Source organism: Bufo bufo, chromosome 7 (genome assembly GCF_905171765.1).
Source record: "Bufo bufo chromosome 7, aBufBuf1.1, whole genome shotgun sequence".
Lineage (NCBI taxonomy): Eukaryota > Metazoa > Chordata > Amphibia > Anura > Bufonidae > Bufo > Bufo bufo.
Window position 1 is genome coordinate 208,227,196 of NC_053395.1, and position 144,179 is coordinate 208,371,374.

The window sequence follows — 144,179 nt, forward strand, 5'->3', positions numbered from 1 at the left end:
AAAGATTATCAAAATTAGGGTTATTCACTTTAGAAAAAAGACGAGGGGAGATCTAATTAATATGTATAAATATATCAGGGGTCAGTACAGAGATCTCTCCCATCATCTATTTATCCCCAGGACTGTGACTGTGACGAGGGGACATCCTCTGCGTCTGGAGGAAAGAAGGTTTGTACACAAACATAGAAGAGGATTCTTTACGGTAAGAGCAGTGAGACTATGGAACTCTCTGCCTGAGGAGGTGGTGATGGTGAGTACAATAAAGGAATTCAAGAGGGGCCTGGATGTATTTCTGGAGCTTAATAATATTACAGGCTATAGCTACTAGAGAGGGGTCGGTGATCCAGGGAGTTATTCTGATGCCTGATTGGAGTCGGGAAGTTGATCCAGAGGAAGGCAAAAAAAAAAATTGAGGTAGAAGCCAATTTTCCCCACTTAAGGGGAAAAACCCTTAAAGAGGACCTTTCACCTGTATAAACGATGTTAACTGAGTATGCTGCCATATAGAGCGGCGCCCGGGGATCTCACTGCACTTACTATTATCCCCGGGCGCTGCTCCGTTCTCCCGTTCTAGGCTTCGGTACCTTTGCTTCTTAAGTTATAGTAGGCGGGTCTTCTCTTGTCCTGTGGGCGTCTCCTTCTCCTAGGCTGCAGCGCTGGCCAATCGCAGCGCACAGCTCACAGCCTGGGAGTTTTTTTTCTCCCAGGCTGTGAGCTGTGCGCTGCGATTGGCCAGCGCTGCAGCCTAGGAGAAGGAGACGCCCACAGGACAAGGGAAGACACCGCCTACTATAACTTAAGAAGCAAAGGTACCGAAGCCTAGAATGGGAGAACGGAGCAGCGCCCGGGGATAATAGTAAGTGCAGTGAGATCCCCTGGCGCCGCTCTATATGGCAGCATACTCAGTTAACATCGTTTATACAGGTGAAAGGTCCTCTTTAAGTGGGGAAAATTGGCTTCTACCTCACAGGTTTTTTTTTTTGCCTTCCTCTGGATCAACTTGTAGGATAACAGGCCGAACTGGATGGACAAATGTCTTTTTTCGGCCTTATATACTATGTTACTATGTTACTAATTTCATGTGAGGTACAGGGCTGTTTCTATCTTTGTTTGAAAATTATTGTCATAGCTTGCATAGATTGATGCATTATTGTAGAGGGTGTCATGCTTCTAATAGATTGCTATAGCCAATTAGACATTGCCATATTAAAGATTAGTGAAGCATTAGACACCCGCTGATGATTAAGACATGATTATTACCCTTTCATTTTGCATGGCAAAGAAAAACCTGTTGACCACAAGGAATTCCCAGATGTCAATATGAGCAACAAAAGACAACAGTGGGCAACAATGGGGAGCAATAGAACAATTGATGGTGACCATACACCTTAGATAGGTGGAGTACTCATTTTGGAAGACAGCTTTTACTCTCAACCCTCTATACACATGCACACTTGGCTAGTCAGAGCATGCATGTATTCTGAACTGAGAGAGGGAAATAAGCTGTCAGACACATCTGGTGGCTTATCTCCCTTGATAAAAAAAAAAGAAATCCAACATGCCCAAATTTCCCCTGAATGTAGTTTATCCACTTTCCTGGCTTTCACTCCTTGTGCTATTGATCCTGACTCCTGATTGACCAAAGTATCAGTCCTGCCTCACGCTTGGGATTGTTCAAATGTTTCCTGTTCTACTTCTGTCTCTGACCTTTGGCTCTTTTTATGACTTTGTGCCCATCCCATCCTTTGAACTTTCTCACCCTAAACAAATTTTCTGGTGATAATTCTTGGCACCATTCCTGACTTTGCAATTAGCTCTTCATCTGACCTGTCACTTTCCTGGTGATGATTCTTAGCTCCATTTCTGATTTTCCACCTATCTCTCTCTTTGACCTTTCTCATCCTGACTACTCTCCTGATGATGACTCTTGACTCTGTTCCTGACTGTCCGGCCATCTTGTCCTTTGAGCTTGTGCATCCTTACCACTTTCCTGGTGATGACTTTTGGCTTCATTTCTGACTTTGTGCCAATCACTTACTTTGACCAATCCCATCCTGACCACTCTTATGATGATGACCCTCGGCTCTGTTCATGACTCTGCAGCCATTTTGTCCTTTGACCTGTTGCATCCTAGTTACTTTCCTAGTAATGAGTCTTGGCTCTATTCCTGACTTTGTGCCATTTTTTACTTTAATCTTTCACATCCTGACCTTTCCTTGTTATGACTCTATTCTTCATTCCTGACTTTGCAGTCATCTGGCCCTTTGACCTGTTGCATCTTTACTACTTTCCTGGTGGTGACTCTTTGCTCCGTTCCTGACTTTGTGCCCATCAGTTCCTTTGACGTTTTTCATCCTGACCACTCTCATGGTGATGACTCTTGACTCTGTTCCTGACTTTGTGCCCATCTTATTCTTCGACCTGTCCCATCCTAACCACTTTCCTGGTGATGACTCATGTCTCTCTTCCTGACCTTGTGCCTATCTCATACTTTAACCTTCTCATCCTGGCCACTCTCCTGGTGATAACTCTTACTACACTACTCATCCACCAAATGATTACTATTCTATGAACCACGACCTAAAAATCCAACCAGGAAGTTCCATAACTGATAGAGGTGGTCTAGGGTGAAGAAGGGGAAGGCTCCTCAGAACCCACCCCCCATTGTAGCCAGCACCCAATTCATTGTGACTTAGACAATCCACATCTCTGACAAGAGATGTTACATCCTGCAACTCATCGGCACTTTTTGAATTACTTCCAGCGCAACAACATGAACATTTTCCCCATTGATACATCACAGTGCGGTATTTATTGATGATTATATCTTGCATGTTTGTAGCTCACCTGGGGAAATTAGAAAGCTTCTTATTTTTGTTATGTCTTTGCGTTACTATCTATACACATACACACACAGATTCCTTTTGGTAGACCATTGATTTTTTTGGATAAACAAATGGTTTAAAGCTATTGCTTGCCTGGAGCAAAAACATCATTTTCTGCATTTCAAAGTAAGAGTACATATCTTTATAGTGATAGTTTCAGATCCCCAGAAGGCATCACATAGATAAATCATTCTTTTAAAAGTATTTTGCTCACCTTTGTAGAAGAGGAACTTGGGGTTTATTTTGTGTAGAAGCCTTCATTCCCATAGTAACCACGGCTCCAGTGATATTGATCAGCCAAGTCAAAGGCATTACTGACTGACAGGAATACATAACGACATTTCATATCCTCAGAAGAGAGCTCCTTCCATGCCGTTCCTGTAGGTAACACAAATATTGTACATTTATTGTAAGTATATCTTTGCTTCCATTTTTCTCCATTTAGATGCCTTGCGGCTCTTTGACTGGGGACTTGCTCTATGAATCAAACTGTTTGCGATCGCCTCTCGTTAAGAATCTGATGAAAAGTTGCGGAGCGGGAAAGCGATCACAGAGATTTTGTCTTTAGATAAGGAGGATCCGGTTCATCTCTAAGACTGTATACACATTAAAAAATATATAAATAAATATAGGATTTTAAAGGATTCTTGAGGACGCAAATTTTTTAGTGAGTTTTTACAAATAAAAAAATAAAATAAAAGACATACAAAATCATATTGTTGCCCCTTCATTTTGCTGTTAATTGGCCGCTGATGCATGTAAGCAGGATGGCTGCAGTGATGTGTTGTCCTTAGATGAGGACCCCCCCAACTAATGTTCCTTCTTTAGCAAATTTTCAATCGAAGTGGGTTACCACTTGATATGTGGTGTCTTTGTATTAGTGTCTATATAAAGCAACAATAACTGACAGGGGCGTAGCTAAAGGCTCATGGGCACTGGTGCAAGAGTTCAGCTTGGGCCCCCCTTCCCTCAGAGCTTTGTGGCCAGGGGCAGGGAAACACATAGCCGTCGTGCTGCCCGAGGCAAAAATTGAAATGGCGCTCCCATGCCAAATTCTTGACGTATGCCCTTCTCTCCAGCCAGAGGTGTAACTTGACCAGCATGCACTATCCATACTACTGGTGTCTTCTTATGTGGCACAGGGGTCTTTGGGCCCCCACAGGCTCCTGGGCACAGTAGCAACTGCAACCTCTGCACCTCCAATAATGTAGCTACGTCCCTGATAACTGAATGTTGGCAAATTTAATTTTCTATTAGAAGTACCAGTCAAGTAGTTTTTCATCAGGCAAACCCCTTAATGCAGAGATATAACTTGAACCCCCAAAAGGCAAAATCTGGATTACTTGGCAATTGGGTTGCAACTGCTACCTTTGCACCCCTATAGGTGCCCCCCTGTCTGCCACTAAATCACATCAACAGGGCACCAAATTCATGCCACATGTAAATGAATATGTCTCCTGGCTTCAGAGGCTGAGAAGCTCCACAGGTAATTCTTTCAGCACTAGAGTGCCATGGCCACAACCGTGTGATATCTCTTCAACTATCTTGTTAATGTGAACTATGGGCAGCACGGTGGCTCAGTTATTAGCACTGGTCCCTTCCAGCGCTGGGGTCCTAGGTTCGAATCCGACCAAGGACAACATCTGCATGGAGTTCGTATGTTCTCCCTGTGTTTGTGTGGGTTTCCTCTCACACTCCAAAGACATAATGATAGGGAACTTAGATTGCGAGCCCCGTTGGGGACATTTGGATGCTAATATCTGTAAAGTGATGCTAAATATAACAGCGCTATATAAGTGCATAAAATAAATAAATAAGAGCATGCTGCCATCAGAGCTAGTGGAAGATCATAACTTTTACTTGAAGGTAAAAGTTGTGGCCAGCACGATGCTTATCTAGCTTCCACTAAAATGAAACCTCTGTTACAGGACCATTAACCTTCCATGTTTTATTTATGATACTGCTGCCTTCTGATGTCGCAGTGGTGCTTTCTCCGTAACTCCTATTGCCACATGAATTCCTTACTACTGTACCTTTTTTTTAGGTGGTAAAAGCTGCTTTTAGAAGAAGAAGTTGGACCCATGGTCAACTTGGTTCTCAAAGACCCAAATAGTTGTGCAAATACCTTGTCCAAGCCATTTAAGGGGGTGGTGCCAACATTATTCCATATCCACAGGATAGATGGTTACTAAATGTTCGACCGGGGGTCTTTTTGCTGGGACCTGCACTAATCCCAATAACAGTGGCCTATTTTCCCGTCCTGATGGATTGGCAGACCGATCATGCACCCTGCCGCTCTGGTTATTCTCTATGCTTGTACCCCTTTACTCCCCTTTATGTGTGAGGTTTTTAACATATTCGTCAATTTTTAAAAAACGTATTTTTATAACATTATTACATTCACAACGCTCTCTAGGCGCTGCTATTTCTGCATGCATTTTGATAGCAATGAAAAGGTTAAAATATTTCCCACATAAAAATGAAATAATATCAACACATTTTCCCCCCGTAATCCTTTGAGTCCTTAATGTTTTATCCATCGCTTCAAATACAGCATGCTCATTATGTTTTATCCTTATCATAAAATTTGTTAAAATGAAACACCTATTTTTTTTTAATGTCCCGGCTCTATTATGCAGGCCTATACCTGCACCAACAGCGGGATCCCTTTCTCACCTCATATTGCCTCTTGCCTGAGAAAAGAACTCCTGGGGAGTATTTGAAACGTAAAATTTTACAGAAAAATAAGTCCATGGCTCTGGGTAAATTAATACAAATTCATATTTCATCTTGATTCTGATTCATCTTGGTCACTGTGTAGCGCTTTAATTTATACAAGGAATTAGTGTCCTAATGTTGTTACTCTGCAAAAACCTTTTGTGAAGTTCCAGATTTTCGAATCTTTAAAGCTGCTGCTTTTGAAAGGTTACTGCTGTGGTGGAGCGGACATTCATCTAGTAATGGGGATATTGTCTATAGATGGTAGATAATAAAATTGAATTTCCATGTAAAAATTTGCCCAACATAATAGCCAGAGAGCCGAATTTATAACCTCCTGATGTTGCTCTTATCATCCGAAGTTTTCATTGTTTTGAGCAATTGGGCGTCCATTTTTGGTTAATTATAAACCATATTCACATTAGATCATTAACGAACATGTTTAAAATAATTACTTTCACAATTTCATAAAGGTAAAATAGACTTGAATTAGGCCTCGTGCACACAACAGTATTTTTCGTCCGATCCGCATTTTTTGGCGGATCGCACACGGACCCATTCATTTCTATGGGTATCCCCGCAAATTATAGAACCTGTCCTATTCTTGTCCGTTTTGTTTGCAAGAGTAGGCTTTTTTACAGTGGGTCCCATGAAAATTGCGGGATGTACACAAGCTGCATTCGTATTCTACGGACCCGTTATTTGCAGACCGTATATATGATTCGGTGCAGGAGGCCTAATTCATATTTTATGCTATTTGATTTGCAAAAATTGGGGTATTTAAATCTCCCCGGGAACATCCAAGAACACCCCCAATACCTGAGTGGTGTAATCAATATAGTACAGTATATTATATAGGTGTCCTAGGCAGGGGCGTACAAAGGATTTTCTCGAGGTTCAATATGTTTGCATTTCATTCCATGACTTTAGTTTGTCCTCTGCCAGTCTGGGCCAGTTTTGGCTGGCAATGTGGGTCTCCTTCTCTTTCCAGCTCTTACCCAGCTCAATGGCTACTCTCCGTTTCCGAGACTGCCTCAGGTGTGCTCCTTTAGTGTGTGCAATGCATGTGAGTTGCATCTGATGTAAATGTGGTGTGTGTCATTGAATGGTGGAGGGCCCACAGGACCATTGCTACTCATGCATCCTGTTATTAGACAGATAGCACACAGGGGGAGATTTTATCAAGATGGGCATTATTAACGCTAGTCTTATAAAGAGATGCATGGCACTTAATAATTCTGGTTCATCTCAGCCGATCCAGGCAACAGAACCTGAAAGCTATACCAGCTAGCACCTGGCGTACTGTACGTTTTAGGCATTACCTGCGTAAGTGATGATAAACGCGTCTGGCCCCTTAGTCCTCACCTCCTACAGCCTATGTCCTGCCGACTTTTAACAAAAGTGGTCAGCGTGGCATAAATTCTCAAATTCTCTTGGCTCAGGGCGTAAAATAAAATAGTCAACTTTTTTTTTCTTTCCGTTACTGCTCTTTTTCAACCTTGCCTTGTATGTTTTCATGCTCTACAGTACCTGTATGATTTCCTGTGCAATTATCTCTTGTGTTCTGCCACCTAGTGTGAGAGACCTAAAACAAGCCTGTGTAGTAAGGGTAGGCAGTATAATGTGAAGCAGACAGGGCATCCTGCGGACATGTCTCTTCTGTGACCATATCTCATGTTGAATTTGTGATAGCTCAGACAGAAAGCCAAGTGATTGCTAAGCAGCTCGGATTAGCATATATAATACACTTAGGGAGCTTCGGGAAGGGAAATTAGCATACTGTGTATTATGCAAAGATATAGAATGATAGAAAAACTATAATTATGCATTTATAGCTGTGAAATTAAATATCCCGTCATAAACACCAAACGTAGGGTATAGACCCAATGTATGCATGTCATGTACTGTATGACGTGGGGCACTTCAAATTGGCAATTAACACAACGAAAGCCGTTTCAAAAAGTCAAGTTAAAGCTTGCTACAACTGTATATCTAATGTGCTCAATGTAAGTTAACATTTGCTGTATCTGTCTGTTTCCACATTGTGTCCCGCAGTTTTTTTGTCGGATGCCCTTGTATTGAATGGACTACGGTACGGAAGTGAAATACAAAGCATTACATCCAAAGGAATGCCCAAAGGCATGAACAGATGTGTTATTTCTTACTTTCTTCTAGTCTCTAGATATCCTGAAATGTGTGGCACAAGATGACCTGCTTTGGGGTAAAAAAAAGTGCCACTTGGGATATCTCAAGCCAATTTAAGTACTTTAGTCTCATCACAGCTTTTGCATATGTTTTTGTATATGCCAAGATACTTTCAGTGTATCAATGTGGGTTTTAATACAGATTTGACCACCAGATGTCCGAGGTGTTGATCCATGAATGCTTTCTTTTTGTGATTCACACGTTTATGCACGAACACCGATTTGCTTAAAATCAACTAATGATCCCAAATAATTAGTGATTCTGGAGTCATGAATCCAGCTTTGCAATGAATATTGGAAATAAAATATTGAATCTATTTAACCCATGTGAGTGGTTGAAGAGCTCTATGAAAGAACTCAACATACACTGCAATCATATGTATATAGGGCCCCCATAAGAACTCTACAGGTCATACTATACTGCCGGCAGGGGCCCCGGCAATTAAGGGTCTCACAGTCACAAATGGGCTGCCACCAACCTGCCACCCAATAGTCGCCAAATGGATGTTACAAACTTCCCATTATACCTATCGATCTACAGATGCAGCCGAACTAAACTTGATGGTTAACACATTGAAGGGATTGTCTCATCATGGACAATGGGGGAATATCGCTAGGATATGCCCCCACTGTCTTATAGGTGTGGGTCCCACCTCTGGGACCTGCACCTATATCGAGAACGGGGCCCTCAAGTGAAGGAGGGCGCACTGCGCTTGCGCAGCCCCTGTCTATTCATTTTCTATGGGGTCGGCAAAAATAGCTGAGTGCTGCCTCAACTATTTCTGTCAGCCCCATAGAAATGAATGGGAGCAGGGGCCGCACATGCACGGTGCGCTCCCATTCACTTCTATGGGGAGCTGGCTTTGTGGTAGCCGGACCAGAGTTCTCTAGCCATGACCTTGCGGGCTCCGTTCTCAATATATGTGCGGGTCTCAGCATTAGGACCCACACCTATAAGACAATGGGGGCATATCCTCACGATATGCCCCCATTATCCATGATGAGACAACCCCTTTAAGTAAAGAATGGCAAGAAAAAGTTAACTACATTTTCAATGGATTTCAAGGGCTTTTGTCAGGAGATAACCAATATAGCACTGAGTCAATTTTAGCTTGGCTACATCTGTAGGTAACAAGGACAAACTAGGCTCCCAATATGGTGCCCTTTATTTTACATTATTGTAAATGTATAGGCTACAATTAGCATTCAGTTGATCCTTTTCTGGGGCAAGGTTTATGGTAAAGGTTTGAGAGGCTGCAAAAAGATTACATAACCTCATCTTGTGAAGATCAGCGAGTCACCATGCTCAGGAAGCCTTCCTCAGGTGACCACCAAATGTACTTGAAAGGGTACAAGCTGCTCAGATGATAGACATAATAGAAAGTTCAGGGGGCATCTGGGGATCAGATATTTATGATGGCCATGTTTTTGTAATAGATTTCCATGGGCAATCCATGCTAAGATGTTGATTGGGCTTGTTTTCCCTTTGGTTTGGCACGCCCAACAATTATCTGATCACAGGAGACCCCCATCTACGAGCTGTAATCTGTAGAGTCACCCAACAAGCAGTGTTCGATTCTCCATAGACAGTACTAGGGAAATGGAGATTTACATGGTGCCTATTGAAACCAATGTTCTCTCCGTGTAAGTCATAGACGAGCTGGGTTCTCCAGAGAGAAGGGAAGAGGGGCAAATTTTCATATAGACTTTTTGCTCCAGGAGTCCCTAGTGAAGGACCCCCTTTATTAAATCAGACTGTCTGAAAGGGGTTATTGACAGTCTGACAGACAATCCCTTCACAGAGGACCTGTCGCCTCTCCTGACATGTCTGTTTTAGTAACTTCTTGCATTTCCCATGTAATAACAATTCTGGAGCATCTATTCTTATGACTCTGTGTTATGCTATTCCTTTATTTTATTTCTGCTAGAAGTTATAAATGAATTACCAGTAGTCTGCAATAAAGTTCCAGATGGATGTTACCAATTGGGAGTGTGTCCCTTCACAGTCTGACACTGGCAGCACTGATTGGATAGCATCAGACTTTGCAGGACCACCCGCCCACCTGGTAGCCCACCGATTGACTTTTATTGCAGACAAATTTGTTTATAACTTTCTAGGAATAATAGAGAAATGGCACCTCATAGTCATAAAAATAGATGCTCCAGAATTGTTATTACATGGGTGATGAAAGTAGTTGCTAAAACAGACACCAACCGATCAGTATTTGTGGACTATCAGATGCTGGATTAAAGGGATTATTCCATGATTAATGTAAAAACTGAAAATCAGACATCATATAGTACATGACATCCTCTTAGTAACAAAGCTAGAACCAGCCCTGTACCTCACATGGATCCAGAGATCTCCCCATTCATTGCTTTGCTAGATTTATATCAAGCTGGCAGCTCAGGGGGAGTGTCTGTTCTGCTGCAGCTAAGGAGGCGTGTCTCAGCTCTCCCTATCACAGCTCAGGGGGCATGTCCATGCTCTCCCTATCACAGCTCAGGGGGCGTGTCCATGCTCTCCCTATCACAGCTCAGGAGGCAGTTGAAGGATGAAACTGAGCATGTGCGGCCATCTCAGTGAGCAGGACAAAGAAATAAAAAATAAAAAACAGCAGGTGGCACTATGTAGACATGATTTATTGAATAGGTCAGTAGCTATGCTAAATGTTTAATTACATGCAATTACAAAAGTATTCAGATCCAGTTGCTGGTTTGAAAACTCTATTTTTTGGGGGGGGGGGAACCCCTTTAAGGAATTCTCTTGAATATATTTTTAACTTTCCATACAAGTTGATGGTCTATGCATCATAAAGACCTCTCACCCATTGTTAACTATTGTCAAAATTCAGTAGTTTCCTGCAGTATTTGGCTTGTACATGTAATTGCTCCAGCATGTTTGGGATTACTGGTTAACTTGTCAGGTCATCCATTTAAGGAACCACTAAACCCCAGCGAGTCAATAAATACCTGCAGGGAAGACCTTTCAAGATTAAAATGAAACATGAAGCAGCACCTTATTAATTTACCGGAGGTGGCAGAAGATCATGCTCGCACATTTTGGAAAGCATCCAAATTGTACAAGATATACAGAGCTGGCAGTTTGTTACAATTGCATTCAGTCTAAACAATCCCCTGTGACTGAAACACAACGGCAGCGTAATTCTCTCTCCTGCCCTCGTCCTGTTCATAGTTAGTCCATAATTCTTAGGAATTTTACTGGACAGCAAACTTAACTGTAGAAACCAGTGTCAGGCAGCTGCTGCCAAGGCCAATAAGATAATGGGTTGCATCAAAAGGGGCATAGATGCCGTGATAAGAACATAGTCCTACCACTTTACAAATCACTAGTCAGACCACACATGGAGTACTGTGTACAGTTCTGGGCTCCTGTGAACAAGGCAGACATAGCAGAGCTGGAGAGGGTCCAGAGGAGGGCAACTAAAGTAATAACTGGAATGGGGCAACTACAGTACACTGAAAGATTATCAACATTAGGGTTATTCACTTTAGAAAAAAGACGACTGAGGGGAGATCTAATTACCATGTATAAATATATCAGGGGTCAGTACAGAGATCTCTCCCATCATCTATTTATCCCCAGGACTCAGACTGTGACGAGGGGACATCCTCTGCGTCTGGAGGAAAGAAGGTTTGTACACAAACATAGAAGAGGATTCTTTACGGTAAGAGCAGTGAGACTATGGAGCTCTCTGCCTGAGGAGGTGGTGATGGGAGTACAATAAAGGAATTCAAGAGGGGCCTGGACGTATTTCTGGAGTGTAATAATATTACAGGCTATAGCTACTAGAGAGGGGTCGTTGATCCAGGGAGTTATTCCGATTGCCTGATTGTATTTAGGAATTTTTTTCCCCTAAAGTAGGGAAAATTGGCTTCTTCCACATGGGGCTTTTGCTTTTCTCTGGATCAGCTTGCAGGATGACAGGCCGAACTGGATGGACGGAGGGATTTTTTCAGCCTTATAAACTATGTTACTATGTTACAAATAGGGCAGAGGAGCATAACAGCAATATTTTCCCTTGGCAAAAAAATGTAATTATAAAAAAAAAAAATAATACATTGGAATTAACTAATACAAATAATAATAATTAGGGATGAGCGAATCGACTTCCAAAGTCGATTTGCATAAAACTTATCGTACAACTTGGTACCTTGGAACTTTCTATTACTATCACCACTATTACTAGTACTACTATTACTAATAGCAATAATAATAATAATAATAATAATAATACAAATACTATGGGGGATATTTATCATCTCCCTTTGCCACTTTTCTAAAGGGTGCATGGTGAGTTCGGGGCCGGCAGGTCCAGCAAATCTATTTTAATTTTTGCCAGTTTTTTGGCTCAATTGAAGACAGAAATGTGTGGCCGCTCAGAGCTGCCGTAGATTTCAGTTTCATTGCATTTCAGGCCTGTGTCTCGTCATTAATTAAGCACATCGTCCGGCAGCACAGCAGATAAAGGTCTTGATAAATCTCCCCCTATGTTTACATCTACTGTACATCAGAAGCTCCATTAGGATCTTACTTTGCAGATACAGTTGTGTTTGATGGGAAGAATAGTGCTCCATGCTACAGTATGTTTCCCATTGTGATAGAGCCTAATGACCCCTTTAAAAATCAATCAATAGGGTCTGGGGGTCTCCACTGGTAACCACTGTGCAGTAGAGATGACACTGCTGTGTGGCTTCTGTTTATGACAGAAGCCATGACAAAGATGGGAACAGAGTTCTATACTAAAAATAATAATAATTATTATTATAGTTATTACTATTTTTATATCTAATGTACTTCTAGATGATTTTTGCTTGCCTCTGTCCTGCTTATTTTAATATAATTTTTAATGCCATTGGTAGTTCTTGTTGGTATGTTTTTTCTTTACATATGCACCTTTTGCAAATCAGAACAGGTCGTATTTATCTTTCTATCTTACTCCACATCCCCCCTATTATCGCATGGTGTGGTGCACATGATAAGCTATTCATTAAAGCCTTGCCTACTGTTATTTTCCTGCTCAACACCAGCTAGTACATGATCTGTCTCTGCATGAAGACATTGGACCTCTGACCTCTCTTGTAGCTGTTTCTGGCAGCCGCAACAAACAAGGTTCACTGGGTTTCAGTAAAACTCTGATTGTGTGTATACAAATCCCGAGCATTAATGTTAGAGAAGAGGCTCAAACATCTGCCCAAAAGTAGGATATCTGGCACAAAGCTTGCTGCAATTTTCATGGTAGATGCATGAGGCATTTCAGGAAAAGAATGAATCTTGCCTGCTGAGAATGCACCGCATAGACATATGGTATATACAGTACATTGCAGATGAAACCGCAGCAGTATAAGTAAATATGTATTGTAAATATTTCATTACATTTTGTATACAAATGTGATACAGAATCAGGATCAGATTATGGTTGGATGGGTCAGGACTTCTACATATGGGAGCAGAACAATGGAGATAGACAAGCCAACGACTCCCTAAGACACATGCCTCTATCTTCGGTGATAATGCAGATGACAGTGGATTAATCCCTCATATGCCGCTGTCAGCTCTGACCGCGGCATATGTGAGGTTTGCGCTCCCTCTCCTCATCCATCGGGTCCCTGCGCTGCCATTCAAAGGCCTTGGGGCCTGGCATGTACAGATGTATTGTGCTGCATTGAAACAGGGATCAGATCCTGTAATGGTGAAGTCCCATAGTGGGACAAAAAAATAATAATAATAAAAGTGAAAAAAATGTGTTTTTAACAATAAAAAAAGCCCCTTTCCCATAAAAAGAGACCTATAAAAATGTAAAAAATTGATAAAAAAAATAAATAATAATAGCCATATTAAGCATCACCGCGTACGTAACAACTTGTTCTATAAAAATATCACATGATTCACACCATCTGGTCAACACCGTAAACATTTTTTTTATAAAAACACCTTTCATCACAAAAAGTGTAATACCAAGTGATCAAAAAGTCATATGTACCCAAAAATAATACCAATCAAAACGTCATCTCACCCTGCAAAAAATGAGACCCTACCTAAGACAATTGCATAAAAAATAAAAAAGATATGGCTTTCAGAAAATGGAGACATAAAAACATGATTGTTTTTCTTTCAAAAATGCTTTTATTGTGTAAAACCAAAATAAATATGAAAAAAATAGACAAATTAGGTATTGCCGCGTCCATAACAACCTGCTCTATAAAAATATCACATGATTTACCCTGTCAGGTGAAAACCATAAAAAATTTAAATAAAAACTGTGCCAGAACAAACATTTTTTGGTTACCTTGCCTCACAAAAAGCGTAATATAGAGCAATCAAAAGTCATATATACCACAAAATAATACCAATAAAAGTGTCACTGTATCCTATTATTTCCAAAATGGGGTCACTTTTTTGGAGTTTCTAATATAGGGGTGCATCAGGGGGTCTTTAAATGTCATATGGCAACTTAAAATTATCCCAGTGAAACGGGGTAATAAATATTGAGTTTTATTTGGCTGTTAACCCTTGATGTGTTACAGGAAAAAAAATTATTAAAATGTAAAATCTGCCAAAAAAGTGAAATTTAAAAATTGTATCTCATTTTTCCTTTAATTCTTATAGAACAGCTAAACGGTAAGCAAAGTTTGTAAAATCAGTTTTATATACCTTGAGTGGTGTAGTTTCTACAATGGGGTCATTTATGGGTGGTTTCCACTATGTAAGCCCCACAAAGTGACTTTAGAATTCAAATAGTCCTTAAAAAAGTGGGTTTTGGAAATTTTGGAAATTTTCTTAAAAATTAAAAAATTTGCTTCTAAAAGTATAAGCCTTATAAGATCCCAAAAAATTAAATTACATTTAGAAAATGATGCAAACATGAAAGTGGACATATAAGAAATGTAAAGTAATAACACTTTTATGGTGTATCACTATCTGCCTTCAAAGCAGATAAATTAAAATTTGGAAAATTGCCATTTTTTCCAAATTTTCTGTAAATTTGGCATTTTTTCATAAATAAAGGTGAATTATATCGACTATAATTTTTCACTATCATGAAGAACAATGTGTCGCGAGAAAACAATCTCACAATGGTTTGGATAAGTAAAAGAGTTCCGGAGTTATTACCACATAAAGTGACACACGACAAGTTTCCAAAAAACGGCCTGGTCCTTAAGGTGAAAAATGGCAAGGTATTTAAGGGGTTAAACAATGCTGCAAACTGTTACAGTTTGTGTCTCTTTTACATTTTGCTATTTGCGTTTCTGCTCCAGTGTACTGTAGGTCCCAGGGTCATAAGAGCCTACTTTAAGGATCATTGAATGTTATAGATATATAGACAAATATGAAAGAGATAGAAATATATCTGATTGGACAGAGACTGTGGAGGAGTCCAAGGTTGGCGGAGGTCATGGGACACGTCCCCCTATAACCTGGACCTGAACAGAATATATGGGCTCATTAGGACCTGAAAATCAGATATATTTGTCTACATTCAATCTAAGAAATTTGTCTTGCCTGTTGAGAATACACCATGTAGACATAATACACAGTGGCTCAGTGGTTAGCACTGGTTGAGAATGCACCATGTAGACATATAGCGCAGTGGCTGAGTGGTTAGCACTGGTTGAGAATGCACCATGTAGACATATAGCACAGTGGCTCAGTGGTTAGCAATGGTTGAGAATGCACCATGTAGACATATAACACAGTGGCTCAGTGGTTAGCACTGGTTTAGAATGCACCATATAGACATATAGCACAATGATATAGCACAATGACTCAGTGGTTAGCACTTGTTGAGAATGCACCATATAGACATATAGCACTGTGGCTCAGTGGTTAGCACTGGTTTAGAATGCACCATGTAGACATATAGCACAGTGGCTCAGTGGTTAGCACTGGTTGAGAATTCACCATATAGACATATAGCACAGTGGCTCAGTGGTTAGCACTGGTTGAGAATTCACCATATAGACATATAGCACAGTGGCTCAGTGGTTAGCACTGGTTGAGAATGCACCATATAGACATATAGCACAATGATATAGCACAATGACTCAGTGGTTAGCACTGGTACTTTGGAGTGCTGAGATCCTCGGTACAAATTTTACCAAGGACAACATCTGCATGCAGTTTGTATGTTCTCCCGGTGTTTCTGTGGGTTTCCTCTGGGTACTCTGGTTTCCTCTCACACTCCATAGACATACTGATAGGGAATTTAGATTGTGAGCTCCACTGGGGACAGCGAGGGGTGAAAATGTCTGTAAAGTGCTGCAGACTATCTTGGTGATATATGAGTGAAATATATATATTGATGGAAATCTCTCTTGTTCCATTATTCACTTGGCCTCCATGATGCTAAGTCCATGTGAATAGTCCACATCATTGTGCCTTGCTGCTGTCATAATGAATATCATACAACGCACAAGCTCCTATCACCCCAATACTCAAATAACAGAGCTATAGGTGAAAGCGTCTAAAAAATAATGCCATACTGTACCCTAATTATACCGGCTCAGTGCTTATATAAGTTTGCCTATATAGTTCACATAATGCCCTGGTCCTAGATGCAGTAGGGCATTAGCCATTTTTTTCCTCCATATAAACTCTCTGCTTCTCCTGAGTAATTGAGGAATGCAGTATGATATCATCAATGGTGGTTCATGAGCTGAAACCTTCTCTAATCCCTAGAATGAAAAAGCCCATTGTGTTCTTCCAAGCACTGTGCACCTTCATCTTGGATATACCCAGGTCTTCCACCTACATTGACGATTTTCATCTTCTTTACTGTCCTATTTATTCCATGGATCCCATCACCAATGGTATCTTCTGATATCTGCACTTCAAGACAACTTTTACTATGGCATAGCAGTACCACTGACCAAATACCATGGAGACACCAAGCACAGGACCGCCATACTGCCAAACTCACAATTTACGAAGAGTGCTGAAAATGGGGATCTACACCGTATACCGGTCAGTCACTTAAAGGGCCACACTTACCCTGAAACCTCTTCTTTGTAGTAAAATCTAATGCGCTATATCTTGAAGCAGTACGTCTATAAACCTCATGTATTCGATTTGTTAGAAACTCATTTATCTCCGGGGAAACACTTGCGGGAACACCTGATTGTGTCCACCTCGATTCTATCAGTGTGCGGAACAGCACAAAATTCCTTTAGCGTAATTTTCCATCTACTTGAGCTGTCAGTTTTGGATGAGATCATGATTAATGGTAATATTACAGTATGTCACAGTGTAATGCTATACTGTGATGTAGAATGGAGTATGGCCGCTGTTGTTTTATCCTGTTCTCTGCCGTATGACAGGGTTTATTGTGCACTGCGTTGCGGCTTATTCCTCTGCTCACACTGTGTGCTGAATTGTAATTATGACTTGTCTAATGTGTAAGACAGAGCTGTAACTGAGCGAAATTCTGCAAGTGCATTTGATTTATGAGGGCAGCTTCCGATTTTGTATTCTTAATCTACCTTTTCCTTTTTCGCCCCAGGAAATATTTCTGTATCGTGAGGTTTTTGATGCATCTCGACGAGCAGACAGCTACCTTGCTAAGATTGTTATACACGCCATTCACATCCAGATTTCCTACAAAATGAAATGTGCGAGCTGTAAAAAATATTATGTTAGGACTTTATGGAGAAACAGAGAAATGAAAATTCATGCTGGATCCATCACTAAAGATCTCATTTTCCCTCATTGAGAGCTTGTTAGTAACTGGCATGCATTCATTACGCCTGGTGATGTTTAACGGGATGAACTATAAAGTCGGGTTTTTCTTTTCTATTATAAACATCTATAGACAGGAAGGACATGATGGGACATATGGCAACCACTCAACCTTATTTATACTGGGGACCATTCTTATAGAAGTTGATGACAACTCCTTCCCTTAAGCCCTAGTGGGGCCAATGGAAGTTACTGAGATGATCATCAGGTTGAGATCACTCTCTATTATTTAGAGTGAAGGAGCCCTGGTGTTACGGTGGGGACCTGTGACCACCACTGTTTTGCTCACCTTTTGCTGCGGCACAGACCCAGCTCCTGCTCCCCTCTATTCCAGCAGGTCAGGCCGCAGGGGGAGCCCTGTTCCTCTCCACAGTCTGCAGTCTCAGCTGCTCTTGTTCTCCCTGTAGGGTGCTCATGTGCACTTTTCACAGCTTTCAAAGGGCCAGTGCCTAATCTTTACCAGTCAATGTCTGGCCACCTTGGGGTACTTAAGGCCGGTCACCTATGGGAAGGTGCTTGAGCAATAGATTCTAGTACTCTAGTGTCTTGTATAGGTATTCTGTTTAATGTTTGTCTGCCCTTGTGCAGAATTCTGCCTACTTTCTGGATTTGACCCTATGCTGCCTGACCTGAGCAGAGAAAGTGGAGTTTTATTTTTTTTTAGCAACTCTTGTCCATGGATGTGCTGTGATATTAGGACAAATACTTAGAATGAGACTGACCTGCAGTACCAGGTATTACCAATGGACAAGAGTAGAAGAAGGTCCCTTGGATATTGCCTAAATTCCTTGCTGGCTAGTCAACCTTAGCTGATGACTATTTGTCTTGAATAGTTTTGTTATGGTGGTGCTACATGCTCTCTGGAGCGGACACAGGCATCACATCTCTCCTGCCTGAAGATTCCTGCGTCCCATGCTGTAGGCCGCATCCTGGCTGCAAGACCTCTTCCTTTGTGTCTATTAAATAAACTTTTCCCTGCAGCACTGTATGGGTTAATTCCTCTAAATGATCCTGTGTTCAAATACTTGACTAATGAACTAATCAACTGTCCTCTATAGCTGTGCTGCTGGCCTCACTTTATTGTCTTAGCAATTGGTCTCTATAGATCTTGCTAGGTCTCTAGCTTGCTAGAGTTTGTAAAAGAGCTATAATCAATTTACCTGTCTATGTACCGATCTCTGTCGGATTCCTGATTCCTGACCCTCTGCTTCCAGACCTGACCTTTGCATAGTCACTGTACTGGTCCTGTGCCACCTGCCCTGACCTTTGGATTGTTTCACAGATATTCATAAACTCTGACAGTCGAGACCTCTGCCTATTTCCTAACAATGTATGTAGGGTGATCCTTTGGTGCCACTCACCAGTGTCTCTGATCTCCTTGGGTCAGCAACCAATTACACTAGTAACAATCTTGAAACCATGCTGCTCTCCAACAACTCCACTTAGACCACTTTAGAATGTGCTGATATTCATCAATACACCAATTGGCGTATTGATGAATATCAACACATGCTAAAGTGGTCTGAGTGGAGTTGTTGGAGAGCAGAGTGGTTTCAAGATTGTGAAGAGTGGAACCAGGTGTGAAGAGGACCCACCACACCCGTCACCTGCAGCGCTCAATATAGGATTGACAATTCGGAATGGACTTTCTGTTTTCAAACAATTACACTAGGACTATTCCAAGAGGTAGCAGTCTGGCAGCTTTCCTGACAAGATCCTTGAATAGGGGTTAAAGTGTGAAAACCAGGGGACCTCCTGGATAACACCTTCAGGACTAGCCCAAAGACAAACTGTTTGGTTGGCACAGTGATTCCACAACCATTGTCCGTAACAAGTTTTATCTCCTTCCTCCTATAAGTCAACAATATCTTCTTTATAGAGGCAAACATTGTATCAAAATATCAAATATATTTATATGCTTCCCAAAAATGTTTTTAAAAAAATGAAACTGTGTTCAATAGCAGTGATCTGAAAAATAATAAGCATAATTCAGATTCATCTGTCGACCCTTTCCGCTAAAGCAAGTTACCCTTAAAAACGAAACATTTTTACAGAATGTTGAATGTTTATGCTAATAAATACTATGTACCTTCCCGAGTTATGTGAAATGAAGTGGATACTCTCAATATGGTGTCACATGTGCACAGAGCCTGTAGCATTTAGAACAGGTGTTGTAGAATTGAACTTGACAAGAAGGTCATGAGTAACGTTCAATACCTAAAATACACTTTCACTAAAACTTTTCATGTGACTGGGTGATTCTATTAATGTCACCGTGAAATGGTGTCCAAACAATGGTATTCCTAAAAAATGCAGTATATTGGTCAGTTATGGCTTTCCGCTCATGACCATCAATGTGTCGTACCACATGTTATACCCAGTAAAACATTATCTGAACATGGATTTGTTTTTAATGTTTTAAACTTGTGTGATGTTTTGATTTTGTAATCTAAAGAAATAAAACAAAGGGCAGATTTATATATATATATAAGAAAAAGGAGAAAGACAGGAGGCAGTGCCTCGTGTGTAGAACCGTATGATAATATTAAAAACAACAATGCACTGATTGTGCTTACCGTATTGGGTTGTGATGAGTCACAACTCCTATGAATCGCTTGTGCTGGTAAAAGCCCGTCCAGCTTGCGGGGATGACTGCTGCTGCTGCCCAGGTTCTTACCCGTTTTCGTGGAGCACGATATCCGGGGTATGGAGAATAGTGGATAGGTATAAAAAAGTGAACCTTATAAAAAGCGGCGCTGCTGCAGAAGACAGGACTCAGATAGATAAAATAAAGTGGGTCTTTATTTGTATTGGTCTACGCGTTTCAGGGGCGGACTGCCCCCTTCATCAGGACAATATGACCATCAAACTCCTCTCCCTCTGGCTTCTCATGCTCAGCTGTCCAGGGTATATACTGTGCCATATACCACCAGAGCGCCTGGTAGGCATCCTCCAGCCATAGCCAGGGGCTCTAGTTCCTTCACCCATTCCTCTAGGGGCTGCTCTCGCAGGAAGGGCACCCGCAGGGCCACTGGCTTCTGCAATCGCTGCTCTTCACTGGGGAGACTCTCGCCTCGCTGGTATTGTACATTATCCAGGGCCTGGTACCAGATGCCTTTCCTTAATGCATCCCGGCCATCCAGGTCTTCCTCATGGTATGCCACTGCTGGTTCCATCCTGCTGCTGTCAGGGTCGCTGTACTGGGACATGCGTTGCCCTCAAATTGTTATTCCAGGGAATGATGTTTCTTTGTAGCTGTCCTTTTGGGCTGTGAGAACGATCCCGCCACTTGCCACCAATGTAACGGAACGCCTAGCACCTCGACCAGGTACCTCCGTTGATAAATGCTCCCAGTGCCTCCCGAGGACTCCAAGCACTCCGCTCGACACCGATACCACCACAGGAACCAGGAACAGCTCTTACAAGAGCTAGGAGTAATAGCCAGGGGAGTATACAAGTATAGCAATCCCCACACACATGAGACGAGGCTCTATGTTGAGTGTAAAACAGGAACACTTTATTGAGGGCTACCCGCCCGTATTTATGCAGGTCCCCATCTGGTGTACACGCCCCTAGGGGACCAGAAGGAAGACTGTGACACAGGACAGATACGTAGCACTCAGGATACACAGACACAACACATCCCCACAATGCATCATGGTTTCCTCCTCTCTGCCCTGGAGACACCCGAGGAGTAATTCAATTATCTCTCAGGACAAAGGGAAATCGCCAATACACATGTGTGGACAACAGGACAGAAATCACCACCCAAACACACAATGTCACACCCCCACAGCAAACACAGACATTTAACATATTCCCAGATAGCTCAAGTCTGAGTGCATATCATTAGGTGAATGGCACTCAGAATATACAAATACAATAAAATTTGCTATCTGGGTACCCTCACATAACAAAATACAACTGCAAAGACAGATTTAAGCTGTGCGGCCGGTCTGTCTGCTCCTTTAAAGTCAGTATGGGCCATAATCCCGAGGCAAGAGGCTGGTAGCCAGGCCCCTCCGAAACCCAGTGGCGAGGTTGGTTTCGCCACACTGTAGATCTGAAATTTGTGGGAAAACTTCTTTAAAGTAGCCTACTGCAGCACTTCACTAATTTGGGCTTTATGGCAGAGTGAGCAGATAGAAGCCGCCTCTCCTCGGTAAAACACACAAGAAAGCCACCTGTAGTCTGCAAAAACACATTTATCACAGACTCTTAGATCGTGAGAGACAGGATTCTTTGGTCTGATGAAGCCACGAATTGGGCCTCAATTCTAAGCGTCATGTCATGTCATGTCAGAGATGTCATCTGTATATTTAATTCCATGCCCTTTGATACTGTGCCTTAATAATATAGTTATGCAACTGTTATTACATATAATGTGCCTGATTGTCCAGCAGGTGGCAGTGTATCTAGCAGAGAGTACCTTTAGACAGAATGGAACTTACCTTTTCATTCTCCCCTTTTTGGGCAGAAGTGGGCAAGTCCTTCCTACCAAGGGAGGGGTTGGAGGAAGCTATAGTTGAGTTGAAAGTGGAGAAGTTGAGAAGGGAAGTTGAGAGTTGGAGCAAAAGAAGTGAAGCAGCATGGTGCAGTGAGGAAGCGTTTTCCCTCAGTGCTGCAAGAGCTTTGGGAAAGTAGCTCAGAGAGCAGCCCACTTCTGATATATAAAAGGACTTCGTACCTATAAGTGGCAAAATGAGGCACAGGATACCTCACTCTCATAACAAACAGTAACTGAAGCTGAGAGGAACAAGACTGAAACCAGAGATTAGCACAGCAGCAGAGGGATAATGCAAAGTATTCACGTGTACCTGTCAGTTTACACTTAGCCTGCTGGAGCTAAAAGAAAGATCACATATTGTTTGGATGATTTAGTTTATTCAAGTAAAAACCGTTAAACTTCACCTAGTCGGGACTCTACTTACTCCACCAACTTACTCCACCTTTGTTGTTACAGAGCCTAATCCCGGGGAGTGACAGCATCCAGGTAGGAGCACCGTGACACAAACTATTAGGGTGACAACATACCACTCAGCATTTCTCAACATTTGGGACCCGATCGGCCCTGGGGAACAGCCCGCCGCACAACTAAGTCCTGAGTAAAGGGTCTGAATACTTAAATCAATGCAAGATTTTAGTTTTTCCTTTTTAATAAATTATCACAGATTGCAGACATTCTGTTTTCACTTTCTCATTTTGAGGTATTTATTTTTGCATAAGACATAACAAAATGTGACAAAAGTGAAAGTGTCTGAAGACTTTCTGAATACATTGTAGAAAGATAGATACACAGACATTATATTAATGAAATTACATTCATTTTAGAATATTACCTCCATTATTAATATTAGAATCTGTTGGGATTAGGATTGGCCTTCCAGTTTTCCATTTGCCTACAATACAATGTGCCCTCTATGTATCAATTTATTTTGCTGTGAAATTGTAATATTTTGTTGTTCTGGATAAACTTCAGAAATGCTCTTGAATTTGCACTGAGGCGAGGCTGTAATTTTCTGCAGTATTAGCAGGGGTAACTAATGATGGCTAATTTTTGCCTGTAGTGTCTGCCTCAATCTGTTTGTACAGTTTGAACATTTCTGGCAGAAGCAGCATTTGTGCATTTTCTGGTCAGTAAACACTCAAGTACAATTGTAAGTGATCAGTTTGTCGTTGGACAGTGTTAGAGGAAGGAGCATTCACATCGGATGAAGAGCGCCTGCCTTTCCACGTAGCTGGGATGGAGTCTGCATGTCTCAGTTGCATTATGTTACTCCTTATGGTGCAACCAGGGAAATAAAGTTGCCAGATCAATTCCTGAAATGCATTTATGTTTTCATTTGTCTTAATGAAGCCGTTACTGGGAGGAAGCCCAGTAACTTCAAAATTATTAGCTATAGTGAAAAGATAAGCAGGAAGACTGCTGAGAGAAGAATATGGAAGAAACTACACAAGAATGTTGCAGTATGTTGGCTAATGCCATAAATCACATTACAGTGTGATGTTATTCACCATAAATAAACAATTCTGTATCATCTGTCCTATGCATTGTTCTGTTTTTCTGTTATTCCTCCTAGAAAATTATACATAAATGTACAACCATATGTTGCCAGTTGGGGGTATAGCCCTGAACAGAATGACACTGTACAATCAGTACTGTCTTTGAAGGGACAAATACCTTTGACGAGGGAAATGGAAACACCAGTTTTTAATTTGTTCTACGGGTTCTAAGGGGAAAAACAGAGGAACAGTACAATTCAGACTACTGAAAAAAGATGATCCTGCTCCCCGCCACTCTGGTCCTCCTCTCTACTGCCGCTGTCTCCATCTTCTAGTCCCCGCACTGTTTACATCTGCCGCCGCATGGGCATAGTCACATGCTCCAATGCAGCCAATGGCTGGCTTCAGTGGTGATGTAGCCACAAGCAGCATATCACCACTGAAGTCAGTCATTGGCTGCAGTAGAGGATATGACCATGCCCTTATGCATCGGGCGCCTCCCCCTAGGGCCCTCTATATATCGTGTGTCCCAGGTGTAGGAAATGCTAAGTGGTATGTTGGGGCCTAAAATGTCTCTTTATGTGTGTCACGGTGCTCCTACCTGGACACTGCTGGACCCCAGGCCCCGGCTCTGAAGCAATAAACAGGGGGAATAATTGAGGGATTAAAGAATAACTTGAGTCCAGACCTTGAGATGAAGTTCAATGGCAGCTTTACTTTGCATAAACGTTCTCCAAAACTGTTTACAGACTTTGTCTTGGTTCCACCAGGCTTTAGCATTACAATGGCAGGCAAACTCTACTCAGCTATATCTGTTTCTCTCTGATTTTGCTGTACTGACAGGCTAGCTGTATAACTCCGCTTCTTCTGTAGGCTGCACTTCACTTTGTAGTCTGACTCTAGGTTATGCCAGGGAACTTTCCTCCTGCCTCCTGAGGCTTTAAGCTTTGGCCTCCATGGCCAGCAGAGCTTAAGGTGCTCTGGCTGGCGTGGGCACATCCAGCAGAGATGTGCCCCTGCAGATCCTTCCCCTAGCTGGGGGTAAGCTAGACTGACTAGAACTTCTGCCCCACCCTTCCTGCAAAAAGTAGGACTTGCCCACCTCTCTCCAGAGGGGGGAGTGGGGGTTAGAATGGAAGGTTCCATTCTATCTAACTGTAGCTATGTCATATTTGCTGCCACCTGCTGGTGAACCAGGCACATTACATATGAACAGTAATTAGAAATGCACAGTGTTTAGGACCTGGAATAAATGCATAAGATGACATGAGGTTAAACCAATAAAGACAGTAGCAGGGTGCAGAAATGGTAACACCACTCTGAGGTGTTACACTTACAGTGCCAGTGTGAAAACCGGATGATCGAGACACCAATGGCAGCGTGGAGGACTAGAGAGGTGGGAAACAAGTAAATATGAATCCTAAGCTTAATGGTCAGGCTGCTGTCACTCAGTAAAATTGCATTATCACCGGAGAACCTCCTCAAGGCCCTTTTACATAGGCCTGTAATCAGGAACAAATGCCCATAAGATCATTGACCCATATAAACACTCCACCAATCAAAGGACAAACCAGGAAACTTGTTGGTCAGCTGATTGTATCGCTTATTTAATATATAAAGCTGAGTGTATGTGTGTGTATGTCCGCTATAAAAATCCGCACCGTCACATTTACAATCACGAAATTTGAGGCACAGGTACAACAGGTGTCCGGGAAGGTTTTAGACCGGGTCTCAGATCTTTAGCAGGTACCGTTCCTAAGATATCCCCAAAAAATGTATAAGCCAATAGAAGCCTGGTCACATGACCCTTAGCCAATAGAAGCTCGCAGGCCCTTAGTCTCCACATACACCCAGTATTACACCAGGTTTTCATATCAGCCCAGCCATTTTTATCCACTGCTGTAGGTCAGCTTTAAAGGGGCAGGGCGCTGTGGATGACACTGTTAAGGAAGCGAAGTGCTGTGGAGGCCACGCCCCCTCCCACTCCGCAGCCGACGGGGATTGAAAAAATAAAGGTAAAAATCAACTTCTGTCAGCTGCAGGGGTGGGAGGGAGGGTGACTTTCTTCCTGCAGCTCACTCTCAGACAGCACTGTGCTGCTGTCTGAGAGTGAGCTGTTCAAAAAGACATCCTTGTGTTCGTCCAGGCCCTGCGCCAGATGGAGGACAGGGAATCTGAAAGCTGGACTGTCTGGCCTAAAACTGGAGCTCTGGCCACCCTAGGGGCAGGCTGCTGTGGAGGTCACAGTTAACCGCCTCCGTACCGCCTAACGCAGATTCGCGTTCCGGAGGCGGCAGCCCTGCGCACAGTCACGCATATATGCGTCATCTCGCGAGACGCGAGATTTCCTGTGAACGCGCGCGCGCGCTCACAGGATCGGAAGGTAAGCGAGTGGATCTCCAGCCTGCCAGCGGCGATCGTTCGCTGGCAGGCTGGAGATGTGATTTTTTTAACCCCTAACAGGTATATTAGACGCTGTTATGATAACAGCGTCTAATATACCTGCTACCTGGTCCTCTGGTGGTCCCATTTGTTTGGATCGACCACCAGAGGACACAGGTAGCTCAGTAATATGTTGCACTAAGCACCACTACACTACACCCCCCCCTGTCACTTATTAACCCCTTATTCACCCTTGATCACCCTTGATCACCCCTGATCACCCTATATAGACTCCCTGATCACCACCCTGTCATTGATCACCCCCCTGTATGGCTCCATTCAGAGGTCCGTATGAATTTTACGGATCCACTGATAGATGGATCGGATCCGCAAAACACATACGGACGTCTGAATGGAGCCTTACAGGGGAGTGATCAATGACGGAGGTGATCACCCCATATAGACTCCCTGATCCCCCCCCTGTCATTGATCACCCCCCTGTCATTGATCACCCCCCTGTCATTGATCACCCCCTGTAAGGCTGCATTCAGATGTCCGTATGATTTTTACGGATCCACTGATAGATGGATCGGATCCGCAAAACACATACGGACGTCTGAATGGAGCCTTACAGGGGAGTGATCAATGACGGAGGTGATCACCCCATATAGACTCCCTGATCACCCCCCTGTCATTGATCACCCCCTGTCATTGATCACCCCCCCTGTAAGGCTGCATTCAGATGTCCGTATGATTTTTACGGATCCACTGATAGATGGATCGGATCCGCAAAACGCATACGGACGTCTGAATGGAGCCTTACAGGGGAGTGATCAATGACGGAGGTGATCACCCCATATAGACTCCCTGATCACCCCCTGTCATTGATCACCCCCCTGTCATTGATCACCCCCCTGTAAGGCTGCATTCAGACGTCCGTATGATTTTTACGGATCCACTGATACATGGATCGGATCCGCAAAACACATACGGACATCTGAATGGAGCCTTACAGGGGGGTGATCACCCCATATAGACTCCTTGATCACCCCCCTGTCATTGATCACCCCCCTGTCATTGATCACCCCCCTGTCATTGATCACCCCCCTGTAAGGCTGCATTCAGATGTCCGTATGATTTTTACGGATCCACTGATACATGGATCGGATCCGCAAAACACATACAGACATCTGAATGGAGCCTTATAGGGGGGTGATCAATGACAGGGGGGTGATCACCCCATATAGACTCCCTGATCACCCCCCTGTCATTGATCACCCCCCTGTCATTGATCACCCCCCTGTAAGGCTCCATTCAGACATTTTTTTGGCCCAAGTTAGCGGAAATTATTTTTTTTTTTCTTACAAAGTCTCATATTCCACTAACTTGTGTCAAAAAATAAAATCTCACATGAACTCACCATACCCCTCACGGAATCCAAATGCGTAAAATTTTTTAGACATTTATATTCCAGACTTCTTCTCACGCTTTAGGGCCCCTGGAATGCCAGGGCAGTATAAATACCCCACATGTGACCCCATTTCGGAAAGAAGACACCCCAAGGTATTCCGTGAGGGGCATATTGAGTCCATGAAAGATTGAAATTTTTGTCCCAAGTTAGCGGAAAGGGAGACTTTGTGAGAAAAAAAAATTTAATATCAATTTCCGCTAACTTGTGCCAAAAAAAAAAAAATTTCTATGAACTCGCCATGCCCCTCATTGAATACCTTGGGGTGTCTTCTTTCCAAAATGGGGTCACATGTGGGGTATTTATACTGCCCTGGCATTCTAGGGGCCCTAAAGCGTGAGAAGAAGTCTGGGATCCAAATGTCTAAAAATGCCCTCATAAAATGAATGTTGGCCCCTTTGCGCATCTAGGCTGCAAAAAAGTGTCACACATGTGGTATCGCCGTACTCAGGAGAAGTTGGGCAATGTGTTTTGGGGTGTCATTTTACATATACCCATGCTGGGTGAGATAAATAGCTTGGTCGAATGCCAACTTTGTATAAAAAATGGGAAAAGTTGTCTTTTGCCGAGATATTTCTCTCACCCAGCATGAGTATATGTAAAAAGACACCCCAAAACACATTGCCCAACTTCTCCTGAATACGGCGATACCACATGTGTGACACTTTTTTGCAGCCTAGGTGGGCAAAGGGGCCCACATTCCAAAGAGCACCTTTAGGATTTCACAGGTCATTTACCTACTTACCACACATTAGGGCCCCTGGAAAATGCCAGGGCAGTATAACTACCCCACAAGTGACCCCATTTTGGAAAGAAGACACTTCAAGGTATTCCGTGAGGGGCATGGCGAGTTCCTAGAATTTTTAATTTTTTGTCACAAGTTAGCGGAAAATTATGATTTTTTTTTTCTTTTTTTTTACAAAGTCTCATATTCCACTAACTTGTGACAAAAAATAAAAACTTCCATGAACTCACTATGCCCATCACGAAATACCTTGGGGTGTCTTCTTTCCAAAATGGGGTCACTTGTGGGGTAGTTATACTGCCCTGGCATTCTAGGGGCCCAAATGTGTGGTAAGAAGTTTGAAATCAAAATGTGTAAAAAATGCCTGGTGAAATCCGAAAGGTGCTCTTTGGAATGTGGGCCCCTTTGCCCACCTAGGCTGCAAAAAAGTGTCACACATGTGGTATCTCCGTACTCAGGAGAAATTGGGGAATGTGTTTTGGGGTGTCATTTTACATATACCCATGCTGGGTGAGAGAAATATCTTGGCAAAAGACAACTTTTCCCATTTTTTTTTATACAAAGTTGGCATTTGACCAATATATGTATCTCACCCAGCATGGGTATATGTAAAATGACACCCCAAAACACATTCCCCAACTTCTCCTGAGTACGGAGATACCACATGTGTGACACTTTTTTGCAGCCTAGGTGGGCAAAGGGGCCCACATTCCAAAGAGCACCTTTCGGATTTCACCGGCCATTTTTTACAGAGTTTGATTTCAAACTCCTTACCACACATTTGGGCCCCTAGAATGCCAGGGCAGTATAACTACCCCACAAGTGACCCCATTTTAGAAAGAAGACACCCCAAGGTATTCGCTGATGGGCATAGTGAGTTCATAGAAGTTTTTATTTTTTTGTCACAAGTTAGTGGAATATGAGACTTTGTAAGAAAAAAAAAAATAAAAATCATCATTTTCCGCTAACTTGTGACAAAAAATAAAAAGTTCTATGAACTCACTATGCCCATCAGCGAATACCTTAGGGTGTGTACTTTCCGAAATGGGGTCATTTGTGGGGTGTTTGTACTGTCTGGCCATTGAAGAACCTCAGGAAACATGACAGGTGCTCAGAAAGTCAGAGCTGCTTCAAAAATCGGAAATTCACATTTTTGTACCATAGTTTGTAAACGCTATAACTTTTACCCAAACCATTTTTTTTTTACCCAAACATTTTTTTTTTATCAAAGACATGTAGAACAATAAATTTAGAGCACAATTTATATATGGATGTCGTTTTTTTTGCAAAATTTTACAACTGAAAGTGAAAAATGTCATTTTTTTGCAGAAAAATCGTTAAATTTCGATTAATAACAAAAAAAGTAAAAATGTCAGCAGCAATGAAATACCACCAAATAAAAGCTCTATTAGTGAAGAAAAGGAGGTAAAATTCATTTGGGTGGTAAGTTGCATGACCGAGCAATAAACGGTGAAAGTAGTGTAGGTCAGAAATGTAAAAAGTGGCCTGGTCTTTCAGGGTGTTTAAGCCATAGGGGCTGAGGTGGTTAATGGGACGGTCCGCTATAGAGGTCAGTGTTAAGGGGCAGATTGCTGTGGAGGCCACTGTTAAGGGGACGGGGTGTTGTGGAAATCACTGTTAAGAAGATAGGGTACTGTGTAGGTCACTAATAAATGGGTTGCCGCTGTGGAGGTCACTGTTAAAGGGGCGGGCTGCTGTTGACGTCACTATTAAGGGGGTGGGATGCTGTGGAGGTCACTGTTAAAGGGGTAGACTGCTGTGGAGGTCACTGTTAAGGGGCGGGATGCTGTGGAGGTCACTGTTAAGTGGACTGTCTGCTATGGAGGTCAGTGTTAAGGGGCAGGGTGCTGTAGAGGTCACTGTTAAGGGGGCGGGGTGTTGTGTAGGTCACATTTTTAGGGAACGGAGCTTTTTTGAAGGTCACTGTTAAGCTGTTAAGGGGGCAGGTTATTGTGGAAATCACTGTAAATGAGACAGTGTACTGTGGAGGTCACTAATAAAGGGGCGGCCGCTGTGGAGGTCACTGTTAAAGGGGAGGGCACTGTGGATGTTACTGTTAAGGGCCAGGCCGCTGTGGAGGTCATTGTTAAAGGGGCGAGATACTGTATATGTCACTGTTATAGTGGATACTGTCGATACCGTTTATGGTTTTAATCACATGCCAGTTGCCTTCTTTTATTGTTGATTGCTGCTTGTTATGTCCCCACATTGGGTTCTCCAAATGGATTCTTAGTCAAAGGTTTAGATAGAAAATCAAATCTTCTTGTCCTATGGTCTTGCCTTATTTTTTTTAACAAAGATTTTAGTTGGGACTTCAATCTGAGGGTCGCTCCCTCTAGAAGTAGAGTATCACGACATTTGGCTCCCGGCCTTTCCCTGACAGATCATCACTTCATCTTGGCGTTCTTGTTGATATTGCATGGTTCTGTACAAAAACAAACCAAGGATATTAATCATAACCTATGACCATGTCATATAATGAGGTATTACGATCTGCTGTTGGCCTGGAGATTTGACGTTCTCATATGCTTAGTTCTGAATCTTTTTTTTTTTTCTGTGATGGGTTTCCATAGAAAAGAAAGAACAATTTCATACAAAGTCAAACCCCGTTATACGTGCTCAGGATGCACACACAATCTTCCCTGAAATGTTGGTAGATAATATGGTCACTGAGTCTTCACTAATGCAGATGATTTGGAAGCCCCAAGGAGTGCTCTTCCCATTGACTCCCACCCTACACATTCTGCCTCCAGCTACTGAGTGTTTATTTCATACTTAATACGCCTGACCTGAACGCATCTGAACTTAACAGGATCAGAATACCTGAACCAGAATTGTAAAACATCTTCAGAGACTTCTTCCTCGGAGTGCACATTTTTGCTTCTGCTACAATGGCATCTTCAAAAGATGGATTCAGTATTCCTTGATAAGAAGTGAAGACATTATTGTATATCTCGGTGATGGCTGCATAGCAATTATCACATCAGATAGACGACTGATACCATCTTGATAGCGTGGAGTTCGAAGGCAGTAATAAAATGAGTTATTTGCACTGCAAGACGGTATTCTGTCTGCTGAAGTTATTTCCTAATGGTTTGCTCGATTGTGGCATCCCAACATGATCATTTTAATAAGCTTATGTCAGGGTGGCGCACAGAGCAGAGGGCCCCGAGGTGAGAATATTATATGGGCCCCCATGGTCTTGAACAGCTACAGTAAAAGTAGAGAACCCCTTAGGTCTTTTGAATAACCAATAATTGCAATCTATGAAATTCATTAGCTAAATGCAAGGATCCCCGTTACCTACTATGACCCTTTTAGATTGTGAATCATGGTGGTGGCTGCAACATGTGTTTTGAGAGTTTTTCAGTGGCTTGGACTTGGATTTTCTTAATGAAAACTAGATTCAGAGTGCTCTGGACCTCAGACTGGGCTGAAGATTCACCTTTCAACAAGACAATGACCCTAAACACTCAGCCAAGACGAGACAGGAGAGGCTTAGGGACAACTTTGTGAATGTCCTTGAGTGGCCCAGCAAGAGCCCTGACTTGAACCCAATAAAACATCTCTGGAGAGACCTTCAAATGGCTGTCCACTGATGATCCCCATCCAACCTGACAGAGTTTGACAGGATCGGCAGAGAAGAATGGCAAAACTCCCCAAATCTAGATGTGCAAACCTTGTGGCTTCATACCCAAAAAGACTGGAGGCTGTAGTCTGTACCAAAGGGGCTTCAACCATCCTATGCATGCCCTCATTCCCAATAAATGGCCTATATAAAAGTGCAGTCGATTACCTGCAAAACACTTGCTTGTCAGGTGATTGCATCTTTGTTGCATCCCCCAAAATCTTTGTCTGTCGGCAGCACGTTGCCCTGTGGAAACAGGAGGACTGAGTGAGTGTAAAAGTGGCTAGGTGTACATACGTGTTCTGACTGCCACATGCAGCCAAAACCCAGCCCATCCACATCAGTTAATGGTCACATAATTTTGAACGGAAGAACTCAGCTTTACCTGAAAGATTGTTCATTCATTGGCTTTCGCGGGTGAGCCAGTGGAACATGTAAACCTGGCTATAGTGGGCCAATGTATTGGGTGGCTTTCCCCTAATCTCTACATGTGAGATAATCTATGCAGAGCTAACCTATACTATTAGTTTGAGCTTTAATGGTCTCCTATGCTTCTACCTTCAGGATCCATTAAAGGGAGTCTGTGAGCACATTCTCACCTATTAAACTACTGCCAGCAGACTTTAGGTGACATGAAGTGCATGGAGAGCATACCTTTTTTTCTCTTGCTGGTGGTTCCGTGCCCCAGAAAAGAAGGTTTATCCGATATGCCGATGAAGTACAAGTGCCCAGCTGGGAGGACCAGAAGGTGACAAATGCTCCTCTCCTATCCAAGCCCTGGTCTGCCACCATGCTCCTAAATGACACATCCTTCTCCTTCTGACATCATGCATCCTTGGCCTGAAATCTTGCTCAGGCGCAGTGAACGGCCTGACCTCCTCAGAGCAGAGATGTGTTTTATTAGTGAAAGTACGTGTGCATTGCATAGTCAACTAAATTTGCCATTTTGCTCATGGAGCAGGAAGTCTGGATTTGCTGGAGAAACCATTTATATTAACGATCCCTCATATGACTGATCGACCACAACACAGACGATCATTATCTCTTAACCCTATCTTAAAGCGGTTTTATGGGATTACTATGATTTTCAACTGATATGCTCAGGCAGTTACTTCCCCATTATTTTTTTCAATTTGGACTTTGTTTCCATCCTCTATGTAGCACTTCCTGTTCCTGTATCTAACCAAACCCATGATGCACTTCTACTTCTTCTGCCACAGCTCCAGCGCCGCCGCTAATACCTACCAGTTAGTATGTAGATCCTCCCACCCAGCTAGTTACTGCCCCGTCCATGGACATTACATCCCAGGAAATAGGAAAGAGCTGCATGGACATGGTCATGTGACCACATACCAGAAAATAATATAGGAGTGATAAAGATAAAATAAATACATTACAAAATTACAGCGACCTTCATAAATGATTATTGTAACCTGTTCATGACCAGCACCATACATGTATGGCACTTATCTGGTCTTTAACCCCTTAATGCATAATACTGTACATGTTCGTCATTATGCACCTGCATTTGTATGGAGGCAGGCTTCAGCGGTGAGCCCACTCCATACGCGCTGGTTGCTGGCTGTAGAATACAGCAGACAACCGGCCGCAATGATGACGAACTGTGATCCCCCCGAACCCTGTCATTTAACTCTTCAGATGATGCGATCAACGCTGATTGTGGCATCTGTGTAGTTAGGCAGAGGGATGCAGCTTCCTCTGCCTTCCGATTGGAGCCCCCGCAGTGAAATTGCAAGGCTCTGATCGGTAACCATGACAGCCTAGACGCTGCAGAAGTCTTCCAGGCCTGCCAGGGTGAGCCGTCTGCTTCTCTGTGCATGAGACACAGCTCAGCAGGGACAGTGTAAGAATCCTATTCACCCTAATAGATCTTTATTAGGGTGAATAGCGCAAGGAATCGAAAGATCCCAGGTTCTAGCCGCCTAAGGCTACTTTCACATTAGCATTTTTCTTTTCCGGCATAGAGTTCCGTCACAGGGGCTCTATACCGGAAAAGAACTGATCAGGCATATCCCCATGCATTCTGAATGGAGAGAAATCCGTTCAAGATGCATCAGGATGTCTTCAGTTCAGTCATTTTGATTGATCAGGCAAAAGAGAAAACCGCATGCTACAGTTTTATCCCCGGCGAAAAAAACTGAAGACTTGCCTGAATGCCGGATCCGGCATTTTTTTCCATAGGAATGTATTAGTGCGATCCGGCATTCAAAATACCGGAATGCCGGATCCGTCCTTTAAAAATGAGAAAAAAATAAATACCGGATCCGTTTTGCCTGATGACACCGGAAAAACGGATCCGGTATTGCAATGCTTTTTTCTGACTGATCAGGCATTTTTCAGACTGATCAGGATCCTGATCAGTCTGAAAAATGCCTGGTCAGTCAGAAAAAATTACATGCGTTTGCATACAGTTTGCCTGATCAGGCAGGCAGTTCAGGCGACGGAACTGCCTGCCGGAATCAAACAACGCAAGTGTGAAAGTACCCTAAGGCCTCTTTCACACGGGCGTTGCAGGAAAATGTGCGGGTGCGTTACGGGAACACCCGCGATTTTTCCGCGCGAGTGCAAAACATTGTAATGCGTTTTGCACTCGCGTGAGAAAAACTGCGCGTGTTTGGTACCCAAACCCGAACTTCTTCACAGAAGTTCGGGCTTGGGATCGGTGTTCTGTAAATAGTATTATTTTCCCTTATAACATGGTTATAAGGGAAAATAATAGCATTCTGAATACAGAATGCAAAGTGAAACAGCGCTGGAGGGGTTAAAAAAAAAAGAAAACATTTTTTAACTCACCTTAGTCCACTTGTTCGCGGCCCGGCATCTCCTTCTGGCTTCATCTGATCTCTGTGCAGCAACAGGACCTGTGGTGAAGTCATTCCGGTCATCACATGGTACGTCACATGATCTTTTACCATGGTGATTTACCATGGTAAAAGATCATGTGATGTACCATGTGATGACCGGAGTGACGTCATCAATGGTCCTTGACCTATAATTAATGCTCACCACAGGTCCTATTCAGTAAAGGGGACAGAAGGAGATGCCGACATCGCGATCAAGTGGATTAAGGTGAGTTAGATGATTTTTTATTTTTTTTTAACCCCTCCAGTGCTATTTTACTTTGCATTCTGTATTCAGAATGCTATTATTTTCCCTTATAACCATGTTATAAGGGAAAATAATAATGATCGGGTCTCCATCCCGATCGTCTCCTAGCAACCATGCGTGAATATCGCACCGCATCCGCACTTGCTTTTCACGCAACCCCATTCATTTCTATGGGGCTTGCGTTACGTGAAAAACGCACAAAGAGGAGCATGTATATAAAAATATATAAACAATAAAAAAATAAACATATTGACACGTCCACAATGTCTGAACTATTAAAATATTTTTTTTTAACTTCCTGTGCGGTGAAAAACACTTGATTCACCAATATTTAGTCATCTTGTTCCCCCTAAAAATTTGAATAACAGTGATCAAAAATGTTACTAACAAAAATGGTACTAAAAAAAAATACTGTTTGTGATGCAAGAAAACAAACCCTCATACAGCTCTGCACACCGAAATATAAAATAATTATGGCTGTCTTAATATGACCATGCAAAAAAAGATCTATTTTTTTTTTTCAATTTTTTATTTTATTTTTTAAAGTAATTAAACAAAATAAAAACTATACAAGTTTGGTATCGGCACAATTTGTGTTGATTAAATCGAGCTTCAGATCCTAGATCCGAAGTCGATTGGCTCTAATATTCGTTTCAATGCTTTATGGAGACCCGTCTCTGTACAGCATTGAAATGTATGAGCTCCGGTGAACTTAATTTATTGATTTTTAAACTTTAAAACTATTTTAAAAGTTGGATCCGAAGTCGGCTTTGGAACCGACTGATACTTCGGTACCGAAGCCGACTTTAGAACCATGTTTTAAAATGGTTTTAAAATTTAAAAATCAAAGAGAGACTTCGTTGATAACTCACTTCACTTCGCCGGAGCCCATACATTTTTTTTCTTCAATTTTACCTCACAAATAATCTTTTCTTGTTTTCCAATACAAGACATGGCACATTAAATGGTGGCATTAAAAAATGCATCTTGTGCGGCAAAAAATAAGCCCTCATGTCTATGTGAAAAGAAAAATAAATAAGATATGACTATTGGAACGTGGGCAGGAAAAAAAAAAAGTAAATAGGCCCGGTCTCTAAGGGGTTAAAGATAGTGTCTGCTCAAAAGCGTAACGTAGCGTAAAGTATCTCACCCCAATTACAGAATCAAGGATTAATGGAATTATATCTCTAAGAAAACAATGCGAACACCCCAAATCAGTAGTATCAGACCGCAATTTTACCCCAATAACACAATCAAGGATTAATGGAATTACTTATGTATAAAAGAATGTGAACAACCTAAAATCTGTAGTATTAGATCACTTTGTATCCCTAATTAGTGCAGCAAGGTGTAAAAGAATGGCTTCTCTATTAGCCAAGCCTTATACTTTTCTATTGGCCCCTAGACTCCCCCTATATTGTGGATAAAGTCTCCCTATTATATCCCTACACTATCTCTGAACTGTTCAAAAGTAATATTTTGTAAATAAAGTCTGTTCTAAACACTGTCCCTAGTGACTGTCCTTTCTCTCCCTGCACTAAGTACACAGTAATATTGAGGAGACCGGCAGGATGAGGCTTTTTATAGGGCTGTGACATCACAGGGGCTGTCTATCTGCTGATTGGCTGGCTGCACGGTATTATGGGTGGTCCCTCAGTTCTGGGCTTCTTACTTTCACTTTGTAACATGTGCAGCAGCCACTTTAGAAAAAAATATGATTCGTTACCACGAAGTGCAAGGACTTTCAGATTCCTGATGAATCAAATTTTTTACAGAAATTTGGGCTGAATTCCCCTTTGTCAACTTCCATTCGCTCAAAACTAATCACTGTAATCATACTGACCCAATGAATGAAGGTAACTGGTCATTTTTACCGCATAGGAAACACTGTAAAAACGAAACCCATAAAACTATGGAAGAGTTGTGCTTTTTTCCATTTCCACTCTATCTGTCATTTTTCTCCGGCTTCCCTCTGCATTGAACACAATACTAAATGTTGCCGTTAGAAAGTACAACTTTTTCCTCAAAAAACAAGGCTATGTGAACAGAAAATTAAAAAAGTTATGGCTCCTGGAAGACAGGGAGTGAAAAACAAAAGTGCAAAAATGGAAAATACCCTGGGGCTGAAAGGGTTAAATTATATTGACGCAAACTGGAAGGATAAGGTTTAAGGATAGGTCATCAATTTTAGTGCTCACGCACACGACCGTATGTATTTTGTGGTCCGCAAAAAAAATGGATCCTCAAAAAATACGGAGGACATCCGTGTGCATTCCGTATTTTGCGTAACGGAACAGCCTGCCCCTAATAGAACAGTCTTACCCTTGTCTGTAATGCGGACAATAATAGGACTTTTTTTGCGGAACGTAAATATGGATATACGGAAACGGAATGCACATGGAGTAACTTCCGTTTTTTTACGGACCCATTGAAATGAATGGTTCCGCATACGGTCCACAAAAAAAAAAAATGGAGCGGACACAGAAAGAAAATACGTTAGTGTGCATGAGCCCTTATAGTCCTGGAGAACAATAAGGTGTCAAGTCATAGAATGTAAGGAAGCCTATAATACTACCTGTCAGCAGCGGCTAACCTGCCCGTTTACTGTTTCCAGGGGTAATTTTTAAAAAATAAGTGAAAAATAAGTGAAAACAGCAAAAAAATAAAAAAAATAAATACGATGTATGAAAACGTTACATTGTATCTTTAATGGCTATGCAGCGGATACTAGTCATAGAAATCATTTTCCGAAGTATATGTTCATTATTAACTAATTCTAATTTTTGGATTCAAAACAATTTAGCGCTAGCTTAATGTTTACATCTGTACATAGAGCTAATATCTGAATGAAATGATTATAAAGGGTGCGGGCATTGAGAAAAGTACAAAACAGCCCCACAATTAAAACAAACAGCCACCTATTAATTCCCTGCAAAACAGATGAGATTTCTGTCCCATAATGGAGCACATTTTATCAGTTAAGCCCGGAGCCCGATCTGTGCATTAGCCCTCGCCGCTGATATCATGCAGGTATGTCTAATTGTATAAAGCGGACTGTTATTTTCCCTGCATTACGCCGGCCGACTCCCCCACATGAATGCACAGAGAGGCAGTAATTTTCACTGATCTGCCCCACTCCTGTCCTGCTGCTACAAGCAGCCATTGATTATTATACCGTAGTGTTATTGACTGTCACAATGAAAGCTAACCTTATTCCATTTTTTAAATAACACTGTATAGATTAATTTGCTATGAAGACATTGCACTTAAAAAGTATTTCAGCTAGCCCACAGCTATGGCAAGTCATTACTTTCCTTCATGATAATGTTCACATTACAGAAATGGCAAGTAATCAGTATCACACAGACTCCAAAATAGGAAAGACGTTTTACAGCGATCTGGTAAAAAGTTACATTCGATATATGAAATATGTGCATCTTATAGATACGAGAAATGAAAGAGCCCTCCTTCTTAAGATCAATTAATTCACAACACTTCATTTGCCGGCTCATTTATATAAGGCCTCTGATGCGCATAATGCAGACTGAATCGCAAAAAATTTAATTTTGGATAATATTTTTTTAAAAATTCAGTAATATTTTTTTATAGTTTTGTTATTTGTTTCATTATTAATCTATTGTCAAAAATAAATAGACTTATTTTTCGAAGGGCCTATCGTATAACGTTATGCTAAAATAATGTTTTCTTATGTACTGTAGATACATTGGAGATATATCTCTTTTCATGGGTTGTGCACTAATTTCCAGATCAGACTGACGGTACCCGCATCGATGATTATACTTACCTGACCCCAGCGTTGGTTCCCGGCTCATTTGCTCCACTGCCTCAGCTGATTGTCTGGGGTCCCTCCATGTAAGCTTCCTGTTTGACTCCGCTGCAGCCAATCACTGGATGCTGCTCCCCTTGTATCATGTCAAATGGTTATGTGATGCAAGGGGAGTAGATTGGCTGCAGCGGTGTCAAACCGGAAGTTTACATAGAGGTAAACCTTCAGAGGGCAATGATTCTGCTGTTCTACCAAGCAAGAAATCTAAGGAGGCTACCCATGGAGGAAGGAGGCAGTGACCCATGCAGGCCATTGCTGAAGTGCTACAGGCAGCTGGCCTGAATGGGGTTAGCACTGTAGTGAAGCTTTCATGGCTCCGGCGGTAATGTCAGCCTGGGGGATCAGAGAATAAAGACCATGGTGCCCAAAGAAAGACTATTAGAGGGTCTAGTCAGAGCTGTGATATGTACCAGCGATGTGGCACTAGGATGGCAGATTTCACAACCTTTCTTTATTAGCACGCTAGCTCAGTGGTTAGCACTGCTTCCTTGCAGTGGTCGGGTCCTAAGTTCAAATCTGAGCAAGGACAACATCTGCATGGAGTTTGTATGTTCTCCCAGTGTTTGCGTGGATTTCCTCCGGGTTCTCCGGTTTCCTCCCACACTCCAAAGACAGAGAGCTACATTGAAGACAGCGAGTGCGATAATGTCTGCGGAATATGTTAGCGCTATATAATTGCGTAAAATAAATAAATACTTAATTTAGTTGCTCTTCCTTGATTTCCTTCTTTTAAACCAGTACCTAAAACATGGCTACAGATTCAAGATAAAACCACATCAATTAAGGGTTTAACATTTTTTTTAAACTAGAAGCCTTGCCCTTTCTAAGGCAGGACAATACTGTATTTTGTTAGCTTTGATGCAGCAGACTGGCATTATGTATTACTACTATCATTCAGTTTATTGATGAAAATCATATATTCACCAAAAAGTAATTTGTTCAGTTTATGCAGTATATAGCACACATACTTTTTGCCTCTATACACATAGCCTTACACTATATAGTTATATTAATATTATTAGTCCCTAGTGTACATTAACATAGAAGGCTACATCCATCCATCGACGGGGCTCATACAAACATAGCCCATTGAGAACAGTGGTGCTGTTTCTGGAAGAAAGCAGCCTTTTTTCATAAACCCCTTTAAATACGTTGGACCTAAATATATTCTATTTTACAATTTGTTATTTTCAAATGAAGGGAAAAGAGTCTCCTCAACTAATAGGGCTTATAGACCTAATAGGTGGGGGGTTGCGAATCTACATCTCTATAGGAACTAGAATGGAAAGCTTCTCTCACGTTGGTAGGTCCAGCCTGTCTCCTTTAAACAGTGTCATACTCATCCATAAAGCCTATGTCAAGCTGTTGGGTATCAAGAGAGTCAGTGAGTATCCCTGGCCTACCCTAACTTAAAAACCACCTATGGTCTATAAGCAATAGAAACTTAGGGGGTTATTGATTAAGACCAGCGTTTTAGATGTCGATCTTAATAACCCTTATATCTGGCGGTGGATACGGGGAACTTCGGCGCATCCGGGGCCAGTCAGAATGTTAGACAGCGTCCGAGCTGTCTTACATTTAGACCACTTTCTATGCCTAAAACCGGCATAGAAAATAAATAATGAATGAGATTGGCCTGGCGGTCCATCCCCTTCCCAGCCCATGCCATGCCCACTTTTTTAGACCCAGCGTGAGCGGCGCAATTAACCTAAACTAATACACCTAACATAGTCGTATTTCTGGATAATGAATGACCCCCTTAATATCAAAGTTTATTAAATATTTAGCTACAGATTTGAACCATTTTATAAAATAGGCTTTAATATATAAACAGAAATAAATTGAATGTGTAGAAGATGTGCAATAAACATATTATCACTGAATAAACATATTATATCAGTGCTTCTGACTGGAAGCAAAGAATCACCCAAAGAGCTAACACTTTTCGGTCTAAACGTCATTGCTACCAAAACGTAGAGAAAGCATCAGAATGAGGAATGTTTTATCTAGAAGTACAGTATTGCTCTAGGAAAGCTTAGATATAACCTGTGAAAAATAAACTTTGTATGCACATTATGCAGAATTTGAAATGAGATAAGCTGTTTACCTGCTAGAGGTTAATTGAACCCAGGGGAAAAGACATTTGCGCTAATTGAAGACAAAAACAAGGCAGAAAATGAATTTCTAATGAAAGAAGGAAATGTTAATCATAGGAGACAAAACAGAGAAGCCACCTCATCCACTGTCTGTGGGAAATTGGCATCCATGCCTAACCATTATATTATGGTTTATTTTTTTAAACCAACCTGAAACGGGGATTGGGGTATTTTCCAGTTGAAATATAGCCAGAAAATAGAGCACATAAGATATGGTGAAGAAGACAGAAGGAGGCATTTCTAAATATGATATGATATCCTGAGATGAATAGATCATGATGACTGGCTCTGAAAACATTCTTTCCATTACTTTGTCAGGCATTTTTTATGCTTTATGTGTCCGTACGAGAATCTATTGAATGCATATTGTCAGAGACTGGAGTCTTTAATAAAACTCATGGGAAGGTAATGGTGGACACGTCTGGAGGTATCTTCAGCCCATTCTTTGTCTCTTTCATTATATTTTCACAAATGTAAAGGAAATATCCAAAGTAGGCCCCTGCTAGGGTGCTGGATTTTGTGGCACATGACCCAGAGGGATCATGTCATGGGTGTATTATGGCTTCTTTTTGCCCAAAGCTCTAATATGGCCGCAATTGAGGTTTGTGAGATATGGACTGTACCTTTATATGCCCCTGATTGCATACATGGTATCCAGTAGAAAAAAATCATGGCATGTTCCATATGACTCTGAAATAGTGGAGGCACAGTATTCTTCCCTAGAAGCATTGCTTCTAGGTAAGACAACTTCTGTACATACAGTACCTGACATTGATGTATACAGGCTCCTTGCCCATGTGGACCCTGAGGCCATTCCTTACCAGCTTCCTCTGGAGAAAGAAGTCCCACACTTGTTCTCGACATCCAGTGGCAAAGAGTTTTGGACAAACCAGGTGGATGGTCTTGCTCTATGGTATGTGTACCCTTGATCTTGTGAGTGCTAGCTTACACATGACACAGTTTTTTCTCCACACTACATTTTTTATAGTATTGACTGTTTTTGTATAGGATTTATTGCTAGATTACATTTATTTTTATGAGACGCAATATAAATCAGTTTAGTTAGAAGATCTCAAAAATATTTTCCTTGGTCTGAATACTTTCTAATTGGATGTGATTAAAAATGAAGTATAGTCATTGAGTTATCCAATAAAATCTATCTGTATAGCACCACCTGCTGTTTGTTATTTTCCTTATTTCTTTGTCTACCTCCCTGAGGTGGACACACATGCTCGGTTCCATCCTTCAAATGTCACCAGTCATAACAACTATTAGAAGCTGTTACAGTGAGAGAGCTGCAACATAAAAGACATGTCCCATAAGAAAGGACATGCTCCCTGAGCTGCCAAATTGAAATAAATCTAGCAGAGCAATTGGAGCAATGAATGTAGAGATCTCTGGATCCATTTGAGATACAGGGCTGGTTCTAGCTTTGCATGTCATGTACTATATGATGTCTAACTTTAAAAAGTTTGGAGAATGTCTCGTTTCCCAAGTCATTAGCTGTTCCTGATACAGACGGCTCTAATTTGTGACACAAGCTCATAAACTATACATTCCCATGCTTTCTCCTCCTGCATTCGATGTAATGAAAGTTTTGACTTATATTACGTTACATAGTTGGACAGATGCACTGTACTGTTGGTTTATAAAAATGACTACCAGTACTTAAGAGCGAGTAATTTGACCATTTCTAGACAATCACCTCATAACCTTGCTTTAGTACACCTTTGAAGGACTTAAAGTTCAAAGACTTGACCTAAAAAAATTCTTTTTTCCCCTTTTTGCTATGACTCATTTAAAGTAATTGGTCTTATCTGATACCGTTTTTGAAGTGAGGAAGTGGTGCTTTATTACTACAATGAGATACAGGTTTTCAGCCGAGGAAATGGAGCTCCCCCCACACAGATGCACTGGAGATGTCTACTCGATAAGGTAGACAGCAGACACATGTGTTACTGCTGCCATGCAGAATAGACGGAGAAAGTAAAGAAAACAATACACAATGGTTAAAAAGCCAGGAAATCATTTAAATCCTGTGTGCTTACAGGGTAAATGGGCAGGTGATAAAAATATATAGCATATATGATGGTCTGTGGTTAAAGAAGCAGTGATTCTCCTGGCTATGTATGTCTACTCAAGTCTACATACTAAAGAGAAAAAACATGCAAACTATAGAGCCCAAACCAAAAAGAAGCCTAGCTCAAGGTGGCGCTATGGGCGAAGAAAATGGGCTACTGGACTTAGGTTCATGCCCTTAATAAGTCCTAACAGGATGGGGAATGCCAAAGAAGCACTGAACACTCATGTCCTAGAATGATCAACTGTTGCATCATAAACCAGCATGTGCAAAAAAGGTCCATTTTTAATTTGTTAAGGGAACCTCTCTCTAAAGTGCACTATGTACAATCTCAATTCCAAAAATTTGAGACACTGTGTAAAATGTAAATAAAGGTAAATAAAAACAATTTGCAAATCTAATAGATCCCCTTTATATTTGCAATAGATCTTAAAACACATATCAGATCTGGAAAGGGAGACATTTTACCATTTCATGAAAAAAATTAACTCATCTACAGTTTGATGGCAGCAAAGCATGTAAAAAAAAAGTTGGGACAGGTGCAACAAAAGGCTGGAAAAGTAACTGATATTAATAAAAAAAAACAGCTAGAGGAGCAATTTGCAAGATGCAGAGTTTCACTGAAGCAAAGATGGGCAGAGGGTCACCAATCTGCAAAGAACTGTGTCTAAACGTTGTGGAACAATTTCAGAAAAATGTTCTTCAATGTAAAATTGTAAAGGCTTTGAATATCCTACCATCTACAGTACATAATATGATCAAAAGATTCAGAGAATCCGGAGAAATCTATGTGCGCAAGGGACAAGGCAGACAGTCATTGATGGATGCTCATGATCTACGGGCCCTCAGGTGGCACTGCATTTAAAACAGGCATAATTCTGTACTGGAAATCACTGCATGGGCTCAGATACACTTCCAGAAACCATTGTCTGTGTACACAGTTTGCCATGCAAACCACAAATGCAAGTTAAAGCTGTATCATGTAAAGAAGAAGCCATATGTCAACATGATCCAGAAACACTGCCATCTTTCCTGGGCCAAAACACATTTAAAATGGACTGAGGCAAAATGCAAACTGTTCTGGGATCAGATGAATCAAAATTTTCAATTCTTTTTGGACACTGTGTTCTGCAGACTCAAGAGGAGAGGGACGATCCAGCTTTTTATCAGCGCACAGTTCAAAAGCCTGCATTTCTGATTAAATGATCATTAGTCCCTAAAGTGTTGGCAGCTTACACATCCGGAAATGCACTGTCAATGCTGAACAGTATATAGTATGTGGGCCGCACATATATATTTTTTTCCAGTTAATGGAACGCATTTAATTCAGCCTACATCTGATAACCCAACAGTGCCAAATAAACATCACCATGTAGCACAAAATGCCACCTTAGGATTACCAAATACCTCCCCAACAGTGGGTATATTATTTGTTTTATGCTATGTGCATAAGGCTGTTCCTTTATAGGTGGCCCACATTATTAAGAGGTATGGACATCACCATAAGTCCAGGAAGACCCTGATGCAGACTGGGAGCTGTATGTGGTGACACTGATGCCCGGCATCAGCATGGCTAGATGGAGGTATAAGAGAGAGGTTTGATACTAATAAGAGAGAATCAAGATGTTCCTTTTTGTGCGTATTGGTGCTCAGATACGCACAACAGTCGGTGAGCTGGAAATTGCAAGCGCTGCTTAAGCGTTGCCAGACCGGCGGAAGATGTCAATGACTTGCGGAAATGGGCACACACGCGGCACACCTTCACCAGTAGCTTACGCAAATAGATAATTATGCCCTCGGGTAAATAAAAGAAAAAAATACAGGTACATTTTAAGTTCTGAAGTTTTAAGCAATAGTTCCACCTAGTATATGCTGGCCACATTTGAGACATTTGAAATTGAGATCTACTGTAATAGATTTTAAAAGATTTTGTACTGGAACTGATAAGATTTTGGGCCTCAACCGAGTGTTCAAACCATTAAGTGTATTGTTCCTCTTAAACAGGGTCCCATGAAATATAGTCTACATTTAAAAAAAATAGCACCTGGATCTGTAATTAAAACATGTTATATAGCTACTGGGCTAGTCAATGATATCCAGCTGTATAGCACCACCTGCTGTTTGTTATTTTTCAAATTTTTCAGTAACACACATACTTCCATCCTTCTAATATCTATCTATCTATCTATCTATCTATCTATTAGTGTTGGTCGAGCACCAAGTGCTCGTGTGCTCGAGTAGAACACCTCGGAATGCTTGGGTGCTCTACAGAGCACCCGAGCACAATGGAAGTCAATGGGAGAGCCCGAGCATTAAACCAGGCACCCCCAGCTCTGAAGAGGGAGGGTGTCTGGTTCATAGGAAAAGTTAATAAATTGATGGAAACACCACTGAAGCAGTTCGGGAAAAGCATGGGGAGGATGTCTGGATGCATCTTGGACTCCCAGGTCGCTGCTGGGAACGATGCGGCCCGAGTAGTACGCCACTTTTACAGACTGACAATAATACGCACCAAACCGAAGATAAAATCGATTTTAGAGGAAAAATCGTTAGGAAACATTATTTCCTGTATATTTACTTGTATATAAAGTGCAAGTGCTGCCAAAAATTACAAGCAAGAGGCACTCCGATACAACCTGCATATCACATAAAGGAGTGCCTCATTCACATTGTGGTACAATTGTTCATGCACTAAGTGAAAGGGCTGCCAAAAATTACAAGGAAACGGCACTCCGATTGTACTGTCTTCTCTTCACTAACTATTGCATAGTTTGTTAATGTGTGTGTTCATTTGTGTGCCTTCAGCACCATCTAGTGACCTTTAGCTGTAAGTGCATCTTCTGCCTTGTTAAACTATGCATATTCATTAGGTCACCTGACTTCCTGCTCACAGTGCTTTCTGGGAAAGAGACAGGCTCCTGCTTCCTTTTTCTCCTCACCTCATGGAAGGAGCAGCTGCACATTGTGTGTCTCTTACTAAAGCATCGTCGGTAAGGGATTAATTAATGTTTTTGTATAGGTTTTGTGTACATTGTGTTGTATATTCAGTTCTTGTATGTTCATTTTCTTATAGTTTACCTTATCTACTGCCGGTTAATAAAAACCACAGACTACAGAAACAAGTCTCATCTTATTAACTAGTAGAATGGTGATATCTGCCTGTGGAACTGCATACAGACCCCAGGGGTACATGTTGTCAGAATAGGACACCGATACAACCTGTATATCACATAAAGGAGGGCCTCATTCACATTGTGGTACAATTGTTCAGGTAGTGGGACTCCTACACTCATAAAGCCTATGCACTAAGTGAAAGGGCTGCCAAAAATTACAAGGAATCGGCACTACAATACACCCTTTGTTACACATAAAGGAGGGCATCATACACAGCCTTAAAAAATTATGATTGATGGCCGGCTGGTGACCCTCAAAAACATTAGGAGCAAGGGCCTGCTGCTAAGCTGACCATACAAAAATAATTGTGGGCGAGGGCCTGCTGCCGAGCGGACGATCTAAAAAAAATTGTGGGCGAGTGCCTGCTGCCGAGCTGACCATCTAAAAAGTTTTGTGGGCTAGGGCCTGCTGCCGAGCTGACCATCTAAAAAATGTTGTGGGCGAGGGGCTACTGCCGAGCTGACCATCTAAAACATTTTGTGGGCGAGGGCCTGCTGCCGAGCTGACCATCTAAAACATTAGAAGCGAGGGCAGCCTAATAAGCATGTTGATATGATGGAGGAGGAGGAGGACGAGAAAAGGGAAATTCAACCATATTCACTCTTTAGTGGTGGAAGTGGTGCATGGGAATACAGTGTGTTCAATACACCATAAAAGCCACATTTAAAGTGCCTTTATGTTCACCCGCTTTCTGGTGGAGTAGAGAAGTCAGGGACAATCCAGGCCTTGTTCATTTTAAAAAGAGTCAACTGGTCAGCATTTTCAGTTGAAGGCGGATGCGCTTATCAGTTATTATGCCCCCAGCAGCACTATATACCCGCTCTGACAAAGGTGTACAGTACCAGTTTGTGCCACGTGTCCAGCTTGAACATCCAATAGTTGTAAGCCACACTGGGATCACTGAGGACCCTGACACAGTCTGCTACGTGCTCCTTCACTATCTTCCAAAATGTTTCCCTCTGTGTGACTCTAGGCCGCGCATCAGGTTGAGGGTGCTGACGGGGTGTCATAAAACTGTCTCAGGCCTTGGAGAGTGTCTGTTGGAACTGCTGTGTGTTCCCCTCGTCTCCCCTTCTCAGTTGGCCAAGGAACTATGTACTCTGCAGCCAGCATTGTCAGCTTGAAATTTGCAGAGCAATTTTTCCACAAGGACCTTCTGGTATTGCACCATTTTGCTCATCCTCTCCACCACAGGAACAAGAGATGAGAAGTTCTCTTTGTAGCGGGGGTCGAGAAGGGTGAACAAGCAGTAATCGGTGTTGACCAAAATGCATACAACAACGCGAGGATCATGGGAAAGGCAGCTTAACATAAAGTCAGCCATGTGTGCCAGAGTCCCAACAGACAAGACTTTGCTTTCCTCATCAGGAGGATGACTCTCAATTTCCTCATCCTCTTCCTCCTCTTCTACCCATCTACCCTGAACAGATGGAATAAAACCTCCATGGGTACTACCCTCTGTAGCAGAGGCAACCGTTTCCTTCTCCTCCTCATCATCCAATTCGTGCTGAGAAGACGAATTGAGGGTGATCTGGCTATCACCCTGTGCACTTTCTTCCCCCATTTCCACCTCTTCCACATGCAAAGCGTCCACTTTAATTGTGAGCAGCGAGCGTTTGAGAAGACATAGAAGTGGGATGGTGACGCTGATAATAGCGTTATCACTCACCATCTGTGTTGAAACCTCACAGAGGTCAGACATGAATGCCCACTCGTCGCTTGTGAAGAGCGGAAGCTGACTGGAAAGGCGACGACCATGTTGCAGCTGGTATCCCACTACTGGAAATTGCAAGCGCTGCTGCAGCGTTGCCAGACCGGCGGAAGATGTCAATGACTTGCGGAAATGGGCACACACGTGGCACACCTTCACCAGTAGCTTACGCAAAGTGAGTTAGATTTTGAGAAACCGCTGAACCACTATTTGAACACGTGGGCTACACATGGTATGTGTGTGAGCTTGCCGAACTCCAAAGCCACCACCAAGTTACTGCCATCATCAGACACAACCAAGTCTGGTCCCTTATCCCCTGCCACAGCTCTGCAGCGGTGTGCTGTTTGTCATCTAAGCAGATCAGTTTAAGCTCGGCCTGTTGCTGCTTCCCCACTGCAGTGCTACACGGCTTCCAGCTACTGACTGATGGCTGACTGGTGCTGCAAGATGATAATTCAGATGTGGAAGTGGAGGAGGAGGAGGAGAAGGGGGGGTTGCAGCCACTAACTTAGGTGGCGGCGGAAGCCCTGATGGAAGTAGGGCCCGCAATCCTTGGCATCTGTAGCACCTGTGCCATCCCAGGGTACGACTCGTTCCCGGCCTCCACAATGCTCATCCAGTGTGCCGTCAGGGAAATGTAGTGTCCCTGGCAAAAAGCACTTTTCCATGTGTCAGTCGTTCCGAATAACTGCATTGGTCAGGGTACGGATGATGTTACGGGACACATGCTGGTGTAAGGCTGGGACTGCACACTGTGAAAAATATTGGCGGCTGGAGACAGAGTACCGCGGGACAGCCGCCGCCATTTAGTGCTATGGTCTGTGGGTGGGTGGCTGGGTATTTGCGCTTTCGTTCGAAGGCCTGGGGTATAGACATCTGTACGCTGCGCTGGGACACAGAAGTGGATGTGCTAGCTGATGGTGCTTGCGAAGGTCCAGCTGCAGGGCGGAAGGCATCCTTGCCTGTGCCTTCGGCAGGCGATTGGCCAGCACGTACCATAGGGGAAGAGGAGGCAGTGGTATGACCCGCAGACACAGATTGTGGACCCAGGAGTTCGCCCTACTTATTATGGTGCTTGGATGCCATGTGGCGGATCATGCTGGTGGTGGTCAGGTTGCTAGTGTTCACGCCCCGGCTCATTTTGGTGTGGCACAGGTTGCAAACTACTATTCTTTTGTCGCCTACACTTTCCTCAAAAAAGTGCCATACTACGGAACACCTACCCCTTGGCAAGGGAGATTTCCGCATGGGGGCGCTCTGTGGAACAGTTGGAGTAGGGCTTATATTTTAAGCCTACTCCAAAAACCCAGCAAAATAGCGCTAGGGCTTATTATCGTGGTAGGACTTATTTTCGGGGAAACATGGTATATATTCATTATTGACCCACGCCTGTATTGAGCGCGCAATATTCGCATATTAGGCGATCATTACCTTGCCAATTTTCGCTTAAAAAAAGAATGTAGAATATAACAAATATACGAATTTGTGAATATATGACGAATATTCTACAAAATATTCGCGAAATATCGCAAATTTGAATATGACCCCTGCTGCTCATCACTAATTCATATACATAGTCACAGGTGCATATCCATCAAGCAAATCTTATATTTAATAACCATCCATCTGTCCCATGTCTATCAATCCATTACATATCTACTCTATCTATCTATCTATCTATCTATCTTTATCTTTTACATTTATTATTCTATATTTCATCTATCTCATATCTATCTAAATGATTTAGTCAAACCTAACTCTTCATTCTATGCTGTTATTATATTAAAAAAAAGAAAAAACTTACTGAGAAAAATGTGTTTTTAATAGGAAAAGTAATGTTATGCAAGCTGAACCTTCTTCTTTGTGTGGGATCCCCTGGGGTTGTTAGTGGGTTTGCTTTCATAGTCACCCCACCGAGTGTTAATTAACACAGGTGTACGTGCCTTTTCCATGCTACAATCACCTGCATTCCTGTATGTGCATCATCTCTCCTGGGAAAGTATCTGCGTGTAATTTCCTCCCACTAAGCAACATAAAAATAAAAAAAAATTAAATTAAAATTAATATAAAACTTTGAATAAAATATTTCAATGATTGCACATTGAATAACACAAGTCAAGCATTTCCTACGGAGGGAAAGCATGTACGAACTACAGAACGGCAGGGAATTGTTCAGGAAACACGTTCCTGACTCTTTCTTTTTGCAATTCCCACAACAAATGTTCCCACTTTTTTTTTCCCAGGAATTTCCACAACTTGACAATTATTGTTTCCTGAGAAAGACCTATGGGTTCTCAGCTAGGAAGAATAACACTGGAGCTTTTCAAATGTTTCCAGATGGGCTTTATAAATCTACAGGGATCGATAAAAAATGACCTTTCTAATAAGAATCCACTTACACTTCTCATTCGGATACATACGTAGAAATTAACCTATTGCTCCCCCTCCCTTCTCGAAATGTCTTTGTAACAAATCAATCCTGCAGTCTTTTTCTCATGTGAAGCTATAGAGTTTATCATTACATTTACATTGTTACATTTCTTTAGAAAACATAAAAATGTTTGTTCTTGTCATCTTGTGCCTTTTTTTTTACACAGTTCAGCACAAAAAAAAAAAAAAAAAGAATCGTTTTCCACAGATGTATTCATATACTTGTTATGCCAAGATGAGACAGATGTGGTTCAATTCACTGTGGGACAGGTGCGGAGGAAGCACAGATAAAACATTTGCAGGAACTATAAGCAAATGCATCTCTGTTGTTGGATAAATAAGATCTCTGCCAAAAAAATGTTTGCGCTTATTTTTTTATTTTTTATTTTCCTTGAGAAGGTTTATTTTAGGCTAAATGTAGTTCAGCTCAAGTGATGTTCTTTTTTCTGTTTGAGCTGCATGTCAATTGTTTCACAGTAGAACTTTTATTTATTAATTAATGTATTTATTTAATTTATGTGGATAAATTTACAATTGCTTGATTTGTTAGTTTGGTGAAATAAGACTAGAAATGAGCCAATCAAAGCTGACGAAGTGGAATTTGATCCGAATTTCAGAAAAAGTTTGATTCGCACCAAATCTGAATCTCCGTCCTCACGCTTCTTGGTAACCAATCGCCTTTTTTCTTAAAATGGCTGCTGCACGTGTGAGGACATGGAGCAAGGAACTCTGGGAAGGTGGGATCACCCATAAAGCTGTGCATGCAGCCAATTAGCAGCCAGCCAGCCCTATGATGTCACAGCCCTATAAATAGCCTCAGCCATCTTGGATTCAGCAATTTTCCAGTGTACTTAGTGCAGGGAGAGACGTCAGCAGGCGCTAGGGACAGTGGTAGAAAAAACTTCATTGTGCTAAAAAAACTATTTACAAGTGCAGGGTAAGATTATTCAAGGTGTAGGGAAAGGATAGGGATGAATCATTCCACAGCATTTATGTTGAACAGGGTTCAGTAGGGAAGGATACAGCCTGGGTAATAGGAACATTCCTATTACACCTTGTTGCACTGACTGGGAATCCAAATTGCCATTATACAGCTCTGTAATTCCAGCAAGCCATTTTTGTTATTGGGGTGTTACAGCCATTAACAGGGTTAATTATAAGGAAATATTTCTAAGTCTTATTTTCCCTTGTGCGGTGCAGTTATATGTTCTAAATAGTGTGGAGCAGCAGGAGTCATATTCAAAGTCACGATATTTTGCTAATATTTTGTAGAATATTCGGCGAATATTCGTGAATTCTAAAATTCGTTATATTCTAAAAAAAATTTACTAGAAAAATCGGCAATGCAATGATCGCGTAATATGTGAATATTACGCGATCAATACAGGCATGGGTCAAAAAGGAATATATAGCACTGAATTCGATATAGTGCTATATATTAGTTTTTTAGAATATTCGTCATTTTTTTCAATCTGAAGTCATGATTCCTGCCTGCTTAAATTGCTTGACAAGCAACTTAAGCAGGGAGGAATCATAACTTCAGATGGAAAAAAATGCCGAATATTCTAAAAAACTAATATACAGCACTATATTGAATATTGTGCTATATATTCCTTTTTGACCCACGCCTGTATTGATCGCGTAATATATTCACATATTACGCGATCATTACATTGCCGATTTTTTTTGGTAAAAAAAAATGTGACGAATATTCGAAAAACGTATATATAGCACTATATTCGAAATATTTGCAAATTCTCGAAGTTGCAATATTCAAGATAAATATTCGTAATTCAAATATTCGCGCTCAACACTAGTTCTAAAGCATATTTTGGCTTGTATTAGTGGGAAAAAAGGGCTTATTGTCGTGTATTAGTGGCAAAATTAAAATATATTTGCCGTTCAGAGGTGCAGTTATATGTTCTAAAGCCTTTTGTGGCGTGTATTAATGGCAAAAGAAAAATATATTTTTCGTTGAGCAGTGCAGTTATATGTTCTAAAGCCCTTTTTGTCGTGTAATAGTGGCAAAATAAAAATATATTTGCCATTCAGCGGTGCAGTTATATGTTCTAAAGCCTTTTGTGGTGTAATAGTGGCAAAAGAAAAATATATTTGCTGTTCCGCAGTGCAGTTATATGTTCTAAAGCCGTTTGTGGCGTGTATCAGTGGCAAAAGTAAAATATATTTGCCGTTCAGCGGTGCAGTTGTATGTTCTAAAGCCCTTTTTGTCGTGTATTAGTGGCAAAAGTAAAATATATTTGCCGTTCAGTGGTACAGCTATATGGTCTAAATCTTTTTTGTGGAGTGCATAAGAGGAAAAAATATATATATATTTGCTGTTCAGCGGTGCAGTTCTATGTTCTACAGCCTTTTGTGTCATGTATAAGTGGAAAAAATAAGGGCCTATTTGCCGTTCAGCGGTGCAGTTATATGTTCTAAAGCCCTTTTTTGCGTGTATTAGTGGCACAAAAAAAGTATTTGCCATTGTGTGGTGAAGTGATAAAATTACAGCCCCTTTTGGCGTGTATTAGTGGGAAAAAAAGGGGTTATGTAACGCTAGCGTACACACATACAGGGGGGAGGGAAGTGACCACTGTGCTCTACCCTCACCCCTGGCCCTGCCTACTTGCCTCCCAAGTCCTAATGACAGGGGACAACTGGACAGCAGTCTCTAACTTGGAATAAGTGCAGGGAGGACAGACCAGACATACTACAGAATGTGAACGGACGGAGTCAAATACCAGGAAAGCAACAAAGAAAAAATGGAGCAAGCAGAGAATAGTCAGGAGAAGCCGGGGTCAGAAATACTAGGAGAGTCGCAAAGTACCAAAGGGAGTCAGCAGAGGATCATCAGGAGGAAGCCGGGTCGGAATACCAGGAGAGCAGCAAAAAGTACACAAGGAGCAGGCAGAGGATCGTCGGATATAAGCAGGAGGTAAGTACGCCAGGTCAGACACAATTGCAGGTGGAACCTAAATAACAGGCAACCTATGGCCAGCAGGCTGCCTGTTAAATACTGACTAGCAGGGGTCATGTGACGGTGCTCAGACTTACACTGGTTGCTGGGGGAACCGAGGCCGCCGGCCGCGCTGAGGAGACGTGCACGGCCGTGTCTGTCCCACCCCCTATCACCTAGCCGTCGGTGCTGTTCTAGCCGTCGGTGAGTGCATCGTCGGCGCCCCGTGACAGGTTATTAGCCATTGTGTGGTGAAGTGCGAACATTACAGACTTTTTTGGGGTGTTTTAATTTCCTTTTTACTTGTTTATTAGATTTTTTTGGGCATTAGCAATACTGATGGATTACTGTACTGACCAAATGCTGACCGAGTGAAGGCGGATGCTCAACAGACAGGATCCGTTTTTTGGGAGTTATTGTTCTGACGGATCAGAGGAAGGGCAAAATAATCAGTAACGTCAACACAAACTTACTGCTGACACCCTCTCCACTCTATCGGGGGGCTCTACTTGTATAAGCGTTTAATACAACAGGTTCTGTAGACATCTATGTAGAATCAGCTGACGGTGTAAAAGGAGTGCGCTTCTTCTTGGTGCTAACATCGACCTGTAAGGCTGAGTTCATACTTGAGTTATTTGGTCAGTTTTGGCCCCGTGACTGCCCAAATAAGTGAAGTGTGCAGTGATTCTAAGAGCGACGCCTGTCATCTGCATGTCATACTGTCGCACAGTATTATTTCACTACCATAGCAGACTCCCTGTGCGTGTTACTGCAAGGCACAGTGTTCTACACCACTATCACTATAAAGGCTCTGGAAATAGTAGTTTTTTAATGCGATTCGCCGCAAATAAATTCGGATTGAACCAAATTTTTTCAACAAATTTAGCGAATCGGCCAAATCGATTTTTTTTAAAATATGCTCATCTTTAAATAAGACCATTATTGACATTGTTTGCTTTTCGTGCCAGAATATAAAAAGATAACTAATTACTTTTACGTGTATTGCAGGACCAGGATAAAGGGTAGGCAGAATAGGCAGCTACCTACGTTGGCATGAGAGGCTCAAGCACATGGGCATTATACTGCTCAGTACAGCCCTTGTGGAGGGGTCAACCATTTTTACAGACAGTCTAGGAATTTACAGTCTTCATCTAGTGCCGTATATTCTGTACATACTGTGAGACATCCATTTGTGCATGCCAAAAAATACATCCTTCTGTAAGAAATCAGAGGCATACAGAGTTACTAATCTGACTGCTGTATCTCTGAGCTCTGGAGTGCTTTATCCACTCCTGCTTTATTGTAAGGTGCACTAAAATCTTTGAGCAATATTGTATCACAGATGAGTGTACCTTTATGTTTTTGGGAGGAAACCAGAAGATCTAGAGGAAACTCTTGCAAACACATTGAGAACATGCAAACTACCTGCGTATGTGGGTTGGATTAAAACCCAGGACCCCAAGGATGCAAGTCAACAGTGCTAACTACGGAGTCACCATGCTGCCCTATGTCATTGATCTCAACCTGTGTATACAGTGAAACCTTTTCGAAAGACCACCTCTTTGTAAAGACCCAAATTTTTGTGATATTTTCAATCCTCCTTACAGCATGAATATTGTCCTTTTCTTTAAGAAGACGATCTGTCCAAAAAAAAAAACACTTTCCAATGAAATCTGGGGTGGTCTTTTTTTTTTTTTTACTGTAGATGTAAACTGTGCCTTCAAGAAGACAAATAAAAGGGGACCAACCTAGAAATGCCACCCAAAGCACTTACTGGACGCTAGTCCTAAAAGTCTAACCATCAAAGCGAAGTCAATGAGAAAACCTGCAGGAAATCTAAAAAAAAACATGACCAGTAGGGCACACTGCCGTTTCTGGAACTATGGACAGGACATAGTTGTAATTGTAACTTCTTCCTATAAACTTGGTCATTTCATGTGTGTGGAGGATGGAAAATGTACATATATACATTGAAAATTACACATTGGTACAAATAATTCTATTTTTTTTTTCAATTTTATAAAAGGAAATCATATAACATGTCCCTCATTAACATGCCTAGTCAAGTTGTCTTGAAGACAACCGCATTTCAAAATAAAAGGTGGTTAGTTAATGATCATTTCTTTTTTTATTAATTTTTATTAATTAACCCTTTAAGGACCCATGACGTAGCTGTACGTCATGGGTCTGATCCCTAAACATGGCGCACGTGCAGCAGGCGCCTTAGCTGCGGGGTTTCTTCTATTTTAAATAGCAGAGACCCGCGGCACATGTATGTGATCAGCCATAAGGCTGATCGCATACATCTTACCCTTCAGATGCTGTGATCAAATGTGACCACGGCATCTGCGCAGACCGGAACCGGAAGTCACGCGCTTCCGGTCCGGTAACAGCTTTCCCCGACTGAGATCGGGGAATCTGTTACCTTGCGCTAACAGGCTTCAGAGTCAATTAGATGTACAGTCGTGGCCAAAAGTTTTGAGAATGAAACAAATATTAGTTTTCACAAAGTTTGCTGCTAAACTGCTTTTAGATCTTTGTTTCAGTTGTTTCTGTGATGTAGTGAAATATAATTACACGCACTTCATACGTTTCAAATTACATGACATTTATGCAAAGAGTCAGTATTTGCAGTGTTGGTCCTTCTTTTTCAGGACCTCTGCAATTTGACTGGGCATGCTCTCAATCAACTTCTGGGCCAATTCCTGACTGATAGCAACCCATTCTTTCATAATCACTTCTTGGAGTTTGTCAGAATTAGTGGGTTTTTGTTTGTCCACCCGCCTCTTGAGGATTGACCACAAGTTCTCAATGGGATTAAGATCTGGGGAGTTTCAAGGCCATGGACCCAAAATGTCAACGTTTTGGTCCCCGAGCCACTTAGTTATCACTTGCGCCTTATGGCACGGTGCTCCATCGTGCTGGAAAATGCATTGTTCTTCACCAAACTGTTGTTGGATTGTTGGAAGAAGTTGCTGTTGGAGGGTGTTTTGGTACCATTCTTTATTCATGGCTGTGTTTTTGGGCAAAACTGTGAGTGAGCCCACTCCCTTGGATGAGAAGCAACCCCACACATGAATGGTCTCAGGATGCTTTACTGTTAGCATGACACAGGACTGATGGTAGCGCTCACCTTTTCTTCTCTGGACAAGCCTTTTTCCAGATGCCCCAAACAATCGGAAAGAGGCTTCATCGGAGAATACGACTTTGCCCCAGTCCTCAGCAGTCCATTCACCATACTTTCTGCAGAAGATCAATCTGTCCCTGATGTTTTTTTTGGGAGAGAAGTGGCTTCTTTGCTGCCCTTCTTGACACCATCTTCCAAAAGTCTTCGCCTCACTGTGCGTGCAGATGCGCTCACACCTGTCTGCTGCCATTCCTGAGCAAGCTCTGCACTGGTGGCACTCCGATCCCGCAGCTGAATCCTCTTTAGGAGACGATCCTGCCGCTTGCTGGACTTTCTTGGACGCCCTGAAGCCTTCTTAACAAGAATTGAACCTCTTTCCTTGAAGTTCTTGATGATCCTATAAATTGTTGATTGAGGTGCAATCTTAGTAGCCACAATATCCTTGCCTGTGAAGCCATTTTTATGCAACGCAATGATGGCTGCACGCGTTTCTTTGCAGGTCACCATGGTTAATGGAAGAACAATGATTTCAAGCATCACCCTCCTTTTAACATCTCAAGTCTGCCATTTTAACCCAATCAGCCTGATATAATGATCTCCAGCATTGTGCTCGTCAACATTCTCACCTGAGTTAACAAGAAGATTACTGAAATGATCTCAGCAGGTCCTTTAATGACAGCAATGAAATGTAGTGGAAAGGTTTTTTTGGGATTAAGTTAATTTTCATGGCAAAGAAGGACTATGCAATTCATCTGATCACTCTTCATAACATTCTGGAGTATATGCAAATTGCTATTATAAAAACTTAAGCAGCAACTTTTCCAATTTCCAATATTTATGTAATTCTCAAAACTTTTGTCCACGACTGTATATATCAATACAGGCCACTACGTGGCAGCCTTGTATTGATATAGTGCAAATGAAGTCTTCAATGATGGCTATTTAGCCATCACTGAATTCTATGGGCAATCAAATGATTGCCAGTTATTGTCACCCAAGGTGACTTAAAAAAAGTAAAAAAAAAAAAGTTTTTACAAATATAAAAAAAGAAAAAAATATAAAAATAAAAGTTCGAATCACCCCCTTTCCTTAAAATAAAAATACTTAACCAATAAAAAAAATAAACATCATGGGCATCGCCACGTGCGAAAATGCCCATACTATTAAAATATAACAATATTAATGGCATACGGTGTAGCGGGAAAAAAAATGAAAAAAAGCCAATTTGCCATTTTTTGTCACTTCAACTACCCAATAATTTTTTTTATAAAAAGTGATCAAAAAGCCGCACATACTTAAAATTGGTATCACTGAAAAGAACAGATTGTCCCGCACACAGCCCCGTACACATAGCTACAAAAAAGTTATAGGGGTCAGAATATGGTTATGAAAATTTTTTTTTTTTTTCTCAAAGGTTTTAATTTTTTTTTTCATTATTAAAATGCAAGAAAAATTATACAAGTGTGGTATCGTTGGAACTGTACTGACCTGGAGAATGAATTTTACCGCATAGTGTACAGTGTCAAATAAAAAAAAAAAAAACCTTTATCAGTTTTTTTCCCAATTCTACCCCATTTGGAATTTTTTTCCCACTCCCTACTACATGGTATGCAACCGTAAATTGTGCCATTAGAAAGTACAACTTGTCCCTCAAAAAATAAGCCCTCATAAGGCTATGTGAATGAAAAAATAAAAAAGTTAGGACTTTGGGAAGGCGGGGAGTGAAAAATGAAAACGCAAAAATGGAAAATCCCAGGGTCCTTAAGGGGTTAATGGCCATGAATATAACACATGAACGTGCCAGGTCCAGCAGAACCTGGAGCCCCAATTACAAAATACTTCTGTTTAGTTTGGTTCATAGAGTGGGTTTCAAACAAAGGGCGACACTCTGTTAAATCCATATGTCCTACATACATACTGAGGTGTCTTTCTTTACATTTCCACTTGCCTCAAATGTCCTAAAATGAGGGGCGTGCCACGACCAGCTTTGAAAAAATAACTTTTATGTTGGTTAGAATTCTCACAATGCCTGACAGTAGTTGAAAAGTTTTTGTTGTTTTTTTGTTAGTTTTTTTTAAAGTTTTTTTATTTAAAGTGAATTCTCTCTCTCCTCTCATCTTGAGATATCTTGAGTGTTAAGAGGAAGCACAAGGAAGGTCACATCTGTACAGACAGGGATTTTGCTTTATGATACAACACCTTCTGAGGTATCTTTTGAGATTGCATTTTACCCATTATGGGCTAAATTTTTTTTTTCTTAATTGGTCTTTATTAAAAATGTTCAACCATTTCTGAGATACAAGCATTAAAAAAATCTGTCTGTTTGCAAGCTGTGACTGTTTTCTGATGGCTCATTTATATCTCTTATCTCTGACCTCCTGACTTCATAAACACTTATTTAAGCAGTTTGATAAGACTTAATGAGTGCTTGTGAGGTCAGGAAGTCAGAGGTAAGAGCTTTACATGAGCCATCAGCTGACTGGATTAAAAGATAACAGTCACAGCTTGCAAACAGACTGATTTTTAACCCTTGTAACTCCGAAACGGCTGAACGTTTTTAATAAAGACCAATTGAATAAAAGATTTTTTTTTAAGCACAAAATTGTTAAATTGCAATCATAAAAATAAAATGTCCCTATAAGGACTCATAGCCTATAAACAGTTCAATAGATGACAAGCATTTTTCTTAGTCCTAATACTAGATACTCTCATAGTTGATGCAATATCGCCTTGGCACGTTTATAGCTAGTACCAATGATAGCACAGGGCATTCATTCCTTGTTCCATCACTTAAAGCGCATTACATTATACGCTATTTTGTACTTAACGACTAACTTGCATATAGAAATGGGCATAATGTCTCCATAAACCCTTAAAATGACTTCAGTTTAAGAGACCTCTTTCTTTTCCTTTGTTCCTCCAGGGAATATTCTAAATGAAGTAGCACTCTAGTCTAAGAGAAAGAAAATCACACACTAGCAAAATTTTTTAATATAAATTGAAGACATTAAAAATTAATTTTGCATGACCACTTTGCATTGCAGTGCCAATATACTGTATATTTAGGATAAAATTCTCTTTGTTGTTTAAATAAAATGATGATGTCTTCTTTCCTTATCTTATCTGCCTATAATTATTTTCATTAATCAGAAATTGTAGCTTTCCTCTCCGCAAGGCATAGTGAAATTCCATTTCGTCCGACGTATCCTTAGGGAAGTGAAGCCAAAACTTGTAGCAAAATTGCTTCTGTGGAGGAAAAAGTTTGACAAGTGACTTACAAATTATTGGACTCTTCTTTTTCTTCAACGTTGGTAACACTTATACCCAGGAATAAAAAAAGGTCTGTCAAAAAAGCAAATCCACTGGTAACAGCGTTTTTACAAAAACGACTGTCTGAATAAAATAAAATAAAAATTACAAAAAAGAATCTAAAAGATAAAAGATAAATATATGAAATAAAATATGAGTAATTTCAGCAAAAAATAATAATTATGGCTGCCTTCATGCAATGGCAGAAGACGGAGCAGGTACCACAGCACACAGGAGCTCTATGGCACCCTAGTAAAGATCTGTATAGTCACCATGTAACATAGTGCCAGGCTCCTATGGCTGATGTATTTATGGAAATATTCTCCCCTAGAAGTAATATAATTTTTTTTGTATTTACATGGATTCCAACCAAAAAAGGCCATATGCCTCTACACGAAATATGAGGTACCTCAAGCACGTATGCATTCCCATTGGCATGGCTAAAACTCAAAAGACATACAGAGTTGCAATACCACCTCGTAACAGCGGCTGCTGTTCTCCTGCTTACCGCCGCGGTCCTGGGCGCTGTGTTCAGCGGTGATCTGCTCCTTGTGCTTCCACATTCACCGCTGCAGTCCTGGGCTTTGTCCTTGTAGGTACTGTTTGTTCTGGGATCTTCTCCACAGTTTCCTTTCAGCCCTGGCCACAGCATGCTTGCTGCTTCTTCCCTGCAGCACTTCCTTAAGGGCTGCTGCGCGTGACTTCCTGTGCGTTATGGGTTAGATCATGTGACCTCGCTGACCAATCCTAGCCCTCCTGCACATATATAAGTGGCTCAGCCCCCTTCCCAGATGCAATATGCCAACCCTTGGTGGACCAGTGTTTTCGTTTTTTTTTGTCCCTGGTTGTCATAGTTCTTGGTGACCCAGTAAAGCAGGCTAAGTCTTGTGTTGGGATCCAATGTCTGGTGGATGTTATAAGGTGACACTGTGTAGGCCCCAATACAAGTAATCCAATTTGCGACTACTTCCGTTATGGAGAGGCCGGCACCTCTTAGTGCTTTATTGGGACCCGTGTCTAAAAACGCCAGTATTAATAAATGTGCCCCTTAGTCTCTAATGGGCTAGTGTTGGTGTGCAGTCCCTGGTTTCTCAGTCATACATATGGTGCCTTATATAATGTCACACCAGTGCTAGGTCCAATACCTGATGACACAGTTCTAAAATTTCACGATCATTGATCACTCAGTGATTTGTTACCAGTTAATGGAGAGCCAGTGGTTTCATATCCATTCATCTTGACCCTGTGTTTAGTGTGATAGCCATATACAGTAGCCGGAATGCTATGGGATACAACATGCATTTCATTGATGTAGCATTGTACAAGCTCGAAAAAACAAATACAATTAAAAAATATTCTCATTTCTAAATTCTAATGTCCTCTATAAGAGCCTCTACTCTATCTACAACCAGTATGGAAATTAATTTACATTGGAATAGGCCAATTATGAATATTCAGTAATTTTTATGGATATTATTAACATTTTACACATTAGGATTTTTTTCCCAAACATTCTTCATTTGTGTAGCCACAAATTAAATGCTGAATCCAACAGACACTGTGCATATGGTATAATATTCTCCTCATGTCTATATCATGTTCTAACACATAGCAATATTGGCATTTATTAAAAGTTAAAATTCACAAACTTTTTTTTTTAAATTAAATAAAACATGAAGGAATTTTAATGAAGCACCTTTAGCTAATGTTTAGTCTTTCCACTAGAAGAAAGAAATGTCATTTCTATGGAAAATCTGATTTTCTGAATGGTGAGATGGGAATAAAACAATGATTTACGAACACAAGCGGAGAGTAAATTATGGCGTAATCACATCTCCCTTGGGCCAAGCAAAATCGTGGAGAAAAAAAATACAAGTTTTGTATTCCCAACAGCAAAAGTTGACAGAAAAATATGGTGTTATTTTAGTATGAGAATAAGTAATAGTACGTTGTGGTTTCCCATGAGAAATGATGACTTTTAAAGGAATGTTTTGATGTCTGTCTTAGTCAGGAATACAAAATGATACAGTAAATTATTCAATTCTGACAAATAACAATACCATCGTGATTCTTGTAGACCAGGTGTTGTCCAAACAGTCATACAAAATAACTGCAATTATATGATTAACAAAGGTGCTCAGATATGATGTCAGTCCAATCTTGGGGTGATGGGGGGGGGGGGGGGGGTGGCAAGCCTGATCCAGGTCAAAATCTGCACCGGCCAAAAGATAGTTTTGTTTTTGTTTTGTCTTTTAATTTTTTTATGACGACATTCAAAAACAAAAAACACTTTGTCAAAGGGAACTCTTAGTTTTTTGATGCAGCTATAACTTGGCAAAAATCTTGTAGGACTTTAGCAAGGCCTGAAGACTTCAACAACTTTGGGAGGTCTCAACAAAGTCTGTGCGTGCCTAGACAGACATCTATCACCAACTAAGTGCCCCTGTGGGTCACAAAGGGCCTTATATCTAGCAATAGAGAATTTCCAGAAGGAACTGGGTGCTCCAGCTGCACAGTAAGCATAGGTCAGAGTGGTGGATAGTAGCTGCTGCGACTGACAGTTTCCACACTCTTAGAACTGATGGTAGATCCTGACTTGACTCTTTTTTCTGAACGTTGACTCAATTGGAATTAACATACTTCGGTTCTGAGTCTGAGCACTGAAGTAACAGGGATCCTGGATGAAGGTATTACAATCCCAGACACCAGGTGCCCTTTAACATGCCGTCAGTACACCAGGTGCCCTTTTTACTCTGGTCTTCTCCTTACAGCTTGTGGCTACTAACCCTGTTGGCTCCCACTCTTGTAACGCAGTCAATGCTGCCTCTGGTTCTTGGGCCCACCATGGAGTGCAGACTACCCAATGGGAGATCAAAAGGACCCGTAAGTCCCATGAAATGTTATATGCTGCAAAGAAGCCAGAAAGTAACTGCTGCTCTCCTACTGGTCTCTCTTGATTGATTCTCTAACTTTCTGTGGCATTCTTTTTGCAGTTCTACTTTGTTCTCTCCAACACCCTGACAAGACAAAGCTCCCCTTGGTGCATTCTGCATGTCTCTGCCTCCTTTCTGTGCTACCCATTCCCTGGATTGGTCCTCCTCCAGAAACCAGCTGTCTTTGTTGCATGTCCTCTAAGAGCTGGTTACAAGCTCACAAAAAGTAGACCTGTATAGGCTTCCCCTTACCAGGGACAACTATGGCACAAAGGCTTGATGGTTACAAACATTCTCAGTAGCACAATAAGCTTGAAGGTTGCCTGTCACACTAGGTTGTACAAAATGCTTTACGTTCAACAGAACCTCTTTTGTTCCTAATGGTTCACTATAGAAGCTATGGGAACGTGCAATACCCCTAAGATCCTTGGTGGGTTAAGTTTCATCCAAAATGGCAGTTTGCCTTTGTGACCGCTAAACCACTACCATTTAGAGAATCTGCATCCAACCAGTGTAACATTCACCATGATAAACATTAAAAAAAATGATATACCTACAGTCCCCCCTCCCACCCACCCCCTTCCCCTTACAGCCATCCCTGTATATAAATACCTCGGACAAGGCACTGGCTTTTTGGCATCTCATGTAACCCAGAATCCCAGTATCTCCCTTTAGCTATATTATACCTCTGTAACAATGTTCACAGAAGAGGAGGAGACAATAACAAAGATCACCATGCCCTTTTCACATTTAAAGATAAGGAAAAAAATAGCTGAACAAGATGTGTCTGTGATGGTTTACCAATACATTTAGAACTAGGGTTGGACTGGGGTTTCTTTGGCCCACCAGAGGAAATTATTTTTAGGCCCAACCCTCATATTATCAGTAAAGTCTTAAATAATTGCCAGTGACAAGTGATTGGCTCCAAAGACAGCTCCAAATGTTTTTTTTGAATCCTACTATGGTCTCAAACTTATACTTTCTGTTACACATCAACATTTCTATCAACACCCCTCCCAATACTAGATGAAAATATGAAATTCATGACAATTAGTATTTTAGGAGGTGGTCTGATGGGTATAATAAATCTGCATCTGTATTATAGGAAAATAATTTAAGCTGAATATAAGCTGAAATTCAACACATCAAAAACATACAAACGATCATAGGAGAATAATAAGGATTGTGGATGGACAGATAAATAGATAGATGTTACGTTAATTGTTCACGTGTTCTATTGTATGCCGTGTGGGCTGGTTGCCAGATACTCGTAGGTGTATATCTAGGACCATGTGCCGGTGTGGCAGTGCACATCCACCTCTGTCTCGAGGATACGTATTGCATGCTGTGCGGGCATGTTGTGTGTATTGGCTGCGGATACTTATGGGTGTGAACATGGCCATTGTGTTTGTATCTTCTCACTGTTCAGCAAGGCAGAAGTTAATCACCTCTTACTTGCTTTGTGTTCTGTGTGCCTTGTAGAGGTTAATTCGTCTTTCTCTTCATGTGCATCTATGTGTGTTTTGGGCTAACAAGCTCAGCTATATGTGCTGTCTGTCTGTCCTGCCTGTTGGCTGAGCAACAGCAATAGTTCCTGTATCTGCTTCTGTTGTTCTGTTTGCCTGTCAGGTCCATCCCAGTCTGTCTGTCTGATCTGTGTCCGTTGTCATGTCTGACCTGATCCTGCCTGTGGTCCTCCCATGGTCTGTCTGTGTTACCCTGCTTGTTGGGTCTCAGTTTAGTTCTACTCCTGTCATCCAGTCCAGTGTTCCAGAAAACCTGCATTCTAGAGTCCCTGTTCAGACTGTGCATGTGGTTTTGGTGCGTTTCTTGATTATTGTGCCTTCCTGGGGCTTGCAGCAGAGTTCTTCAGTCTGAGCTCAGCTGCCAAGTACACAGGGACCATCCAATGAGGTAGCGGTCTGGTTTTTTAACCCGTAGCAAAGTCCACATCCCTATGTAGGGGTTAAATCGTAAAAAGGGAGGCACCAGAATAACGCCCTTAGGTTTTGGCCCAATGTTAAGCCAATTACTTGGCACAGTGGATCCAAATTACCACTGATCTGCCTTAATCCATAGCTGTGGATCTTTATTTACTGGAGTGCTGCTTCTTTTTGCTTGGTCTTGAATTGATAGATGGATAGATTAATGCTGCATTTTTTAATAAGCCTGAATATATCTACATGTGAAGTTAAAAAAGCACCTAAAGACCACATGGGGCATTCATACCAGATTCTTATGCAATCAATATGTCCATTTTCTCCTTCCTCTCCTTTGCAGGAAGTCTCTTCCTAATGTTGATGACATTTAGATTTTCTGTCAGATTGAAATGAAAAATAACCCTTGCATTTGCCATTTTAGAGAATTACACAAATGCTCATTTTGATAGTTTCATTTACTTCTATACATTAAGACGAATGAGATGAATATCCCCACCTGTTATCCACATCATCATTCCATGTGTGGAGCTCTCCGTTCATATGAGGTTTATGAGAACCAGTGTCAATTAAATGGAGGCTCCATAGTTATATACATGAAATAAAAGAAGACTGGTCGTGCCTACTAGAGACATCTATTGGCTTCCCTACTCTTCTTCTGCCTTGGTGCCACCTAAGACTTTTGTGAAATTATTCAGTGAACTGGACTACACAGGTCATGGCTGATGCTAATTTACATCAAAGTGTATGCTTCCTTGGTGGGTTTCCTTCAATGGAACAGGAGTCTTAAAACTCAAGATTCAAAGATTGGTAAGTATGCCTTTACAGGTTAATCAACTGATATTGTATCTAAGTCCTGCAGCCACCTGCGCATCAAGACAAAGCTAAAGTATAGACATTATGGAACCAGGCTTCTCTGTAGCTAAAGACTTATGAACACCCAGTGAGTGCCATCAGACTTGGAATGATCACATATGTGGTATCGGGTGGTCACAATACTGTAACAACCCCAGTTGCTTAAAGATGGTAGAATTGGACTTCACTTATAGTCACATTTTCCAGGTACTAACAGGGTCTCTTGGTAATCAGATACCCCCAGGACTTAAGCATAGTTGACACTTCAGTAATTTCTTCTGTGATTTTCATCAGGGATTGTGAGCCAAAACCAGGAGTGGAGGCTACACAAAGATAAGGTACAATGGAAGGATTTGTACCTAAAGGCTGTATTAGACAGGCAGGCTATTGTTGGGAGGTAAACGTTCCTTCCTTGTAATCGCCTGCTCGTCAGCAGAGAAGACTGCTGTTATTACATGCAGCGATCTCCTCCTCACTATGGGGATGAGCGATCACTAATGCCATCACGCGTCCCCGTACCGAATCATTGTTTGCCGGCAGCAGACCATGATTAGACAGCATGATGATTTTTAAACCTTTTGAAACTGAGATTGCCATAAGAATTTGAGTAATCGGCAGCGGAATTACACTGCCAGATCATCGCTAATGAGCATTCATACAAATGCTCATTAGTGATGATCTGCCAGTCTAATGCAGCCTTAACAGTGGGTCTGACCTGTACAGCAACTGGATGGTCATAAGAATATATACTATAGAATATATACTGTATGAAGCACGTATCAACACTGGCTGATAACAAGATATTGAAATAAACTCAATAATAGATGACAGGAACCAAATGATAGTGGGCATGGATGAAGGAGGTGGGTGCCCAAAAATTAAGTAGATGGGAGATGGTAATGGTATAAAAAAGTTGAGAAAGAATAAATGACAGTGAACAGAAATAATGACCTATCAGAATTGACCTAGCGCCACAATATTAACTCAACAAGACAGATCAAAAACTCAGCAAACAATAACAGAATCACAAGGAAATACTAACTAAGCACCTTACTGACAGTACTGAAAGGCAGAAGGACCACAGGTCTCTTGATACAATGAAACAAAACAATAGACTAGAACAAGATTAGTGTTCATCATGCATCAAGGTGCTCAGGTGCTCGGGTGCTTGAGTAGAACACCTCAGGATGCTCGGGTGCCTTGTTCATTTTGATAAGAGTCAACCGGTCGGCATTTTCTGTTGACAGGCGGATGAGTTTTACCAGTTATTATAAGGCACAGAGGGATCATTGAGGACGCAGACATGGTCTGCTACGTACTCCTTCAGCATCTTGATGAAACTGTCCCAGGCCTTGGAAAGTGTTGCCCTGCCTCTGTTGGAACTGCTGTGTATTCCCCTCATCTCCCCTCCTCGGTTGCCCAAGGAACTACATACTCTGCCGCTAGCGTTGTCAGCTGGAAATTTTTGGAGCAATTTTTCCACAAGGACCTTCTGGTACTGCACAATTTTGCTCGTCCTCTCCACCACAGGAATGAGAGATGAGAAGTTCTTTTTGTAGCGGGGGTCGAGAAGGGTGAACAACCAGTAATCCGTGTTGTCTAAAATGCGTATTACACGCGGGTCGTGGGAAAGGCAGTCTAACATGAAGTCAGCCATGTGTTCCAGAGTCCCAACAGACAAGACTTTGCTGTCCTCAGCAGGAGGATGACTCTCAATATCCTCATCCTCTTCCTCCTGCTATGGGTACTACCCTCTGTAGCGGAGGCAACCCTCTCCTGCTCCTCCTCCTCATCATCATCAAATTCCCGGTGAGAAGACGAACAGAGGGTGGTCTGGCTATCACCCTGTGCACTGTCTTCCCCCATTTCCACCTCTTCCACATGCAAAGCACCCGCCTTCATTGTGAGCAGCGAGCATTTGAGTAGACAGAGAAGTGGGATGGCTACTCTGATAATAGCGGCATCGCCGCTCATCATCTGTGTTGATTTCTCAAAATTGCGTAAAACCTTACAGCGGTCAGACATCCATGCCCACTCCTCTCTTGTGAAGAGTGGAAGCTGACTGGAAACGCAACGACCATGTTGCAGCTGGTATTCCACTACTGCCCTCTGCTGCTCACAAAGCCTGGCCAACATGTGGAACGTGGAGTTCCAGCGCGTGCTCACGTTGCACAACAGTCGTGAGCTGGAAATTGCAAGTGCTGTTGCAGCGCTGCCAGACCGGCGGCAGCTGTAGATGACTTTCGGAAATGGGCACACACGTGGCGCATCTGTCACGGATGGTGTTGCAGAAAACTGGAAGTTATAAATAAACATCTGACTGACTTGATCCCAAACTAAGGAACATATGGGTGAGCCCTATAAAACCCCTAGAGCTCTCCCAGACTGCTTTGCCCATGCAAAGATCTTTATGATAGATAATTACATGCCCTCGTACCTAGACTGTGTGACACCTGAAAACCCTATAATAGTGAGGGGACACGACCACCGGCTCCCTACACTTAATACGGAGGGAGTCAGGGTCACCTAGAATCAAGCCAGCACGGATACACAAATAAAGGAAAAGACTTATCTGAGGAACCAGCAGTTGCAGCCTCTGGCATTGAACACAATCCAGGAAGTAGTATAAACACAAAGTGAGGCAGTATGGGAGGGAATATAAAGGGAGGCAATCAGTGTAAATATATGACAGCTTGGAAAAGGAAAAGAGATGACAAAGTGAAACCAAAACAAAGAACATCATGCAAGAGGTACAGAAGAACGTTTACCAGAGCTTCTCAGAGAGCTGGCGGTGACAGTACCCCTCCCTCTATGACTGGACTCCGGACACTCAGAGCCCACCTTCTCAGGATGGGACCTATGGAAAGTCCTGATCTGATGAGACGAGTGGCCCTAATGTCAGCCACTGGGACCCACATCCTCTCCTCAGGACCATAACCCTCCCAATGAACGAGGTACTGGAGAGAACCGCGGATAATGCGAGAATTCACAATCCTAGAGACCTGAAATTCAAGATTACCATCAACATCAATCGGAGGAGGAGGCAAAGAGGAGGGTTGGACATACAGTTTTAATAGGGACCTGTGAAAAACATTATGGATCTTCCAAGTCTGAGGAAGATTAAGATGGAAGGCAACGGGATTGATGATGGACAAGATCTTGTAAGGCCCAATAAACTTAGGACCCAACTTCCAGGAGGGAACCTTCAGTTTGATATTCTTTGCAGACAACCACACCAGATCACCCACATTCAGGTCCGGACCAGGCACACGTCTCTTATCCGCCACACGCTTTTATCTCTCACTCATCCTCTTCAGATTACCCTGAATCTTTTGCCAAATAAATGACAAAGACGAGGAACATCTCTCCTCATCAGGTAAACCAGAAGACCCCTCTCCAGAGAATGTCCCAAACTGCGGAGGAAACCCATATGCACCAAAAAATTTTGACTTATCCAAGGACTCCTGACAACGGTTATTTAAAGCAAACTCAGCAAGGGACAAAAAAGAACACAAATCTTCCTGATTCTCTGCCACAAAACAGCGCAGATATGTCTCCCGATTCTGATTGACGCCTTCGGTCTGGCCATTCGACTGCGGGTGAAAAGCAGAAGAGAACGACAACCGAACCCCCAAGCGAGAACAGAAGGCCTTCCAGAATCTGGAAACAAACTGCGTGCCCCTATCAGAAACTATGTCTGAAGGAATGCCATGCAATTTGACAATGTGATCAAAAAAATGCTTGCGCCAGCGTTTTAGCATTGGGTAACCCAGGAAAGGGAATGAAATGCGCCATTTTGCACTACTACCAGAATCACAGTCTTCCCCAAGGAACGAGGCAGGTCCATAATGAAGTCCATGGACAGATGCGTCCAAGGGCGGGAAGGAATGGGTAACGGGAGGAGAGAACCCGATGGCCGTGAATGAGGGACCTTGGCACGAGCGCAGGCTGCCACAAAACCCTCAACCATCTTACGAAGAGCCGGCCACCAGAATCTCTGAGCAATGAGATCCACTGTGGCTCTACTTCCCGGGTGCCCAGCAAGGACAGTATCGTGGTGCTCCTTAAAGGGACACTGACAGGCCCAATAAGCATATTTAGCTATATATATGACTGCACAGGTCTTCTAATGTGTATTAAAATCGTATAAGTATAACCCCTGTCCACCTTATAAATACAGTAAACTGATGTTTTATAACCTGATAGAATCGTCTTCTTTCTGCCCAAGGGGCGGCGTTTCAGCTTCACTTCTGCCCAGCCAGCCGCCCCCAACCGCCGTTTTGAAGCGCCGCCCAGCTCATCAATATTCACTTCGCTGGGCGGCTTCTGCTGTCCCCGACGTTACGAGATCCGGCGCATGCCCAATACAAAGCTATGGGCATTGGACTCCATTTCATCTTCAGCGCATGCGCCTGGCACCCTCACTGGCCGGGATCACATCGCGCCTGCGTCCCCTCTGCTTCTTAGAGGCCGCTTCAGCCTCTGCGTTCTGCGCCTGCGCTGGGCACGAGAGCGCTGCTCTCAAAGACATCGGGGACAGCAAAAGCCGCCCAGCGAAGTGAATATTGATGAGCTGGGCGGCGCTTCAAAACGGCGGTTGGGGGCGGCTGGCTGGGCGCAAGTGAAGCTGAAACGCCGCCCCTTGGGCAGAAAGAAGACGATTCTATCAGGTTATAAAACATCAGTTTACTGTATTTATAAGGTGGACAGGGGGTATACTTATATGATTTTAATACACATTAGAAGACCTGTGCAGTCATATATATAGCTAAATATGCTTATTGGGCCTGTCAGTGTCCCTTTAAAAACCCTGTGTCGTAAAGAGAGAGGCACAAACAACCTCCCAGGAGGACAAAGATCAGGAGCCTCTGCCTGAGCTGCCTGAACCTCTGCCTCCAAATCAGGATAAAGAGCAGAGACGACCACCCCTTTAGCCAAAATAGGACCCAGGTCTTCAAAGTTCCCTCCTTCCGGAAAACAACGTGACAGGGCATCCGCCTTCACATTTTTAACCCCAGGGCGGAACGTGACAACAAAATTAAACCTACTGGTAAGTGACAGGTCTGTGCGGCGCATTGCTTAATGATCTGTCACTTACCAGTAGGAGGAGCTCCCGGCCGGTCACAGACAGCGCAGCAGGTAAGTATGATGCTTCTAATATTGTAATATTGCTAAGTAACCATGGCAACCAGGCCTGCAGTAGCGTCCTGGTTGCCATGGTTACCGATCGGAGCCCCAGCGATTAAACTGGGACTCCGATCGGAACTCTCCGCTGCCACCAATGATCGGGAAGGGGGGGCGCACACTGGCCACCAATGATATTACAATAGAGGGAGGGAGGGGGGCCGCACACTAGCCACCAATGATAATACAATAGAGGGAGGGAGGGTGGGCCGGGGGAGGCCGCACACTGGCTACCAATGATATTACAATAGAGGGAGGGAGGGGGTGCCGGGGGGGCCGCACTGGCCACCAATGAAAATTAAAACTGGGGAGGGGGGTCTGCCCCCTCCTGCCTGGCAGCACCTGATCTCTTACAGGGGGCTAAGATACGCACAATTAACCCCTCAGGTGTGGCACCTAGGGTTTAATTGTGCGGATCACAGCCCCCTGTAAGAGATCGGGTGCTGCCAGGCAGCAGGGGGCAGTCATGTACCCAGTTCGTAGTATATTCTAACTAGAAGCGTCCCCATCACTATGGGAACGCCTCTGTGTTAGAATATACTGTCGGATTTGAGTTTTCACGAAGTGAAAACTCAGCTCTGAAAAAGCTTTTATGCAGACGGATCTTCGGATCCGTCTGCATAAAAGTAGCCTACGGCCACGGACCACGGACACGGATGCCAATCTTGTGTGCATCCGTGTTTTTTCACGGACCCATTGACTTGAATGGGTCCGTGAACCATTGGCCGTGAAAAAAATAGGACAGGTCATATTTTTTTCACGGCCAGGAAACACGGATCATTGAAAGTCAATGGGTCCGCGAAAAAAAACGGAAAACGGCACAACGGCCACGGGTGCACACAACGGTCATGTGCAGGGGGCCTTAAGCGCATCTACCGACCAGGAGGAAAAATCTACCCCCTTTTTAGTCATATCAGTGAGTGGCTTAACAACAGAGGAATAATTCAAAATTAACTTCCTGTAATAATTGGCAAAACCCAAAAACCGCATCAGCGCCTTCTTATTCTCGGGAAGCTCCCAATCAAGCACAGCGCGGACCTTCTCAGGGTCCATGCGAAAACCAGAAGCGGAGAGAAGAAAACACAGAAATTGAATTTCTGGAACCGCAAACACACATTTTTCCAGTTTAGCGTACAATTTATTCTCCCGCAGAATGAGCAAGACCTGACGTAGGTGGTCCCTATGAGTTTTGAAATCAGGAGAAAAAATCAAAATGTCATCTAGATACACCAGTACAAATTTCCCCATTAAATGATAAAAAATGCTGTTTACAAAATGTTGGAAGACGGCTGGAGCATTCATCAAACCAAAGGGCATAACCAAATTCTCGAAATGGCCCTCAGGAGTATTGAAGGCCGTCTTCCATTCATCCCCTTCCCTGACTAGGTTGTATGCCCCTCTTAAATCCAACTTAGAAAAAACTTTAGCCCCAACAATCTGGTTAAACAGGTCTGGGATCAGAGGAAGCGGATAAGGGTCACGAATTGTGATACAGTTCAGCTCCCTGAAATCCAGACAAGGTCTTAAAGAAGCATCTTTTTTCTTAACAAAAAAAAAACAGCGGCAACAGGTGACTTCGAGGGTCGGATGTGTCCCTTTCTCAGTCTCTCAGAGATATACGTACCCATAGCGACTCTTTCAGGTTGTGAGAGATTATATAAACGTGATTTTGGCAGCTTGGCGCCTGGGATGAGATTAATAGGGCAAACGTACTCCCGGTGAGGGGGCAGCTCCTGGACACCACTCTCTGAAAACACATCGTAAAATTCAGAGAGAAAAGATGGTACAGTCTTAGTAGAAACCTTTGAAAGAGACGCCGTGAGGCAATTCTCTCTGCAAAAGTCACTCCAACCATTTATTTGCCTTGCTTGCCAATCAATGGTGGGGTTATGTTTAGTGAGCCAGGGTAACCCCAACACTAGAGGAGTAGGTAATCTGCTTAGAACGAAACATGACATATCCTCAACATGAGCATCACCCACAGTCAAACGGATATTGTGAACTACGCCCTTTAACGATTTTTGAGAAAGTGGAGCGGAATCGATAGTAAAACAGGTATATCCTTTCCCAAAGTGCACACCTGGAAACCATGTGTTATAGCAAATTGATTATCAATGAGATTGACAGCTGCTCCACTATCTACAAAAATCTCACAATGTTCTTGCTATCTAGCGCCACCCTGGCAAGTAGGACAAAACGGGAACTACAAGCAAACGGCAAACCTTCAATTTCCGTCCGCATCAACCTTGCCAATAGTGACAGATGGAAAGTTTTTAGAGTTTTTTTTTATTTTTGCTTCTTTATTACCCTCAGAAAACTCCCTGAATCTCCTAGAGGGGCAAACATTTTCCAAATGATTTATATCTCCACAACAGAAACGAACCCTCCTCTGAGAGCTGAATCCTCTACTATCAGAGGCAAGCAAACCCAGCTGCATGGCCTCCTCTTCAGAGGGGATTAAGAGAGACTGAGGCCCCTGCGCACTGAATGAGACCGCCCCACTGTCCTTGGACTGAATATGACAGGAATGAGTGATCTCTCCTCTCTCTCTCTCTAAGACGCCTGTCAATACGAACAGCTCGAGACATGGCAGACTCCAACGAGGCAGGTCTCTCATGAAAGGCAAATGCATCTTTTAATCCCTCCGAAAGATCATGGCAAACTTGACTTCGGAGTGCAGCATCATTCCAACCAGTATCAGATGCCCATCTCCGAAATTCTGAACAATATATCTCTGCGGACTGTTTACCCTGGCATAAAAGACGCAGTTTAGATTTAGCCAGAGCAATACCATCCGGGTCATCATATATCTTCCCCAGGGCTACAAAAAAATAATCCACCGATCGGAGGGACCGTGCCCCCACCGGCAGCGAAGAGGCCCAAGACTGAGCGTTATCCCTGAGCAGCGAGATGATGATCCCCACTCTCTGCTCCTCATCACCAGAGGAATGGGGAAGTAGACGAAAATGGAGTTTGCAAGCCTCTCTAAAATGAACAAAATTCTCACTACCCCCGGAGAACATATCCGGAAGCGAGATCTTAGGCTCGAAACAAACTCCATGAACGCAAGCAGAACCGGTCACCTGAAACTGAGACACAGTTTTACGGGGATCTGCTACCTCCAGTGAAAGACCCTGCATGCGGTTAATCAAGGCTGAAATCGGATCCATGCTTAAGACGGTTAGGGCGGTTTATAATGTCACAGATGGTGTTGCAGAAAACTGGAAGTTATAAATAAACATCCGACTGACTTGATCCCAAACTAAGGAACATATGGGTGAGCCCTATAAAACCCCTAGAGCTCTCCCTGACTGCTTTGCCCATGCAAAGATCTTTATTATAGATAATTGCATGCCCTCGTACCTAGACTGTGTGACACCTGAAAACCCTATAATAGTGAGGGGACAAGACCACCGGCTCCCTGCACTTAATACGGAGGGAGTCAGGGTCACCTAGAATCAAGCCAGCACGGAAACACAAATAAAGGAAAATACTTATCTGAGAAACCAGCAGTTGCAGCCTCTGGCAGTGAACACAATCCAGGAAGTAGTATAAACTTCAAAGTGAGGCAGTATGGGATAGAATATAAAGGGAGGCAATCAGTGTAAATAGATGACAGCTGGGAGAAGGAAAAGAGATGACAAAGTGAAACCAAAACAAAGAACATCATGCAAGAGGTACAGAAGAACGTCTACCAGAGCTTCTCAGAGAGCTGGCGGTGACAGCACCTTCACCAATAACTCAGGCAAATTGAGGTAGGTTTTGAGAAACTGCTGAACCACTAAGTTGAAAATGTGGGCAAGGCATGGTATGTGTGTGAGCTTGCCGATCTCCAAAGCCACCACTAAGTTACGGCCATTATCAGACACAACCATGCCTGGCAATAGCTTGAGTGGCGAGAACCTCAGGTGAGTCTGGTCCCTTATACCCTGCCACAGCTCTGCGGCGGTGTGCTGTTTGTCACCTAAGCAAATAAGTTTCAGCACGGTCTGTTGCCGCTTTTCCACTGCAGTGCTACACAGCTTCCAGCTACTGACTGATGGCTGACTGGTGCTGCAAGATGGCAATTCAGATGTGGAAGTGGAGGAGGAGGTGGAGGAGGGGAGTTGCAGCCACTCATGTAGGTGGCGGTGGAAATCCTGATAGAAGTAGGGCCCGCAATCCTTGGCGTAGGTAGCACCTTTGCATCCCAGGGTACGACTTGCTCCCGGCCTCCACAACTTTCACCCAGTGTGCCGTCAGGGAAATGTAGAATCCCTGGCCACAAGCACTTGTCCATGTGTTAATTGTTAAGTGGACCTTCACAATAACTGCGTTGATCATGGCACGGGTGATGTTACGGGACACATGCTAGTGTTATGCGGGGATGGCACACCGGGCAAAATAGTGGGGGCTATGGACTGAGTAAGGAGGGACGGCCAACGCCATCAGGCTGCGGGAAAGCCTCAGTGACCACAAGCCTAAATGGCAAAATTTCCAGGGCCTGCAATTTGGAAAGGTGCGCATATAGTGCTATGGCCTGTGGGTGGATGGCTGGGTATTTGAGCTTTCGTTCAAAGACCTGGGGTATGGACATCTGTATGCTGTGCTGGGACACAGAAGTGGATGTGCTAGCTGAAGGTGCTTGCGAAGGTCCAGGTGCATGGCGGGAGGCATCAGGGCCTGCGTCTTGGACAGGGAATTGGCCAGCACGTAACACAGGGGAAGAGATGGCAGTGGTGTGACCCGCAGACACTGATTGTGGACCCAGGCGTTCGGCCCACCTATTAGGGTGCTTTGATGCCATGTGGCGGATCATGCTGGTGGTAGGGAGGTTGCTAGTGTTCACGCTCCTGCTTATTTTGGTACGGCACAGGTTGTAAATGCCAATTCTTTTATCGTCTACACTTTCCTCCAAAAAGCGCCAGACTGCGGAACACCTACCCCTTGGCAAGGGAGATTTCCGCAAGGGGGTGTTCTGGGGAACAGTTGCGGGCCTCTTTGGTGTGGCTAGCCTTCTCCCTTTTGCCACCCCTCTGCCTCTTCCAGCCTGTTGCGGTGTTGCGGATGCCTCCCCCTGCTGTCCTGGCTCATCTTGCCACCTTCCCAGGTTGGGTTAGTGATTTCATCATCCACCACCTCCTCTTACACTTCCTCACTCTGGTCATCCTCCTGACTTGTTGACCTAACAACAAGCTCACTTATTGACAACTGTGTCTCTTTCTCATCATGAACCTCTTGAGAAGAAATTACAGTCAATGTCACAGATATTTGGGATGCGGAAACGTTATACAGGAGAGGTACCACAAGTAATGGCACTGCTGTCACCAACGGCTAAGTAAAAATTACTGTCAATGTCACTGATATTTAGGATGCGGAAACGTTATACAGGAAAGGTACAACAGGTAATGGCGCTGCTGTCACCAGCGGCTAAGAAAAAAATTACAGTCAATGTCACAGATATTTGGGATGCGGAAATGTTATACAGGAGATGTAGCGCAGGTAATGTCACTGTCCACAGCGTGTATGGAAAACGTACACTGGATGTCACAGATATTTTTAGGATGCGCAAACGTTATAGTGGAGATGTAGCACATGTAATGTCACTGTCCGCAGCAGACACAGTCTATGGAAAAAGTACACTGGATGTCACAGATATTTTTACGATGCCCAAATGTTATACAGGAGATGTAGCGCAGATAATGTCACTGTCCGTAGTGCATATGGAAAAAGTACACTGCATGTCACAGATATTTTTAGGATGCTCACACGTTACACAGGTGATGTAACACAGATAATGTCGCTGTCTGCAGCGGCCGAACAATTGCAAGCTATTCAGCGCAGGTTGTGCTAAAAATATATATTGCTGCCAGATACAATAATAGTCCTTAAAAGGACTTTTGGGTCTCTACAATTGCATGCAATTTAGCGCAGGTTGTGCTAAAAATATACAGTATATTGCTGCCAGACACTTAAAATAACTTTTGGGTCTCTAACACCAATTCTGCCTAACAAAAAAAGTTCAATTCAATTCCCTACACTATCTGTCCCTTCTACAGGACAGCTCTCCCTGACTAAGACTGAGCTGAACCACGTGTCATCGGGTGCTTTACAGCACCCGATGACGCGTTCCGGCCAGCCAATCACTGTAATTCCAGTAACCAACATGGCTACGGCATTTCAGCAAGTGGCAGTACTTACCTGCCTGTTTATTGGCGACAAGCGTGCGGGGAGGAGACTTGAACATCGCGCTCGAGCACATGCGGTATTCGGCTGAACACCACTATGTGCCGAGCATCGCGATACTTGAGCCGAACTGGAGCTCAACACTAAAAAAGATACTAAGAATATGGAAGCAAATGCACAGAGCTTACACTATGCCCAGCATTTATAGAAGCAAAAAGCCTGGACTTTTTAGGCAGCCTGTGCATAATGCGGTCTGGCAGTGGAATTCTTATGCTGATCACTATTAATTGCTGAGCTTCACCTGTATTTCTTGACACGTTTTTGTACATGCTGTTTGAAACAAATAGGGCTGAGTTCATATCACCATTTAGCTTTCCTTTCTTCTGATCCGTCAGAAGAAGATAAAAAAAACTGTTTTCTGTAAAAAAATGGATCCTGTTGCATCAGTTGTGATCTCTTTGAGCCATTTCCATCTGAGATCCGTTTTTTTTTAGAAGGAAAAGTACTAATGCAACATGTTCACTCTGCAACTGGCTGCTATACTTTCTGACGGGGAGACCACAGGCAGTGCGGGTCGGCAGCAACACATCCAGCACCATCATAGTGAACATGGGGGGGCCTCAAGGATGTGTGCTGAGGCCCTTTCTATTCACTCCGCTGACACACGACTGCACACCATTGCTCTTTATCAAGTTTACGGATGACACGACTGTGGTGGGTCTCATCATGACCATACATACCAGTTCAGTGTATGCCATACATAACAGCTGTTGGGTGCATGGGGGTCTATGCATATGTTAGGAGTGTGCATTAAGTCTCATGCACACGACCGTTGCTTTATTCCGTGTCCGTTGTGCAATTTTTCGTGATTTTCTGCGGACCCATTGACTTTCAATGGGTCAGTTGAAAACTCGGCTAATGCACCATTTGCCATCCGTGATCCGTGGTTCCAGTCCATAAAAAAAATATAACCTTTCCTATTATTTTCGCGGAAAACGGTTTGCGGACCCATTCAAGTCAATGGGACTGCTAAAAAACGCGGAGGCACACAAGATTGTCATCCGCGTCAGTTTTTTTTCCTATCATTTGCACGGCAAACTTGACTTAGACTTTTTTTTTTACTTTCCTTTATGTCTGGTGGTCCTCCAAAAATAAAGGAAGACACACGGAAACAAAAACGGAACAACAGAACCCCATTTTGCGGAACGGAACACAACAACGGTCGTGTGCATGAGGCCTTTAGGAGCATTTTCATCGCATATGCCGAATGCCATGAGAAAATGAATTTTATAAAACCGGAATATCAAGGGAAAAAAAAAAGTGCAGGGGCGGTGCAAGACCATCCAAAGGCTAAAATATATAAACGTTATCCCTTGGATGGTCTGGCAGCACCCCCTACTCTGTTTTTTATTCTTTTGATATTGTTTTGTGGTCACGGTATATTGGGACCTCGCAGTGGGAGCAGCAGCCGTTTTTACATCCTTTCCACATGTGACAGCAAGCAGCAAATTATCTGCCATTCCATTATTTGGCTTCATTTATCGAAGCATTAGATTCACATCATGCACATTTATTTTTTTGTGTTTCAGTTGGTTTTACACTATGGAGCACCCATCTCTTTTTTTTTTCTAATAAAACCAGCATACAGCAAAGCCCTGCAGCAGAAGGCTTTTAGATATCCGGCTCCTCAAATAAAGTTCATGCGTCCAACCTATGTTTTTTGATCTGTTTCCTATGCACACAACACAAAATTTGTAAAAACAAACAAGAGCGGCAACAATCATGTGGTATCCAAAGAGAACGCAACAGATTTATGTCCTTGTCAGTAATATGACACAACGCAGTTCCAGCAATATGGAGACAGTGATATCATAACAAGCAGCCATTATATTTATTGATTAAAGAAACATGACAGCGGACCTGCTATCCTACAAGCCTTCCAGACTGGAGCGCGAACAGCTGGCGCGGGCCAGCCCTCAATGGCTTCTGTATAGTGAAACAAAAATGGGCAACTTCGGTAAAGGTCCGTTCCAAAGTGACTTTCTCTCCGGTAAGAAATGGCAATGTGGGTTCAGTCCAATGTCCCCAGCACACGAGGGGAACCAAAAAAATGATAAAAATCCCCCTTCCATCTCTCGTCCCTACTGTTGGTTATATGGAAATCAAATACATTTAATTAACTGTCTGACCAAAGCAGCTGTTACCTCATATAAAACCCTGAGCCTTGCTGCCTGGCTTTCCGTACCGCGTATCTGATTGTGCCAGTGGCATAAGACTGACGATGAATTTATGCAAAGTGGCTCAGCGTGAAGCCTAGTGCAATAGGCTCAACTCGAAATTTTCTTTAAATTCTTCATGTGACAAGTGAGCGATGATGTTATGGATTTCTGGCATGTCATACAATCAATTCGAATTGATACATTGTATCTCTAGAACTGGAGTGTGGGTCGTTACCATACTGCTCTAGAGAAGGTTAACTACCGTAAGCCCCCAAATCACTACCCCTCGTCTGCCACAACATTATTCATCATCTCTCACAAGAACGCTTTCAGGTTAAATTAAACTTTTTTTTAAACTTTTTGTAACTAATCGCATAGAGGGAATTATATTCATTTTGACATATGATTGGGTTTAGGTGGCGTTTGAGAATTGTAGTAAAAGGAACAATCTAGACCAGATATACACTGGAGGAGAGTTATGGATGACTTTACTCAAGTTTTCTGGATTAAATACAATTACAAATATCGCAACGTTTGAGCTGAACTCCATAGATATCCATGAAGTACCTGTGACACTTTTCCCGACACATAGAAATACACTGTAAAAAGCACTTTAGAAGGGTCAAGAGAGTTAGGCCTCTTTCATACGAGCAAATTTTCCGTCTAACAAATAGCATCCGAACTGAATCCTGACCCATTCATTTTAATAGGTCTGTGTACATGAGCATTGCTTTTCAGACATCATTTCTGCATTCAGGAAAAATCGCAGCATGTTCCGCATTTTTGATGCAGCTCTGGTTCCATAGAAGTGAATGGGACTTGTGTGAAAAACTGATTGCATCTGGATGCAATGCATTTTTCACTGATGGTGGCTAGGAGATATAGCTTCTTATTCTTCAGTTGCACACGTGTGAAACAAACTGAAATACTGAATGCACTTGGAGACAAGACTGACTGAACTTGCGTGCAAATCCATCAGATTTGTTCCTAAATAGATCCTGAGATAATCTGTATCGTTTGTATGAAAGAGGCCTTAGAAGCAGAAAGCAAAATGAGCAAAATGACCCCTTGCTAAGATTCTGGGCAACCAGGTAACCTGACAGTAAGTGCTCCAAAGGGGAAAATAATAATTACATAGTGCTACATAGTGCTATTCAAATCAATGGGGTGTTTTTTTTTTCTTTTTAAAAAGGACAGAATTTGATAAAAATAAAAAATATGTATTACCCATCTCACTGATCCCCCTTTTATATCGTCTCTGACTGGATCCCTGATTCCTGGAAATGCTGCACAGCCAATCACTGGCTGAGGTGGGTGACCACTGAGGACAGTGATTGGCTGAGTGGGCAATTACAGCCATTTCCTGTGGGTTGGGCCTAACACAGTAAGTTAATTAAAAAAAAATGGGGGTTAGTCAGCACATCCCAATATCTTGGGTATGTGAAAGTAGGTATCCCTGTTTTTTCAGACAGTGTTTTGCTGCTTTTCTCTTGGAGTTTTCATTGGTGTTTTTTAAAGCATTGTTTTTAGGTCAAGAACATTCTGGTCAGATGTTACTTTAAAGCCTATAGTGAAAATATCGAAAACTCTACATGCAAAGTGATTTAGTTTATGTTTTTGAAATCAGGGGCATTTATTTTAAAAAATACAGCATTCTGTGGGCGAGGCATTTTCTTCTGGAGTTTTTCTTATAGGCTTCTCTGTAGCAGTGCTCCTCAGCTCCAGTCCTCAGGGCCCACCTGCCAGCATTGTTTTCAGGATTTCCTTAGTATTGAGCAGGTGATATAATCAAATCATGACCGGCAAGAGGGCCCTGAGGACTAGAGTTGAGAAACACTGCTCTATAGGACTTCTAAAACGTAAAAATAAGAAAAAAATTACAATGCTTGTAAAGAATACTTTGAATGCCATAGCGCAAAGAAAAAACAAAACAAAAAGAACCACTGTGTAAACAGTCCTAAGAAAGGGATAACAACACCAGGGCTCACAAAAAGGGATACTTGGCTTTTGGGTGAAGTTCAGACTACAGTAATATTATATCATTTAAGTAGGGCATTTAAGAAGAAGTAGCAATGGTGATTTGCTCATCTCCAACAATTTATTGAAACAAAAGCTAACACCAGTGGTAGGTATACTGCCACAAATATGTCAATGTCTCAATGACCTGTCATGTGGCCTTGAGCATCAATTACAGCTTGACAACAACGTCTCATGCTGTTCACAAGTCAACTTATTGTCTGCTGAGGCACGGCATCCCACTCTTCTTGAAGGATGGCCCTCAGGTCATTGAGGTTCTGAGGTACAGAGTTATGAGCCTCTACATGGCGACTCAGCTGATCCCTTAAGTTTTTAATGGGATTCAGGCTCGGAGAAAATGCAGGCCACTCCATTTGAGGCCCCCCAGTCTCCAGCAACCGTTCCTTAATGATGCGACCTCAATGAGATGACATTGTCATCCATAAAGATTAAATTAGGCCTGTTTTGTTCATGCAGAGGCACATTGACTGGATTCATTATGTTATTCAAGTAGTATGGGCTTGTCAGTGTACTATTCACAAAGTGTACGGCCGTTCTGTATTAACTAGACACACCTGCCCACACTGTAACACCACCACCAAAGGCTTGTCTGGTGACAACAGTGGCTGATGCATAGCACTCTCGTTGACATCTTCAACATCGTTGCCATCATTTCTGCTCAGCATGAATCGACTTTCATCACTGAACAGCACTGAAGCCCTCGTCCAGGGTAGATGCTTCCTGGCCCATGCAAGATGATGATGCCTGTGCCTGTGATGATGATGATGCAAGATGATAATGCCTGTGACCTACATGGTACCCATGTAGGTCATCTAGCACGCATACCATGCTGATGTAAACAGTTCTGAATAATCTGATGTGGCAATTGGGTGCCTCTCGCCTCCCTCAAATGTGCCTGGAGTTGTGTGGCATTCATCATCTGGTTCCGCAGGGCATTGTTTACAATGAAGCGGTCATCAGTGTAGGATGTGGCCAAAGGACATCCACTTCTATGACTTTCTGTGACTCTTCCAGTCTCTCTGTATCTCTCTTGCAACCTGCTGATGACACTCTGTGACGCTCTAAGCTCAGTGCCACTTCTGTCTGAGAACATCCTGCTTGAAGCCACTCGATGGTGAGCCACTGCTGATCAATTGTTAGGTGTCGTATTGGTCTTGTGATGTCAAAATGTGAGCAGCATGATGAGGAGGACTGTTTATATACCATTTCTAATTCAACAAGGACATGTATTGGGTGATTCATGGATCAAACACCTGTTGTGAATTTTGCTGTTAAGCTTGTTAGAAAACAGCAAGTTGTGCAAAAAGTACTGAAACATTGAACAGTTGGACGTGTGTATTCAAAAGTTTAGAGTGCATTTTAGGTTCATCCTGAAATTCCACCCACTATATACACTCACCTAAAGAATTATTAGGAACACCTGTTCTATTTCTCATTAATGCAATTATCTAGTTAACCAATCACATGGCAGTTGCTTCAATGCATTTAGGGGTGTGGTCCTGGTCAAGACAATCTCCTGAACTCCAAACTAAATGTCAGAATGGGAAAGAAAGGTGATTTAAGCAATTTTGAGCGTGGCATGGTTGTTGGTGCCAGACGGGCCGGTCTGAGTATTTCACAATCTGCTCAGTTACTGGGATTTTCACGCACAACCATTTCTAGGGTTTACAAAGAATGGTGTGAAAAGGGAAAAACATCCAGTATGCGGCAGTCCTGTGGGCGAAAATGCCTTGTGGATGCTAGAGGTCAGAGGAGAATGGGCCGACTGATTCAAGCTGAAAGAAGAGCAACGATGACTGAAATAACCACTCGTTACAACCGATGTATGCAGCAAAGCATTTGTGAAGCCACAACACGCACAACCTTGAGGCGGATGGGCTACAACAGCAGAAGACCCCACCGGGTATCACTCATCTCCACTACAAATAGGAAAAAGAGGCTACAATTTGCACGAGCTCACCAAAATTGGACTGATGAAGACTGGAAAAATGTTGCCTGGTCTCGATTTCTGTTGAAACATTCAAATGGTAGAGTCCGAATTTGGAGTAAACAGAATGAGAACATGTATCCATCCTCTGATGGCTACTTCCAGCAGGATAATGCACCATGTCACAAAGCTCGAATCATTTCAAATTGGTTTCTTGAACATGACAATGAGTTCACTGTACTAAAATGGCCCCCACAGTCACCAGATCTCAACCCAATAAAGCATCTTTTGGATGTAGTGGAACGGGAGCTTCGTGCCCTGGATGTGCATCCCTCAAATCTCCATCAACTGCAAGATGCTATCCTATCAATATGGGCCAACATTTCTAAAGAATGCTATCAGCACCTTGTGGAATCAATGCCACGTAGAGTTAAGGCCGTTCTGAAGGCAAAAGGGGGTCCAACACCGTATTAGTAAGGTGTTCCTAATAATTCTTTAGGTGAGTGTATATATATATATAACCTTTTTATTTACTCTTTCATTTTACATGATGTGGTAATTTTGAGAAAAAGAGAAGTCATACTAAAGTGTATACAGTAATAAGACTATAAAAAAATAAAGAAAGTGTATACAGTAATACAGTATATACTTCTATACTTCTATACATTCACTTTTTTCTTTTTTCTCTATATTTGCAGAATAGCGTTGTGGCTTACTGTACACTTTCCAGTCAAACATGTAAATTTGCTCTTTCATTTCAAATCTGCTAGAGGTTCTGTTAGTTCAACTGTTATTACACTGCTAATAATTCTATTACAGAGCGCCACAGGAATTTATCTTGTCACCGATGTGTAGGTAGGAATAAGGCTTCTTGTATAACTAATATCCGTCTCATTTTATAATGGATTTTATGCATGAAATATGCAATGACAGCCGTATCTTTATAATGGAAGGCTGAAGGTGGCATCAGGTATGTAGAATTTTACATGTTCTATATTTTATGTTTTATTTTCTTGGAATGTCTATGACAAAACCCCCATCATATAATATAAAAACCTATAATAATAATCGGAGAAACATTAATTTAATTACAAAATCCCAAGTGATGTATGTTCCAGTTTTTGTACTTTCATTTGCACAGGGAGTACCACAGGAAGTCTATGGGGCTGTCCAGGATTGACTCCAAAAATATGACTTCCCAGGAGTTGCAACAACCATGCAAATATTCCTGTGCTTTGAGTCCCCATGTTAGTCATTTGTCATTGACTTATTTTTTAAATCTTCCCCCCATCCCACTGGACATGTCACTCAGTTCCATCTCCATGGATCCTGGCTATCTTCACTGCACTTTATTCACCAGAATGGATGGAGTCATGTGTGACTCTGCAGTCAATGATTGGCCTCAGAGGGGACATGTTCCCAAGCCGCACATAATTACTGGGTCACAAGCACAAGGTCTGGGTCTGGCCAAAAGCCTCTTAATATTTTTGATGAAATCTATGCCAGCTAGGATCAGGGTATGCTGAGAGTTGTGATTTTGTAACACTTCAGGAGCTGCAACTTGGAGATGACTATCCTAGTAATCAGAAATGGCAAAAGGTGAAGTGCTACTGTAGGGTTGTCCAACAATTATATTCAGTCTAGAAAAGAATCTACAAACTAAATCCGTACCAAGAAACGTATCCCTGTCCTAAGAGTTTGCAGAAGATATATATAAATAGATACATACCATAGATAGTATGATGGACAGTGGGTGTGGACCCACTGTTACAACTAACCAGTTTGACTTTGAGCTAAACCTAAAGACATTGTCTTGGCGATCCCCTGGTATTCACCTTTTACCCCAATTCAGGGATCTGGACTTCGCTGCAGGATACCAACCGGGACGCTACCTCCTGGAGTAGTCCTGGTGTAGTTCACAGCTGACCCACGGGGGTCAGAGACACTGGTGCGAAGCCCCAAAGGACTCAGGCAAAAGGCGTAGTCTGAACACAGTCCAAGATCAGGGCAGATAGAAATTCTAAAGTCTGGGCAGGCTGAGTACATGCGTAGTCCAGGAAGCAGTTCCAATATCCCAGAAGACGGCAAGGAGTACACTCAGTAGACAGGTAAGGTATGGTACATGGGTAGTCAGACAAGAGATCACACCGTGACTGGGTACTAGAGACTGGAAGACCTCAAAGCTCAGGCAAGGCGGTGAAACCACAGCCCAGCTAAACAGGGAGGCTGATCAGCATCTTAGCCAGTACCTGGACAGGAGCAGGAGGAAAGGATTAACTCTCACAGTGCTGAAAGGAAGTTCACTCAGGACTAGTGCCAATACACACAGGGAGAGAGGAGTGACGCCAGCCCTGAACTGCAGGAAAACGGTGTGACAGATAGATATTTATTTTACTGACTTCTATAACACTTTGCAGACATGATTATAACTCACTGTCTCCAGCGGGGCTCACAATCTAAATTCCCTATCAATATGTCTTTAGAGTGTGGGAGCAAACTGGAGAACCCGGAGAAAACCCACACAAACAGGGGGAGAACATACAAACTCCATGCAGATGTTGTCCTTGGTCGGATTCAAACCTAGGACCCCAGCGCTGCAAGGGGTGGATAGATATTAGATAGATATGAGATGGATAGATAGATAGATTATACCAGGGATGCTCAACCTGCGGCCCTCCAGCTACTGCAAAACTACAACTTCCGGCATGCCCTAATAGCTGTAGGCTGTCCAGGCATGCTGGGAGTTGTAGTTTTGCAACAGCTGCAGGGCCACAGGTTAGGCATCCCTGGATTAAACCGACAGATAGATGACAGATAGATAAATAGATAGATTAAAAAAGGCAGCATTCTTCAAAATATACAATCTTCAATCTACTTGGTGCAGCTAAATTAGGGCTCATGGACACGGTCATTGCCCTTTTTGAGATCCACAAGATGCAGATCTGCAAAATACGGATACCACTCATGCGTGTTCCACATTTTGCAGAATGGAATTTCCTGCCCTCCATAGAACAGTCCTATCTTTGTCTGTAAATCGACAAACGAACAAGGATAGGACATGTTCGTTTTTTTTGAGGGGCCGCTGAACGGACATATGGATGCAGACAGCAAACGGATGTGCTGTTCGTATCTTTGCCGGCCCCATTGAAGTGAATGGGTCCGCTTCTGACCCGCAAAAAATGCAGATCGGATGCAGACAAAAAATACGCTCATGTGCATGAGCCCTTACTGTGATTCATAGATTGATAGATAGATAGACAGACGGACGAACAGCATAGTTATGCAATAGTCCACAGTTTGTAGCAGCCTTGCGAGTTGAATCATATGGCAAAATCAGCTCTGCTACATCTATATGGTTTATGTTATTTATTTGCTTTCCCATATTAAATCTGTCACCCCCTTAAGCATCCTGTTTCATGTTTATTGTCATCTTTCCCCAGCACTCCAAAAATTAATAATTTAATGTTCTAATATCAGCTGTCATTTTAGCTCCGATCAGATTAATAATTCATCAGAGTGTTATCAAGCAAATGGGGTTTGCAATATTTTTGCATTTAAAGTCTCAACTGTGTCATTCTGATGCTTGGAAAAAAGAATATCTTTTTATTACTTAACTTTAAAGGCGTCTTAATTGCAGATTGTCTATTGCAGAATCGCGGTTCATTGTCAGCGTCATAAAATGAATCTATTTTTATGGCGACTTCTAACAAGTGACCTGCGAAGTCTCAGTCACTGATGTGTAGTACTTACTAAGTAATGAAAATGATCGGCTGATCCTTTATAAATTGACGGGAAGTTAATTACTTCTGTTTAGTACTTTCTGCGCATCATCTTGAGACTGTAAAATAGATGTGGCTTAAAGGAACAGTAAACTATGAGAGCATTAAAGGGCTTTCCAGGGAAATACATTTTTAAACAAGTAAGGAAGTTTTAAAAATTAAAAAGGAGGCATAACTCACTTCCACCGATCCCCACCCATTGACGTCGTGAAGATGCTTGGGTACCGCTGCTCTTAACATTCTGCCCCAGTTCAACAGATCACAACTGCCAAGAAATGTATTCCCATCCAGTCATTGGTCACTACTACGGCCAGTGATCGGCTGGCAAATGGCAGTACTGGGCATCATTTTTATAGTTTTTGCTCTGATTTGAGTTCTTAGTTTGGCATACAGTATATAGTAGTTTAATACACTGCTGCATATATTGTTTTCTAATAAATTATGCAATTTTTTTAATCAATACTTTTGAATATAGTCTGCCTTTATGGGCATTCAAGCACTTTGTCGTGTGCTCCTGCAGTGCTTCCATAATTCTTGCTGATGAACTTTTAATAGGTTAGAAAGAAGTAGGTAACAGATACAAAAGGGTCTGACTTCAGAATCAGACTACATCGTTTTTTGTAGTCTGTTACCATGGAGACTATTTACAAAGCAGCTTTCTATATATTTATATAGCAAACGATTTGCTTAGTGGTCATTTTCTGTTTTTCAGAAAGACCAGAAAGAAGAGACTAGCAGAAAGCATCAAAACAGGAGGGAAAAGGGATCCGCGAGCAGACCCAAAATCAGAAAGGGCTCGTCCAGGAGGGGAACTGAAATATTTTATAGCCGGAGTCCCCTCAACGGTACCTCAACTATACAGTGACATGACATGCAGTATATACTGTACAAGTAGGAAACGGACATAGCGGCTGCCTATCTTGACTAGCTGCAGGAGTGAGGGTTGCACAGGAGGATGGGGCACCTTTCAAAAATTTGCTGTGGGGCCCAGTCAGTTCTAGTTATGCCACTGTCCGTGAGATATTTTGACACTTTTTATAAAACACTTTCCAGCTTGGCAACCCCTTTAATGTAGAGCAGAGGGGCCTATGACCCTTACCTGACCATCAAATCAATCAGGTAACAGTTCTTCCTCAGATATATAATTGTTCAGTGTGGCTAGGCACTTGTAATTAAAAGGGTTTTCCAGTTAAAAATATATACAAAGTCATACTCCCATCTACCGATCCATCGTTGCTGCCTTTTCAATGTTGCCCAGGACTCCACTGCTCTCTACCTTTTTTGACCTGCAGGAAAAATGCCTCGAAATGCCTACTCTGCCAATCACCATCTGGGGGAGGGGGGGTGACTGGTGCAGACAGTGATTTGCTGAGAGGGCATTTCGATGCATCCAGACAAGGACAGGAGGTGAAGAGCAGAGACTTGGGCACAATGGCAGTGGATCAGTGTTTTTTTTTTTGGTGACCCTAAGCCACTGTGACCCTGCTGTAAACTATATTTATTGAGCTGGAAAACCCCTTTAAACCTCTCGCATCCTGTTTATCAGACTTGTCTATTTCCATTTACAGAAGTAAATTATTCATACCTTGAATGCTGACTGCGTGGCCCAGTGCCATTGGCCAATGACATCTTCCAAGGTAACACATCATACAAAGGGGCTTCTTAAGGGGTTGCAATGAAATGCTGATACAATATATTAGCATTCGACATAACACTTCATATATCTGGGACACTAATGAAAGTCACATATGCTCAGAATTTGCCCGCTATACACAACACAGAAATTTACTGTCTTTTCGAAGCAGCACAGCCAAACCGCGCACATCATTTACATCCAGGGAAACCGAAATAAATGTTGGACTTTTTGTCCTGGTTTCATGTGAGCTGTTCTACTGAAATCTAATGAGGGAGCTTGTAAAAATGAGCAATCTTGGGCAGCATGTTATGGTGGTGGTAGTGGTGGGAGGGTGCCGAGCAGATTGACATGTAGTTTTGTGGGAAAAGATTTAGTATGCATTGTATCTTTCCTTATTCATAGATGCCCTTTCGATACTTAGGAATAAAGATGAGCGAATTGATTACTAAGAATCAATTCTCCTCAATATGAAGAGTTTTGCACCTTTGACAGGGTGTCCCCAAAGCTGAGGGTGTCCCTAATGCTGTTTGATTGACAGTGCCGAGCATCTTTGCTGGCCCTGACAACCTCGCACCTGCTGCACTGCTCTGAGTAGCGGCACAAGCGCAGAGGTTCTGGTTCCGCTACTGGAGAAGAACTGAAGAGTAGTGGTGCACACGCAGTAGTGAAAGCAGAGTCTCTGCTCTTGCACCGCTGCTCAGAGCAGTGGCACAGGCGCCAGATGTCCAACCCAGGTCAGTCAAGCGGTCGGGGAGCAGATGCAAAACTTTAATGAATCAATTCGCTCATCCCAACTTAAGAATCCGGTGGGTGGTCTTGTCATTGATTGGACTCCCAGCTAACAGACCCTTGTGGCATAGCTCATATGACAATCGACAATGTATTATTCGCGTAATGCGCGCTAAATACCGGCGTGGGTCACATATGCTACATTTTTCAAGCTGGTATAAGTTTTCTGAGACTGGAGAAAATGGTTGGCACGGCAGAACATTAGAATAGCTTTATATGAAGATAGAGTGCTCCAATATATTTGCGCTTGCGAATTTTCTGCAATTAATACTGCGCATATTTTTTCGCAATACGTGCAACTTGTGACATCACAGCACTATGTCTGTAGCATGTATGTATGGACAGCGGAATCTATCACACTGCCTAACACCCTGCACTGGAACCTGTCAGCTACACTATAGATCAATCTAACCTACACTCACTATCTCCCACTAACTATCTGAATTATATATACTGTATATAAGTTAACTGTCTAATGTAATAACACAAAGCACAGATCACAGCAATGACACTGCTCTCTCTCTCTTTCATAAATTCAATAAAGTTTAGAAAAAAGCTGCTGGGGAGGTTCTTATATAGTAAGGGGTAGGCAACTTTCCTATTGGTTGCTAGGGATGTTGCTAAGCTCAGACAAAGATATTGCAGCCTTCTCATTGGCCCACAAGCAAGAAGGGAGGTTACTGCTGAAAAAAAAATCTAGAATATTAAAAATTACAAATATATCACTATATTCTGAATATTAGCGAATTCTCGAAGTGCCGATAATCGTGATAAAAATTAGCTTTTCGATTATTTTCGCGCTCAACACTATCAGTCAAGCGATGGGGGAGCAGATGCAAAACTTTAATGAATCGATTCGCTCATCCCAACTTAGGAATCTGGTGGTGGTCTTATCATTTATTGGACTCTGACCTAACGGACCCTTGTGGCATATCTTATGAATGTGCAATAGGTGTTAGAATTCAAGTACAATAAATATATTGCAGCAGGAGTGGACATGCCATATGGTCAACCTATGCAGCTGGATAGGGGGCCTGCATGCTATATAGTCTACTTCTTCCTTACAGTAACATTCCTGACTCGTATTTGTATTCCTGGACTCTGCTACCTGTTAAATCCCTGCCTGTTTGCCTTGACTCTCCTGTTGCCGATCCGGATTTCTTGACCTGTACCTGTGCCACCTGCCCTGATCTTTTGCCTGTCTGACTACGCCTCTGTCTCATCCTTTGGTCCTGCACCTCTGGTACCTATGTGAGGTACCTCCTGGTCTGCCTGAACCTGCTGTTTCGTGTGCCTATCCTCCTCAAGAGGTAGCGACCTGGTGTTCCCCTCGGGAAAGTCTATCCTCACCATCAGGGGTATTGTTAAGATCCAGGGGTTCACTTAGACAACACCCTTAGAGGAGGTAGGACATGTGGCAAAGTGGGTTCACACCCGCTGGTTCGTGACAAATCTTAACTAGTGGCTGACTGAGACGGTCAGAGCTTAACCCAGGGGTGGGTGCAGTGTACTCAAGTTGTGCGTAGTAGGTGTTTCTGAGTGTAGTAGTGCAATATACACTAACCTGGTACAGCTGACTCTCTGCAAGGGCAGGTATAGGTAGGGAATAGTTCGTGACGCCAGTGCCAAGTAAACGGTGGCACGCCGTTTGCGGATGCAGGAATAAATTGAGGAAACGTAGTCTTAAACAGAACTTCAACTTTAGTAGTTTGCAGGCAGAGACAATATTGGAAACGCAGTTCCTCAGCATACAGTCGATTTTGCAATTCGGTCGATGCAGGCAATTCAGTACAGCAGGGTAATTACAGAGTGTTGAACACAGGATTCGCAGCACAGGAGCTAGCACTCTAATTCTGTCTGATCCTGGAATATAGCAATTCTTCACCAAGGCCCATTAACCTAAGTCTGGCTTTATATCCTTGATTATGGCTTTCATAAGTACCTCCTCTGTTTCCTCAATACCTCTGGCTCCTCTGATATTTGCCTCAGTCTCTCCTAGCTTCTGAATGGTTCCTCAGGCTAAGGTATTCCTGCTTCTGCATGTAGGGATTCAGGAGGGAATCTTCTCCTGAACAGCAGGCTTCAGGCCTGGACTGGTCTCAGACATTATCTAATCTCCATCTGTAGATTACAGACACTAGACTCCGTCTCCCCTGCACTTCCTGGTCTGGCCTTATATAAACTAGGGCTCCCTAGCTCCCTCTATGGACTAGAAGTAGGAATGACACCCCTAGCAGGCCTGTAAGTGCAAGTTTCAGTGACAGGAAAATACACACATTACATTACATTTTATAAAACTGACATAAAGCAACTTCCCATAATTAGGAGGGACGACAGCACACCAAGTGACCTTTGGTAGTAACGGGTATTACAACTCCCGTATACTACATACCCCACTGCTTTAAGCTGAGTACGACCTCGTACTCCATCATGGGTCTCCCAACTGGAATCTCTACCTGAAATAGAAAATAGAGACATGCAGGCATACATACATGTAATTCATCTGCATTTACATTTACATCAGGTCCAATTGGCAAAAGTGAAGTGTGGTGACAAGGGGCGTCGTTCTCTTCTCTCAGGATAGTGAATGGAACGGGGGCGCTGACCTGGCACAGCGTAACATTAGAACCAGGATAGTCCATGACAATGAATAAGTCCATGATAAAACAGTAGAAAACGGTATAAAAGTTCTTGGAGGCTCAAATAACAAACATGAGTCCGTACCCAGGCTATTTCTTATTAAATCACAGAGGCTCTCATGCGGTGGAGTCCATCTCTGGGCACAATACTTTTAAAAGAATAAGAATCTCAGAGGCTCAGGTACTTTTGAGTCTGTCTCCGGGCACGGTTCCTTGGTAACTGGTTGCACAATAAAATGGACAGCAAAGACAAGTGCTGTAATACCCCTGATCAACCTGAAAAGGGGGTGAAGGGTAAAAGGTGCAACAAAGGAACAGGCACAACTTGGTGTGGAGTAACAAAAGCAGGCAGGAGGTCCTGGAAACAAACGTGGCCTTGCTGACTTTGTGATTTCAGTGGTCAACACCTACCACTGAGCCGTGGACAAACTGGCAGCTGCAACAAAGGACCAGCAACATAGGACTCCTGTCCTGGAAGGGTTAACATCACCTTCTGAAGAAATGAATCAAGGGCCTAGCAGGCTGATCACAGTGGCATATTGTAGCTACTTGGCTCTGCAGGGAGGTATCTTCTGTAATATTCCTCTACAGGAGGATGGGCCCACATGACTGTATCAGGGGGTAGCTGCAGGGTAAAGGGGCCCCTAATAGGTATTGGCCCCATAGGCCTAGGGGTGAACCCTCTGGTGGGCCGTGCCGGCCCTGGCATAATCACTGCAGGGTGTGACATACTTGGTACCGCCGCAGCAAGCGGTCCGGTGCTCTGGGTGCAGCAATTCACGGCAATCGCGGGTCCGGTCTGGGGCACTGACGGAGCGGTGACAACAGAAGGCGGTCGGCGGGTGGTGACAGGCACCCTTACCTCATCCTTCCTCGGCGGCGTCTGGATCCTGGCGGTGTAGGTCTTACGCAACTCCCGCAACTTCTCCTCCAGCCGGACGATCTGCTCACTGATACTCTCGGTGTCGGAGTCGCTGTTCTCTGCTGGCTCCGCCGGCGCAGGTACAGTCACCGCTGATGCAGACTCGGCCTCTTCAGGTTCTGGACTTGCCTCTGGTCTCCGTCCCATCCGGATGTTCTGGAAGGTAGCACTCAATCCTCTTTGCTGCTCCAGCTCAGATAGTGTCTTCTCCCGACGTGGCAGCTCGGGGGAAGGGTAGGGGCTCACCCATTTCTCCAACACGGTTGGCTGCCAGAAGACGTTCGGCCCGATGAAGGAGCTCCGCTCCTGAAAGGCGTGATGGGCCGGCTCTGGAGAGCGTTCCGGTTCTCGCTCGCAGCCAGAGTAGTCTTCTCCTTCTTCTGCCTCCCAATCCTCAGGTCCTCGCTTCGGACGGGTCACAGCAGTCGCATAGGGGCCTCGTAGGCTCTCGGCAGGGGTGTACTCCACTTCCTCTCCCTCGCGGAGGCTGTGCTGGTACGAAGGGAGGTAGTCTCTCTTGACAGACCTTCGATTGACATAGAGGTCTCTGCCAGTAAGATAGTCCTGAATAAACCCGTAGCCACGGGATTTGTCAAACGACAGCACCACTCCCTTTCTCCTCTCCAGGCGGGGTTGGGTGTGCGTATGTCTTTCATGTATGGTCTTAGTTAGCTCCTCATACACGATCTTTGTCTGGGTATTTCGCTTGATAGCGGCCTCCCGAATCTCCGCCATCAGGGAAGACCATTGGAACGTTGGCTGAAAAAAGTCCCTCCATGAGCCATAGTAGGGCTCGGGTTCTTTCTCCCTGGTGCGGCAGGCGGGTTGCTCCGGTCCCGGAGCGTAGGCCGGTGGAGCCTCCTCTGGCTCTACACCGGTGTCGGTCATTTTCTCAATTACAGGTGTGGACGCTGCAGCAACGCTCTGTTCACAATCCAACATGCTCGATCCTTCTGAGGAGAGCGATAGGGTCGCGTCAATTAGAGTAGCCAGCTCCTCCCATTGCATTGGGGAGCCGCCCCCCAGGTATTCCAGTATATGGAGGGCGGTGTCCATGCTGGCAGACATGCAAATGTCCAGATAAGCCGTGGCGCCTGCCCTTGACCTTCTTCCCGCTTTTTCTTCAGAAAGGCGCCAACTTTTCCCGCCTTTTCGGGATGAAGGTGACGCAGCAGTAAATTCAGCAAGCCCAGCGGCCATCTTTAGGTACAAACGCTGTCTATTCACTGACGGCAAGCAGGAATGTTTAAAGTCCACAAAACCACACTCCAATGTGGCGATTTTCTTCCTCGGTGCAGCGCAATACTGTACAGCGCTTTTTAGAAGTTTTTGACACACTTTGGGTATGATTTTTAATCCACAAAGTCCACTTGAATAAAACAGGAAAATGTCACTTTGGTCACAGGGCAACTGTATAAGGCACAAAGTTCACGCTTCTTGCACTGGAAAGCGTGCGTATCCTGTTCGTGACGCCAAAAGAGAGGTGCAGTGTACTCAAGTTGTGCGTAGTAGGTGTTTCTGAGTGTAGTAGTGCAATATACACTAACCTGGTACAGCTGACTCTCTGCAAGGGCAGGTATAGGTAGGGAATAGTTCGTGACGCCAGTGCCAAGTAAACGGTGGCACGCCGTTTGCGGATGCAGGAATAAATTGAGGAAACGTAGTCTTAAACAGAACTTCAACTTTAGTAGTTTGCAGGCAGAGACAATATTGGAAACGCAGTTCCTCAGCATACAGTCGATTTTGCAATTCGGTCGATGCAGGCAATTCAGTACAGCAGGGTAATTACAGAGTGTTGAACACAGGATTCGCAGCACAGGAGCTAGCACTCTAATTCTGTCTGATCCTGGAATATAGCAATTCTTCACCAAGGCCCATTAACCTAAGTCTGGCTTTATATCCTTGATTATGGCTTTCATAAGTACCTCCTCTGTTTCCTCAATACCTCTGGCTCCTCTGATATTTGCCTCAGTCTCTCCTAGCTTCTGAATGGTTCCTCAGGCTAAGGTATTCCTGCTTCTGCATGTAGGGATTCAGGAGGGAATCTTCTCCTGAACAGCAGGCTTCAGGCCTGGACTGGTCTCAGACATTATCTAATCTCCATCTGTAGATTACAGACACTAGACTCCGTCTCCCCTGCACTTCCTGGTCTGGCCTTATATAAACTAGGGCTCCCTAGCTCCCTCTATGGACTAGAAGTAGGAATGACACCCCTAGCAGGCCTGTAAGTGCAAGTTTCAGTGACAGGAAAATACACACATTACATTACATTTTATAAAACTGACATAAAGCAACTTCCCATAATTAGGAGGGACGACAGCACACCAAGTGACCTTTGGTAGTAACGGGTATTACAACTCCCGTATACTACATGGGACTTAATGATCTTTGTGTCCAGCTATAAACAGGGCAGAGGAGGGAAGCTCCAGACAGCTGTCATCCGGCCAGACAGGACATTGAGAAGGAAGAGGGTGGAAATGTCTCTTATGGGGCATGGAGAAGAATTATTTATATATTTCTCTGTTTAATTTACCATATGAGACAAATTAGGATCAACAGAAAGTGAGCAATTAATGGAGGATTGCCTAGGGTATTATATTTATTAATTTGTTTATTGTTAGTATTGTTTAGTTCCTTTTTTTTTGTTAATTCCTATCCATGTCTCACGATCACTGATGGATTGGAAATGGATTGGAGAGAGGAGGTCTATGGCTGGCAACACATCTTTTATGAAATAGGCACTTGGAATATATTGTAGGAGGGGACCATAGACTGTACTGTCCTAGGTTCCCTCCATTGTCATTGTCCACCCTACTGTATATCCCAGGTATGGCTAGCTCACAAGGCAACACAACCGATCCACCTAGCCTTGTTTAGTAACATCAAAGCTGTACATATGTAGAGTTTCACCCAGTTGTACAGACAACGGATTGCATTAGGATGAAAGCAATGTGTTGATGATTGCTGTTAATATTAATAAGGTTTTGCATCCCTTCCTTCTAAATGTATGTGAGATGAAGTATTATTCCATTATATGGCTCTCCAATATACAACAAATGAATATAGTGTTCTGCTGACAATAAACGTATTGAACTGGTAGAGTTGGTAGAATCATGCTGGCAGGTTTGAGATTCTGAGCAAATCTAAGTTTTGCGTTTCGAATAATCAATAGATTCTTAAAAGTTGGATGCCTACTGAACATAAAAGAATGAAATAATCTAGCGAAAGACTACCGCTTTATTTTATTTTTATTGTAAGCTCTAAAAGATCTACTGAAATGAGGACCAAAGCAGCACTGGAATCCAGTTGCATACATAGATGAGAGGGAGCCCCATTTCAAAGATTAATATGGGCCCCCATTATAGTGCCTGGTATTACCACCCAGGATATAAGAACTTAGGCGGTCATTTATTTAGACCAGCGATAGAGACAGCGGTCTTAATCCCCCTGCGCTGGTGGCGGATGCGTCAAAGTTATGTCGAGGTGTAAACCTCTACAAAACCTTGGAGCTTGGTGCCACCGGCCGTGTAACATGCTTTAAACTACACCAGCTCCCTTGCTGGCGTAGTTTTAAGCCATTTTCTACGCCATAAATTGGCATAGAAAATGATGAATGAGACCAGCCAGCCGGCCCTCTTCCCTGCCCATATCCTCTTTTTCCGCCACTTCACAAAAGTGGGGTGAGCAGGGTAAAGGCACACAGTAAATACTCCTAAAAGTGGCATAAAACTAATAATAAATGACCACCTTAGTGTTTGTTTTTACCCTTCTTCATCCATTCCATGAGCCTTACGCCAGTTCACCATCGCCTTACAATGCAGTTCCTCTGCAATTTGTATCAGACCAACCAAGGCTGGTCCCCATATTTCCAAGGCAGTAGAGTAGCTGGAAGGATGGGGGGGATAGCTACCAGGGCATGACCCTCGAGTGCTGGTTGCCAGATAATGTTTCAACAAGCCAATTTTCTTGGCCAAGGTATTTTGATAAAGAAGATCTACCTATGGTTCTGTTCAAGCGGTCCCATAGAAGTTGCATGGTCTGTCTTTATGATATGTACACCCATGCTGGAGTCCAATAAAATGCTCCTGCTGTCTATATGAAGAATTTGGCATTGAAATGATTAGCTATTGTCCACATTACCACATTAGCACAATAACAAATGTATTACTGTTCCTTATGACCTTCCATCTTATCAATATATTGACAATCAATGGCTACCACTGACATTTAATAGGCTCACACAATGTGCTAGCAGAATTTGTTTAGTATAGTAGAACATTTAACAAGCATTAGCAAATTGGTCTTCATGTACTGATGCTCCAATCAGCATTGTTTCTAAGTTAATTGTTTCTTAGTTAATATTAGAGAAGTTCACAACTTCAAGACGTTAACCAGTTAATGCAGCAATCTTTAAGACATGAAATATTTAATGTTTTCATAGTGCACTATGGCCAAGGGGCATATTAAAGATGAGCAAATTTTTCCAAAAAATCACTTTGATCCGAATTTACTCGTGGCGAATTTCGTTACAAAAAAGGCTATTTCCGGCCTTTATATGGGTGTAGAACACTGTGCCTTGCAGTAACACGCATAGGGAGTCTGCTGTGGTAGTGAAATATTACTGTCAGTCAGTATGACATGTAGATGACAGGTGTCGCTCTTAGAATCACTGCACATTTCACTTATTTGGGCAGTCACGGGGCCAAAACTGACCAAATAACTCACGTATGAACCCAGCCTTACAGGTCCATGTTAGCGTCAAGAAGAAGCGCACTCCTTTTACACCATCGTCAGCTGATTCCACATAGATGTCTACAGAACCTGTTCTATTAAACGCTTATACAAGTATTTCCCCCTGACAGAGTGGAGAGGGCGTCAGCAGTAAGTTTGCGTTGACATCACTGATTATTTTGCTTTTCCTCTGAACAATAACCCACAAAAAACGGATCCTGTGTGAAGCATCCGCCTTTACTCGGTCAGCATTTTCTCAATAATCCATCAGTATTGCTAATGCACAAAATAATAATGTAATATTGTAAAAGCCGGTGTCTCCATGATAAATCTGCAGCGTGCCCCCCCCCCCCCCCAATGTGGCTTCTGCACACTTTCAAAATAATCCTTCAGTGGGGCGAATAGATGCCCGATGACCGGGACGCTCCATGACCTTCCAAGGATCTGCTGTCGGGAGCAGCGGTTCATTTCTGAGATGTCCGTATAGTGCAGGGGGAATCCGGAGACCCTCTCCATCTCTGTGCACTACAGGATGCCCTCCTTTTCTTTTCCATGATGACTGGGAACCCGTGATGTTTTCACCGGACGAAGAGATCGGGGCCTGGTTGCTTGTTTTGAATATTGACTAACTTCGCGACTCTTCCGGGCTCCAAGCAATTTTGAAGCTTTGTCTTCTTCTCATTGTCCGGCGCCTAGTAGACATCTGTTCATTCCAGGCAGGTTTCCCCCAGAAGTATCTTAGTCGATGAGCAGCCAATACCACACTTGCATCAATCTTGACAGGATTCGTCTCCAGGTGGAGAGGAATTGTTTTTGTGGCATGCTTTCTCCATCGCAAACACCACATCATTGAATAAAGAGAAGACTGGCCGATTCTCTCCTGTCTTAGACAAAATTTTTATTTTTTTACAAAATGTATTATTATTAAATTAATTAAATATAATAAGGATGCCCTCCTTTTCATTTCCATGATGACTGGGAACCTGTGATGTTTTCACCTGATGAAGAGACTGGGGCCTGGTTGGTTGGTTTGAATCTTGACTAACTTTGCAACTCTTCCGGGCTCCAAGCAATCTTGAAGCTTTGTCTTCTTCTCATTGTCCGGCGCCTAGTAGAGGTCTGTTCATGCCAGGCAGGTTACCCCAGAAGTATCTTGGTCAATGAGCAGCCAATACCGCACTTGCATCAATCTTGACAGGATTCGTCTCCAGGTGGAGAGGAATTGTTTTTTCGGCAGGCTTTCGCCATCGCAACACCTCGTCGTTGAATAAACTGAAGACTTGCCGATTCTCTCCTGTCTTAGGCAACATGTAATTTTTATTAGCTCATTTATTAAATATTTAATATTAAATTGAACCATAACTTAATTAAAATTATAAGAAAGTATACCTAAATTCACCCAAACTGACCCAATAACTCAAGTATGAACTCAGCCTTACAGGTCCATGTTAGTGTCAAGAAGAAGCGCACTCCTTTTACACCCTCCTCAGCTGATCCCACATAGATGTCTACCGAACCTGTTCTATTAAACGCTTATACAAGTAGAGCCCCCCTGACAGAGTGGAGAGGGTGTCAGCAGTAAGTTTGTGTTGACGTCACAGATTAATTTGCCCTTCCTCTGATCCGTCAGAACAAAAACCCACAAAAAACTGATCCTGTCTGTGGAGCATACTTGCATGTCTTCTGTGTTTTGTACCCACTCCTGCTTTTGGCTATCAAATCATAAGCCAATTCTGATGGATACAGGCCTTACAGCTGCAACACAGACAGGATCCATTGTGTGTCTTATTTTTCCTTCCTTCTGACAGATCAGAAGAAAAGTTAAATAAAATATGATGTCAGGCAGGCCAAAAGGCAAAATAGTGGCCCATTCATGAAGTTGGCAGAGTGGGAACAGCATGAGAAGTCCACAGAGTGGCCCTATGACATAGTGGTGAGGTGAAAGCAGCATGAGGAGACCACAGAGTGACACAATGACAGAGTCTGGAGGTGGCGGCAGCAGCAGCATCAGGCGAAGATTACAGAATGGCACAATGACAGAGTCTGGAGTTGGCATCAGGAGGAGGTCACAGAATGGCACAATGACAGAGTGTGGAATTGGCAACAGCATGAGGAGAACACAAAGTGACACAATGACAGAGTCTGGAGGTGGAGGCAGCAGCAGCATCAGGAGGAAGCCACTGAGTGGGACAAAGACAGATTATGGAGTTAGCAACAGCATGAGGAGAACACAGAGTGGCACAATGACAGAGTCTTGACTTGGCAGCAGTATGAGGAGGCCTACGAGTGGCACAATGACAGAGCGTGTAGGTGGCGGCAGCAGCAGCATCAATAGGAGGCCATATCGTGGCAAGGTGACATAGTGTGGATAAGGCAGCATCATCATCAGGTTACCACAGAGTGGAAAGGTGACATAGTGTGGAGATGGCAGTAGCAGCAGCATCAGGATACCACAAAGTGGCAATGTGACATAGTGTGGATATGGTAGCAGCAGCAGCAGCATCAGGAGACCACAAAGTGAGCCAGTGACAGAGTGGGGAGGTGGGTGGCATTACCAGTACCTGCTGACGAAGGTGGGTGAAAGAAGGAGCACTTGGCATCAGATGTGTTGCATCAGGCGGGTGGCAGCATCAGAGTAGTAGCTGAGGCAGGTAACCAGAAGAAACCAGTCTCCTTTTTCAAGGTTTTGGCAAGGCGGCATGGATGATCTAATCAGATGCATCAGGCATTGGTAGGTGGAAATCCTGGCTGATCCACGCCTGATTCATCTTGACAAAGGTCAGTCTTTCCACATTTTGGGTGGACATGCAAGTTCTCCTTGGGGTAACTATGGTCCTCGCCGCACTAAACACCCGCTCTGATACCACACTACTGGCCAGGCAGGACAGATTTTACAGGGCAAACTCTGCTAGTTGCGGCCACAAATCCAGTTTGGCTGCCCAGTAGTCCAACAGATCTTCAATGTGGGTTGGCAGGGTGCTGTCCAAGTATGCCACCACCTGCTGGTTGAGGTCCTACTCCAGGTCCACCTGCTGCTGCTGGTGAGTAGTTTCTTCACTATGTGGGTGAAGAAAGCTACTCATCAGTGACTGAAGACTCAGGCTGCTGCTGATGGAGCTGATACTGCTCCTGTCACCCCATCCCTCTCCAGCAGCCATAGCAGTGGAATGTGAGCACAGAGGGCCCCCTCAGTCAGACCTGCGAGGAGGATGGACGATGGTGCAGATAGGCAGCGGCCAACTGACTACATAGGATGTCTCTGTAGTAGTTCAGTTTGTCCTCCCTCTCAGTGGGTGTAAAAAAAAGCCCCCATTCTGGTCCGGTAGCAAGGGTCCAACAAGGTGGAGAGCCAGAAGTCATCCCTCTGCTGAATGGTGACAATTCGGCTGTCACTACGCAAGCAAGTGAGCAAGCATCAGGCCATTTGTGCAAGTGACTCGGAGGGACTCCCTGCCTCCATCTCCACTGCATACTGCCACAATGTGTCTGGGTCCTCATCGCCCTGTAGCTCCTCTGGCTGCTCCTCCTCTCCTGTCAGTTTAGTAGAAAAACCACCTATTTCGCTACACATTGCTTGTGCATTAATGTCCTCCTCCTCCAGTTCAGCCCCCACAGGGCTCATGTGGCCTTGGGATCTAGGCGCCACGTCTCCAGTGCCCTGACCAGCAATTGTTACCAGCATCTGTTCCAGGACATGAAGCAGTAGAATGATGTCATTCATTCCATAGTCCTGGCGACTGACAAATAACGTGGCATCCTCAAAGGGCCTGAGCAAACGGCAAGTGTCATGCATGAGCTGCCACTGGCTGACATCAAAGTTACACAGGGGAGTACTCCTATCCGCTTGGATCATCAAGAAATCTGTTAGTATAGTCGGTCCAACATATGGAGGGTGGAATTCCAACGGGTGGAAACGTCGCATATCAGCCTATGTTGGGGGATGCTGTTCTGCTGCTGCAGCTCAGGGAGGGTATGCTTTGCGGTGTACGAGTGGCTGAAGTGCATGCAAAGTTTCCTGGCCATTTTTAGGATGTCTTGCAGATGTTTGGAAGACTTCAGGAACCACTTGACAACCAGATTGAACACTATTGGCATCATGTTCTTCCCGTTGTCGGCCACCATGGTTCCAATTTAGAGTTGTCACGGAGAAAGCCAGAATTCGAGTTCTTGATGAATCACACAGAGTAGTTCCTCCCCTTTGTGACTCCGTTCACCAAGGGAAACCAGGTGCAGAACAGCGTGTCACCGACATGCCCGGCACATGTGGTATGCTGGAGTGGCACTGTGACTTGTCCCTGCAGTGGAGGCTGAGGACACAGTGGAGGATGAGAAGGCAGAGGAAGAGGCAGACATTGTTGCAGGACCAACGGCGTGAGAACGTAGAGGCGAAAGCGGTGTGACCTGGCCAAGTTGCTGGTGTGGCTGTGCATGAACCATATTCACCCAGTGGGCCGTAAAGGACATGTACTGTCCCTGACCATAGTTACAGCTCCATGCGTCGGCGCTGCCATGCACTTTGGCAGACACCAACATGCTCAAGGACTGGCCCACCTTCTGTTCTACATATTTGTGCAGGGCTGGTAGTGCCTTTTTGGCAAAGAAATGATGGCTTGGGACTCTCCACCTTGGCTCAGCACAAGCCATCAGTTCTCTGAAAGGTGCAGAGTCCACCACTTGGGAAGGGGGGGACTGCAGCACTAGAAACTTGGACAGGAGCACGTTCAGCTTCTGCGCCGTTGGATGAGTGCACGCATACTGCTGTCTCTTGGCAATTGCTTCGGTGATCGATTGCTGACGGAATGAGTGACGAGGAGTAGGAGGAGCAGGAGCATCATGAACAGCAGACGATGGGAGGGACAGACAGCTCCATTTGACTGAGGTGGTGGAGCCTTGACTGCAAGAAATCAGGTGCATGCCAATGGGTGAAGCAGCGGTTGCTGCAGCAGGCTGGACCACCACATCGGAGACACATATGGCGATGCTGCATATGTTGATGCAGGGTCATAGTGGCAACATTGGCACTCTGGCCACACTTCACTTTCTGCCCACAGATTCTACATATCGCCACGTTCACCTCCTCCGGTGGCTTCACAAAATACTGTCACACCGCCGAGTAGGTGATTTTCCCCCCAACAGTCCGCAGTAAAGTGCGTATAGATTTTTCTTTTTGCTACTGAAATAGGCCAACAAACGCTTTCACCAGGAAAAAATTAAGCAGTGAAGTGTGTATAGATGTTTCTTTTTGTTACAGAAAAGTGCCCCTATAAGCTTTCACCAGGAAAAAATGTAAGTAGTGTTTATAGATTATTCATTTTTACTAAAATACGCCCCTGTATGCTTTCACCTGAAAAAATTTAAACAGTGAACTTCATATATATTTTCCTTATAGGACTGAAATACGCCCCTATAAGCTTTCACCTCAAAAAATTTAAACAGTGAACTATGTATATATTTTTCTTGTAATACTGAAATACGCCCCTATACGCTTTAACCAGAAATTACTGCAGCAGTGCAGTGAGTATATATTTTTCTTTTTTTTACTGAAGTAAACCCCAATACGCTTTCACCAGAAAGAAATGCAACAGTGCAGTGTGTATATATTTTTCTTTTTTTTATTAAATACGCCCCTGTATGGTTTTACCAGAAAAAAAATGCAGCAGTGAAGTGTGTATATATTTTTATTTTTCCACAGATATAAGCCACTAAAAGCTTTTCAACATAGCACTTGAACCCCAAGAACAAATAGCTGGAATGACAGAGCTGTATAATGGCTATTTGGATCCCCAAATAATCGTTCCCTGCACTTGCAAATCGCTTTCCTATCACTGTCCCTAGCGCCTTCTGACGTCTCTCCCTGCACTAAGATGCTGTAAAATGATTCCTCCCTATCCTTTCCCTGCACTTATTAATCGCTTTTTCTTTTTTTTTTTTGGCACAATCAGGTTTTTCCAATTGCTGTACCTAGCGCCTTCTAATGTCTGTCCCTGCACTCATAATGCTGGAAAATGGCAAAATCTAAAATGGCTACTGTATTTATAGGGCTGTAACATCACAGTGCTGGCTGGCTGCTGATTGGCTGCATGCAAGTCAATCTGGGTGATCCCGCCTTCCCAGAGTTCCTTGCCCCATGTTCTCAGTCCTCACATGTGTAGCCGTCATTTTGGGAAAAATGTGATTCATTACCATGAAGTGCGAGGAAATTCGCATTTGTTGCGAATCGAATTTTTTCTGAAATTCTGATCGAATTCCACTTCATCAGCTTTGATTCGCTCATCTCTAGTGCATATTCCATTAGGTTGTAAAGAATTTTGTCCAAAGCCTATAAATGATCATATGGCTACCTATTTCAACTAAAGATAAGTGAATTTCTCGAAATTCATTTTGTGACAATCTGGGGACTCCCAGGGTTCATATTTTTTCTCTCTTGTCTTTATCCTTTTTTTAATTAAAATTTTTGCTCTCTTCCTCCCCCTTTTAAGCTCTTTAATACAATGACAGCAATAACCAACTATGTCAGCGTGACACTGATATGTATATAACTATGGGTAAATGCATGGTTGACGGGGTTAAAAGGATTTTCTCACTTTCTATTGTGTGCATACGAACAGTGTATAATGTGATGGAAAAATGAATCAAGCCAGCAAAGGAAGCAATATGGACAATCACAATACATTAGTAAGTGCCTTGTATTAACTTTGTCTACATGATAAATGCCTTTTGCTGAAGTGAGACAACCCAGCAACTTGGCCAGGTGGGAGTTCAGCTTATAGTTATAGTTTTCTCAGGGCCCCACATTCCATTATGGATGTCTCACGATGGAGTGGAATACAAGGAGAAGGAGTCTGAGTGGGAGGAGAAATATCTGCTGATGATGATGACAAGGACACTATACTGCTTGGGTATGTGGTTGGCTGCCACAAAGAAGACCAGGAGAAGGAGGACAGTCTTGGTCCAAATGTTGGCCAATTCAATTTTCCCACAGGATCCGTTGAATCCACCTCATGTGTTGAATTAGAGCTCTGGTACCTGTATGTGTACCTCATTTTAATCCTGTAGATCTAGGGAGGCCGTACTGGGCCACCATTAGGGGAGGCCGACATGACAGGGTTTTGGCTACAGAGGGGCAGGTGGCAAGCTTAGGGTTAATAAATTTGAAATGCTAGTGTGGCGGGGGGAAGGGGGGGAGGAGTTAGTAAAAGGCGGGTGATTAGTTTATAAATAGGACGGATCAGAGTGGTCAGTAACCTGGATTCTGGCCAGAGAACTGACCGACAGCATGCAGGCGGTAGAGGCGCTCATCCAGCAGTTGCGGGAAGCGGCGGACGTGCGGGGACCTGAATGGCTGCAGGAGCAAGTGTCCGGAGTATTGCAGGGGGCGGCGGTGAGTAACACCAGCTCACCGCCACCAGCTAGACGGCCGCGGCGGGTCCGGCCGCCGGCGCGCCTGAGCCCAGAGGCCCCCAGGTCCAGGCGCAGAGTACGGAGCCCCTCTGGGGACCCTTCGCGCCGGGAGGCTGGAGCAGGGCCTGTTAACAGCACCTCCCGGCGTGGGAGGAATCCTGGTGCACGGTGGGGCCTAGTAACGGGCGGGCGGAACCCTCCCCCGCCTTCTACAAGCAGGGATCCAGGACCAGGAGTGGCGGGTCCCCCCAGCCTGGGGGAGGCCGCCCGGCGTGGGAGTAGGAATCATTCGGACGCAGCTGTGTGCAGGGATCCCGGGGATGCGCACAGGCTGCAAGCAGCATCGCTACTGAGGGACTCCGTCGCCACATGCGCATCCAGCAATGACCCTGCTGGGATGCGGGATCCAGCAGGAGCTGCTTCGCAGAGCTTTAGTGGAGAAGACAGGCCAGAGCGGAGGAGCGACCTTCTGGACACAGGATCTTCAGCTGCGGGGTCCACAGCCCCCCGGCAGCTAGATGAGGCCACTGGGGGTGTACATGACTTATTTAGAATAGGCCCTGGGGGATTGGGTGGGCCACAAGGGTATTTAGGTAGGGGTCTAGGACAGCTGTTTTATAGTCTGGCGGGTTGGATGTCAGGTTTGGGGGCGACAGGGGTTTCACCTGTTGCGCCATGGGGGGTAGGAGCTGCGGGAAGCGGGGTGTCCGGGGGGTCTGGTATGGTGGACAGTGGGTCGACTGGTGTGAACACTGTGGGGAGCAGCGGATTGCCTGAAACTGTGGCGGGAGGTGCCGGTGTGGCGGCTGGGAATAACAGTGCGTTTGGGGGGGTTGATGGGGTAGTAGGCGCAGGTGCTAACACTGCAGTTGAGAGGTCGGGTGAGGTGGTCTCAGTTTCGGTACAGGCGGGAGGGGAGGATGACAGGGTCAAGGTAGACGATACTGCACGGGGTGAAGTGTACGTTTGTTTTGAAGGGCCCTTAGGGGCGCATTTAAAACAGGACGTGCGTGAACGTATTTGGAAGGGGGAGTATGTGGATATGTAGTATACGGGAGTTGTAATACCCGTTACTACCAAAGGTCACTTGGTGTGCTGTTGTCCCTTCTTAATTATGGAAAGTTGTTGTATATCAGTTTTGTAAAATGCAATGTAATGTGTGTATTTCCCTGTCACTGAAACTTGCATGCACAGGCCTGCTAGGGGTGTTATTACAGGTTCTAGTCCATAGAGGGAGCTAGAGAGCCCTAGTTTATATAAGGCCAGACAGGGAAGTGCAAGGCAGACGGAGTCTAGTGTCTGTAATCTACAGATGGAGATTAGATAATGTCTGAGACCAGTCCAGGCCTGAAGCCTGCTGTTCAGGAGAAGATTCCCTCCTGAATTCCTACATGCTGAAGCAGGAATACCTTAGCCTGAGGAACCATTCAGAAGCTAGGAGAGACTGAGGCAAATATCAGAGGAGCCAGAGGTATTGAGGAAACAGAGGAGGTACTTATGAAAGCCATAATCAAGGATATAAAGCCAGTATTAGGTTAATGGGCCTTGGTGAAGAATTGCTACATTCCAGGATCAGACAGAATTAGAGTGCTAGCTCCTGTGCTGAGAATCCTGCGTTTTACACTCTGTAATTACCCTGCTGTACTGAATTGCCTGCATCGACCGAATTGCAAAATCGACTGTATGCTGAGGAACTGCGTTTCCAATATTGTCTCTGCCTGCAAACTACTAAAGTTGGAGTTCTGTTTTAACACCACGTTTCCTCAAATTATTCCTGCATCCGCAAACGGCGTGCCACCGTTTACTTGGCACTGGCGTCACGAACTATTCCTACCTATACCTGCCCTTGCAGAGAGTCAGCTGTACCAGGTTAGTGTATATTGCACTACTACACTCAGAAACACCTACTACGCACAACTTGAGTACACTGCACTTCTCTTTTGGCGTCACGAACAGGATACGCACGCTTTATAGTGCAAGAAGCGTGAACTTTGTGCCTTATACAGTTGCCCTGTGACCAAAGTGACAATTTTCCTGTTTATTGAAAGTGAACTTTGTGGACTGAAAATTATACCCAAAGTGTACCAAAAACTTCCAAAAAGCGCTGTGCAGTATTGCGCTATACAGAGGAAGAAAATCGCCGCATTGGAGTGTGGTTTTGTGGACTTTAAACATTCCTGCTTGCCGTCAGTGAATAGACAGCGTTTGTACCTAAAGATGGCCGCTGGGCTTGCTGAATTTACTGCTGCGTCACCTTCATCCCGAAAAGGCGGGAAAAATTGGCGCCTTTCTGAGGAAAAAGCGGGAAGAAGGTCGAGGGCAGGCGCCACGGCTTATCTGGACATTTGCATGTCTGCCAGCATGGACATCGCCTTCCCTATACTAGAATACCTGGGGGGCGGCTCCCCAGTGCAATGGGAGGAGCTGGCTACTCTAATTGACGCGACCCTATCGCTCTCCTCAGAAGGATCGAGCATGTTGGATTGTGAGCAGAGTGTTGCTGCAGCGTCCGCACCTGTAATTGAAAAAATGACCGACACCGGTGTAGAGCCAGAAGAGGCTCCACCGGCCTACGCTCCGGGACCGGAGCAACCCGCCTGCCGCACGAGGGAGAAAGAACCCGAGCCCTACTATGGCTCATGGAGGGACTTTTTTCAGCCATCGTTCAAATGGTCTTCCCTGATGGCGGAGATCCGAGAGGCCGCTATCAAGCGGAACATAAAGACTAAGATCGTGTATGAGGAATTGACCAAGACCATCCACGAGAAGCATACGCACACCCAACCCCGCCTGGAAAGGAGAAAGGGAGTGGTGCTGTCGTTTGACAAATCCCGTGGCTACGGGTTTATTCAAGACTATCTGACTGGCAGAGACCTCTATGTGAATCGAAGGTCTGTCAAGAGAGACTACCTCCCTTCGTACAAGCACAGCCTCCGCGAGGGAGAGGAAGTGGAGTACACCCCTGCCGAGGGCCTGCGCGGCCCCTATGCGACTGCTGTGACCCGTCCGAAGCGAGGACCTGAGGATTGGGAGGCAGAAGAAGGAGAAGACTACTCTGGCTGCGAGCGAGAACCGGAACGCTCTCCAGAGCCGGCCCATCACGCCTTTCAGGAGCGGAGCTCCTTCATCGGGCCGAACGTCTTCTGGCAGCCAACCGTGTTGGAGAAATGGGTGAGCCCTTACCCTTCCCCCGAGCTGCCTCGTCGGGAGAAGACAATATCTGAGCTGGAGCAGTTGAAAGGACTGAGTGCTACCTTTGAGAACATCCGGATGGGACGGAGACCAGACGCATCGCCAGAACCTGCAGAGGCCGAGTCCGCGTCATCGGTGACTGTACCTGCGCCGGTGGCGCCAGCAGAGGACAGCGACTCCGACACAGAGAGCATCGGTGAGCAGATCGTCCGGCTGGAGGAGAAGTTGCGGGAGTTGCGTAAGACCTACACCGCCAGGATCCAGACACCGCCGAGGAAGGATGAGGTAAGGGTGCCTGTCACCACCCGCCGACCGCCTTCTGTTGTCACCGCTCCGTCAGTGCCCCAGACCGGACCCGCGATTGCCGTGAATTGCTGCACCCAGAGCACCGGGCCGCTTGCTGCGGCGGTGCCAAGCATGTCGCACCCTGCAGTGATTATGCCAGGGCCGGCACGGCCCACCAGAGGGTTCACCCCTAGGCCTATGGGGCCAATACCTATTAGGGGCCCCTTTACCCTGCAACTACCCCCTGATACAGTCATGTGGGCCCATCCTCCTGTAGAGGAATACTACAGAAGATACCTCCCTGCAGAGCCAAGTAGCTACAATATGCCACTGTGATCAGCCTGCTAGGCCCTTGATTTATTTCTTCAGAAGGTGATGTTAACCCTTCCAGGACAGGAGTCCTATGTTGCTGGCCCTTTGTTGCAGCTGCCAGTTTGTCCACGGCCCAGTGGTAGGTGTTGACCACTGAAATCATAAAGTCAGCAAGGCCACGTTTGTTTCCAGGACCTCCTGCCTGCTTTTGTTACCCCACACCAAGTTGTGCCTGTTCCTTTGTTGCACCTTTTACCCTTCACCCCCTTTTCAGGTTGATCAGGGGTATTACAGCCCTTGTCTTTGCTGTCCATTTTATTGTGCAACCTGTTACTAAGGAACCGTGCCCGGAGACAGACTCAAAAGTACCTGAGCCTCTGAGATTCTTACTCTTTTAAAAGTATTGTGCCCAGAGATGGACTCCACCGCATGAGAGCCTCTGTGATTTAATATGGAAATAACCTGGGTACGGACTCATGTTTGTTATTTGAGCCTCCAAGAACTTTTATACCGTTTTCTACTGTTTTATCATGGACTTATTCATTGTCATGGACTATCCTGGTTATATTGTTACGCTGTGCCAGGTCAGCGCCCCCGTTCCATTCATTATCCTGAGAGAAGAGAACGACGCCCCTTGTCACTACCCTGCACCTTTGCCAATTGGACCTGATGTAAATGCAGTTGAATTGCATATATGTATGCCTGCATGTCTCTTTTTCTATTTCAGGTAGAGATTCCAGTTGGGCGACCCATGATGGAGTACGAGGGCGTACTCAGCTTAAAGCAGTGGGGTATGTAGTATACGGGAGTTGTAATACCCGTTACTACCAAAGGTCACTTGGTGTGCTGTTGTCCCTTCTTAATTATGGAAAGTTGTTGTATATCAGTTTTGTAAAATGCAATGTAATGTGTGTATTTCCCTGTCACTGAAACTTGCATGCACAGGCCTGCTAGGGGTGTTATTACAGGTTCTAGTCCATAGAGGGAGCTAGAGAGCCCTAGTTTATATAAGGCCAGACAGGGAAGTGCAAGGCAGACGGAGTCTAGTGTCTGTAATCTACAGATGGAGATTAGATAATGTCTGAGACCAGTCCAGGCCTGAAGCCTGCTGTTCAGGAGAAGATTCCCTCCTGAATTCCTACATGCTGAAGCAGGAATACCTTAGCCTGAGGAACCATTCAGAAGCTAGGAGAGACTGAGGCAAATATCAGAGGAGCCAGAGGTATTGAGGAAACAGAGGAGGTACTTATGAAAGCCATAATCAAGGATATAAAGCCAGTATTAGGTTAATGGGCCTTGGTGAAGAATTGCTACATTCCAGGATCAGACAGAATTAGAGTGCTAGCTCCTGTGCTGAGAATCCTGCGTTTTACACTCTGTAATTACCCTGCTGTACTGAATTGCCTGCATCGACCGAATTGCAAAATCGACTGTATGCTGAGGAACTGCGTTTCCAATATTGTCTCTGCCTGCAAACTACTAAAGTTGGAGTTCTGTTTTAACACCACGTTTCCTCAAATTATTCCTGCATCCGCAAACGGCGTGCCACCGTTTACTTGGCACTGGCGTCACGAACTATTCCTACCTATACCTGCCCTTGCAGAGAGTCAGCTGTACCAGGTTAGTGTATATTGCACTACTACACTCAGAAACACCTACTACGCACAACTTGAGTACACTGCAGATATTTTTTCACTACTCCCCCTGGAGCATTTTAACTTGTAGAGGGGGAAAAAGGACGAGGGAAAAAAGGAGGAGGACAAGAAGCGTAGGTTCCGTTTAATCCCGCGCAAGTTCACTAACTGGCATCAAGCATTTGCGATCTTGGCCAGTGTAATAGGTGAAAAAAAGGCCGGAGTGTTGTTCGGCTTTATTTTGCTATATGGACGCTATAGGGGAAGCGTTTCGGGTGTACGGGGGAATGGGCTGGATACGCTATGATGAGCAGTTGAGACAGAGGATGGCGGTGCGGAGTAACATACGGTGGGACCATGAGGACATTGGGCTGTGGATGCGGGTAATGGCACCTGTGCGCCCGGCCCAGTCCTTTCGGGGGGAGACAGGAGTGTCAGGTCAATCATCATTTGCAGTCGCTTCCGCAAAGGGATTATGTTTCCTCTTTAACGAAGGTAACTGCAAATTTGGCCCAAAATGTCGCTTCAAACATGAGTGTTCGTCCTGCGGCGGAAACCACGGGCTTAACCGTTGCTTTAGGGCCAATAGACAGAGAGGGTGGGAAACAAGTGGAAAAGGGCCTGACACCAGTTCAGGTAGAAAGGATGGCCCCCTTTCTAAGTAGATATCCGGATCAGGGCGCGGCCGAATTCTTGAGGTTAGGTTTTATGGACGGTTTTCATATTCCCTCGGCGCCCTTGCCGGTTTCCACTTCATCAGCTTCGATTCGCTCATCTCTAGTGCATATTCCATTAGGTTGTAAAGAATTTTGTCCAAAGCCTATAAATGATCATATGGCTACCTATTTCAACTAAAGATAAGTGAATTTCTCGAAATTCATTTTGTGACAATCTGGGGACTCCCAGGGTTCATATTTTTTCTCTCTTGTCTTTATCCTTTTTTTTAATTCAAATTTTTGCTCTCTTCCTCCCCCTTTTAAGCTCTTTAATACAATGACAGCAATAACCAACTATGTCAGCGTGACACTGATATGTATATAACTATGGGTAAATGCATGGTTGACGGGGTTAAAAGGATTTTCTCACTTTCTATTGTGTGCATACGAACAGTGTATAATGTGATGGAAAAATGAATCAAGCCAGCAAAGGAAGCAATATGGACAATCACAATACATTAGTAAGTGCCTTGTATTAACTTTGTCTACGTGATAAATGCCTTTTGCTGAAGTGAGAGAACCCAGCAACTTGGCCAGGTGGGAGTTCAGCTTATAGTTATAGTTTTCTCAGGGCCCCACATTCCATTATGGATGTCATATGATGGAGTGGAATACAAGGAGAAGGAGTCTGAGTGGGAGGAGAAATATCTGCTGATGATGATGACAAGGACACTATACTGCTTGGGTATGTGGTTGGCTGCCACAAAGAAGACCAGGAGAAGGAGGACAGTCTTGGTCCAAATGTTGGCCAATTGAATTTTCCAACAGGATCCGATGAATCCACCTCATGTGTTGAATTAGAGCTCTGGTACCTGTATTTGTACCTCATTTTAATCCTGTAGATCTTGCACATGACAATGGTTTTGTGTGCACAGTGACAAGCTTGCCCTAGGTCTGGCACATTTTAAGCCTGCATCTACTATATAAGTGGAATCACCAGTTCCGAAACGGAATACAATAGAAGCAGGTTGGAGGTTTTGGCTTTGCTATTTACTGCGGCCACCACTCTCCTCTTCTGATGTCACCTCTTCCTCGGCACCCCGATCTGGCTAGCAGGTTCTGTCCAACACACAATGATCGTCATAGTCCTCACCCTTCCCACCACTTTTATCAGACTATGATATGTCATTGTGGGCTCTTTGGTTCACCACCCGATTCCATTCTCTGTATTGCTGCCACTGCCCCTACCGCCACCACAGTGGCTATAAGTACCACTATTACTACTACTTCCACCAACAACATAGCTAAGTGTGGGGTCCCCCACCTCTGCCAGAACCTCCTTCTCATGGCAGTCACTGATGATTCTCACACAAGTTGTCAACTAACAGAAACACAATTAAATGTGCCCTGCTACAAACACACTGGTAAAATGGGATGAACTGCTTCATTATACATAGCAGCAAAATTGTCTCCGTTTTTTGTGTATTAAAAGCCACAATTATACATTCATTTCTATGATACATTTGTACTGACACACTGAGATGCGCTGAAGTGCTTAATTATTTATGGTAGCAGAATTGAAACTGGTTTTTGGAGAAAAAAAAAGGCAGATTGCGTAGCATTTGCAGCAAATGTATCCTACTGGTGCTGGAAAAAAGCCTATGAAACATTTACGAACTGTAGAACCTTGAGGTTTTTTTTGTTTGTTTTTTAAATTAGGCTGGCTATTCAATTATATAAAAATATGAGGTTGTTGCTGGATTTTGATAATTGTAGCATTTTCTGCAGCACCTGACCTCAGTATCAAACACATGCACAGAACTCTGAGTTAACACCCTATTTTTAACTATGTCCCTCCCTAAGGTTGCTGGATTGTGTCTGTAATTGCTTTGTGCCAGACACACCCAAGATGCATGGTCTCAGATCGGAAGTTGCGCTCAGTGCGGCATCTCTCCAACCCAGAGTCTGAAGGACTTGCCAAAATATTCCCTTGATTGGCTCACAGGCTTTCTCTCAGCCTCTGAGCCAATCAGGGCAAGCTCCCTAACTCCCATTGTCATGTGATCCTCCATCTTCATCCTTTCTATCGTTTTCCCCACCAATTTTCACTGTAAAATGGGGGTATTTGTCCAAAGCAAAACACCAAAACCTCAGATTTGTTTGGTAGTAGAATTGTGTGAAATTCGTAATGAAGTGATTCATTCAGAATTGATTCACTAATCTTTAATTTCAACCTTAATTTTCTTATCAGGGCAATGTTACATATAATGATCGATCTGAGTTCAGGTTGGCGTCATCCACCTTCACCAAGGGAGATGGTGTGAATCTCTGCAGACATCTTCATTAGATATTTACCGTATTTTTCACTTTCTAAGATGCACCTGATGATAAGACGCAACTAGGTTTTTGAGGAGGAAAATAAGAAAAAAATAATTTTGAACCAAAAGGTGTGCTTTTGGTGGGTTTTGAACTAATGGTGGTCTGTGGATGACACTAATATGGGGGATCTGTGGATGACGCTCTGTTATGGGGGATCTGTGGATGACACTGTTATGGGGGCATCTGTGGAGGACACACTATTATGGGGGATCTATGGATGACGCACTGTTTTGGGGGCATCTGTGGATGATGCACTGTTATGGAGGATCTGTAGGTGACATTGTTATGGGGATCTGTGGATGATACTGTTATGGGGACATCTGTGGATGACACTGTTATGGAAGCATCTGTGGATGACACTGTTATGGAGGATCTGTGGATGACATTGTTATGGGAATCTGTGGATAATACTGTTATGGGGACATCTGTGGGTGACACTGTTTTGGGGGGATCTGTGGATGACACTGTTATGGGGGGGATCTGTGGTTGACACATTTATAGCATCTTATGCTATATATGTATCATCCACAGATCCCCCCCAAAAGTGTCCCTGTATAAATAGTGACCCCAATACACCGAGCCCTGCACAGCAATGTTCATATGTAAAGTGTAGTCATGTAATCCCAATTAGTAGCGCAATCCTCTGCAGTAGTACTTCCTATCAAACTACCATAGCAGGCAGGCCGGCCGGCAGCGTAACGTCACTCACTCCGTCACCCGCCTGCTCCTCCCACTTTATTAATGATGCAGGAGGAGCAGGCGCGTGATGGAGTGAGTGACCTTACGCTGCCGGCCTGCCTGCTACGGTAGTTTGATAGTAAGTATTACTGCAGAGGATTACACTACTTTAGTTAGGATTACATGACTACACTTTACATATGAACATTGCTGTGCGAGGCCCGGTGTAATAGAGTAAAGTGACTGCACCGGACCCCGCCGCGAGTTACCGGCCTCCAGCCCCGCCTCCCTCCCTGCTGATGCAGCATAGCGGCCAGCGATGTATCAGTGTCAGCAAAGTAAAAATGCCAGCATTCGCTTTATAAGACGCACTGCCATTTCCCCCCCACTTTTGGGGGCGAAAAAGTGCGTCTTATAAAGGGAAAAATACGGTATATCAGAAAGAAAGACGTAATGGCCAGACTATGAGATAGGGGATTTCAGACCAACCCTGTGCATAACTGCAGAGGACTCCCCTGCCTATTATACGTAGCAACAGTAGAAAAAAAGTTGGAGAGGACAGATGGTAATAATCATGTCCCGTGGAAATGAACAAATTGCTCAAAATTTTAGTGGAGTTCGATTTGGCCAAGTCGGTCAACTAATTAGATTCAGGTCCAAATCGGTTCTACCTGTATCAATAGTGCTCCAACTAACCTGGAAATTTGTGTATGACACTCTGAGGTCTCCTAGGACATTTGTTTTCTCTCTTTTGTGTCACTTTTTTCTTTCTTTTTTTTTTATTCATTTTTTCTCTCTCCCCCAAATTTAACCGAAATCAAATTCGGGTGCAACTCAATTTTTACCCAAATTTTGGCTGAATTCCATTTGTTTAAAATCAATTTTCTCACCTTTACTGTCCCCCTGTTCTAAAAAGTTTTAAAAGGTGTGTGAAGGGAGCTACAAGCATTGGAACTTCATGTGCTGGGCTAGTTTAATGATGTCACCATTTCTCTGTATAGCATGATGACATCACCCAGAACCAACAGAGAGACTCACTTTGGTCTATGTATGGTATGTCACTGATAGGATGATAGAAAGCTAAACAACAGGTTTGCTTGTTTTTGGATGGTTGGATGATGATTAGGACTATGATTAAATGGGTAGGGATAGGACATGCTAAAGTTGGAATTTCCCATGGGTATATATGAACTATTATGTGAACTGAATTTATTTAAATCCCATTAGAAGACCAATGAGATGTAGGAACCTATGGTCACTGCAACTCCTGTTAGTATCACAAATTTTGATGACCATCCATATGTTGATGGTGAAATAAACTCTATCCATGTAAGTTTCAAAAACTCATTTTTTTAAGTTTTTTTTCTCGCAGAAAATCCATGACCAAACTTCACACACGGTCAAGGTTTGAATAAAGTTCAAAAAAAAAGTGACAGAAGACTTTTTAAAGTCAAAAAAGCTCTGCTCTTTGAAGACCACTTTAGAGGGATATTTTTTATTGAAGCGTTTGTAAAGAACCAACTCAGAACTCATTTGAACCAAATAAAGGGTGCACAAACGCACACGAGTGACTTCAAAACTGGGACAATGGGCTCTTACTCTCAGGACTCACTTCATGTACACAGATCTGCTCAATTATGCACACTACAAAATGTTTACAACTCTAAAAGGTATGGTATTAAGGGGTAAGTAACTCGCTATAAAATGCATGTGGCATAAATATCTGTATAAACCGGATATAACCCTCCATTAATTAACCTTATTAGTGCATTACTGTAAATGAATGCCAAAAAATGCTTCTAATTTGCATTAAGATAGATTTTTCAGGTTGGCTGCATGATTTAATTAAAGAAGAGATTAGAAATCATTAAACAAGTTTCTCTACCTTGCAATAACAGAATTCATATGTGATTCAGGTTAACAGAAACACAGATGGTGACTGTGTAACCATTGAGATGCTGCTCGAGATTTGATCCCATTAGTTCCATGGAATGTACAGGAATTCCTGCATTACTATGCAAATACATCGTAGAGAGGGAGACAGCCAGGGCTCCTTTGATCGTCATTGATTACGGTTTGTTTAGGTTGGCAGCAAAGGCAACTTTTTTTTATTTTATAGTAAAACCTAAAGAGCATTTGGAAACTTTTCAAGGTTATAATAGGTGTGTGTGCTATTAGCGAGCCATAGATATATATACAAACCCTAACCTACGTCAGTCACATCAAAACCGTCGGCACGATCAGTTCACGAAAAGTGTCATCGAAACAGGAAGTCTACATCTTTAACATCATGTCATGTGTTACTGATTAAATCACGGCAAGAGTTAAAGCTGCAGCGCTCCAGTGCCTGCCGTTCTGGAAAGGATGGATTAAAAACACTTTCTTCTTGGGCCAAAAATGAATCTTTTTCTTCTGTGAGATGTTTTATAACCTTCATTTCTGGGACTTGCATTGTCTGATGGAATTCAAAAGTTTATTTTAATCTGTTTTTTTATATCAGTTGTATAATGACACTTTTTTTTTGATGCATAAATTGGTAGTCCATGCAAATTTAGGGAACTTTGTAATGTATCTTCTTAGAAAGGGTAATATCCTCTTATAGGAAGTGGAATCTTACTTGTCTTGCCTGTAGATTTTTTTCTAGTAGTAGCGATGAGCAATCCCATGGAAGTTTGGGTACGGGGGGGTTCGGCCGAACTTCAGGTCAAAGTTCGGGTTCGGGACCCAAACTTGACCCCAAACCCCATTGAAATCAATGGGGACCTGAACTTCCCCAAGTGATGCCATTGCACACATGGCAGGTCCTTTGGCAGGTCCTGTTCAGTGAAGATAGAAGAATCTGCTGCCGCGAGATCAAGTGGATGAGGTGAGTTTTTTTAACCCCTAAATGGCCATATTGTTTTGCATTCTGTCTTAACCCCTTAGGGACCCATGACGTACCGGTACGACATGGATCCCGAGTCCTTAAGGACCCATGACGTACCGGTACGTCATGTAAAGTTCTGATCACCGCCACCCAGTGGTGATCGGAACCTGGTGCCTGCTCAAATCATTGAGCAGGCACCTAGGCTAAATGCGCGGGGGGGTCCTGTGCCCCCCCCCCCCCCCGTGTCGGCGATCGCCGCAAACCGCAGGTCAATTCAGACCTTCGGTTTGCGGCTTTTTATTGTGCGGGCGGCGGCTGGCGGCGGTGCCATCGGGTCCCCATGGGTCTGTGGGGGGGACCCGATGGCATTGAAGGCAGCGCGATGTCTAAGGAAGGCATCGCGCTGCCTTCCGGTGAAGAGCCTGTGAGATCCAGCCCCCCTCAGAATATGGAGACACTAAAACATCATTTTTTTTGTTTTAAAAAAGCTGTTATTGTGTAAAACTTACATAAATAAATAAAAAGTATACATATTTGGTATCGACGCGTTCGTATCGACCGGCTCTATAAAAATATCACATGACCTAACCCCTCAGATGAACACCGTAAAAAATAAAAAATAAAAACTGTGCTAAATAAACCATTTTTTGTCATCTTACATCACAAAAAGTGTAATAGCAAGCAATCAAAAAGTCATATGCACCCCAAAATAGTGCCAATCAAACCGTCATCTCATCCAACAAAAAATTAGACTCTACCTAAGATAATCGCCCAAAAACTGAAAAAATTATGTCTCTCAGACTATGGAAACACTAAAACATGATTTTTTTTTGCTTCAAAAATGAAATCATTGTGTAAAACTTACATAAATAAAAAAAAGGTATACATATTAGGTATCGCCGCATCCGTGACAACCTGGTCTATAAAAATATCACATGATCTAACCTGTCAGATGAATGTTGTAAATAACAAAAAATAAAAACGGTGCCAAAACAGCTATTTCTTGTTATCTTGCCTCACAAAAAGTGTAATATAGAACAACCAAAAATCATATGTACCCTAAACTAGTACCAACAATACTGCCACCCTATCCCATAGTTTCTAAAATGGGGCAATTTTTTTTGAGTTTCTACTCTAGGGGTGCATCAGGGGGGCTTCAAATGGGACATGGTGTAAAAAAAAAACAGTCCAGCAAAATCTGCCTTCCAAAAACCGTATGGCATTCCTTTCTTCTGCACCCTGCCGTGTGCCCGTACAGCTGTTTACGACCACATATGGGGTGTTTCTGTAAACTACAGAATCAGGGCCATAAATATTGAGTTTTGTTTGGCTGTTAACCCTTGCTTTGTTACTGGGAAAAATTGATTAAAATTGAAAATTTGCCAAAAAATTTAAATTCTGAAATTTCATCTCCATTTGCCAATTACTCTTGTGGAACACCTAAAGGGTTAACAACGTTTGTAAAATCTGTTTTGAATACCTTGAGGGGTGTAGTTTCTTGGATGGGGTCACTTTTATGGAGTTTCTTCTCTAGGGTTGCATCAGGTGGGCTTTAAATGGGACATGGTGTCAAAAAAAAACAGTCCAGCAAAATCTGCCTTCCAAAAACCGTATGGCATTCCTTTCCTTCTGCACCCTGCCGTGTGCCTGTACAGCGGTTTACAACCACATATGGGCTGTTTCTGTAAACTACAAAATCAGGGCCATAAATATTGAGTTTGGTTTGGCTGTTAACCCTTGCTGTGTAACTGGAAAAAAAATATTAAAATGGAAAATCTAGCAAAAAAGTTACATTTTTAAATTGTATCTCTATTTTCCATTAATTCTTGTGGAACACCTAAAGAGTTAACGATGTTTGTAAAAATCTGTTTTGAATACCTTGAGAGGTGTAGTTTCTTAGATGGGGTCACTTTTATGGAGTTTCTACTCTAGGGGTGCATCAGGGGGCTTCAAATGGGACATGGTGTAAAAAAAAACAGTCCAGGAAAACCTGCCTTCCAAAACCGTATGGCATTCCTTTCCTTCTGCACCCTGCCGTGTGCCCGTACAGCGGTTTACGACCACATATGGGGTGTTTATGTAAACTACAGAATCAGGGCCATAAATATTGAGTTTGGTTTGGCTGTTAACCCTTGCTTTGTAACTGGAAAAAAATTATTAAAATGGAAAATCTGCCAAAAAATCTAAATTTTGAAATTGTATCTCTATTTTCCATTAATTCTTGTGGAACACCTAAAGGGTTCACGACATTTGTAAAATCAGTTTTGAATACCTTGAGAGGTGTAGTTTCTTAGATGGGGTCACTTTTATGGAGTTTCTACTCTAGGGGTGCATCAGGGGGGCTTCAACTGGGACATGGTGTAAAAATAAACAGTCCAGCAAAACCTGCCTTCCTAAAACCGTATGGCATTCCTTTCCTTCTGCACCCTGCCGTGTGCCTGTACAGCTGTTTACGACCACATATGGGGTGTTTCTGTAAACTATAGGATCAGGGCCATAAATATTGAGTTTGGTTTGGCTGTTAACCCTTGCTTTGTAACTGGAAAAAAATTATTAAAATGGAAAATCTGCCAAAAAAGCAAAATTGTATCTCTATTACCTTGAGAGGTGTAGTTTCTTAGATGGGGTCACTTTTATGGAGTTTCTACTCTAGGGGTGCATCAGGGGGGCTTCAAATGGGACATGGTGTCAAAAAATCCAGTCCAGCAAAATGGGACACCTAAAGGGTTATCAAAGTTTGTAAAAATCAGTTTTGAATACCTTGAGGGGTGTAGTTCCTAGAATGGGGTCATTTTTGGGTGGTTTCTATTATGTAAGCCTCGCAAAGTGACTTCAGACCTGAACTGGTCCCTAAAAATTAGGTTTTTGAAAATTTCTGAAAAATTTCAAGATTTGCTTCTAAACTTACAAGCCTTGTAATATCCCCAAAAAATATCATTCCCAAAATGATCTAAACATGAAGTAGACGTATGGGGAATGTAAAGTAATAACTATTTTTCGAGGTATTACTATGTATTATAGAAGTAGAGAAATTGAAACTTGGAAATTTTCAATTTTTTATACATTTTTGGTAAATTTAATATTTTTTCTATAAATAAAAATGATTTTTTTTTAGGGAAGTGGGGAGAGGTAAGACAATACCTAATTAACTATGTACATACTGTACATACATCTATACATGCACTTTCGGTACACACAGGACATACACCCATTTGCTATGGGGGGGGCCTAAATTATTTAAGGATCTGTGGTCTGATTTTATTTAGGGGTCAAATCTGTGGACTGAATTAATTTTAATGTTTGGCCTCGGGTCAAAATTTATTTTTGGGATCTGATATAGGTTAGATTTAGGGATCTGATCTGAGGGTCTGATTAATTTAATGGTTTGGGCTGTTGTCTAATTAATTTGGATTCTGGTCTGAGGTCTAAATAAATGTAGGGGTCTGGTCTGAGGTATGAATTAATTGGGAGTATGTTCTAGAGTCTGATTAATGTGGGTTATAGTTTGAGGTCTTAAGTATTTTAGGGTCCTGGTCTGAGGGCTGAATTAATTTAGGGGTCTAGTCTGATGTATGAATAATTGGGGGTATGGTCTGAGGTCTGAATAATTTTATAGGTATAGTCTAAGGTCTACATTGGTTTCAGGGTCTGATCTTGGTTTTGATTTAGGTTTCTAGGGTCTGGTCTAAGGTATAAATTAATAGGGGTATAATATGAGGTCTGAAAGTTTGGGGGGGTATGATGTAAGTTCTACATTGGTTTAAGGGTCTAGTCTTGGGTTTGATGTAGGTTTCTAGTGTCTGGTCTGAGATATTAATTAATTGGGGATATGGTCTGAAAGTTTAGGGGTATGATCTATGGTCTACATTTGTTTATGGATCTAGTCTTGGGTCTGATTTAGGTGTCTAGGATTTGAGTTAAAATAAGGGTTTGGGGTCTGAATTAATTTTAATTTAGGGAATTTGGGGTCTGAGCTGTGAATTGAATTTTGAAACATGTGTTGAGGACTTTCTTTCCTGCTACCTGGGACCAAGCTAACTTACATCTTTTGCCCTGTGAATATGCCAACTTTTAATAACACAGATATAATGCATTGAAATTATTCTGGGAGAAGAAAAAAAATAGCAATTTCACATTTGCAGCAATGCTATTGGGGTGCTGGCAATAAGCCTATCAACTGTAGAAACTTGAGTTTATTTATTTATTTTTAAAGCTGTCTGTTACAGAAAAAAATTGTTTCTTTTTCTTGCAGGAGGTTTTGTAATGCAGAACTAGCTGCCTGCAGTAGCTGTATTAAGCACAGTTAAAAAAGCCTCTCACTCCCTTTCCCTATAACTTTTCCTGATCAAATTCTCTAAAATCTACCCAATTATAACTTCCTACTCTCTCTATACTCTGCTTATAGTGTCCCCAGGGTGGCTTTCATCTGTAATATCTTTCTATAAGACACTGCCACATGACAATCATCCAGGTCACAATCTGAAGACAGAATGGCAATTCTTCTGTCAGCATAAGGAGATGCCTGCCCACTGCCCCTAACTACAGGCTGTCTGTCAGCCTCTGCACCAATCAGGGCAAGCTCTCCCCTCACTTCCTCCCAGTGTTATGTAATCCTCCATTTTCTTCCCCCTTTGTAATTTCCCATGCCAATATTCACAGAAAAATAACTCTGGGTGCAATTTTTACATAACTCATTCCAAAAAAAACCAACCTCTTTGGATTCCGTTGGTGGACATTTTTTTGTGAAATTTGCAATGAATCTGAGTAATTTAGAATCATTCGCTCATCTCTAGTTTGGAACTGTAGATTTAGGGTGCTTTAGATCTTATTACAGATCAGCGACTGCAGACCCACTGTGCCAACTTAGCAGTTTGGCTTAGGGCTAAACCCTAAAGGCATTACTCTGGCACACCCCTGGTATTCACCCTTGTATAAGTATTAGGCCTTAGTTGCAGGGAAGTAACCGGACCGCAGCCTCCTAGTTCCGCTATAGTTGGTAGCTGATCCACAGGGTTCAGGGTCTCTGGTGCAAGCACTAGAGGCTTAGGATACAGAAAACGCACCAAAAACACAGGAGAACTGCAGGTCAATAAAATTTCAATGCCACTTTCTGAGATCCAGACAGCACACTTGAAGTATAGATGGTGGGAGACACAAGATAAACAGGCAGGGTAATAGTGACATTACAGGTGAGGCAAGTGGACAGAGTTAACTTAAACTCAGACAGAACTGAGACTGGACCACACAGGCAGGAACAAATGCAGGCAAATTGCAATAGCACAAGCCTTTCAGAACACTTTTGCTGGTCACCAGGGAACCTAAAGCTCAGGCACCCTCCAGTTGGACAGGACACCTTAAACACCCAGCGGTCCCCAGTAGTGTTGATCGAGCATGCTCGGCCCAACACCAGTTCAGCTCGAGCATTGCTATGTTCGGCCGAACACCGCGTGTGCTCAAGCGCGATGCTCGAGTCAGTGTATTTAAATGTAATTTAGCATCTATTTCTGAAAAGTTTCTGCTGGGATTTGAACTCCCAACTCCTTGAACATTAGAAGCAAGGATGTTAACCATTACACTATAGAGGTATATGTTACCCTGGACAGAAATATAAAATAAGTCTTCTGCTGAATAGGAATACTCACTATATCAAAAACTACTATGAGGCTTTTCTGACACAGCTTTATAGCTGAGTGGATAAGGTCCTTGCCTCTAATGTACAAGGAGTTGGGAGTTCAAATCGCAGCAGAAACTTTTCAGAAATTAGATTTAAATACACTGCGGTGTCCCCAAGCACTGACTCCATATATGCAGGGGGGTGCCTGGGGTTCTCCCATTGACTTCCATTGTGCTCGGGTGCTTGGTAGAACACCTGAGCATCGCAAAGTGTTCTACAGTAGCACTTTGGTGCTCAATCAACACTAGTCCCCAGTCATTGGAGGAAGGATTTTGAAGTTGCACACACCATAAGGAGATGAAAGCCGAAGCACAAGTCAAAAACGTGGAGGCAGCAGCATAGTAAGTAGTGCGGGAATCATGCCTGCAGGAGAGAGTATGGCAGCAGTGGACAAGGCTGACCTAACAGATATGTAGTTTTGTAGAGTCTGTAAATTAAGTTAAGATTCTTCTATTTTTTTTAATTTTTTAATTTTTTATTTTTTATGCAATTTGGCTGGCAAGTGTGCCATCACCTTAAGGGCTCATTCAGATGGTCCTATCTTGCTTTCTGCATCTGATCCACATTCACTTCTATGGGGCCCCTTAGCCCTGCAAAACAAATAAAACATGTCCTCTACTTGTAAGTCAAAATCATGACGTCCCCATTGAAGTCTATGGGTCCCCAAAAATGCGGAATGCAATCCGTTTTTTGCAGACATGCTGAACTGTCCGCAAAAAAATGGATCCAAATGAGCCCTAACTTTAACATAGAGCTGGTTAAGCTCCTGTTGTGATTTGCACCAAATTTATTAAATAGCATTTGCCATTTTGCCTAAAATTTGGCACCATCTCTGCCAAAACCAAACTATATTTTTTTCTGTGTTTTTTTCTATTCTTATAAACCTATTGATAAATATACCCCAATGTTTTTAGTTTTTTTTTTATTACATGCTGACGGCTCTTCAATACAAAGGAAAGCACAGTCACATTTGTAGGGCTGAGTTATTTGCTGGAGAGCAACTTACCTTTGTTAAACTGTAATGTAATCGCCTGTGTAACATGTGTATCTCATTTACTTGTTGTGCTGCCATAAAAATAAAAAAAAGATTAAAAGAACAGAGAATAATTATAACTAAGACATAAAAAAGAAAAATTCTCCATTTCTCCAGAACTTGCAGTGGCTTCCAGTACAGATACATAAAGGAGGAATTCCTGCGTTAACAGCCTGGGGGACGCGTTTCTTGCACAAACACAGAAGCCTTTCTTGTGAACAGGAGCCCTTTGTTCTGTCATATTGTACAGAATTTAGCATCATCCTCTGAGTGCTTCATCCGAATCCCTCTCTTTTTCATCAGTTCTCTTGTGAAGATGCTGCTGATGGTAATATGGTTGCATGGTTTGATCGTTCTATCAACATCACATTACTGTGTAATCACTGCTGCACCATTGCTTATCTTTTACATGGCTAGCCAAGAGTGACAGAAAAATGCTAAACTGAATTAAATTGCAATTAGCGCCGAGCTGCTCTCTGACTGGAAAAGAAAAAAAATAAACTGGATATATGAAGATCATTACATGGGCAGACATCACAGCTTTCCACTAGTGTTGGGCGTGAATATTCGAATCGCGAATATTAATCGCGAATATCGCAACTTAGAGAATTAGCGAAGATTTAGAATATAGTGCTATATATTCGTATTTACGAATATTCTAGATTTTTTTTCATCTGAGCCCATGATCCCTCCCTTCTTCTTGCTTGTTGGCCAATGAGAAGGCTGCAATGTCTTTGTCTGAGCTTAGCAGAATCCCTAGCAACCTATAGAAAAGTTGCCTACCCCTTACTATATAAGAACCTCTCCAGCAGCCATTTTCTAAAGTTTATTGCAGTTATGAAAGAGAGAGAGCAGTGTCATTGCTGTGCTCTGCGCTTTGTGTTATTACATTAGACAGTTAACTTATATATATAATTCAGATAGTTAGCGGGAGATAGTCAGTGTAGGTTAGATTGATCTCTAGCAGGCATCCTCAAACTGCAGCCCTCCAGCTGTTGCAAAACTACAACTCCCACAATGCCCAGCTGTAGGCTGATACCTGTAGGCTGTTCGGGCATGCTGGGAGATGTAGTTTTGCAACAGCTGGAGGGCCGCAGTTCGAGGATGCCTGATCTATACTGATCTAATAGGTTCCAGTGCAGGGTGTTAGGTAGTGTGATAGGTTCTGCTGTCCATACATACATGCTGCAGACATAGTGCTGTGATGCCACAAGCTGCACGTAATGCGGAAAAATATGCGCATCATTAATTGCCGAAAATTGGCAAGCGCAAAAATATTGGAGCATTCTATCTGCATATAAAGCTATTGTAATGTTCTGCCGTGCCAACCATTTTCTCCAGTCTCAGGAAACTTATACCAGCTTGAAAAATGTAGCATAAGTGACCCACGCCGGTATTCCGCGCGCATTACGCGAATATTACCTTGACGATTTTTGCAATCAAGAATATAATGTCGAAAATTCTACAAAATATTCGCGAATTTGAATATTGCCCCTGCCGCTAATCACTACTTTCTACCACTGCCACCATTTATTATAATTGCGGGCAACATCCACCTTCCAGCCTGTAGCTTCCAGTAGCCTTCCACTCAGTGGTTGAAAAAAGTCCATGAAGCCCAGAAAAATTGGTTTGCTTTTTTTATTTTATTTTATAACTATGTAATTATGTTTTATTTTTTAGGAAATTTTCAAGGTGTTGGGTTGGCCATATTGAAAGCACATTCTTCCTGCCTGTAGAGGGAGTGTAGCAGGTTTCACATCCTTTATGGCGGCTTAAATGAATAGGCATTTTTTTTCAGTTTTGCCGTTTGCCTTATGGGAAGAATATTTTTATATTTCAGTAGCACAGACGTTTTCCCCTGCATTGATGCCCATGTTTATGTTTTTATTGTTTGGGTATTTTTATTTCTATTTTGGGGAAGGGGAGGTGAATATATATATATATATATATAAAACAAAGAAAGACAAATGGCGGCACTGGAAAAATGAATGTGGGTGCTAGGTCCAGGGATGTAGCAGCCTACCCCGTATGATAAAGATGAAAAACGGACAGCACTTCAAGTAAAAATAGTGGTGTTTATTCACCCATGTGGATGGCAACGTTTAAGCTCATGTCAGAGCTGAAACGTTGCCATTCACATGGGTGAATAAACACCACTATTTTTACTTGGAGTGCTGTCCGTTTTTCATCTATATATATATATATATATATATATATACTGTATATTGTGGGGAACCATACTCACAGAGAGGCAGGGACACCAAAATGTTCAACAAAAGTCCTCTTTATTTAGGCTTTTTTATCAAAAGTACAGCCAGTACATCCGGATCGCAATCGGGTCAAGCAGTCGTAGCACACTCTGACAGTGTTACCTCACACTGTCTGCCTTTCCTCCAGACTGAGACACACCTAAGATCCAGCAGCGGGATTAAATAGGATCCCTGGACATGAGCATGCCTCAAGTCCCGGACTGGAACCTGGGTAACAGGCACCGACCCAGCACATTGCCTGTTCCCAGTAAAAGCCCGCCCTGAACTAGCTGAACCAGCTACACTATCTATTTTCTGTGTCCACCAGCTAACTTGGTGGACACCTAGACTAGGGCTTTTACTCCACCAAGGCCGGGCACCTTGGTTGGTGGCACATTCCTGGTAAGCAAGCTGCTTTAGAATGCTTCCTGCAACATTCTGGGTGGGTGACACATATCGCCCATCATAGATGACTCTGTCACTGCCCCACAATATATATATATATATATATATATATATATATATATTTATAATTTATTTAGTTTTTTACAGTTTTTAAAAGCATTGGAGTCTATGAGAATTAAACTATGTTCCTATAGAGCGCTGCCAGATGCATGGTCTCCTAGGACCATATCTGCAGCAGCTTCGAATCATTCAGTGGGACCAAGGCTACTGCACACAATACCAACTCCCCCAATCCCTGCTAGGATGAGCCGTTGCAGGCCCAGGAGCACATCCTCCTGGGGTTTTTTTTTAGCTCCCAGATGCCGTGGCCACATTTGACTATGGAATCTGAGGGGTTAAATGTCTGCGATCGACATTATCCCTGGGTGTCTGCTGTTTAAAACTGCAGGCATCCCTCAGCTACTGTATGGCGCCCACTGCTCAAGAGAGGGCGCCATCTTTAAAGACCCACCAAGGGATAATGTAGATTGCAAAAAAATAAATAAATAAATAAAAACTATGGGGGACATTTATCAAGACTGGCGTTCCCATACTCCAGTCTTCATCCCCGTGCGCTGGAATAAGATGCACCTAAATTGTTAAGAGGTAAATGCCTCTTACTTAGGCGCATCTCTAGCCTTCCCTGCATCAGAAACTCAAATCTACGCCATCCAGGGGCCAGTCTAGACTTGAGCTATAACTTATGGTTTCTGGTGTAAGTTATAGTAATTCCAGCGTGCTCGCTCTTTGTGATCATTTTGTTTACCCCTCTCTAAATGTGGTGAATCATTATGAACCTGACTGCTATTTATTCAGCTCACTAGACTTTTTTATGTCGTCCTTCATGTTGTATTTTACATTTTAGCTGAGGCGTACTTTTATACCTGTATTTATGTATAAGGCAGAGAGGAGAAAAACCAGCGGAGAATGTAATGTGAATTGTGACTCTCGATGTAAGATGGTCATAAATGAGCAGAACAGCTGTCAGGACCGTGCTCCGATACTGAATTAAGGTAGGAAATCAAAATATTCTGGAGATTTAGAGAAACAACACATTAACGCTGCCATAAATGAGGAGAAGATCTGTGTAATGCGGTCTGTAGGAGGGAGCGCTCCCTATGGGAGAAGTCATTTATACTGTCATAAGCTGTCATGGAGGGAGAAAATGACAAAAACAGGTGCCATTTATATTACAGTTTGGTAATAACACGCTTCAATGTGCTGCACGGTGTTTGAAGATGTGAGATATGTAAAACTATAAAATACAAAAATACAGTATTAATGTACAACCTAATATTACTCTTCATGGGAGTAACAAGCAATAATGGGAACATAAAAGTTGAAAGTCCAGAAAGAGACGTGACATAACACTCCATGGCCTAGAGCGACATATCTACCAAGGCTCCTCACCTTCCATGCGCCAGGTTTGATATTTATCTGATATAGGGTACTTAGTAAATCCATAGGCACCAAGGCCTCACTGCAACTTCTAATTTTGCACCAGGTTCCGACTTCACCATGACCCCTTCAACATCAAGCTTAGAGCATGAAAGTTTATGATCCTTTTTTTTTTACCACTCTTAGTTATGTCTCTTCCTATTGCACAGGAATAATGCACACAGTGATGTCACAGTACAGGAATAATGCACACAGTGATGTCACAGTACAGGAATAATGCACACAGTGATGTCACAGTACAGGAATAATGTACACAGTGATGTCACAGTACAGGAATAATGCATACAGTGATGTCACAGTACAGGAATAATGCACACAATGATGTCACAGTAAAGGAATAATGTACACAGTAATGTCACAGTACAGGAATAATGCACACAGTGATGTCACAGTACAGGAATAATGCGCACAGTGATGTCACAGTACAGGAATAATGCACACAATGATGTCACAGTAAACAAATAATGTACACAGTAATGTCACAGTACAGGAATAATGCATACAGTGATGTCACAGTACAGGAATAATGTACACAGTGATGTCACAGTACAGGAATAATGCACACAGTGATGTCACAGTACAGGAATAATGCATACAGTGATGTCACAGTACAGGAATAATGCACTGTGATGTCACAGTACAGGAATAATGTACACAGTGATGTCACAGTACAGGAATAATGCATACAGTGATGTCATAGTACAGGGATAATGCACACAGTGATGTCACAGTACAGGAATAATGCACACTGTGATGTGACAGTACAGGAATAATGGACTGTGATGTCACAGTACAGGAATAATGCACTGTGATGTCACAGTACAGGAATCATGCATACAGTGATGTCATAGTACAGGGATAATGCACATAGTGATGTCACAATGCAGTCTTAATTGTTTCAGTGATGTCACAGCATGGGGCTAATACATATAGTAATGTCATAGTAAAGGGAAAATTAACTCAATGAAATTACATCACAAAACACGTTTGACGGATAATGCACAAGGTAATGTGATAATACGAAATGTCACAGGAAAATTCTAAATAACTCACATTTAGAAATGCCAAAGAGACCACACAATACATCCTTGCAGTTCTTTTCTTTTCACCCACTACTGTGCTTTACTACTACCGCAGTTGCCGTATTTCGGACCGCATTTGTGGATCCGCAATACACGGGCACCGTTCTGTGGCCATTCCGCATCACGGATGCGGACCCATTCATTTCAATGGGTCCGCAAACCTGGAGATGTGGAACGGTGCAGAACGGAAGAACGGAACGGAACACTGCGGAAGCACTACGGAGTGCTTTCTGGGTGTTCCGTTCCGTGCTTCCGCACCGCAAGAAGATAGAACTTGCTCTATCTTTTTGCGAAACGGAAAAGTGAATGGGTCTGCGATCCTCATGTGCCTGCCCCACGGACGGTGCCCGTGCATTGCGGACCGCAATTTGCGGTCCACAGCACGGGCACGAGCTTCACACGTTCGTGTGAACGAGCCCTAACACATAATTACCCAATGCGAGCTTTCATGTAGATATTTGAATTTAGAGGGAATCTGTCAGCAGTTTTAACCAACTCCAGACAGCACTAGATAGGAATGGGAGGAAGCAGTAAAAACATACGAAGCTTTAATTATCAGGAGTAGTGAGAATATGAAGTTTTATTCTGCCAGATTCTGCTTCTTAAGTGTCCTGGAGGTGGAGCGTCACTGTGAAGTGCTCTCCTCACTGAGCTGCTTCCCAGACCCTTCCCTCTGCTCTTGGTCTCCTGATTGGATGCTACAGCTTTCACTCAGACCAGGGGGGAGGGTTTGTGAAGCAGCCGGTTGCAGAAAGCACTTCACAGTGAAGCTCCACCTTCTGTGCACTTAAGAAGCAGAATATGGCAACATAAAATATTCTGTAAAGCGCTGCGGAATAGGTCAGTGCTAAATAAGTGAGTAAAATAAAATGAATATTCACAGCATGTTTGTACTGCTCCCCCCAGCCCCCTACCTAGAGCTATCAGCAGTTTAGCATGGTCACGTGTCAACAAGCATTGTTGCAACGAAGCTTTGCTCGGGCCATAATAAGATCTGTCAGCAGTAGATAGTATACTTGTTGACGGTTTCCATTTTTTTTTTTTTTCGAGACTAATAAGTGAGCAGCAATGGTAATTGAGACATATTACAAATACCACCCGCAGCTTTCGATGTACTTAAACATAAATACATAAAGCACCCAGATTGGGCCTGATACGGAGACATTCCCCCTGCAGGATCTCCATGTACTTGCACTGTGGATCATGCAGAGTAAATTTCAGCAGAGGGTGGAATTGTTCTGCTGCACGTATTCCCTGATTTAAGCATCTGGACCTGCACTCGGCTAATAGAGCTGTTTTCTCTTCCACTTGAACAGAGATTTCCCATCTGTTAGAGGCTTCGGTTGCACGGTACATATAGATGACATTACAAGCATCTGTATGTGTTACCACCATTCTATGGATAACGGTGCAGACAAATGTGTGCGGCTGATTGACACACTGCAGTCCTGGTCATATGAAACATTGCTTTGATTCATGTCTTTCGTCAGCTGCTGAGCCTTCCAGATCACATTAGAACATACTTGATGTAATGAACGGAATTGCCAACTGCACGAGGAGAAAATACATTGGCACGAGAAGGGGAACAGGAGGAGTACGGGGCAGGACGTTGACTCTTAAGAGATATAGTAAGCATTGTAGATGATGGTAAATCTTAAGTGATCCAAATGTTCGTAGTGGAGTCAATGAAAAGTTTTAATAGAGCTACTTGGCTTCGATTCGCTCTACGCTAGTGCAAGTCATTTTTCAATCGCCTCGGTGATCGCTTGCTGTCGAAAGTGACGAGGAGAAGGAGCATAAGGAGCAATGGACGACATTGAAGTAGATGGGATGGAATAACACCTTCCTTCTGCTGACATTGACAAGTCTTGACTGTTGGAGAGGGGGTTCGGGCCGGTGGAAATGCAGCGGCACTGTTTTACCACGCAACTCTATGGTGACGCTCCATGTGTTGACGCAGGGCCGTCGTACCAACATTAGCACCCTGGCCTCGTCTCACCATCTGCTTATATATCCTGCAAACCGCCACTCTAATGTCCCTCAGTGACTGTGTGAAATATCCCCACACTGGCGACCATTTGTTTTTGCCTTCATCAATGCGTGATGCCTGCCTGCCACTGCTTTTATGAACTTGTGCACTGCTAATGTGTTCCTCACAGGCAGTCTCCCGAGTAGCAGACGGTGTACCCCTCCCGGGTTTGGATAAAGATCTCCCACTGCTTCCACCCTGCTGTCTCTTGGGTGTGCTGCCACCCTCACCCCCTGATGATGACCATGTCCCCTGTTCATCTGGCTACCACGTGTGATGGGCTACATCATCATCTAAATATATTTGCGAGTCACTTGTGTCACCCTCACCTGTCTCTTGCGTACCTCCATGACCTCTTGCAAAATGTGCTCTCACATATGCTCCCATCATCTGTGGTTGCACGTCTAATGGAGCCCCCAATGGATGTCTCCTCCAAGTCTCTGTTGGCCTGTAACTGCTGACTGTCTCAACAAAGGTCATTGTCGCTGAAAAGCGGAGCAGGGCTGGCGGCAAACATTGAGTTGGCTAGCAGACGAGCAGCGAAAGCAAGAGGCAGGTTCAGGAGAGGTTGAGTGCATAGAGGCAGTTCCTGGGCCATGCCAACTAAGCGTGGTGTCAAAGGAACCCACCGATTGATGGCTGTGTGTATCTGTTGTAACTTGAGATGATTGTGAAGAGTGAGTCAACCATTCCAGTGCAGCTGGATTGTTGGTCGAAACATGACCTCTAGATGACAGTGGCACCTCTGGCCTGTAGCTGGGCCTGCTGCTACCACCACCTGTTCTTCTGCTGCTACTTGTGCTTTGCCACTGCTCATTGTTTTGGAGGGCCCAGGCAACTGTCTGTTGGCCATAATGTATAACAACTGTATCGCTAACGGAAGGCATTTGCTATTATAAATTTTGCTCCACTGCACACATGTAGAGGGCAAAAAATGTAACCTTGGCCTTATACTGACCATTGTAACGAAACAGCTAACAGAAGGCATTCGCTATGATAAATTTTATTCCACTGCACACATGTACAGGGCGAAATATTACATGTAATGCAACAGATAACAGAAGGCATTCGCTACAATCAATTTTGTTCCACTGCACACAATTACATGGCAAAAAATTACACCATCCTGGAATATGGACGCAACTTAACTGTATCACTGAAATAAGGTATTAACTCTGAATGGGAGTGCACTAGAACATGATGCACATGGCGATTATACTCAACCTGCAGTCTCCTTGCTGTCTCCCTACAGTCTGAAAAACTCTCCCTACGATCTCCCTGCACTCTCACTCTTTAACCACCTCCCGACCGCCTAACGCACGGATGCGTCCTGGAGGCGGTCGATTCATTCCTCCTGGACGCATCCGTGCGTCATCTCGCGAGACGCGATCGGAAGGTAAGCGAGTGGATCTCCAGCCTGCCAGCGGCGATCGTTCACTGGCAGGCTGGAGATGCGATTTTTTTAACCCCTAACAGGTATATTAGACGCTGTTTTGATAACAGCGTCTAATATACCTGCTACCTGGTCCTCTGGTGGTCCCTTTTGTTTGGATCGACCACCAGAGGACACAGGTAGCTCAGTAATAAGTAGCACCAAACACCACTACACTACACTACACCCCCCCCTGTCACTTATTAACCCCTGATCACCCCTGATAGACTCCCTGATCACCCCCCTGTCATTGATCACCCCCCTGTCATTGATCACCCCCTTGTAAGGCTCCATTCAGACGTCCGTATGATTTTTACGGATCCACTGATACATGGATCGGATCCGCAAAACACATACGGACGTCTGAATGGAGCCTTACAGGGGGGTGATCAATGACGGGGGTGATCACCCCATATAGACTCCCTGATCACCCCCCTGTCATTGATCACCCCCCTGTAAGGCTCCATTCAAACGTCTGTATGTTTTTTACGGATCCACGGATACATGGATCGGATCCGCAAAACACATACGGACATCTGAATGGAGCCTTATAGGGGGGTGATCAATGACAGGGGGGTGATCAATGACAGGGGGGTGATCACCCCATATAGACTCCCTGATCACCCCCCTGTCATTGATCACCCCCCTGTAAGGCTCCATTCAAACGTCCGTATGTTTTTTACGGATCCACGGATACATGGATCAGATTCGCAAAACACATACAGACATCTGAATGGAGCCTTATAGGGGGGTGATCAATGACAGGGGGGTGATCACCAGTGTTCCCTCTAAGCTGCGCGGGTGGGCGGCCGCGCAGCAATTATTGTGGCCCCGCTCACAATTTTATAACGCCCGCTCACTCAGCTGTGCCGGCCCCCAGCTGATTCCCCAGCTGATTTCCCTGTCTGTTTTGCAGGCTGACGCCGCCCGCCGCACGGTCAGTTCATTTACAATACCTGACTGTGGGCTGCCGGTGGGCGGTGGCTAGTATTCAAATAGGGGGGCGGAGTCCCGGACCCGGTGGAGGCAGAGAGGGAGTGCGTGCTGTGCGGCGCAGGCTATGTTGACGTCACGTCACGTCGCATCTGATCTGAGTACCCTGCGCGCCTGGCCGTCTGCTAGCTGGTGAGGTGAGGGCATATAAAAAAAGAAGTATGTACCCCCCCTGTCCCACAGTGCTACGAATCCTCTGTTGTCCCCTGTATTACCCTGATACCCCTCAGTTATATAATATATCTGAGGGGTATCAGGGTAAATTATACAGGGGGTAATATAACTAGGGGTATCAGGGTACATGAGGGGTAATATAACTGAGGAGGGCTAGACTACTATCAGACATTATACAGGGGTAATATAACTTATCTTACCCCTCACCCCTGTATTATGTCCCTGATAGCCCTCCTCACTTATATTACCCCTGTATAATGTACCCTGATAGATACCCCTTAGTTATATTACCCCTGTATAATGTACCCTGATAGATACCCCTTAGTTATATTACCCCTGTATAATGTACCCTGATAGATACCCCTTAGTTATATTACCCCTGTATAATGTACCCTGATAGATACCCCTTAGTTATATTACCCCTGTATAATGTACCCTGATACCCCTCAGTTATATAATCTAACTGAGGGGTATCAGGTTAAATTATACATGGCGGGGTAATATAACTAAGGGGTATCAGTGTACATTATTATACAGGGGTAATATAACTAAGGGGTATCAGTGTACATTATTATACAGGGGTAATATAACTAAGGGGTATCAGGGGACATTATTATACAGGGGTAATATAACTTAGGAGGGCTATCAGGGGACATTATACAGAGGTAATATAACTTATATTACCCCATTATAATGTACCCTGATACCCCTTAGTTATATTACCCCCTGTATAATTTACCTGATACCCCTCAGTTATATTACCCCTGTATAATGTCCCCCATAACAGTGTGTCCTCCACAGGTCCCCCATAACAGTGTGTCCTCCACAGGTCCCCCATAACAGTGTGTCCTCCACAGGTCCCCCATAACAGTGTGTCCTCCACAATTCCCCCATAACAGTGTGTCCTCCACAGGTCCCCCATAACAGTGTGTCCTCCACAGGTCCCCCATAACAGTGTGTCCTCCACAGGTCCCCCATAACAGTGTGTCCTCCACAGGTCCCCCATAACAGTGTGTCCTCCACAGGTCCCCCATAACAGTGTGTCCTCCACAGGTCCCCCATAACAGTGTGTCCTCCACAGGTCCCCCATAACAGTGTGTCCTCCACAGGTCCCCCATAACAGTGTGTCCTCCACAGGTCCCCCATAACAGTGTGTCCTCCACAGGTCCCCCATAACAGTGTGTCCTCCACAGGTCCCCCATAACAGTGTGTCCTCCACAGGTCCCCCATAACAGTGTGTCCTTCACAGGTCCCCCATAACAGTGTGTCCTCCACAGGTCCCCCATAACAGTGTGTCCTCCACAGGTCCCCCATAACAGTGTGTCCTCCACAGGTCCCCCATAACAGTGTGTCCTCCACAGGTCCCCTATAACAGTGTGTCCTCCACAGATCCCCATAACAATACCCAAAGGAAAAAAACTATTTTAAAAACCTGCTGTTTCTCTAGATGGCCTTATGTTTATGGTAGTGGTAATAGAGTCTCAAGGGTCTATAAAAGCAGCTACACTATTTTTACAGACCTTTGAGACTCTATTAACACTACTATCAACATAAGGTCATCTAGAGGAAAAGCAGGTTTTTAAAATTCTTTTTTTCCCCCCTTTAGGTGTTAGAGCAATCTAATGAAAGTTATGTTTTAACACCTAAAGAGATGAAAAAATAAATAAAAACCTACGGTTTCTCTAGATGACCTTATCTTGATAGTAGTGTTAATAGAGTTTCAATGGTTTGTAAAAATAGTTGCTTTTATAGACCCTTGAGACTATTACCACTACTATCAACATAATGTAATCTAGAGAAACAGCAGCTTTTTTAAATTATTTTTTTCCTTATTAAAGCAATCAAATGAAAGTTATGTTTTAACATAAGGGTCAGAAACTGGGTTTTGTTTAGCCTCTTGGTTATTAGTTTTTCTATGTAAGTTCTCTGGATCAAAGATTTTTTTTCCCTGTATGGTTTATATATGGAGAGCAATGTCCAGTGATAACAGAGAGGACTATACTGTATATTGTACGGGATGGTGCAGGGGTTTGTATGCTCTTTGAAGTGACAATTATCTTAGGTTTTCCTATCGCCCACCTTTGATGGCGCTGTGCCCAGCTCTGAGCCGATCCCGCTCAGCAGCTGCGAAGGCTTAGAGGGAACACTGGTGATCACCCCATATAGACTCCCTGATCACCCCCCTGTCATTGATCACCCCCCTGTCATTGATCACCCCCCTGTAAGGCTCTATTCAGACATTTTTTTGGCCCAAGTTAGCGGAAATTATTATTTTTTTCTTACAAAGTCTCATATTCCACTAACTTGTGTCAAAAAATTAAATCTCACATGAACTCACCATACCCCTCACGGAATCCAAATGCGTAAATTTTTTTAGACATTTATATTCCAGACTTCTTCTCACGCTTTAGGGCCCCTAAAATGCCAGGGCAGTATAAATACCCCACATGTGACCCCATTTCGGAAAGAAGACACCCCAAGGTATTCCATGAGGGGCATATTGAGTCCATGAAAGATTGAAATTTTTGTCCCAAGTTAGCGGAAAAGGAGACTTTGTGAGAAAAAACAAAAAAAATAAAAATTTCCGCTAACTTGTGCCCAAATTTTTTTTTTTCGATGAACTCGCCATGCCCCTCATTGAATACCTTGGGGTGTCTTCTTTCCAAAATGGGGTCACATGTGGGGTATTTATACTGCCCTGGCATTTTAGGGGCCCTAAAGCGTGAGAAGAAGTCTGGGATCCAAATGTCTAAAAATGCCCTCATAAAAGGAATGTGGGCCCCTTTGCGCATATAGGCTGCAAAAAAGTGTCACACATGTGGTATCGCCGTACTTAGGAGAAGTTGGGCAATGTGTTTTGGGGTGTCATTTTACATATACCCATGCTGGGTGAGATAAATATCTTGGTCAAATGCCAACTTTGTATAAAAAAATAGGAAAAGTTGTCTTTTGCCGAGATATTTCTCTCACCCAGCATGAGTATATGTAAAAAGACACCCCAAAACACATTGCCCAACTTCTCCTGAGTACGGCGATACCACTTGTGTGACAATTTTTTGCAGCCTAGGTGGGCAAAGGGGCCCACATTCCAAAGAGCACCTTTAGGATTTCACAGGTCATTTTTTACACATTTTGATTTCAAACTACTTACCACAGATTAGGGCCCCTAGAATGCCAGGGCAGTATAACTACCCCACAAGTGACCCTATTTTGGAAAGAAGACACCCCAAGGTATTCCATGAGGGGCATGGCGAGTTCCTAGAATTTTCTATTTTTTGTCACAAGTTAGTGGAAAATGATGATTTTTATATTTATTTTTTTTTCTTACAAAGTATCATATTCCACTAACTTGTGACAAAAAATAAAAAGTTCCATGAACTCACTATGTCCATCACAAAATACCTTGGGGTGTCTTCTTTCCAAAATGGGGTCACTTGTGGGGTAGTTATACTGCCCTGGCATTTTACGGGCCCGAATGCGTGAGAAGTAGTTTGAAATCAAAATCTGTAAAAAATGGCCGGTGAAATCCGAAAGGTTCTCTTTGGAATGTGGGCCCCTTTGCCCGCCTAGGCTGCAAAAAAGTGTCACACATCTGGTATCACCGTACTCAGGAGAAGTTGGGCAATGTATTTTGGGGTGTCTTTTTACATATACCCATGCTGGGTGAGAGAAATATCTTGGCAAAAGACAACTTTTCCCATTTTTTTATACAAAGTTGGCATTTGACCGAGATATTTATCTCACCCAGCATGGGTATATGTAAAATGACACCCCAAAACACATTGCCCAACCTCTCCTGAGTACGGCAATACCAGATGTGTGACACTTTTTTGCAGCCTAGGTGGGCAAAGGGGCCCACATTCCAAAGAGCACCTTTCGGATTTCACCGGCCATTTTTTACAGATTTTGATTTCAAACTACTTCTCACGTATTCGGGCCCCTAAAATGCCAGGGCAGTATAACTACCCCACAAGTGACCCCATTTTGGAAAGAAGACACCCCCAGGTATTTCGTGATTGGCATAGTGAGTTCATGGAAGTTTTTATTTTTTGTCACAAGTTAGTGGAATATGAGGAAAAAATAAAAATAAAAAAATCATCATTTTCTGCTAACTTGTGACAAAAAATAAAAAATTCTAGGAACTCGCCAGGCCCCTCACGGAATACTTTGGGGTGTCTTCTTTCCAAAATGGGGTCACTTGTGGGGTAGTTATACTGCCCTGGCATTCTAGGGGCCCTAATGTGTGGTAAGTAGTTTGAAATCAAAAAGTGTAAAAAATGACCTGTGAAATCCTAAAGGTGCTCTTTGGAATGTGGGCCCCTTTGCCCACCTAGGCTGCAAAAAAGTGTCACACATGTGGTATTGCCGTACTCAGGAGAAGTTGGGCAATGTGTTTTGGGGTGTCATTTTACATATACCCATGCTGGGTGAAATAAATATTATATATATAAATTATATATGGATGTTGTTTTTTTTGCAAAATTTTACAACTGAAAGTGAAAAATGTCATTTTTTTGCAAAAAAATCGTTAAATTTCGATTAATAACAAAAAAAGTAAAAATGTCAGCAGCAATGAAATACCACCAAATGAAAGCTCTATTAGTGAGAAGAAAAGGAGGTAAAATTCATTTGGGTGGTAGGTTGCATGACCGAGCAATAAATGGTGAAAGTAGTGTAGTGCAGAAGTGTAAAAAGTGGTCTGGTCATTAAGGGTGTTTAAGCTAGGGGGGAGCTGAGGTGGTTAATATTCCTTTTTAGGAATATAATTGCGCTTACCGTCTGCTGTTGTGAGAAGTCACAACGGTTATGTTGTGTTTTGCTGATATTGCCCGATCAGCATGCGGGATGCCTGCGCTGCTGCCTTGGTTCCTACCCGTGCTGTGGATGTGGTCGTCGGGATGAAATGATAAGTGGAGAAGAAGAATTAAAGTAGGAACCTCTGTGTCGGCGTTCTGCCCTTAAAACGCGTTGACTGAAAATAAATCACCATTTGCTTTTACCAATATTTACCTGGTACCAGACTCCTGCTGACAGCGCCGAAACAGAGGTTCCCATTTTTTCTTCTTCTTCTCCACTTATAATTTTTTTTAAATGTCACACAGTGTTTGATAAATTAGATGCATCACTTCTGTCTTGCGATGTTCCTCCACTTTCTACGCCCTCAATTTTTGCAACTTTTAAAAAAGTTACAGTTGAGAAATCTGGCTTGAAGGGTCTCTCCAGTTTCTAGATATTGAGGACCTGTCTTCAATATAGGTCATCATCAATATCAGGTCAATGGGATTCCAGCACCCACACAGATCAAATGTTTTCTGCAGCTGTTGGTTTTGGAAAGAAAATGGTGGATGCAGGGGCGTAACGATCGCAGTTGCAGAGGCTACCGCAGCCCCGCAACCTGCCGCAAGTAATTTTAATTTTTAATGGTTTAATGGCCAGCCGGGTTGGACCTGGCGGTCCCGGCCTCTGTGCCTGACCGGCGGTGCAACACTGCGCAGATTAGTTATGCCCTGCCCTGCTAACCACCACCCCTGGCCCTGCTTCCACCCATCCGGTACTGCGCCATTCTTGCTATGATGAATGATCCAGACCTGTGAACTCAGCACCGGCGGGTCTTGCGAGATCACGCGGGTTGATGCGGACCCGTGGTGCATGCTGGATGACGGGATTGTGCGAGAACAAGACAGCGGGAGCGGAGCAGTCTCAGAGTAGGTAAGTATTTTTTTTTTGTATGTGTAAATGTGCACACACCGCCGACTTCATACTCACAGGGGGACACCTGGCAGTGCGGAACAGTAGCACGCCGACACAGCACTGCCAGCAAATCCTTCATAGGGGCCCGGCCTCTGGGGCAATATCATGTGATATAGGGGCAAAATGCAAAAAATGGGAAAAAAAATGAAATATATACATAGGGGTCAAAGAACAAAATATATACAGTGGGGGCAAAAAATTTAATATATACACAGGGGGCAAAATGGATATATATATATATACATAGGGGGCAAAATGGATATATATACAGAGGGGGCAAAATGGATATATATATAGAGGGGGCAAAATGGATATATATATAGAGGGGGCAAAATGGATATATATACAGAGGGGGCAAAATGGATATACTGTATATACAGAGGGGGGAAAATGGATATATATACAGAGGGGGCAAAATGGATATATATACAGGGGACAAAATGGATATATATATATACAGGGGGCAAAATGGATATATATACAGAGGGGGCAAAATAATAAAAATAAAATTAATAACAAATTAAACACCTACCTCTTCTATTTAATAATCTATTACAATGCATTCAAACCTACAGTGGGAGAGGGTTCTGGGGAGGGGGGGGGGGGCAATTAAAGGTTTGCCCTGGGGCCCATAGAACTCTAATTACGCCACTGGCTGGATGGAACCTTCTGATACTGGTTTTATTCACTGTGTATTGGCTGTGCCGGGGTACTGCAGCTCTGCTCCCATTCAAGTGAAATAAATGCATTGTTTGGGTGATAACAAAGCCAGCAACTACCCTAGAGGTAAAAAAAAAATACCCAGAAAGATGTTCTTGATGTCTTCTGAGCTAACCAGAAAGAACCATCACAGGAGTCGATTTACTTGAGATGTTGAGGTTCCACAGGTGAGCAGTGTATGCAATGGCCATAAAAATGTTGACTACTGGAGACGTAAAGTCTGATATTTTGTCATAAAGGGGCAGAAGCGCTGAGCTAATTGCTTGGGATCGTGCAGAGACTCACAGACTTTCTTTGGCCTTGGACACCACTCACTGAGAGGAGCTAGTCAAGACCAAAGAGCCAGAACATAAGTGAGCCCTTTGGATCCTATGTTTTGGTGATCCTTGGAGATCCCAACAAAACCCCACCAATCTAAACTTCTGACATCAATATGACATCTGAAATGAAAGAACCCTTTAACCAGAAAATGCTGGGAAGAGTGAAAAGGAAGAGTAGGATGGGTAAGAAGGGTGAGTGGTGGAGGCATCCTTGGTCTTCAAAGGAGTGGAAACCCTGGGGTAACTGCCCCGCATGCCCTGTTTTTAAATTTGGTAAAAAATTGCCAAAAGAATTCAAACGCAAATCTCAGAGGTGGACACATTTCTTCTGAGATATGGACACCTTTCTTCCAGGCTCCATGATTTACGTCAGTGCTGTTAAGAAACATTATGGCTAAAATGAGTGATTGCACTAGAAGTACTGTAAGTGACAGGATTGCACTTTCTACCAATAATGAAGCAATCACAACTTCTATTTGTATGCAAACTGGCATGGATTCGAGGTGCTAAGCGCTGCCTTTAGAGGTAATTTGAATCATGCTTGTTTTAATGGCAGATTCCCTTTAAATTTGTTCTTTGGTAAACCATAATTAAAGTCGCATACTTCATCTGAATGTTTACACTTGTCCTTCAACACATGAAAATTGCCTCTTTCCCGCTTCCACTTCACGAAGAAAACACTTGAGCTGGTGGCAACGTGCGCAGCGATAGCTTCTCCTCAGCAGCTCTTAAGAAAGATTTCATGTCTGAGGAATCTTTTTGTTTGGAATTGTGGGTCGCTGTGGCACTACAAGAATGTACCAGAAAACAAATATGTTAATGGCAGACATACCATCCTACAAGGCCGGGGAATTGCTGGAATTGTTCAGGGGTGTGAACGCTGCAACCACAACCAGTATCTGTGCTAGAAGAATATTTTATGCCAAGAGGAAAACGATGGTACCTGAGACCATCACTGCACATGAATTCTAGTCTGCTCTGTGGGATGTGCCTTCTAAATGCATGAACCACATCTCGTGTAGTCATATGCATTTATCCACAGGGGGCTTTCAAGGAATGAAAAGTTTTCTCAGTTTGCTGGTTGTCTCACTGACAAGTGCCCGGCTCGTTACAGTGTATCAGAACTTTCTTCTGTAGCAAGCCTTGTCATGTTTGTAAAATTTTGGGATTCAGCCTCTGTACATGCCTGATACTGAGCGTACATCCACAAGGGGTTTGCAGTTAAAAAATCTAGACTCTCACTTTTTTTCAAAAAATTTCAAGCATTTTTTTTCTGTCTCTCACTCTCTGCGCGCAACGCAATCACTGAAGCATCGGATTCAGATACAACTCTAATTTTTTACAAAAGTTGGGCCAAATTCCATTAGTTTAGAATCAATTTGCTCGTCTCTAATATGGATGTATAGTAGCGATGTCAGAAATACTTGGAAGATATATGGCAGTAGATAGAATGGCCACTCTGATAGGATGAATGTGTTACAATATATAGAATATGTATAGAATATATAGAATTTATGTTATACGTGTATGGTGGCAGTACATTTTGCCACCCATGTATTGCGGCAGTACATTATGTTACACTTCTACGGCAGATGTACATTTTACTATATGTGTATGATGGCTGTACATTATGCTACACATATATAGCGGCAGTACATTTTGCCACCGATGCATTGGAGGTGTACATCGTGCAAGACATGCATGGGGTCTGTCGATTTTGCCACAAGTACATAGCGGTTGTACAATATGCCATTGAATAGTATGTTGCCATATCATGGATGTTCTATAACTATATAGTACTAGCACATGATTTTCTTGCAGGGACAGGTATGCAACAACATACATCACTCGTACCCAATTCACATGCGCATCTGTACCGGTTGTATGACTGTGATCCGCAGGCAAATACAGACTCTTAAAACATGTGCCCGGTCATGTCTGCAAGAAAAACACTGCCATGTTGGAGCAACATATTCTATAGAAGCTGAATTATTCATGCCTAAAATTGCACAGCCTCAGAACACCTGTTTTCAATCATGTAGAATGTAAAAATCACTCATTACCCTACAAGAGGCTCTACATCTCAAGTAATCAAATGGCATTGAAATAGCAGAACAGGTGCCTGGCAGGTGGACGCGGACAGATGTCTAGGGCTCGCACGCCTTAAACGTACAGGTGTGCCGACGCTGTTCTCAACCATATAATTACTATTTAAGTGTACAATATGTATTCCATATGCAGTTTAGATTCCACGTTACTGGTTCTGCCTTCGCCGTACATCTGTGTGATTGCTGGCCATACATCAGCCAGAGATATCGCTTCAGGTCCTGGTGCTGCGCAGGACTCAGGAAAGGCTTATAATGGGATCACTGTTCTGGGCATTAGAAAAGCCTTCGAGCTACTTGAAAACAAAGTCGCAATTTCTTGACTAAGGCGAAGGAACGAGCTGTACCGTACGAGATGTCAGTCTATGAGACGGAGTATTCCCTGCTGGAAATCCTAAGAACATTGCCAGTCACGGCGCCCATGCACCAGCAGGAGCTTTTAGGTAGCAGTGGATACATATATTAGCATAACTGATGTATTATATATGCAGAGACGGAAATTATACTGTACATTATAAGGATATTAGACAACGCCAAGGGAGTTCTATACATTTGTATAGAGTGAAAGGAAATGGAGAAGACTGGAAGTGCATTCAACCCTAATAATAATAATTAGCCGTAAATGGAAGTTTTTGAGTCGTCTTCTTTGGTCAAGTTGTTAAAATGTTGATCTGTAGCTAAATCTACAATCCCATTGCTCAGTTTATAGGGTAAGCAACCCTAGTGAGGTCATCACTTACCTTACCCCTAACTGTGACATCATTGCCTACATATTCTAGGGCCCTGATCGCTGATATTGCCCATTATGACCTCATCACGTCTATGATGTCTATAACCTCTCTATGATGTCATTAAGTCAGTGGCATAGGACCCTGTGATGTCATAGCCAGTGTCATTTTCCACTAGGTAGTCTTATAGGGTTCACACCACGTCAGTGGCTTACTAGGTCAATTTCCATGGCTGTCTTTCATCTGTGAGTCCAGTTTTTAGAGCTTGCATCCCCCTTGTGACATCACCCCTTGCTCATGGCCACGCCTATGACATAAGAACCTATTCTGGAGTCTAAAAGTGGACATGTCAGGCAATGTCACTGACAGAGCTCATTATGATATCACCCTTCATTCAGCTGATCAGCGGGTTGCTGGAAGCCAAATTTCCACCCAGGGTCGGACTTTACCACCATGCAATCCAAGCACATGCTTGGGGCACCAGAATCTAGATGACTATATATCGTGGATGGACATCCTACCTGTGCGGCCAGTTTTGCTGCAAAGGGGCCAGTGGGGGAACAAGACCCTTCACAGCTGTAGATCAGTAAAAAAAAGTGCACAAACTGCACAGCTAAGCTGAGAGTGGGTCTTGGTGGTCCAAGTGGTGATGGAGCTTAGTGGCAAAATGGGTGGTGGTTGCCAGGGTATACCCCGAGGAAAGAAAATGTGAGCCCTCCAGTCACTGCATTGACCTAGGGAGCAAGTCACATCATACGACCACCATCATAGCGCCTATCCTTCACATACACTGAGCGCAGTCCTTCCAGGTGAAGCTGTACCCTTCTTTGAGTCACCTTCCAGGTTGGATTAAGGTGATGCTGACCATTTCTGAGTCCACCTGTAGAACTTGCACTGTTATTTCATCCTCCCTGATGACTGATTACTCGACTGAGCCACCGCTCTCCACTATAACAGGGCGGCGCAGATCAAGGCTCGAGGTTACTGTGAGGCCAGGTTTTCAAGAGTTTCCTAATTAGTACTTACTTCTATTATTATCTTAGCCTTAATTAGCAGCGCGAAGGCAAAGGAGTTCGGTATTTCCTAGATAATTTTCAAGTG